The 105,562-nt window shown below is 38.7% G+C and overlaps 11 protein-coding genes across 19 annotated transcripts; 7 read left to right on the forward strand and 4 right to left on the reverse strand.

The window, feature by feature from the left end:
* Positions 1–20,402: 20,402 nt before the first annotated feature.
* Positions 20,403–24,646, forward strand: LOC140872776 (uncharacterized). Its single transcript, XM_073275658.1, has 4 exons — positions 20,403–22,735; positions 22,808–24,079; positions 24,207–24,233; positions 24,280–24,646. The coding sequence occupies exons 1-4, from the start codon at positions 20,403–20,405 to the stop codon at positions 24,644–24,646; spliced, it is 3,999 nt and encodes a 1,332-aa protein (XP_073131759.1).
* A 28,272-nt stretch (positions 24,647–52,918) lies between these two features.
* On the forward strand, positions 52,919–54,617 carry LOC140872791 (MOB kinase activator-like 1A). Its single transcript, XM_073275677.1, has 5 exons — positions 52,919–52,943; positions 53,558–53,651; positions 53,817–53,950; positions 54,074–54,237; positions 54,546–54,617. Exons 2-5 carry the CDS (start codon positions 53,635–53,637, stop codon positions 54,615–54,617), a joined length of 387 nt encoding a protein of 128 aa, XP_073131778.1. The 5' UTR covers positions 52,919–52,943; positions 53,558–53,634.
* Positions 54,618–55,706: 1,089 nt separating this feature from the next.
* LOC140872804 (uncharacterized) lies at positions 55,707–57,877 on the forward strand. Its single transcript, XM_073275698.1, has 5 exons — positions 55,707–55,894; positions 56,383–56,472; positions 56,628–56,741; positions 56,994–57,173; positions 57,253–57,877. The coding sequence occupies exons 1-5, from the start codon at positions 55,785–55,787 to the stop codon at positions 57,674–57,676; spliced, it is 918 nt and encodes a 305-aa protein (XP_073131799.1). The 5' UTR covers positions 55,707–55,784; the 3' UTR covers positions 57,677–57,877.
* A 6,490-nt stretch (positions 57,878–64,367) lies between these two features.
* Positions 64,368–68,057, reverse strand: LOC140872746 (isoflavone reductase homolog). Of its 4 annotated transcripts, XR_012147912.1 has the most exons (7): positions 67,630–68,057; positions 67,301–67,541; positions 66,444–66,647; positions 66,127–66,248; positions 65,014–65,351; positions 64,726–64,911; positions 64,368–64,613 (listed from the first exon to the last, which is right to left on the reverse strand). XR_012147912.1 is itself a non-coding variant. In XM_073275630.1 (4 exons), the coding sequence occupies exons 1-4, from the start codon at positions 67,957–67,959 to the stop codon at positions 66,082–66,084; spliced, it is 942 nt and encodes a 313-aa protein (XP_073131731.1). In that variant the 5' UTR covers positions 67,960–68,050; the 3' UTR covers positions 65,963–66,081. The 4 variants fall into 4 exon arrangements, 1 of the variants encoding a protein (XP_073131731.1); XR_012147911.1 differs by having other exon boundaries at positions 64,726–65,351; XR_012147910.1 differs by lacking the exon at positions 64,726–64,911 and having other exon boundaries at positions 65,223–65,351; positions 67,630–68,056.
* A 1,611-nt stretch (positions 68,058–69,668) lies between these two features.
* On the reverse strand, positions 69,669–73,397 carry LOC140872729 (MOB kinase activator-like 1A). Of its 3 annotated transcripts, XM_073275606.1 has the most exons (7): positions 73,243–73,397; positions 72,256–72,304; positions 71,530–71,638; positions 70,811–70,904; positions 70,526–70,659; positions 70,238–70,401; positions 69,669–69,911 (listed from the first exon to the last, which is right to left on the reverse strand). In XM_073275606.1, exons 1-7 carry the CDS (start codon positions 73,263–73,265, stop codon positions 69,840–69,842), a joined length of 645 nt encoding a protein of 214 aa, XP_073131707.1. In that variant the 5' UTR covers positions 73,266–73,397; the 3' UTR covers positions 69,669–69,839. The 3 variants fall into 3 exon arrangements, with proteins under 3 accessions (XP_073131707.1, XP_073131708.1, XP_073131706.1); XM_073275607.1 differs by lacking the exon at positions 72,256–72,304 and having other exon boundaries at positions 73,243–73,389; XM_073275605.1 differs by lacking the exon at positions 73,243–73,397 and having other exon boundaries at positions 72,256–72,348.
* Positions 73,398–73,977: 580 nt separating this feature from the next.
* Positions 73,978–78,974, forward strand: LOC140872736 (peptidyl-prolyl cis-trans isomerase CYP65). 2 transcript variants are annotated; one of them, XM_073275621.1, is made up of 12 exons: positions 73,978–74,050; positions 74,165–74,355; positions 74,457–74,519; positions 74,642–74,745; positions 75,911–76,002; positions 76,088–76,177; positions 76,317–76,392; positions 76,498–76,865; positions 77,522–77,778; positions 77,865–78,153; positions 78,312–78,416; positions 78,526–78,974. In XM_073275621.1, the coding sequence occupies exons 3-12, from the start codon at positions 74,515–74,517 to the stop codon at positions 78,733–78,735; spliced, it is 1,596 nt and encodes a 531-aa protein (XP_073131722.1). In that variant the 5' UTR covers positions 73,978–74,050; positions 74,165–74,355; positions 74,457–74,514; the 3' UTR covers positions 78,736–78,974. The 2 variants fall into 2 exon arrangements, with proteins under 2 accessions (XP_073131722.1, XP_073131721.1); XM_073275620.1 differs by having other exon boundaries at positions 73,984–74,351.
* A 1,244-nt stretch (positions 78,975–80,218) lies between these two features.
* LOC140872802 (agamous-like MADS-box protein AGL61) lies at positions 80,219–81,295 on the reverse strand. The gene has a single exon (XM_073275696.1). The coding sequence runs from the start codon at positions 81,167–81,169 to the stop codon at positions 80,387–80,389; it is 783 nt and encodes a 260-aa protein (XP_073131797.1). The 5' UTR covers positions 81,170–81,295; the 3' UTR covers positions 80,219–80,386.
* Positions 81,296–83,881: 2,586 nt separating this feature from the next.
* Positions 83,882–85,775, reverse strand: LOC140872790 (cadmium-induced protein AS8). Its single transcript, XM_073275676.1, has 4 exons — positions 85,302–85,775; positions 84,657–84,903; positions 84,206–84,463; positions 83,882–84,128 (listed from the first exon to the last, which is right to left on the reverse strand). Exons 2-4 carry the CDS (start codon positions 84,895–84,897, stop codon positions 84,115–84,117), a joined length of 513 nt encoding a protein of 170 aa, XP_073131777.1. The 5' UTR covers positions 84,898–84,903; positions 85,302–85,775; the 3' UTR covers positions 83,882–84,114.
* A 2,792-nt stretch (positions 85,776–88,567) lies between these two features.
* On the forward strand, positions 88,568–91,935 carry LOC140872788 (uncharacterized). Of its 2 annotated transcripts, XR_012147918.1 has the most exons (6): positions 88,568–89,023; positions 89,919–90,014; positions 90,111–90,159; positions 90,554–90,664; positions 91,118–91,173; positions 91,327–91,935. XR_012147918.1 is itself a non-coding variant. In XM_073275674.1 (5 exons), the coding sequence occupies exons 1-4, from the start codon at positions 88,637–88,639 to the stop codon at positions 90,646–90,648; spliced, it is 627 nt and encodes a 208-aa protein (XP_073131775.1). In that variant the 5' UTR covers positions 88,568–88,636; the 3' UTR covers positions 90,649–90,664; positions 91,327–91,933. The 2 variants fall into 2 exon arrangements, 1 of the variants encoding a protein (XP_073131775.1); XM_073275674.1 differs by lacking the exon at positions 91,118–91,173 and having other exon boundaries at positions 91,327–91,933.
* Positions 91,936–91,977: 42 nt separating this feature from the next.
* LOC140872789 (protein PAM68, chloroplastic) lies at positions 91,978–92,928 on the forward strand. Its single transcript, XM_073275675.1, has one exon. The coding sequence runs from the start codon at positions 92,104–92,106 to the stop codon at positions 92,701–92,703; it is 600 nt and encodes a 199-aa protein (XP_073131776.1). The 5' UTR covers positions 91,978–92,103; the 3' UTR covers positions 92,704–92,928.
* A 4,085-nt stretch (positions 92,929–97,013) lies between these two features.
* Positions 97,014–101,258, forward strand: LOC140872757 (protein Brevis radix-like 1). Of its 2 annotated transcripts, XM_073275639.1 has the most exons (6): positions 97,014–97,511; positions 98,273–98,434; positions 99,721–100,094; positions 100,187–100,316; positions 100,453–100,781; positions 100,886–101,255. In XM_073275639.1, the coding sequence occupies exons 2-6, from the start codon at positions 98,327–98,329 to the stop codon at positions 100,965–100,967; spliced, it is 1,023 nt and encodes a 340-aa protein (XP_073131740.1). In that variant the 5' UTR covers positions 97,014–97,511; positions 98,273–98,326; the 3' UTR covers positions 100,968–101,255. The 2 variants fall into 2 exon arrangements, with proteins under 2 accessions (XP_073131740.1, XP_073131741.1); XM_073275640.1 differs by lacking the exons at positions 97,014–97,511; positions 98,273–98,434 and adding an exon at positions 99,491–99,554 and having other exon boundaries at positions 100,886–101,258.
* The last annotated feature ends 4,304 nt before the right edge of the window (positions 101,259–105,562 follow it).

Below are 105,562 nucleotides of genomic sequence, written 5' to 3' on the forward strand. Positions count from 1 at the left end.
TTTTATTTGTAAAATTGGATTTTATAGATAAAATATGATTTTATTTGATATGGAGATAAAATATGATTTTATATGTGAAATGTGATTTTATATATAAAATATGATTTTATCTTGTTTAAATTTGAATTGCCACAGCATGTTATCCAATAAATTAATTTTGAATTAAATGTTATTGGATAAGGATGATCGATTGCCATGACCAATTTTGTAGGTGTATGTTAGGAATTTACATTTTGTCTTTATTGTTGTTGGTTTTATTAATGGGCCTGGTTTATGGCCCGATATGAATGTCATATGTAATAAAAGTGGGCTTGGTTTATAGCCCGTTCCCACCCCCTAAAATGTATCCCCTACTTGTCATTGTTATTTATTGTAAATACATTAGATTTAGTGGGAGATCAAGATTTGAAGATGGTGGGCCCAGCAGACAATGAAGACTGAAGAAATGTAAATTGGAAGCATATGTAATAGGATTGCATTTGCATACTGCATATTACCTAGGATTGGACTAAGACCCGTGATTGGCAACCACGGGTCAATTAGAAATGGAATCGATCATCCTATATAATATGTGATATTATGATTGTATGCATGTTTAGACATAAATTGCGTGAATCCGGCAATGCATGCAATAAATTAAATATGATGAGACAAATATTTTTATAAATAAAATCCCTCATTTTAAATATGATTTAAAATTTATATCAAGATAAATAAAGGAAATTTAAATATTGTTTAAATGTTCCTACCTTCCATCAACGGTCAATGTATGTGATGCTACCCGCGGATACGGTCCGGCTCATATTATTGGGGGGGGCCCGTCCGTCGGAAAGCTGTACATTGGATCGACAAATGTTGTAAGTTGGGTGGAACTCCCATGGGATCGGCTCATATTATTGGGGGATCCACATGGCGACCGTCCATCACAACTTAATATTGATGGGTCATCTTGACATGTCACTTTAAACGGCGTCATATTATTGGGCCTTATTGGACATGAGGTAAATACATGGGGGTTGCTTTGGAAGCAATTGGGCTCTACCTTTTGAGAATTATGGTTGGCTGATATTATTCGGGACCATAAGTTTGTCAATTGGACTCCATGTTCTCACTAAGGAAAAAGTTTCCCGTTTTCACTAGAGGGTGGTGAAATCGTTAAAATAGTGGGAGTGAGATTCATAAAATTAAATTCGCCTATTTTATGTCTTAGTAAATTGTTAAACAATCATTGATATATGTCTGTTTTCCTTTTCAGTATTTCATACAATGAATTCGCGAAATCCTTTATTCTCGATCCTCGAACAAAACAAGCTGACTGGCGCCAACTATACGGAATGGTTCCGGAAGTTGAAGATTGTCTTAACTTCGGAGAAAATGCTCTACGTGTTAGAGAAAGCACCTCCGAAGGAAGCACCAGCTGACATAAGTCCGGAGGAATTGGCCAAACTTGATGCATGGTGTGACCATGACATCAAGACCAAATGCTATATGCAAGCCTCGATGTCTGATGAACTCCAGAGGCGATTTGAGGACACGGTGAATGCTGCTGACATTCACACGCAACTCAAGGAACTTTTTGGGGCTCAGTCGAGGGCTGAAAGGTTCGCTACTGTTAAGGAGTTGATGACGTGCCGCATGCGTGAAGGGACTTCGGTCCGTGATCATGGGGTACGAGTGATTTGGCTCATACAAAAGTTAGCGACCCTTGATTTGGTGTTGGAGCATGAACTCAATGTGGACTTGTTGCTTCTGTCTCTTCCTTCCTCATTTGATGGATTCGTGATAAATTTTAATATGAACAAGATAGAGGCCACCCTTGAAGAGATGGTCAATATGCTCGTTACATATGAATCCACACTTAAGAAGGATAAGCCAGCTTTCTTGGTGGGCTCCTCATCTTCTGCTAAGAAGGGGCCAAGTATGAAGGGCAAGAAACGTTCTGCCCCACCCAAGAAAGTGGAACCCGAGAAGAAGCAAAAGACAAAGGCTTCAAACAATGGAAAATCCAAGGATGTTTGCCATTACTGCAAAAAGCCGGGTCATTGGAAGCGCAACTGCAAGGAGTATCTTGAGCAGTTGGGAACTGCAAAGGGTATGTTCTATATCGAAATAAACATGTCACTTAATACAACTTCTTGGGTATTGGATACCGGATGTGGATCTCACATTTGCAATGATTTGCAGGTGATGACAAGAAGTCGCAGGCTTAGAATGGGTGAGACCCAGCTGAGGCTCGGAATGGTTCCAGAGTTGAAGCTACGGCCATTGGAGATGTTTGTTTAATATTGCAGAACGGTTTTAAATTATTGTTGAGAGATGTTTTATTTGTGCCAGATTTAATTAAAAACATTATTTCTATTTCTATGCTTGATAGAGATGGTTATTCTTGTAATTTTGTGAATGGGATTTGCAGTATTTACAAGAATGAATGTTTAATTGGAAATGGACAACTTGAAAACGATCTATATAATTTAAAACTAAAAGACGTTCCAGTGAATTGTATTGACAAACCGGCAACAACAAACAAAAGGAAAATCGATAGTCAAAACCCGGCAAACCTATGGCACGCTAGACTAGGTCATATTTCCTCAAGGAGGATGAACAAGCTAGTGGGAGAGGGCATGTTTGATATGTCTGATATTAACTCTCTACCTACTTGTGAATCCTGCCTAAAAGGGAAAATGACTAAATCTCCTTTTAAGGGGAAGCCTGAGCGTAGTCAAAATCTGTTGGATTTGATCCATACAGATGTTTGTGGTCCATTTAGAGTAGGGACTCAACATGGCCACACCTACTTCATTACCTTTACTGATGATTATTCTAGGTATGGGTATTTATATTTAATGAAATATAAGTCTGAAGCATTTGAAAAGTTCAAAGAATTCAAGGCTGAAGTAGAAAACAAGCTAGGTAAAAGTATTAAAGCACTTCGATCGGATCGAGGTGGAGAATACTTGAGTACCGAGTTTTTGGACTATCTGAAAGAGAATGGGATTCTCTCTCAGTGGACTCCTCCTATGACACCACAGCTTAATGGTGTATCGGAGCGTCGTAATCGAACTTTGTTGGACATGGTTCGATCCATGATGAGCTTCACTGAGCTTCCACCTTCGTTTTGGGGCTATGCGCTTGAAACGGCGGTATTGTTGTTGAATAACGTCCACACTAAAGCAGTGGACAAAACACCATACGAGTTATGGAATGGCAAAGCTCCTAAGTATTCGTACTTGAGGATTTGGGATGTCCTGCTTACGTGAAGCGGACAGTGGGAGATAAGTTGGATAGTCGATCCAGCTTGTGTTATTTTGTGGGGTATCCGAAGAATTCAATCGGATATTATTTCTATTATCCTGCTGAAACAAAGGTGTTTGTTTCACGGAATGCCACCTTCTTGGAGAAGAGTTCTTATTGGATAAGAAAGGCGAGATGATGGAACTCGAAGAAGTTCGAGAAGAACCCGAAATACAAAATAACGATCCCACACCTCAGGAACCATTGCTGGACACGCCTGCACCTAGAAGATCCGAGAGGACTTCTAGACCTCCAGTTCGATATGGTCTTCTTCTTGAAGAGGGTCAAGATGAACCCGACATTGGATGTGATCCAAGAAGCTTCAAGGAAGCAATTTCTGATGCGGATTCGAATTTATGGCTTGAAGCTATGCAGTCTGAATTGGATTCGATGCATACTAACCAAGTCTGGTCTTTAGTGGATCCTCCCGATGGAATTGTTCCAATAGGGTGTAAATGGATCTACAAAAGAAAGCTTGGGCCTGATGGTAAGATATTGACTTACAAGGCGCGATTGGTGGCTAAAGGTTATACTCAAAGGCAAGGAGTTGACTATGACGAAACCTTTTCACCAGTTGCAATGTTCAAGTCCATAAGAATCCTAATTGCCATAGCTGCATGGTATGACTATGAGATATGGCAAATGGATGTGAAGACTGCTTTTCTTAATGGAGACATTAAGGAGGAAATCTATATGAAGCAGCCTGAGGGGTACACATCCATGGGAAGCGAGCATAAGGTATGCAAGCTTCAGAGATCAATTTATGGTCTAAAACAAGCATCAAGAAGTTGGAACCAGAAATTTGATGAAACAATAAAAGATTTTGGTTTCATCAAGAACCCGGAGGAACCTTGCGTGTACAAGAAAGTAGTTAAGGATGCGGTGACATTCTTAGTACTTTATGTTGATGACATCCTACTCATTGGGAATGATGTAGGGATGTTGCAGTCAACAAAGATATGGTTATCAGGTAGATTTTCGATGAAGGATTTGGGTGAGGCATCCTACATTCTTGGGATACAGATCTATAGGGATAGATCTAAGAGAATGATAGGACTCACTCAATCAACCTACATCGATACCATATTGAAACGGTTTTCAATGGATGGGTCCAAGAGAGGACATCTACCCATGTGTCATGGAGTTTCTCTATCCAAGTCTATGTGTCCCAAGACTGATGCAGAGATAGAGAATATGACACATGTACCATATGCGTCAGCTATAGGTAGTATCATGTATGGGATGATATCTACCAGACCGGATGTAGCATTTGCTCTGAGTGTCACGAGCAGATATCAGTCTAATCCTGGTCAGATGCATTGGAAAGCCGTGAAGGACATTCTTAAGTACTTGCGAAGGACTAAGAATATGTTCATGGTTTATGGAGGACGAGAACTCAAACTGGAAGGCTATACCGACTCTAGCTTCCAAAGTGATGTGGATGACTCGAAGTCAACCTCTGGATTTGTGTTCATGCTCAATGGCGGTGCTGTCTCTTGGAAGAGTTCCAAGCAGGACACCACAGCGGATTCCACCACTGAGGCTGAATACATTGCAGCATCAGCTGCTGCTAAAGAGGCCGTTTGGATGAGGAATTTCGTCCAAGAGTTGGGCGTCATTCCTGAATTTGTTGGTCCAGTCCCGGTGTACTGCGACAACACGGGTGCCGTTGCTCAAGCAAAGGAACCAAGGTCTCATCAAAGATCCAAACACGTACTGAGGAAATACCACATAATCCGGGAGATTGTGGAAAGAGGAGACATCAGTGTCGAACGATTGGCCTCTGCAGACAATATCGCTGATCCGCTTACTAAGCCTTTGCCAGGACCATTGTTTGACAAACATCGCGAAGCAATGGGTCTACGTAGTATGACTAGTTGGCTATAGGGCAAGTGGGAGATTGTAAGAGTGGGTGCCCAGTGAGCCAACTGTGTGGCTATGGGCTTTGTTGACTCTTTGTATAAACAATCTTTTGTTTAATATTATTTACACTTTTATGGCAATGACTTTATATTACTTCATATTGTTATATTGTGATATACTATTGTTGTTTTGATAAAGACCTTGAATATACTATAGTGTATGTAAGATGTGGTAGAACATGGAGATGTCTATCATGAAATACATCTTATAGTCACTGTATATTCTAAAACCGTTCCTAGTCGATTGAGCCGTCCGATAATAAGGATAAGGATCGCTCGAGTTTGAGACTAGCATTTGCGATGCGGAGTACCACGTTTCATTGGTAGGGAACATGGAGATGTTCGAAGCATGCAAATGGATATTCATAGGATGAATAGTCGAACTACCCTATCCGGACTTTCCAAGTGGTTATCACTTATCGAGTGGATAAAGTCCGCGGTTTTGGTTGTACACCATTAGTCCTTACGACTTGAAACATCATGGAGACTCTATATGCTAGTGCTGTGCTTTGACTCGTTTACCGACTCTGAGGGGGTCATCAGGTGTCGAGATTGGGTACAGTTACGACACATATAGGAGTCAATGCATTGTTGTCAAGGATTCACCACATACTTGCGAGTGTGGATATCCTATGCGATCTGAGGAGATATTAGTGTGACAAATCTCTGGCCAGAGTACTTGATGTGATTTAAGAAATGGTTTCTTAGTAGCACATGCGATGTCACTAATTTGATCTTCAAGATGCATTGCATAGTTATCGAATCTTGAGCGACTCTCGATATACCAATGGTTGTTGATTCGATCGGGATATATGGATGAAGGGACCGTACTGTACGCTAACCAAAATCTACTGGTTCTTGTAGGCACTATCAGTGATACCTAGGGAATCATGGGGCGATGTTGCTAGGCGCTTTACCATGATTCGTTGGGCAAGTCGGAAAAGTGTTGTTCCGAGTCACAAGGAGTTGTGAGCCCACGGCTAGCTGTATCCCTGAACCATTGAGGGTCACACAGTGTAATGGAGTTTTAATCCCCGTTGAGATAGTTAAATTTAAAGAGTTAAATTTAATGAACTAAGGAGTTGGACTTCTTAAATAAGAGTAAGGGAGTAGGGTTTCCTAAAATGACATAGGGATGGACATTTTTGGAAACCACTGAATTCGGATTCAGGAAAATTTATTTTGACTTTAAAATGTGCAGAAATGGTTTCTGTGCACATTGGTGAAATCGTTTCATCAATCGGAGTCACGATGAATTTTATATTAATTTCTGAACGAGCGGGCTTTGCTTGTCAGGGCCCCAGCTTATGACTAATGGGCCCTAAGGTGTTAGTGGCCTGCATTATAAATAAGTTATTTCAGTACAGAAATTACACACAACAGGTCATAATTTTGAGAGCAAAAATCGAAAACCCTAGTCTCTCTAAAAGAAAATTTCGGCCGACCCCTTCCTTGCTCTGCCCGAGAAATTCCGGTCTGTGATTTTGAATCGCAGTAAGGAATAACGAATCAAATTCATGTATTCTCTTCGCAGAAAACTTCTGATAGATTTTCTAGTGCAATCTATCAGAGGGATTAAACCTCTGTTCGTGGACCTGATTGAAGGCGTTCATCGGTTCCAGGGAGAGACAACAAGAGCAGAATTGTTCTGTTGGTGTCCATTAATCTCGTTGCGAGATTTGAGGTAAAATTTATTTAATAACTGTTATTTAAATTTTACACACACAATAATTCAATCGTTGTATGGTTGATACCCACACCATGGAATCGTTCCATGAGAAAAATTTTAAACTTCCGCTGCACCGGGTATCAATCGTAATTGGTCTGGGAACTCGCCAGTTTTCCAACAGTTTATTCCTTATAGGATGACGTATCGTCACGATCAGATGGCTGAGTTGTATGTTAGAAATGTTGTGAGATTGCATGGGGTGCCGAAGTCGATCGTTTCAGACAGAGACCCAAGATTCACTTCGCACTTCTGGCATAGTTTGCAAGAGGCACTTGGTACTCGTTTGCACCTGAGTACAGCTTATCATCCTCAGACGGATGGACAGTCAGAGCGGACTATCCAGACGTTGGAGGATATGCTGCGAGCGGTAGTGCTATACTTTGGCACTAGTTGGCAGGATTATTTGCCTCTTGTCGAGTTTTCTTACAACAACAGCTTCCAAGCGAGTATCGGTATGGCGCCTTTTGAGGCATTGTACGGTAAGAAATGCCGATCTCCGTTGTTTTGGGATGACTTGTCCGAGTCACCAGATTTGGGATCGGATATGCTTAGAGATATGGTAGATCGGGTTAAGATCATTCAGACCAGAATGAAGACAGCTCAAGATAGACAAGCAAATTATGCGAATGTTAGACGTCGACCTCTGAGTTTTGAGCAGGGAGACCGTGTATTCCTTAAGATTTCTCCGTTCAGAGGCACCGTCAGATTCGGTAAGAGAGGAAAGTTATCTCCGAGATTCATCGGTCCGTACGAGATTCTCGAGAAGATAGGCGATCTTGCCTACAGACTTGCACTTCCTCCGTTTTTATCTGGTATTCACGACGTTTTTCACGTCTCTATGCTGCAAAAGTATCATCCAGATCCTTTTCATATCCTTCAGCCTGATGAAGCCGAGTTAGACGAGACTCTGAGCTACTTTGAGCGACCGATTCAGATCCTTGATCGGAAAGAAAAGCAACTCAGAACCAAGTTGATTCCGTTAGTGAAAGTGAAGTGGAGACGACACGATGTTGAGGAAGCGACTTGGGAGACAGAATCTGACATGAGACAACGTTTTCCAGAGCTATTCGGATGACGTGAGTTCTTCTTACTGTCTTTAGTTCTTTATTCTATCTTATGAGTTGTGGTTCTCGTTGATTTCGAGGACGAAATATCTTCTTATTGGGGGAGAATTGTAACGCCCCGTTTTTATCTTAAATGAGTTTATTTGAGTTAATCAGAGATTGCAGAGTTCACGAGCCGACTTGATTTTGATCAGGGTCCTTTTTGCAAATTTTGGAAATTTCAGGGACTAAAACGCAAATAGGGGATTTAATATTTTATCTACACTTAGATTTTTATTTTCATCACTTCTCCTTCCTCCCCAAAGCGTGAACCTCCATTGTAGGCGCCCAAAACGTTTCTTCAAGCTTTGGAATTCTCCGATTTTGTCGATCCGTCCGTTAGAAATTATTTCTGAAGGCAGATTAGCGATCACAGCAACGAGAGCTTCGTTATATTGTAAGTTCTTCTACGATCGGATACATTCTAGTTTTTGGATGTTGTTAGAATCGTTCTAGATTCGAGTATGTTGTTCTCTACAGAGTTCTGATCGTTTATTATCTGTCAGTTTTGAAATAGAACGACGTTCGGATTTGTTATGATTTTTGGAAGCCATTTTCGAAAATCATGGTTTTGAGATTTGTTGGGTTTGTCTTGTTGTTGTTATATTAGCTTTGAATCGAGTTGATATCGGTATTGAACTGCTGTCTGCATATCCAGTTTGTTCAGTTATAGCTGTTATGCCGTCGGTTTGAGTTTTGGAGATTTCGAACCGTTTTTGAGTTATGAACTTGGCTTGTAAGTTGATCGTGGTTATTGATCAATCATATCTTGTATCTGAACAGATTCGTTTGGAGTTGTCAAGCCCTGAGTTAGCATCTGTTTGATCGTTTCAGAGATTGAACGAAGAACGGTATAAAGAGTTTTCCTTGAACCGTTGCCTTGTTTTGGTTAGATTGTGTAGTTGTTGATACAATCTCTTTTGTAGCGTATCCAGAGTTGGGAGCTACTGCATTGAAAGGTAAAAGCAGTCATCGTAGCGGGATAGCATACTCGGGACTGTGGTTCTCGAGTTTTCCCTTTTGAAATCACATACTTGCATCTACACTTGTTCTAGCATGAGGAACTTGTGTATTGTTTGATTGTATTGGATTTTGTTAAAAGGATTATGTTTCTGTTATGCATTCATCTTGAGCCAATCTTGTTTCAGCGGGCAGAACCCCTCTTTTTGTTAAGACGTTTGGGAACTATGATTGAGTGGCCCAGGTCGTAGTCGTTGCGTCTGGTGCTATCATACTCATTATAGTTGCTCAAAGTCTAGAGGAGTGAGATACGTGGCACCACCTCGATTGGGAGAGTCGATGAGTTGTTACGTGATCTTATCCTCGGGATCCCAAAAGCACAGCAGCAATCCCTCGTTATCATATTTGATATCCCTGTTTAAAGACATGCATTTCATTAAGTTGTTATTAATTACGTTATTGTATTGAAAGCATGTTTGTTACTTGTATTACTTGTTATGTTGCTTTTACTGGGAATGTCGTTCTCACCGGTTATCCGGCTGTTGCTTTGTTTTGTATGTGTACTTGGCAACAGGTGGGGCAGGAACAAGTCAGAAGAGGCATGGTTAGCTTCGAGGGCAAGTAGTAGAAGTGAGACTCGGTTTAGAAGTCGAATTATCATGTTTATCTAGTTTAAGATTGAAGCATGTTAGAACTCGAACTTGATATGTTTTGTTATTCGAATTAGTTTGTATTCGGATTGTAATCAAAAATCGAAGTATGTTGTTGTTGTATCGATTTAGACTTCTTGTTGTTTTTAGGCCTTCTGAAAGCATGACTTGTTATGGCGTGTTTCCCTACACCCTGTTATTGCATATGTATTTGAAGGCATGTCGGACCAAGCGCGAAATCCTTTTTTTTTTTTCTGCAGCCTGAGCATTTTCTGCCCAGATCTTCCGCGCGCGGGCGAGGCCTTCGATGGGCCTCTGAATTGTTTGCCCGCGCGCGCGAGCTTGGTACCTCGCGCGGGCGCGAGCCTTTGGTTGGTCTCGGGTGATGAAGCCCGCGCACGCGCGAGCTTGGTGCCTCGCGCGGGCGCGCGGCGTTTAAAAAAAAACTTTTGAATTGGTTTGCTCCTTGATTCTTGTTCGCTTAATTGTTGTTTAATCCGAGATTAGTTGTTTAGAACCGAGGTCTCACATTAAGTGGTATCATAGAGTTAAGATTCTTGGTCGAACTAGAGTGAGCGGGGTAGATCGAGTCTGTGTGCAATGGCTCCTCGCATGTGTTTGAATTATTTATTTGTGTACTTAATTCCATGCGAGCATGATTTATTGTTTGAGCATTATTTGAATTACATGGTTGTGTGATTTAAATTAATAAAGCATGATCTACTTGAGATATAACTATTTCTGTTCTTGACTGGTTAACGGTATTCCAAGCGGTTGTAAGGGCACTGTTTTTAGCGATTGAATTATCTCGTGTCCTAACCTTTGATTATCAGATGGGTCCTTGTCGAGTGATAAACAGAAACCCACCGCCAGTTGTTCCTGCAACTGAGCAAGCTAGTACTGAAATGGTTGAGTTGAATGCTACAGCGACGCTAATGGAAACCTTGCTGAAGAGGTTTCAGTCTTTCAATCCGCCGTTGTTGTTGGGTTCAGAAAATCCAGTTGACTGTGAGAGTTGGTTGGATGATATTGATCAGTTGTTCGATTCCCTCGACTACACCGATGACCGCCGAATCAGGTTAGTTATTCATCAGCTTCGTGGGGTTGCAAAGAACTGGTGGATCATGTCAAAGAAAGCTTTTGAGGGTAGAGGTACGGAAGTTACTTGGACTCTTTTTAAATCTGAATTTTATAAACGTTTCTTCCCTATCTCGTACCGCAAAGATAAAGGAGCTGAGTTTGCCAATCTGAGGCAAGGGAATCTGAATATTGAAGAGTATGTAGCGAAGTTTGACAGTTTGTTGAGGTTTGCACCTCTAATTGCCTGCGACGAAGAAGCAAAGGCAGATCACTTCATCAATGGCTTGAATCCCGATGTCTTCACGTTGGTTAACACCAACAGGCCTAGCAACTTTGCGGATGCCATGAATCACGCAAAGGGAGCAGAAACAGGCTTGTGGAGGCAAAGAGGTAATCAAGTGGCACCTCAGCAGCAGAGGCAGTATCAGAACCAACCATCTCAGTATCAGAATCAGCCACCTCAGCATCAGAACCAGCAGCAGAGGTATGAAAGTTGTAGCAGTGGGGGAAACAGAAAAGATCAGTATAAAGCAAGAGGTAAACAGTTCAAAAGGCATGGGAACAGTTCGTCTAGTTCCAGTGGTTCCCAACAGTTTGGTTCAGGGCAGAGTTCTGGATCATCGTCCTTGTACTGCAGCAAGTGTGGAGGAAGACACTCACCGGATCAGTGTGTGGGAGTCTTTGGCAATTGCAACACCTGTCAGCAACCGGGACACTTCTCTAAAATGTGCCCACAGCGTAACAGAGATAGAGCTCAGAGTGGGAATTCATCTAGATCTGCAGCTCAGCCGGAGAGACAGTCTCCTGCAGTTCACTCTTTCCAACCTCAGCAGCAGCAGAACAGACAGGGAGGTAGTACCAGTGCAAATCAGCCTCCGAGACAGCAAGCACGAGTTTTCGCCTTGACAGAGGATCAGGCACAAGCAGCACCTGATGATGTTATAGCAAGTAACTGTTTGATTTTTGGTTATTCTGCTCATGTCTTAATAGATACAGGTGCTTCCCATTCCTTTATCTCTGAGAAATTTGTGTTGTTGAATGCTTTGCCTACTGAGTTGTTGCCTACAGTAGTAGCTGTTACTTCACCTTTGGGTGGAGGAATTGTTTCTGTCCGATTAATCAAGAACTGTGAACTGTGTTTTGAAGGAAATTTGTTAGAATTCGACTGTATTGTACTTGGACTGTCAGATTTTGATTGTATTGTCGGTATAGATTCTTTAACCAAGTACAGGGCAACAGTCGATTGCTTTCTAAAAGTGGTCAGGTTCAGACCCGAAATGGCAGACGAGTGGAAATTCTTTGGTAAGGGTTCTCGATCTAGAATTCCTTTAATTTCAGTGTTATCTATGACTCGTTTGCTACAGAGAGGTGCAGAAGGATTTTTGGTGTATGCAGTTGATGTACTAAAATCTAGCCCAGCTTTGGTAGATTTACCGGTGGTTAGAGAATTTGCTGATGTGTTTTCGAAAGATGTTCCAGGTTTACCACCTATTCGAAAAATCGAATTCAGCATTGACTTAGTTCCAGGTACTCAAAATATCTCAAAAGCTCCGTATCGTATGACACTTGTTGAATTGAGAGAGTTGAAGGAGCAGCTTGAGGATTTGATTTCCAAGGGATACATCAGACCTAGTGTATCGCCTTAGGGTGCTCCTGTTCTTTTTGTTCGGAAGAAGGATGGTTCTATGCGGCTCTGTATCGACTACCTCCAATTGAATCAGGCTACAGTTAAGAACATATATCCTTTACCCCGAATAAATGACTTGTTTGATCAACTGCAGGGTTTTTCTGTCTACTCTAAAATTGATCTGAGGTCAGGCTACCATTAGCTGAGAGTGCGAGAGGAATATGTTCCTAAGACCGCATTCAGAACGAGGTATGGTCACTTTGAGTTTATAGTCATGCCGTTTGGTTTGACTAACGCTCCAGCTGTTTTTATGGGTTTGATGAACCGTATCTTTCAGCGTTATTTAGATGAGTTCGTCATTATATTAATTGATGATATTCTTATCTACTCGAAGAACTGTATTGACCATGCAGAGCACTTGAGAATCGTCTTGCAGATTTTGCGAGTTGAGCAGTTGTTTGCCAAGCTATCGAAATGCGAATTCTGGTTAGATCGAGTTGTCTTTCTCGGTCATATTATTTCTGAAGATGGGATTTCTGTCGATCCCAGCAAGATCGAAGCGGTTATGAATTGGGGCCTAGACCGACATCAATACCTGAGATCCGAAGCTTCATGGGTTTAGCTGGTTATTACCGTCGTTTCATCGAGGGTTTCTCGTCTATTACCAAACCTATTACCCAGCTGACTCAGAAGAATGCGCCTTTTGTCTGGAATGCAGATTGCGAGGCTAGCTTTGTTGATCTGAAGAGGAGACTGACCAGTTCTCCAATTCTTTCTATTCCGAAGGGTACTGGAGGTTTCACAGTGTATTGTGATGCTTCTAACCGAGGTTTGGGTTGTGTTCTTATGCAGCATAAGCATGTGATAGCGTATGCATCGAGGCAGCTGAAACCGCACGAGACTCGTTATCATGTTCATGATCTTGAACTTGCAGCAATTGTATTTTCTTTGAAGATCTGGCGTCACTATCTTTATGGTGAGTCCTTCGAGATATTTTCTGATCATAAGAGTCTTAAGTACTTGTTTTCATAGGCAGAGCTGAATATGAGACATAGAAGATGGTTAGATCTGTTGAAGGATTTCGACTGTGAGATCACATATATCCGGAGAATTCGAATGCAGTTGCAGATGCCTTGAGCCGAAAGCTTTGTTCTTTATCTCTTTCTACTATCGGTGTTTCTCAGTTGGTCGATGATTGTTGCACTTCTGGTTTAGAGTTTGAAACAGATAGGAAGACTATCAGAGTATTTGCTATTCAAGTCGAGCCAGAGTTGTTTGTTGCGATCAGAGAAGCACAGAAGTCTGAGCCGAGCATTCAGGTTTCAGTAGAGAAATTCAAAACTGGGCATCAGTCAGGATTCCAGGTTAGAGATGACGTTTTGTTTGTGAATAACCGTATTGTTGTGCCTTATATTTTGGAGTTGAGACAGCGTATTCTCGGAGAGGCTCATTGCAGTCGGTTTAGCATTCATCCTGGAGGTCGTAAGATGTACAATGATCTGAAGAGTCAGTTCTGGTAGAAGAAAATGAAGAGCAACATCACGAGGTTTGTATCACGGTGTTTGAACTGTCAGCAAGTGAAAGCAGAGCGGAAGCGACCAGGTGGTCTATTGCACAGTCTATCTATTCCTAAATGGAAATGGGATCACATTTCTATGGATTTCGTCACAAAGATACCACGATCCGTTCGAGGATGCGATGCCATTTGGGTAGTAATCGACCGATTGACGAAGTCAGCTTGCTTTATTCCTTATAGGATGACGTATCGTCACGATCAGATGGCTGAGTTGTATGTTAGAAATGTTGTGAGATTGCATGGGGTGCCGAAGTCGATCGTTTCAGACAGAGACCCAAGATTCACTTCGCACTTCTGGCATAGTTTGCAAGAGGCACTTGGTACTCGTTTGCACCTGAGTACAGCTTATCATCCTCAGACGGATGGACAGTCAGAGTGGACTATCCAGACGTTGGAGGATATGCTGCGAGCGGTAGTGCTATACTTTGGCACTAGTTGGCAGGATTATTTGCCTCTTGTCGAGTTTTCTTACAACAACAGCTTCCAAGCGAGTATCGGTATGGCGCCTTTTGAGGCATTGTACGGTTAAGAAATGCCGATCTCCGTTGTTTTGGGATGACTTGTCCGAGTCACCAGATTTGGGATCGGATATGCTTAGAGATATGGTAGATCGGGTTAAGATCATTCAGACCAGAATGAAGACAGCTCAAGATAGACAAGCAAATTATGCGAATGTTAGACGTCGACCTCTGAGTTTTGAGCAGGGAGACCGTGTATTCCTTAAGATTTCTCCGTTCAGAGGCACCGTCAGATTCGGTAAGAGAGGAAAGTTATCTCCGAGATTCATCGGTCCGTACGAGATTCTCGAGAAGATAGGCGATCTTGCCTACAGACTTGCACTTCCTCCGTTTTTATCTGGTATTCACGACGTTTTTCACGTCTCTATGCTCCGAAAGTATCATCCAGATCCTTTTCATATCCTTCAGCCTGATGAAGCCGAGTTAGACGAGACTCTGAGCTACTTTGAGCGACCGATTCAGATCCTTGATCGGAAAGAAAAGCAACTCAGAACCAAGTTGATTCCGTTAGTGAAAGTGCAGTGGAGACGACACGATGTTGAGGAAGCGACTTGGGAGACAGAATCTGACATGAGACAACGTTTTCCAGAGCTATTCGGATGACGTGAGTTCTTCTTACTGTCTTTAGTTCTTTATTCTATCTTATGAGTTGTGGTTCTCGTTGATTTCGAGGACGAAATATCTTCTTATTGGGGGAGAATTGTAACGCCCCGTTTTTATCTTAAATGAGTTTATTTGAGTTAATCAGAGATTGCAGAGTTCACGAGCCGACTTGATTTTGATCAGGGTCCTTTTTGCAAATTTTGGAAATTTCAGGGACTAAAACGCAAATAGGGGATTTAATATTTTATCTACACTTAGATTTTTATTTTCATCACTTCTCCTTCCTCCCCAAAGCGTGAACCTCCATTGTAGGCGCCCAAAACGTTTCTTCAAGCTTTGGAATTCTCCGATTTTGTCGATCCGTCCGTTAGAAATTATTTCTGAAGGCAGATTAGCGATCACAGCAACGAGAGCTTCGTTATATTGTAAGTTCTTCTACGATCGGATACATTCTAGTTTTTGGATGTTGTTAGAATCGTTCTAGATTCGAGTATGTTGTTCTCTACAGAGTTCTGATCGTTTATTATCTGTCAGTTTTGAAATAGAGCGACGTTCGGATTTGTTATGATTTTTGGAAGCCATTTTCGAAAATCATGGTTTTGAGATTTGTTGGGTTTGTCTTGTTGTTGTTATATTAGCTTTGAATCGAGTTGATATCGGTATTGAACTGCTGTCTGCATATCCAGTTTGTTCAGTTATAGCCGTTATGCCGTCGGTTTGAGTTTTGGAGATTTCGAACCGTTTTTGAGTTATGAACTTGGCTTGTAAGTTGATCGTGGTTATTGATCAATCATATCTTGTATCTGAACAGATTCGTTTGGAGTTGTCAAGCCCTGAGTTAGCAGCTGTTTTATCGTTTCAGAGATTGAACGAAGAACGGTATAAAGAGTTTTCCTTGAACCGTTGCCTTGTTGTGGTTAGATTGTGTAGTTGTTGATACAATCTCTTTTGTAGCGTATCCAGAGTTGGGAGCTACTGCATTGAAAGGTAAAAGCAGTCATCGTAGCGGGATAGCATACTCGGGACTGTGGTTCTCGAGTTTTCCCTTTTGAAATCACATACTTGCATCTACACTTGTTCTAGCATGAGGAACTTGTGTATTGTTTGATTGTATTGGATTTTGTTAAAAGGATTATGTTTCTGTTATGCATTCATCTTGAGCCAATCTTGTTTCAGCGGGCAGAACCGCTCTTTTTGTTTAGACGTTTGGGAACTATGATTGAGTGGCCCAGGTCGTAGTCGTTTCGTCTGGTGCTATCATACTCATTATAGTTGCTCAAAGTCTAGAGGAGTGAGATACGTGGCACCACCTTGATTGGGAGAGTCGGTGAGTTGTTACGTGATCTTATCCTCGGGATCCCAAAGGCACAGCAGCAATCCCTCGTTATCAGATTTGATATCCCTGTTTAAAGACATGCATTTCATTAAGTTGTTATTAATTACGTTATTGTATTGAAAGCATGTTTGTTACTTGTATTACTTGTTATGTTTCTTTTACTGGGAATGTCGTTCTCACCGGTTATCCGGCTGTTGCTTTGTTTTGTATGTGTACTTGGCAACAGGTGGGGCAGGAACAAGTCAGAAGAGGCATGGTTAGCTTCGAGGGCAAGTAGTAGAAGTGAGACTCGGTTTAGAAGTCGAATTATCATGTTTATCTAGTTTAAGATTGAAGCATGTTAGAACTCGAACTTGATATGTTTTGTTATTCGAATTAGTTTGTATTCGGATTGTAATCAAAAATCGAAGTATGTTGTTGTTGTATCGATTTAAACTTCTTGCTGTTTTTAGGCCTTCTGAAAGCATGACTTGTTATGGCGTGTTTCCCTACACCCTGTTATTGCATATGTATTTGAAGGCATGTCGGACCAAGCGCGAAATCCTTTTCTTTTTTTTTCTGCAGCCTGAGCATTTTCTGCCCAGATCTTCCACGCGCGGGCGAGGCCTTCGATGGGCCTCTGAATTGTTTGCCCGCGCGCGCGAGGTTGGCACCTCGCGCGGGCGCGAGCCTTTGGTTGGTCTCGGGTGATGAAGCCCGCGCACGCGCGAGCTTGGTGCCTCGCGCGGGCGCGCGGCGTTTAAAAAAAAAACTTTTGAATTGGTTTGCTCCTTGATTCTTGTTCGCTTAATTGTTGTTTAATCCGAGATTAGTTGTTTAGAACCGAGGTCTCACATTAAGTGGTATCATAGAGTTAAGATTCTTGGTCGAACTAGAGTGAGCGGGGTAGATCGAGTCTGTGTGCAATGGCTCCTCGCATGTGTTTGAATTATTTATTTGTGTACTTAATTCCATGCGAGCATGCTTTATTGTTTGAGCATTATTTGAATTACATGATTGTGTGATTTAAATTAATAAACCATGATCTACTTGAGATATAACTATTTCTGTTCTCGACTGGTATTGGGTATTCCAAGCGGTTGTAAGGGCACTGTTTTTAGCGATTGAATTATCTCGTGTCCTAACCTTTGATTATCAGATGGGTCCTCGTCGAGTGATAAACAGAAACCCACCGCCAGTTGTTCCTGCAACTGAGCAAGCTAGTACTGAAACGGTTGAGTTGAATGCTACAGCGACGCTAATGGAAACCTTGCTGAAGAGGTTTCAGTCTTTCAATCCGCCGTTGTTGTTGGGTTCAGAAAATCCAGTTGACTGTGAGAGTTGGTTGGATGATATTGATCAGTTGTTCGATTCCCTCGACTACACCGATGACCGCCGAATCAGGTTAGTTATTCATCAGCTTCGTGGGGTTGCAAAGAACTGGTGGATCATGTCAAAGAAAGCTTTTGAGGGTAGAGGTACGGAAGTTACTTGGACTCTTTTTAAATCTGAATTTATAAACGTTTCTTCCCTATCTCGTACCGCAAAGATAAAGGAGCTGAGTTTCCAATCTGAGGCAAGGGAATCTGAATATTGAAGAGTATGTAGCGAAGTTTGACAGTTTGTTGAGGTTTGCACCTCTAATTGCCTGCGACGAAGAAGCAAAGGCAGATCACTTCATCAATGGCTTGAATCCCGATGTCTTCACGTTGGTTAACACCAACAGGCCTAGCAACTTTGCGGATGCCATGAATCACGCAAAGGGAGCAGAAACAGGCTTGTGGAGGCAAAGAGGTAATCAAGTGGCACCTCAGCAGCAGAGGCAGTATCAGAACCAACCATCTCAGTATCAGAATCAGCCACCTCAGCATCAGAACCAGCAGCAGAGGTATGAAAGTGGTAGCAGTGGGGGAAACAGAAAAGATCAGTATAAAGCAAGAGGTAAACAGTTCAAAAGGCAGGGGAACAGTTCGTCTAGTTCCAGTGGTTCCCAACAGTTTGGTTCAGGGCAGAGTTCTGGATCATCGTCCTTGTACTGCAGCAAGTGTGGAGGAAGACACTCACCGGATCAGTGTGTGGGAGTCTTTTGCAATTGCAACACCTGTCAGCAATCGGGACACTTCTCTAAAATGTGCCCACAGCGTAACAGAGATAAAGCTCAGAGTGGGAATTCATCTAGATCTGCAGCTCAGCCGGAGAGACAGTCTCCTGCAGTTCACTCTTTCCAACCTTAGCAGCAGCAGAACAGACAGGGAGGTAGTACCAGTGCAAATCAGCCTCCGAGACAGCAAGCACGAGTTTTCGCCTTGACAGAGGATCAGGCACAAGAAGCACCTGATGATGTTATAGCAGGTAACTGTTTGATTTTTGGTTATTTTGCTCATGTCTTAATAGATACAGGTGCTTCCCATTCCTTTATCTCTGAGAAATTTGTGTTGTTGAATGCTTTGCCTACTGAGTTGTTGCCTACAGTAGTAGCTGTTACTTCACCTTTGGGTGGAGGAATTATTTTTGTCCGATTAATCAGGAACTGTGAACTGTGTTTTGAAGGAAATTTGTTAGAATTCGACTGTATTGTACTTGGACTGTCAGATTTTGATTGTATTGTCGGTATAGATGCTTTAACCAAGTACAGGGCAACAGTCGATTGCTTTCTGAAAGTGGTCAGGTTCAGGTCCTTCTACACTGATTGCAAGATGTTGGGTCATTCTACCTCTGTGTGCTATTCCCACGGGAAGAACCCAAGACCTCCTCGTCCAAAGCCTTCCGTTGGGAAGGAAAAGGTTGTGTTCGGGAATCCTCCTCCGCAGCCTCAGGAGGCGGGTCCTTCAGTGGCCCCGGAAGGCCCTGACCCTTTTGCCCCCGGGGCGGGAAATTGGACCACCAAGAAGAGAAGGCGTAACCAGCAGCGGCGGCCACCTCCTCAGGCTGTCTCGCGTATTCAGAATGCCTTCCAAGTTCTTGAGTCTTTACCTGAGGAGCCTGATCTTTGTCGCTCTGAGTTGAGGACTGAGGCTCCTTTCGAGTCTACTGAGCAGAGTCCAGATCTCCATGTGGATGGAGATGTTGTTAAGGACATTGCTTCTGGGTCCAGTGATACTGCGATAGGAGGAGATGCTGGTGCTCCTGACCCGCAGTCTGTTGTCGTTCCCCAGGAGGGATCTGACCCCTGCTTGGCCCTTTCTTGGGCTCGCCAGGTGGAGGAAGAGGTTGGTGCCTCTTCAGTGGTTGGTGAGATGGAGCTGGGTTTCCCGCAGGTTGTTCCTGTGCCTGCCTTTGAGGCTACTGATACTTGTAATTTGAATCACAGTAGCCACTCCATCCCCTCGCTTCCTGGGACTCCTGTGGAGTCCTCCGCCCCGTTCTTTGAGGGGCTTGTCTCTCAGCAGGGTACTATTTGTCAGGACGTTGATCCGATCACTGAGTTTGTCAGCGAGGACGACTCAAGTTCCTTCTGTGGGACTGAATCGTGTGATGGGAGAGATTTTGGGAGATATGATGAGGATTTTGATTTCTCTGTCTCACCCTCCAAGAGAACGCTTCGTTCTGACACGAAGCGACAGCAGACTCGCCAGGAGTCTAGAAAGAAGACGGGGCCTTACTCCACCCGTTCCAAATGCAGTGCCTAATTTGGAACATCAGGGGACTCAGGAGCTCTGAGTCCCAGGAGAGGCTTCATGCCTTGGTGAAAGAGAAGCGTATCAAGATCTTGGCTATCTTGGAGCCGATGATTGCCCTTGACCAGCGCTTCATGACCCGTCGCCTTGGTTTCCAGAGAGTTCTGTCGAATGTCTCTGGTCATATTTGGGTTTTTTTGGCGGACGATGTGATGGCGGAGTATGTCCTTGATCACGCTCAGTTCCTCCATCTTCGCGTGTCGCCTCCTTTTTTGCCGACCCCTGTTTTTTGCTCTTTCGTGTATGCCAAGTGTGACTACATTTTACGGCGCGACTTGTGGGCTTCTTTGCTGCAGGTCAAGCCAGTTGATGGTCCCTGGCTTGTCGGGGGGGATTTTAATGTCGTGAGGGATGCCTCCGAGTGTCTTGGCTCTTCTGGTGGGAGGCAGCTCCCCATGGACGAGTTTAATCATTTTTTTTTTGGAGTCTGCGCTGGTTGACGCTGGCTTTGAGGGCTCTTCGTTCACTTGGACGAATAAGTCCATTTGGAAGCGTCTTGACAGAGTTCTTGTTTCTGTGGATTGGGGTGACCATTTCAACTCTATCAGGGTTGAACACCTCAGTCGCACGGTTTCGGATCATTGTCCTCTTTTGGTGTCTGCTCCTGTCTTTGCTCGGGGGCCGAGCTCGTTTCGGTTCCAGAGCATGTGGACTCGGCACCCGGGGTTCCTTCAAACCGTCAGGCTGAACTGGAACATGCCCTGCTCTTTGCAAGGCATGCCCAGGCTCTTTGCCAAGCTGAAACGGTTGAAGGGCCACCTCAAGTGGTGGAACCGGGATGTTTTTGGGAACCTTTTTGGTAAGATCGCTGAGGCGGAGAGGTCGGTTAGACTGGCTGAGGCTGCCTGTGAAGCGGATTCCTCTGAGCATAGCTGGACCTTCTTGTCCAGATGCAATGAGGAGCTGTTTAGAGTCACCGCTATGGAAGCGGATTTTTGGAAGCAGAAAGCTGCTTGTAATTGGCTTGAGGACGGGGAGAGGAATACGAAGCTTTTCCACAACATGGTGAAAAAGAAGAATGTGGTTAATAAGATCTTTCGTATTTGGGAGGATGGTAATTGCCTCACCTCTCCTGGTCTCATCAATCAGTCAGGGGCTGCCTATTTCGAGCGCCTTCTCACTGGAGATCCTTTTGTCCTGGATCTTCCGGATTTTTCTGGCTTCTTCTCGGAGATTTCGGAGGAGGAGAACCATAGCTTTGCCGCCGAACCTTCCTTGGAAGAGGTTCGTGCTGTTGTCTTTTCCATCCCTCGGGATAGTGTGGCGGGCCCCGATGGGTTTTCTTCGGTTTTTTTTCAGAGCTGCTGGGATTTTGTGCAGCATGATGTCATGGACGCTGTCCTTGATTTCTTTCGGGGCTCTCTTATGCCCCAGGGCTTCACTGCCACCACGATCACTTTGATCCCCAAAATCGAGGGTGCGCAAGCTTGGACGGACTTCCGTCCCATCAGCTTGTGTAATGTTTCCAACAAGATTATCTCGAAGCTTTTATACTCTCGTCTGCGGTCGGTGGTGGGGAGACTCGTTTCTCAGAGTCAGAGTGGCTTTGTGCCAGGGCGGATGATTGCTGACAATATCCTTCTCGCGCATGAGCTCACTCACAGTCTTAATCTCCCTGCCCGTGGTGGTAATGTCATTATGAAATTGGACATGGCTAAGGCCTATGATAGAGTCCAATGGTCTTTTCTTCTGGATGTCCTCCAAAGGTTTGGTTTTTTGGAGCAGGTTGTGAGAATGGTGAGGGCTTGCATTTCTTTTTGCAAGTTCTCGGTTAATGTCAATGGCACCCCTGCTGGTTTCTTTGCTTCCTCGAGGGGCTTGAGACAGGGTGACCCGTTATCTCCCCTCCTCTTTGTTCTTGGAGCGGAGTATCTATCCCGTGGCTTGGACCGGTTGTTCCTCCAGCATGCTGATTTGAGGTATCGGTCTGGGTGTGATTTGCCGATTTCCCATTTGGCCTATGCTGACGATGTCATTATTTTTGCCAATGGGGGATCCTGTGGTCTTCAGCGTCTCAAAGATTTTCTGGCTCACTATGAAAATTGCTCGGGCCAGCTCGTTAATGTGGCCAAGAGTGCTATGATCTTTCCTTCGGGCTGGACCGCTCGTCGCCGCTCCCGTTTGCTGCAAATCACTGGATTTGCGGAGGGGCATCTGCCCTTGAAATACCTTGGAGCTCCGCTTTTCCGTGGGAACCGCAAGTGCTCTCTCTTTGAGCCTCTTCTGCAGTCGGTCCGGAAAAAGCTGGAGGGCTGGGAGTCCCGTTTCCTTGCTCCTGGGAGTAGGATGACGCTGATCCGCAGTGTGCTCCTTTCGATCCCGATCCATCTCTGCCAGGTGATCCAGCCTCCTTTAGCTGTTTTGGAGAAATTGGAGCGTATTTTCAATGCTTTTCTTTGGGGCTCCAGACCCTTAGAGAAGAAGTGGCACTGGGCCCGCTGGTCTCGCGCCTGTCTCCCTGTGAAAGAAGGAGGCCTGGGTTTTCGCAGGCTCAAGGACATTATTGACAGCTTTTCCATGAAGCTGTGGTTCAGATTCCGGCAGGGTTCCTCTCTCTGGGCGAGGTTCCTCTCGAGGAAGTATTGCCGGACTGTCAGCCCTATTTGTGCTCTTTCTCGTGGGGCCATTTCCCCCACTTGGAGGCGTTTGCTCCAGATTAGACCTCGTGCGGAGCCTGGTATCCGGTGGAGGATTGGTCTTGGGGATGTCTCTTTTTGGGATGATACTTGACTGGGTGATGCCCCTTTGTCGAGCAGGTGTAATGTCAGAGGGGATCGGTGTGTGCGTGTTTTCAGCTTCCTTTTGGAGGGAGACTGGGATTTTGATCTCCTTTGCGCTGTCGTCGCTCCCTCGGTGGCGGAGGAGATCGTTCAGATTCCTGTTTTGGTGGATGAGCCGGATGTGACTATCTGGATCCACAGCACCGATTGTGCCTTTTCTGTGAGATCTGCTTGGGAGCAGGTCAGACCGAGAGGATCGGTCTCGGATATCTTTAATCCCTGTTGGGGTCGCTGGATGAGGCCCACCATGTCCTTATTTCTGTGGAGGTTTTGGCATCGGTGGTTGCCTGTGGATGAGGTGCTCCAGCAGCGGGGCTTCTCCCTTGTGTCCAAATGCCAGTGCTGTGAGATGTCGGAGACATTCACTCACATTTTCATCGACGGTCCCATCGCCCGCTCTGTGTGGCATTTCTTTGGGGCTATCTTTAGAGTTCGCATCCCTGCCACTGAGAACTTTAGTCTGTTTCTCAGTGCTTGGAAAAGGGGTCGCGAGTGGTCTCCGGGGGGTAATGTGAGGGAATTCATTCCTTTTGTCGTGCTTTGGTTCCTCTGGACTGCACGCAATGATACTAAGCACCGTCACTTACCCTACTCTGCGGAGAAGGTTAAGTTCCAAATTTTGTCTTATTTGAGACTTGCTCATTCTGCAACTGTTATCAAGCCCCGTCTTTGGCTGGGGGCTTTGCAGGCTGCGAGGAAGATGAGCATTTCGGTCGGCCTCCAACGGATTCACAAGACTGCGATCGTCCGTTGGTTGAGGCCTCCACCTGGGTCCTTCAAGCTCAATGTGGATGGGAGCTCGAGAGGTAACCCGGGTGAGTCGTCTGTGGGGGGGGTTGTCCGGGATTCTTCTGGTAGGGTCTTGGCGTTTTTTAGTGAGTTCATTGGTTTGGGGTCCAATGTCCGTGCAGAACTCTGGGCGATTTGGAGGGGTATTCTTCTCTGTTCTGACCTTAGCCTTTTTCCCCTTTGGATTGAGACTGATTCCCAGATTGCCATTCAGATTCTTAGATCTCGGAGGTGCCGATGGGATTTGGACCATATTGTTTCGAGGACGCGTGTTTTGGTGCGGAATAGGCCGGTTCATTTCTCGCATATCTATCGGGAAGGGAATTCGGTTGCGGATGCGTTGGCGCGGCAGGCTCATGATCATAGGCAGTGTTTGTTGGAGATTGGTGTTCCTTTAACCACTCCCATCGCTGTGTTGGCCCGTTCTGACTCTTCCGGGCTTCCTTACCTTAGATCTAGGTTTTCTTAGAGCCTCACGCTCGCTTATAGCCGTTTCTCTTGGGCTTGCCTTTTCTTTGCTTGCTCTCCTTTTTGGTCTAGGTCATCCTAGATTTAGATATATGTAGCTATTTATTTTTATTTGCAGGTATAGCTCTCCGGCCCTTTTCCGGAGGTTTTGGAGTTAGTCTGTTCCCCTGTCGCTTGCTTTGCTTCTTCAGGGTGATGGATCACCAGGCATTCACTGTGCTTATCCTTTCCTGGTTCTTGCTGTTGTTTGGATGTTTTGTGGGCGGTCTCTCGTGCCCCTCGCTTTTTGGGCTTCCAGTCTTCTTGGGAGTTAGGTTATGGCTTGAGTTTCCTTCGCCATTTTCCTGTTCTTTTGCTCTGGGCCTGCTGGTTTGCGGTCGCTCCTCTTTTTCCTCGCGGCCTATGTATAGTGACTTCCCAGCTGACCATGACTTTTGGACATATTTCTTGCATTGCTTTGATCTGTTGTTCAGCTTTGGATGGTGCCATCTTAGTGTCGGATTTGATTTTGCTGGCCTGGAGTTGTGGATCTCCTCTAGGTTTTACTGCACAGGTTGATTCCAGCCACTCTTCGCGCCTCAGTGTCCGTTTTTGATTTTGCTGGGCCGAGCTGTGGTTCTCTTCTAGCTTTTGCTGCCCAGGATGACTGCTGACGTTGACTTAGTTAGCTATCTTTGATATTATTTGTTTATACTTATTTCCTAGGGATGCTTTGGTTGTATATTTTTCGATACCCTAGCTGTTCTGATGTTCGTATTACCTTTGTATAGCCTTTTGGGGAGGTCTTGGCCTAGTCCCCCTCCTCCTTTAGGTTTCATTTGTATCGCTTTTTTATGTTTATATACAGGTAGGGGTCTGCCTAACCCCCCCGCTCCCGGCGGTGTTTTTTTTAAAAAAAAAAAAAAAAAAAAAAAAAGTGGTCAGGTTCAGACCCGAAATGGCAGACGAGTGGAAATTCTTTGGTAAGGGTTCTCGATCTAGAATTCCTTTAATTTCAGTGTTATCTATGACTCGTTTGCTACAGAGAGGTGCAGAAGGATTTTTGGTGTATGCAGTTGATGTACTAAAATCTAGCCCAGCTTTGGTAGATTTACCGGTGGTTAGAGAATTTGCTGATGTGTTTTCGGAAGATGTTCCAGGTTTACCACCTATTCGAAAAATCGAATTCAGCATTGACTTAGTTTCAGGTACTCAACATATCTCAAAAGCTCCGTATCGTATGACACTTGTTGAATTGAGAGAGTTGAAGGAGCAGCTTGAGGATTTGATTTCCAAGGGATACATCAGACCTAGTGTATCGCCTTGGGGTGCTCCTGTTCTTTTTGTTCGGAAGAAGGATGGTTCTATGCGGCTCTGTATCGACTACCTCCAATTGAATCAGGCTACAGTTAAGAACATATATCCTTTACCCCGAATAGATGACTTGTTTGATCAACTGCAGGGTTCTTCTGTCTACTCTAAAATTGATCTGAGGTCAGGCTACCATCAGCTGAGAGTGCGAGAGGAATATGTTCCTAAGACCGCATTCAGAACGAGGTATGGTCACTTTGAGTTTATAGTCATGCCGTTCGGTTTGACTAACGCTCCAGCTGTTTTTATGGGTTTGATGAACCGTATCTTTCAGCGTTATTTAGATGAGTTCGTCATTATATTTATTGATGATATTCTTATCTACTCGAAGAACCGTACTGACCATGCAGAGCACTTGAGAATCGTCTTGCAGATTTTGCGAGTTGAGCAGTTGTTTGCCAAGCTATCGAAATGCGAATTCTGGTTAGATCGAGTTGTCTTTCTCGGTCATATTATTTCTGAAGATGGGATTTCTGTCGATCCCAGCAAGATCGAAGCGGTTATGAATTGGGGCCTAGACCGACATCAGTACCTGAGATCCGAAGCTTCATGGGTTTAGCTGGTTATTACCGTCGTTTCATCGAGGGTTTCTCGTCTATTACCAAGCCTATTACCCAGCTGACTCAGAAGAATGCGCCTTTTGTCTGGAATGCAGATTGCGAGGCTAGCTTTGTTGATCTGAAGAGGAGACTGACCAGTTCTCTAATTCTTTCTATTCCGAAGGGTACTGGAGGTTTCACAGTGTATTGTGATGCTTCTAACCGAGGTTTGGGTTGTGTTCTTATGCAGCATAAGCATGTGATAGCGTATGCATCGAGGCAGCTGAAACCGCACGAGACTCGTTATCATGTTCATGATCTTGAACTTGCAGCAATTGTATTTGCTTTGAAGATCTGGCGTCACTATCTTTATGGTGAGTCCTTCGAGATATTTTCTGATCATAAGAGTCTTAAGTACTTGTTTTCACAGGCAGAGCTGAATATGAGACAGATAAGATGGTTAGATCTGTTGAAGGATTTCGACTGTGAGATCAAGTATATCCGAGGAAGTCGAATGCAGTTGCAGATGCCTTGAGCCGAAAGCTTTGTTCTTTATCTCTTTCTACTATCGGTGTTTCTCAGTTGGTCGATGATTGTTGCACTTCTGGTTTAGAGTTTGAAACAGATAGGAAGACTATCAGAGTATTTGCTATTCAAGCCGAGCCAGAGTTGTTTGTTGCGATCAGAGAAGCACAGAAGTCTGAGCCGAGCATTCAGGTTCAGTAGAGAAAGTCAGAACTGGGCATCAGTCAGAATTCCAGGTTAGAGATGACGTTTTGTTTGTGAATAACCGTATTTTTGTGCCTGATATTTCGGAGTTGAGACAGCGTATTCTCCGAGAGGCTCATTGCAGTCAGTTTAGCGTTCATCCTGGAGGTCGTAAGATGTACAATGATCTGAAGAGTCAGTTCTGGTAGAAGAAAATGAAGAGCAACATCGCGAGGTTTGTATCACGGTGTTTGAACTGTCAGCAAGTGAAAGCAGAGCGGAAGCGACCAGGTGGTCTATTGCACAGTCTATCTGTTCCTGAATGGAAATGGGATCACATTTCTATGGATTTCGTCACAAAGCTACCATGATCCGTTCGAGGATGCAATGCCATTTGGGTAGTAATCGACCGATTGACGAAGTCAGCTTGCTTTATTCCTTATAGGATGACGTATCGTCACGATCAGATGGCTGAGTTGTATGTTAGAAATGTTGTGAGATTGCATGGGGTGCCGAAGTCGATCGTTTCAGACAGAGACCCAAGATTCACTTCGCACTTCTGGCATAGTTTGCAAGAGGCACTTGGTACTCGTTTGCACCTGAGTACAGCTTATCATCCTCAGACAGATGGACAGTCAGAGCGGACTATCCAGACGTTGGAGGATATGCTGCGAGCGGTAGTGCTATACTTTGGCACTAGTTGGCAGGATTCTTTGCCTCTTGTCGAGTTTTCTTACAACAACAGCTTCCAAGCGAGTATCGGTATGGCGCCTTTTGAGGCATTGTACGGTAAGAAATGCCGATCTCCGTTGTTTTGGGATGACTTGTCCGAGTCACCAGATTTGGGACCGGATATGCTTAGAGATATGGTAGATCGGGTTAAGATCATTCAGACCAGAATGAAGACAGCTCAAGATAGACAAGCAAAGTATGCGAATGTTAGACGTCGACCTCTGAGTTTTGAGCAGGGAGACCGTGTATTCCTTAAGATTTCTCCGTTCAGAGGCACCGTCAGATTCGGTAAGAGAGGAAAGTTATCTCCGAGATTCATCGGTCCGTACGAGATTCTCGAGAAGATAGGCGATCTTGCCTACAGACTTGCACTTCCTCCGTATTTATCTGGTATTCACGACGTTTTTCACGTCTCTATGCTGCGAAAGTATCATCCAGATCCTTCTCATATCCTTCAGCCTGATGAAGCCGAGTTAGACGAGACTCTGAGCTACTTTGAGCGACCGATTCAGATCCTTGATCGGAAAGAAAATCAACTCAGAACCAAGTTGATTCCGTTAGTGAAAGTGCAGTGGAGCCGACACGGTGTTGAGGAAGCGACTTGGGAGACAGAATCTGACATGAGACAGTGTTTTCCAGAGCTATTCGGATGACGTGAGTTCTTCTTACTGTCTTTAGTTCTTTATTCTATCTTATGAGTTGTGGTTCTCGTTGATTTCGAGGACGAAATATCTTCTTATTGGGGGAGAATTGTAACGCCCCGTTTTTATCTTAAATGAGTTTATTTGAGTTAATCAGAGATTGCAGAGTTCACGAGCCGACTTGATTTTGATCAGGGTCCTTTTTGCAAATTTTGGAAATTTCAGGGACTAAAACGCAAATAGGGGATTTAATATTTTATCTACACTTAGATTTTTATTTTCATCACTTCTCCTTCCTCCCCAAAGCGTGAACCTCCATTGTAGGCGCCCAAAACGTTTCTTCAAGCTTTGGAATTCTTCGATTTTGTCGATCCGTCCGTTAGAAATTATTTCTGAAGGCAGATTAGCGATCACAGCAACGAGAGCTTCGTTATATTGTAAGTTCTTCTACGATCGGATACATTCTAGTTTTTGGATGTTGTTAGAATCGTTCTAGATTCGAGTATGTTGTTCTCTACAGAGTTCTGATCGTTTATTATCTGTCAGTTTTGAAATAGAGCGACGTTCGGATTTGTTATGATTTTTGGAAGCCATTTTCGAAAATCATGGTTTTGAGATTTGTTGGGTTTGTCTTGTTGTTGTTGTATTAGCTTTGAATCGAGTTGATATCGGTATTGAACTGCTGTCTGCATATCCAGTTTGTTCAGTTATAGCCGTTATGCCGTCGGTTTGAATTTTGGAGATTTTGAACCGTTTTTGAGTTATGAACTTGGCTTGTAAGTAGATCGTGGTTATTGATCAATCATCTCTTGTATCTGAACAGATTCGTTTGGAGTTGTCAAGCCCTCAGTTAGCAACTGTTTGATCGTTTCAGAGATTGAACGAAGAACGGTATAAAGAGTTTTCCTTGAACCGTTGCCTTGTTGTGGTTAGATTGTGTAGTTGTTGATACAATCTCTTTTGTAGCGTATCCAGAGTTGGGAGCTACTGCATTGAAAGGTAAAAGCAGTCATCGTAGCGGGATAGCATACTCGGGACTGCGGTTCTCGAGTTTTCCCTTTTGAAATCACATACTTGCATCTACACTTGTTCTAGCATGAGGAACTTGTGTATTGTTTGATTGTATTGGCTTTTGTTAAAAGGATTATGTTTCTGTTATGCATTCATCTTGAGCCAATCTTGTTTCAGCGGGCAGAACCACCCTTTTTGTTTAGACGTTTGGGAACTATGATTGAGTGGCCCAGGTCGTAGTCATTTTGTCTGGTGCTATCATACTTATTATAGTTGCTCAAAGTCTAGAGGAGTGAGATACGTGGCACCACCTCGATTGGGAGAGTCGGTGAGTTGTTACGTGATCTTATCCTCGGGATCCCAAAAGCACAGCAGCAATCCCTCGTTATCAGATTTGATATCCCTGTTTAAAGACATGCATTTCATTAAGTTGTTATTGATTACGTTATTGCATTGAAAGCATGTTTGTTACTTGTATTACTTGTTATGTTGCTTTTACTGGGAATGTCGTTCTCACCGGTTATCCAGCTGTTGCTTTGTTTTGCTCCTGGATTCTTGTTCGCTTAATTGTTGTTTAATCTGATATTAGTTGTTTAGAACCGAGGTCTCACACTTGGGCCTGGCTCCCCTGTGCCCGGCGCTCTTCAGCAAGTTGAAGGACCCTTGCTTTCCGGGCCGCTTCCGCAGCCTTATTGTCATCTTTTTCCTGAGCAGCCGCCTTCTCGGCCTCACGTTTTTGAGCGAAGGCCTGCTTCATTAGTCGGGGTTTCTTCTTCTTCGGGGCTGACTCAGCTGTGCAAAATATCAAGGAAAATAAGTGATATATTAGATACAGTATGGAAATAAAACAAGTACAAAATAACAGTAAAGCATACCAGAGACCGGGGCCTAGTCATCATACTCATCAATAATCCGGTCCACCGGATCAGTTACCCGGGCACCCAACCCGTAATCATTCAAAATTTTCTCCTCCAAGAGAGGGGCTGAAGGAAATTTTTGGTTTTCCACTAGCTCTTGAGATCGGAGATAGGGTTCTTCCACTTTGTAATTCTTAGGGAGTTCGGGTTGAGGATGAAGGGTAGTTAAGAAGTTGGTGGGTCTGGTCCGGTTGCTAGGTAGTTGAATGTAAAAGAATATCTCTTTCCATCCTTTCCAAGAGGAGGGGGTATCATCCAAGAACCGGGCATTTTGCCGGGAGTTCAAGGAGAAGGACATCTCAGTGAAGCGACACGAATAATAATAATGAAAAACAAGAGGGGTGATGGCCAAATTATTTGCTTTGAAAAGGACGTAAGTGGCGGCCATCATACGGAAGGCATTGGGATGAAACTGGTTCAGAGGAACCTTATAAAAAGTAGCAATTTTATAATAGAAAGGATGAACAGGGAAACGAAGCCCATTCCTGAGCTGTTCTCTAAAGAAGGTATAGAACCCCTCGGGTGGCTGGTCAACCCGACCCAGAGGCCCAGGGATGATGATAGAATACGCCGGAGGGATGTTACCCATAAATCGAAGATCTTCTATGGATTCCGGGTGTAGGGTACTGGTAAAGTGGGAGAACCAGGGACCTTCGGGGTTTTGTTTGGGCACAGGAAGGAGAGGCCCAGAGTCGGAGATTTTAGCCTTATCCTTGTTTTTATAAGGCCCGATTTTAGCCTTCTTCGGACGAGATGAGGAGGGGGCTAGTATGGCTTGGACATTGGAGGTAGCAGGAAGGGGCGAATCGTGGCGTAAGGCCTCGGATTCTATATTAGAGGAGCCACGAATGTGGGCACTGGAGGATGAAGATGTGGAATTTGACATGTTTAAGGGACAAGGAAACTTTAAGGTAAGATAGACAGAAAACTTACAGAAGAAAGCAAGCTTGACACGCGGAGTCGCCGGAGACGGAGAAGCTTAGAAGCAGGGAAGGAATACGTGAACAGTGAAAGTAAAGAAAAAATGAAGAAAGGGGTTTCAGTATTTATAGGTGAAGAGCTTTAATTCTGACCGTAGATGAAAAGACGATCGAAGGGTAAGGGTGAACTTGGGAAGTTGAACCGAGCAGCATAATGATGACGCGGGAAGTCGAAAGGACAAGTAACGTCCTCTGACACCTGCCCGTCTTTTCAAATTCTAGGGCTAACGTCATCCCTATAGCTTTTGGACATTCATGGGGAATACCCTGGGAGGACCGGGGCAGCGGGACCTTAAACAACCAGGGGCAGGGCTGTAAGTCAGGACAGCGAATACAACTCTAGCCTAACTATTTTTGGGATGAGTAGTGATGCCCTGGTAAGCCAAAGGGGCAGGGACATAAAGGGTCAGGAATGACAGGATTGTATTAAAGCAAGGATGACAAGGCTGTAAGTCAGGACAGCGAGTAAGACTCTAGCCCGACTATTTTTGGGGATGAGTAGTGATACCCTGGGAAGGCCGTGGTAGTAGGGCCATGAATGGCCAGGAGTGGCAGGGCCATATTAAGGCAGGCCATGATCCTCAGGAGCCCGGGATACCAGGTCTGCAGGACTTAGATAAGGTCCGGGTTTCAGGGACATGATCCCCACGATTACCATAAACCCGAGCATTCCGGGTTCATCATGTGTGACAGGCAAACGTGGGCAACTACTGCACCCACGATCCAGATCGTGGCCACTACCCAGGAATTGCGGAGTGACACTCTCACTCCAAGGTCTATAAATACCTTGTCACAGGTATTTGTAGAGGTATGTTCATCTAAATTGCCAGAACAATATATTAATTTTCTCTAAAGCCCACTCTATTTCTAAGTCTAACTTAAGCATCGGAGTGGCCCCGCCGGAACCCTTCCGGCGCCCCCACTAACGTGCTTTTTTTTATTCCTTTCCTTGGTGTGCAGATCATCTCGACTAAGGAAGGACAACTCATATATTACCTCTACTAGCCCGGTCACTCAAGTCAGGCCCACTTCACTACTATGACATCCCGGGCCCTGGTTTTATTAGAACATCATCAATCATGATGCCACACCAAGAGGGAAACTTGAATTTTAGTTTGTGTTAATGTAAATTCCACTCTCTCTCTCTCTCTCTTTCATGCCACATTCTTCACATTCCATCATTCCTCACTGTTCGATTTATTGTGAATTTCATTTTATACTTGCTTTTTGTTTCTGGATGATGCCTTGCATCCACATTTTACATTCTGCATACCTTTATATATATGTTTATGAGCCACCGCGTTACATGATTCAATCAATATGATCATGTAGCGACCCATCCCGGATCCACTACCTAACAGAGTTAAGAGCATAATTAAGCATGCATTAAATAAATCGCTGCGGAAGTCTTAAATATAAACAGACCGGCGGAATACAACCGGCTAAACAAGCTCGATTAAACAACCCAATCGAATTTAAATAAAAACCTACAGCTAATCCTGCTGTCTTCAAGGTCACGGGCTACTCCAGGCTCCTGATGCTCAAACCTGCACCTCCACCTGCCCCGTCGAATAGGGTGTCCAAATATATAGAAAAGATTGGACGTGAGCTTTAAGCTCAATACGAAAGCACGGATAAACATACAAATATGATGCATACAAATGACAGGGTATCCATATCTGGGATAACTGTATACAAACTGCTCAGACTGGCATCTGGGATATAAGTTCGTCACATCGGGGTAGCTAACCACTGTGTGCGACCACTCATTCCCGAATAACGGACGCGGACCACAGAGTCCTCCAGATATCAGTACCTAAGGGTACTCGATATCAAAACGTCCAACAGGGCTGAGTAACCCAAACTGCCTCATCTCAAAAGATATACTGATGTACAGGCACAAGATGATATGCACATGCCGCATAACAATAATAACATGCAAACACATAAATGCAACATATAAGCATGCATATCCGCTAGCAATCTCAGTCAGTACTTACGTACCTTTCTAAGGCAGTCCTAGTAGTCCCACTCTAGGTTCCAAGCCTATCAACAAGTCTACAATGAAAATATTCATGCATCAATCAATAAGCTCTAAAAGCCTTAACTAAGCTATTGCATACTCCTAAATAATTTAAGGAGACCATAGCTATACATGCGTCCGTCGTCAGCCCACTGATGGCGACTATCCCGCAACTAGGGGCACACCCTTGCTGCAGCTCCATAGCCTCGAGCACTGCTCCGCTAAACGAGTACTGCTCAGCTACTATGTCAAACACTGTCTGACTATACTACAAATAATATTCTACTCCAAATCTAAAATAAGAGTACCCAAAGCCCTAAAATAGAGCCACGTGGGCAAAGGAGAGAATTCGGAATTGGCAAGAAATGAGGAGCTCGGACCTCATATTTATAGCCAATGATCGGAAGCTCCGTTCCTGATCGGAAGCTCCGAACGTGTAGATCGGAAGATCCGTTCCTCCGATCGGAAGCTCCGTTTGATACGTGTAAATTCGGTCCACATGCAACCACACACCTGTCACCGACAACCATCGGAAGCTCCGATCCTGATCGGACGTTCCGATCTCCCTGCTTCCGATGTGGTTCCGAACTTACCAAGATCGGAGGCTCCGATCCTGGATCGGTGGTTCCGATCCCACTCGAGTCATGAAACCCTCTAAGCCATTTTCGAGTGTCCTGGATCCATTTCTGGACTCCGTTAATCCTTCTGGAATTTCCTTAATCATGGTTTACTTAATCTCGATATGATTATACGATTAATTACTCATTAATCACTAGTTTTGGATACGGGTCACTACATTCCCACCACCTTAAAAGGATTTCGTCCTCGAAATCTAAGGTAAACCTCGGAATATAGTAAAAACCACTTGTTCAATTCATCAATAGTTTCGATTCCAAATATTGGGTTTAATAACCTTCTACAGACCCAATCTTCGATAAAATAGTGTAACACTACTGACTACCGTCAGTTATCCATAGATAACCTCAACAACACGGCACCTTCGGTCCAAATTGTCAATTGAATCAGTCACACTGCCTACAAATCTTAGCGATGACACCCTTGCTAAGATCGTAACTAATCAGCAGCTATGTCTAGACATGTACGAACTCCATCGCAGCCCAACTAGAGAACAAGATACAACACATTGTATCTCACTGGTCTATCGGTAACATCGTATCCCTTGATGTTATCGAAAAGCTCTAAACAAACGATCTAGATTCAACTCTCGGTCAAATCCTAGATGTCCTTTTTCCAAAACAGTACCTTATGCGAAATAGAATGACAACTACCTGCCACCCGCTCGCAGAGCAATCGCACCACTTCACACAACTCTAACCATCAGAAATCCTCAGACTGATTGCAATAAACCTTGATCCGAATCTCGCTATCGTAGATAGCATCTACTCGATTACATTAGTCATCCTGCCATGGATAACAACAAAATCCTGACAATTCCTGGCGTCATAGTACGTACTTTCAGTACTCACCCTGCCATTGACCAACGAATGTTCCCAAAGAACAACAACTAGCAAACAAAGATTACTAACCCCAATTGTGATAAGATCCTTATACACAATTTCTTGTCCAAAAGCATTCTTCGAGGTCGTCGTCTCGAAATTCACTAACATCATGTTGAAACTCCCAGATGGACCAACACCATACTCGGCAGTAGTATCCTATATCAGATGTTTACTTCTATCTCGGAACTAGAGATAGTATTGACGAAAACGATTCTGGTTAATCCTGTTCCAGATAACCAAACCTTGGCTCCCTAACGAGGATAACCAAACTGATTCACCAAGCGCGGAATCCTTTCTTTTTTTTTTCTGCAGCCTGAGCATTTTCTGCCCAGGTCTTCCGCGCGCAGGCGAGGCCTTCGATGGGCCTCTGAATTGTTTGCCCACGCGCGCGCGAGCTTGGTACCTTGCGCAGACACGAGCCTTTGGTTGGTCTTGGGTGATGAAGCCCGCGCGAGCTTGGTGCCTCGCGCGGGCGCGCGGCGTTTAAAAAAAAACTTTTGAATTGTTTTGCTCCTGGATTCTTGTTCGCTTAATTGTTGTTTAATCCGAGATTAGTTGTTTAGAACCGAGGTCTCACACTTGGGCCTGGCTCCCCTGTGCCCGGCGCTCTTCAGCAAGTTGAAGGACCCTTGCTTTCCGGGCCGCTTCCGCAGCCTTATTGTCATTTTTTTCCTGAGCAGCCGCCTTCTCGGCCTCACGTTTTTGAGAGAAGGCCTGCTTCATTAGTCGGGGTTTCTTCTTCTTCGGGGCTGACTCAGCTGTGCAAAATATCAAGGAAAATAAGTGATATATTAGATACAGTATGGAAAGAAAACAAGTACACAATAACAGTAAAGCATACCAGAGACCGGGGCCTGGTCATCATACTCATCAATAATCCGGTCCACCGGATCAGTTACCCGGGCACCTAACCCGTAATCATTCAAACTTTTCTCCTCCAAGAGAGGGGCTGAAGGAAATTTTTGGTTTTCCACTAGCTCTTGAGATCGGAGATAGGGTTCTTCCACTTTGTAATTCTTAGGGAGTTCGGGTTGAGGAGGAAGGGTAGTTAAGAAGTTGGTGGGTCTGGTCCGGTTTCTAGGTAGTTGAATGTAAAAGAATCTCTCTTTCCATCCTTTCCAAGAGTAGGGGGTATCATCCAAGAACCGGGCATTTTGTCGGGCGTTCAAGGAGAAGGCCATCTCAGTGAAGCGACATGAATAATAATAATGAAAAACAAGAGGGGTGATGGCCAAATTATTTGCTTTGAAAAGGACGTAAGTGGCGGCCATCATACGGAAGGCATTGGGATGAAACTGGTTCAGAGGAACCTTATAAAAAGCAGCAATTTTATAATAGAAAGGATGAACAGGGAAACGAAGCCCATTCCTGAGCTGTTCCCTAAAGAAGGTATAGAACCCCTCGGGTGGCTGGTCAGCCCGACCCAGAGGCCCAGGGATGATGATAGAATACGCCGGAGGGATGTTACCCATAAATCAAAGATCTTCTATGGATTCCGGGCGTAGGGTACTGGTAAAGTGGGAGAACCAGGGACCTTCGGGGTTTTGTTTGGGCACAGGAAGGAGAGGCCCAGAGTCGGAGATTTTAGCCTTACCCTTGTCCTTATAAGGCCCGATTTTAGCCTTCTTCGGACGAGATGAGGAGGGGGCTAGTATGGCTTGGACATTGGAGGTAGCAGGAGGGGGCGAATCGTGGTGTAAGGCCTCGGATTCTATATCAGAGGAGCCACGAATGTGGGCACCGGAGGATGAAGATGTGGAATTTGACATGTTTAAGGGACAAGGAAACTTTAAGGTAAGATAGACAGAAAACTTACAGAAGAAAGCAAGCTTGACACGCGGAGTCGCCGGAGACGGAGAAGCTTAGAAGCAGGGAAGGAATACGTGAACAGTGAAAGTAAAGAAAAAATGAAGAAATGGGTTTCAGTATTTATAGGTGAAGAGCTTTAATTCTAACCGTAGATGAAAAGACGATCGAAGGGTAAGGGTGAACTTGGGAAGTTGAACCGAGCAGCATAATGATGACGCAGGAAGTCGAAAGGACAAGTAACGTCCTCTGACACCTGCCCGTCTTTTCAAGTTCTAGGGCTAACGTCATCCCTATAGCTTTTGGACATTCATGGGGAATACCCTGGGAGGACCGGGGCAGTGGGACCTTAAACAACCAGGGGCAGGGCTGTAAGTCAGGACAGCGAATACGACTCTAGCCTAACTATTTTTGGGATGAGTAGTGATGCCCTGGTAAGCCAAGGGGGCAGGGACATAAAGGGTCAGGAATGACAGGGTTGTATTAAAGCAAGGATGACAAGGCTGTAAGTCAGGACAGCGAGTAAGACTCTAGCCCGACTATTTTTGGGGATGAGTAGTGATACCCCGGGAAGGCCGTGGTAGCAGGGCCATGAATGGCCAGGAGTGGCAGGGCCGTATTAAGGCAGGCCATGTTCCTCAGGAGCCCGGGATACTAGGTCTGCAGGACTTAGATAAGGCCCGGGTTTCAGGGACATGATCCCCACGATTACCATAAACCCGAGCATTCCGGGTTCATCGTGTGTGACAGGCAAACGTGGGCAACTACTGCACCCACGATCCAGATCGTGGCCACTACCCAGGAATTGCGGAGTGACACTCTCACTCCAAGGTCTATAAATACCTTGTCACAGGTATTTGTAGAGGTATGTTCATCTAAATTGCCAGAACAATATATTCATTTTCTCTAAAGCCCACTTTATTTCTAAGTCTAACTTAAGCATCGGAGTGGCCCCGCCAGAACCCTTCCGGCGTCCCCACTAACGTGCTTTTTTTTATTCCTTTCCTTGGTGTGCAGATCATCTCGACTAAGGAAGGACAACTCATATATTACCTCTACTAGCCCGGTCACTCAAGTCAGGCCCACTTCACTACTATGACATCCCGGGCCCTGGTTTTATTAGAACATCATCAATCATGATGCCACACCAAGAGGGAAACTTGAATTTTAGTTTGTGTTAATGTAAATTCCACTCTCTCTCTCTCTCTCATGCCACATTCTTCACATTCCATCATTCCTCACTGTTCGATTTATTGTGATTTTCATTTTATACTTGCTTTTTGTTTCTGGATGATGCCTTGCATCCACATTTTACATTCTGCATACCTTTATATATATGTTTATGAGCCACCGCGTTACATGATTCAATCAATATGATCATGTAGCGACCCATCCCGGATCCACTACCTAACAGAGTTAAAAGCATAATTAAGCATGCATTAAATAAATCGCTGCGGAAGTCTTAAATATAAACAGACCGGCGGAATACAACCGGCTAAACAAGCTCGATTAAACAACCCAATCGAATTTAAATAAAAACCTACAGCTAATCCTGTTGTCTTCAAGGTCACGGGCTACTCCAGGCTCCTGATACTCAAACCTGCACCTCCACCTGCCCCGTCGAATAGGGTGTCCAAATATACAAAAAAGACTGTACGTGAGCTCTAAGCTCAATACGAAAGCACGGATAAACATACAAATATGATGCATGCAAATGACAGGGTATCCATATCTGGGATAACTGTATACAAACTGCTCAGACTGGCGTCTGGGATATAAGTTCGTCACATCGGGGTATCTAACCACTGTGTGCGACCACTCATTCCCGAATAACGGACGCGGACCACGGAGTCCTCCAGATATCAGTACCTAAGGGTACTCGATATCAAAACGTCCAACAGGGCTGAGTAACCCTAACTGGCTCATCTCAAAAGATATACTGATGTACAGGCACAAGATGATATGCACATGCCGCATAACAATAATAACATGCAAACACATAAATGCAACATATAAGCATGCATATCCGCTGGCAATCTCAGTCAGTACTTACGTACCTTTCTAAGGCAGTCCTAGTAGTCCCACTCTAGGTTCCAAGCCTATTAACAAGTCTACAATGAAAATATTCATGCATCAATCAATAAGCTCTAAAAGCCTTAACTAAGCTATTGCATACTCCTAAATAATTTAAGGAGACCATAGCTATACATGCGTCCGTCGTCAGCCCACTGATGGTGACTATCCCGCAACTAGGGGCACACCCTTGCTGCAGCTCCACAGCCTCGAGCACTGCTCCGCTAAACGAGTACTGCTCAGCTACTATGTCAAACACTGTCTGACTATACTACAAATAATATTCTACTCCAACTCTAAAATAAGAGTACCCAAAGCCCTAAAATAGAGCCACGTGGGCGAAGGAGAGAATTCAGAATTGGCAAGAAATGAGGAGCTCGGACCTCATATTTATAGCCAACGATCGGAAGCTCCGTTCCTGATCGGAAGCTCCGAACGTGTAGATCGGAAGATCCGTTCCTCCGATCGGAAGCTCCGTTTGATACGTGTAAATTCGGTCCACATGCAACCACACACCTGTCACCGACAACCATCGGAAGCTCCGATCCTGATCGGACGTTCCGATCTCCCTGCTTCCGATGTGGTTCCGAACTTACCAAGATCGGAGGCTCCGATCCTGGATCGGTGGTTCCGATCCCACTCGAGTCATGAAACCCTCTAAGCCATTTTCGAGTGTCCTGGATCCATTTCTGGACTCCGTTAATCCTTCTGGAATATCCTTAATCATGGTTTACTTAATCTCGATATGATTATACGATTAATTACTCATTAATCACTAGTTTTGGATACGGGTCACTACATTCCCACCATCTTAAAAGGATTTCGTCCTCGAAATCTAAGGTAAACCTCGGAATATAGTAAAAACCACTTGTTCAATTCATCAATAGTTCCGATTCCAAATATTGGGTTTAATAACCTTCTACAGACCCAATCTTGGATAAAATAGTGTAACACTACTGACTACCGTCAGTTATCCATCGATAACCTCAACAACACGGCACCTTCGGTCCAAATTGTCAATTGAATCAGTCACACTGCCTACAAATCTTAGCGATGACACCCTTGCTAAGATCGTAACTAATCAGCAGCTATGTCTAGACATGTACGAACTCCATCGCAGCCCAACTAGAGAACAAGATACAACACATTGTATCTCACTGGTCTATCGGTAACATCGTATCCCTTGATGTTATCGAAAAGCTCTAAACAAACGATCTAGATTCAAATCTCGATCAAATCCTAGATGTCCTTTTTCCAAAACAGTACCTTATGCGAAATAGAATGACAACTACCTGCCACCCGCTCGCAGAGCAATCGCACCACTTCACACGACTCTAACCATCAGAAATCATCAGACTGATTGAAATAAACCTTGATCCGAATCTCGCTATCGTAGATAGCATCTACTCGATTACATTAGTCATCCTGCCATGGATAACAACAAAATCCTGACAATTCCTGGCATCATAGTACGTACTTTCAGTACTCACCCTGCCATTGACCAACAAATGTTCCCAAAGAACAACAACTAGCAAACAAAGATTACTAACCCCAATTGTGATAAGATCCTTATACACAATTTCTTGTCCAAAAGCATTCTTCGAGGTCGTCGTCTCGAAATTCACTAACATCATGTTGAAACTTCCAGATGGACCAACACCATACTCGGCAGTAGTATCCTATATCAGATGTTTACTTCTATCTCGGAACTAGAGATAGTATTGACGAAAACGATTCTGGTTAATCCTGTTCCAGATAACCAAACCTTGGCTCCCTAACGAGGATAACCAAACTGATTCACCAAGCGCGGAATCCTTTCTTTTTTTTTCTGCAGCCTGAGCATTTTCTGCCCAGGTCTTCCGCGCGCGGGCGAGGCCTTCGATGGGCCTCTGAATTGTTTTCCCACGTGCGCGCGAGCTTGGTACCTTGCGCGGACGCGAGCCTTTGGTTGGTCTCGGGTGATGAAGCCCGCGCGAGCTTGGTGCCTTGCGCGGGCGCGCGGCGTTTAAAAAAAAACTTTTGAATTGTTTTGCTCCTGGATTCTTGTTCGCTTAATTGTTGTTTAATCCGAGATTAGTTGTTTAGAACCGAGGTCTCACACTTGGGCCTGGCTCCCCTGTGCCCGGCGCTCTTCAGCAAGTTGAAGGACCCTTGCTTTCCGGGCCGCTTCCGCAGCCTTATTGTCATCTTTTTCCTGAGCAGCCGCCTTCTCGGCCTCACGTTTTGAGCGAAGGCCTGCTTCATTAGTCGGGGTTTCTTCTTCTTCGGGGCTGACTCAGCTGTGCAAAATATCAAGAAAAATAAGTGATATATTAGATACAGTATGGAAAGAAAACAAGTACACAATAACAGTAAAGCATACCAGAGATCGGGGCCTGGTCATCATACTCATCAATAATCCAGTCCACTGGATCAGTTACCCGAGCACCTAACCCGTAATCATTCAAACTTTTCTCCTCCAAGAGAGGGGCTGGAGGAAATTTTTGGTTTTCCACTAGCTCTTGAGATCGGAGATAGGGTTCTTCCACTTTGTAATTCTTAGGGAGTTCGGGTTGAGGAGGAAGGGTAGTTAAGAAGTTGGTGGGTCTGGTCCGGTTGCTAGGTAGTTGAATGTAAAAGAATCTCTCTTTCCATCCTTTCCAAGAGGAGGGGGTATCATCCAAGAACCGGGCATTTTGTCGGGCATTCAAGGAGAAGGCCATCTCAGTGAAGCGACACGAATAATAATAATGAAAAACAAGAGGGGTGATGGCCAAAGTATTTGCTTTGAAAAGGACGTAAGTGGCGGCCATCATACGGAAGGCATTGGGATGAAACTGGTTCAGAGGAACCTTGTAAAAAGCAGCAATTTTATAATAGAAAGGATGAACAGGGAAACGAAGCCCATTCCTGAGCTGTTCCCTAAAGAAGGTATAGAACCCCTCGGGTGGCTGGTTAGCCCGACCCAGAGGCCCAGGGATGATGATAGAATACGCCGGAGGGATGTTACCCATAAATCAAAGATCTTCTATGGATTCCGGGCGTAGGGTACTGGTAAAGTGGGAGAACCAGGGACCTTCGGGGTTTTGTTTGGGCACAGGAAGGAGAGGCCCAGAGTCGGAGATTTTAGCCTTACCCTTGTCCTTATAAGGCCCAATTTTAGCCTTCTTCGGACGAGATGAGGAGGGGGCTAGTATGGCTTGGACATTGGAGGTAGCAGGAGGGGGCGAATCGTGGTGTAAGGCCTCGGATTCTATATCAGAGGAGCCACGAATGTGGGCACCGAAGGATGAAGATGTGGAATTTGACATGTTTAAGGGACAAGGAAACTTTAAGGTAAGATAGACAGAAAACTTACAGAAGAAAGCAAGCGTGACACGCGGAGTCGCCGGAGACGGAGAAGCTTAGAAGCAGGGAAGGAATACGTGAACAGTAAAAGTAAAGAAAAAAATGAAGAAATGGGTTTCAGTATTTATAGGTGAAGAGCTTTAATTCTGACCATAGATGAAAAGACGATCGAAGGGTAAGGGTGAACTTGGGAAGTTGAACCGAGCAGCATAATGACGACGCGGGAAGTCGAAAGGACAAGTAACGTCCTCTGACACCTGCCCGTCTTTTCAAGTTCTAGGGCTAACGTCATCCCTATAGCTTTTGGACATTCATGGGGAATACCCTGGGAGGACCGGGGCAGTGGGACCTTAAACAACCAGGGGCAGGGCTGTAAGTCAGGACAGCGAATACGACTCTAGCCTAACTATTTTTGGGATGAGTAGTGATGCCCTGGTAAGCCAAGGGGGCAGGGACATAAAGGGACAGGAATGACAGGGTTGTATTAAAGCAAGGATGACAAGGCTGTAAGTCAGGACAGCGAGTAAGACTCTAGCCCGACTATTTTTGGGGATGAGTAGTGATACCCCGGGAAGGCCGTGGTAGCAGGGCCATGAATGGCCAGGAGTGGCAGGGCCGTATTAAGGCAGGCCATGTTCCTCAGGAGCCCGGGATACCAGGTCTGCAGGACTTAGATAAGGCCCGGGTTTCAGGGACATGATCCCCACGATCACCATAAACCCGAGCATTCCGGGTTCATCGTGTGTGACAGGCAAACGTGGGCAACTACTGCACCCACGATCCAGATCGTGGCCACTACCCAGGAATTGCGGAGTGACACTCTCACTCCAAGGTCTATAAATACCTTGTCACAGGTATTTGTAGAGGTATGTTCATCTAAATTGCCAGAACAATATATTCATTTTCTCTAAAGCCCACTCTATTTCTAAGTCTAACTTAAGCATCGGAGTGGCCCCGCCAGAACCCTTCCGGCGTCCCCACTAACGTGCTTTTTTTTATTCCTTTCCTTGGTGTGCAGATCATCTCGACTAAGGAAGGACAACTCATATATTACCTCTACTAGCCCGGTCACTCAAGTCAGGCCCACTTCACTACTATGACATCCCGGGCCCTGGTTTTATTAGAACATCATCAATCATGATGCCACACCAAGAGGGAAACTTGAATTTTAGTTTGTGTTAATGTAAATTCCACTCTCTCTCTCTCTCTCTCATGCCACATTCTTCACATTCCATCATTCCTCACTGTTCGATTTATTGTGAATTTCATTTTATACTTGCTTTTTGTTTCTGGATGATGCCTTGCATCCACATTTTACATTCTGCATACCTTTATATATATGTTTATGAGCCACCGCGTTACATGATTCAATCAATATGATCATGTAGCGACCCATCCCGGATCCACTACCTAAAAGAGTTAAGAGCATAATTAAGCATGCATTAAATAAATCGCTGCGGAAGTCTTAAATATAAACAGACCGGCGGAATACAACCGGCTAAACAAGCTCGATTAAACAACCCAATCGAATTTAAATAAAAACCTACAGCTAATCCTGCTGTCTTCAAGGTCACGGGCTACTCCAGGCTCCTGATGCTCAAACCTGCACCTCCACCTGCCCCGTCGAATAGGGTGTCCAAATATACAGAAAAGACTGGACGTGAGCTCTAAGCTCAATACGAAAGCACGGATAAACATACAAATATGATGCATGCAAATGACAAGGTATCCATATCTGGGATAACTGTATACAAACTGCTCAGACTGGCGTCTGGGATATAAGTTCGTCACATCGGGGTATCTAACCACTGTGTGCGACCACTCATTCCCGAATAATGGACGCGGACTACGGAGTCCTCCAGATATCAGTACCTAAGGGTACTCGATATCAAAACGTCCAACAGGGCTGAGTAACCCTAACTGGCTCATCTCAAAAGATATACTGATGTACAGGCACAAGATGATATGCACATGCCGCATAACAATAATAACATGCAAACACATAAATGCAACATATAAGCATGCATATCCGCTGGCAATCTCAATCAGTACTTACGTACCTTTCTAAGGCAGTCCTAGTAGTCCCACTCTAGGTTCCAAGCCTATCAACAAGTCTACAATGAAAATATTCATGCATCAATCAATAAGCTCTAAAAGCCTTAACTAAGCTATTGCATACTCCTAAATAATTTAAGGAGACCATAGCTATACATGCGTCCGTCGTCAGCCCACTGATGGCGACTATCCCGCAACTAGGGGCACACCCTTGCTGCAGCTCCACAGCCTCGAGCACTGCTCCGCTAAACGAGTACTGCTCAGCTACTATGTCAAACACTGTCTGACTATACTACAAATAATATTCTACTCCAACTCTAAAATAAGAGTACCCAAAGCCCTAAAATAGAGCCACGTGGGCGAAGGAGGGAATTCGGAATTGGCAAGAAATGAGGAGCTCGGACCTCATATTTATAGCCAACGATCGGAAGCTTCGTTCCTGATCGGAAGCTCCGAACGTGTAGATCGGAAGATCCGTTCCTCCGATCGGAAGCTCCGTTTGATACGTGTAAATTCGGTCCACATGCAACCACACACCTGTCACCGACAACCATCGGAAGCTCCGATCCTGATCGGACGTTCCGATCTCCCTGCTTCCGATGTGGTTCCGAACTTACCAAGATCGGAGGCTCCGATCCTGGATCGGTGGTTCCGATCCCACTCGAGTCATGAAACCCTCTAAACCATTTTCGAGTGTCCTGGATCCATTTCTGGATTCCGTTAATCCTTCTGGAATTTCCTTAATCATGGTTTACTTAATCTTGATATGATTATACGATTAATTACTCATTAATCACTAGTTTTGGATACGGGTCACTACATTCCCACCACCTTAAAAGGATTTCGTCCTCGAAATCTAAGGTAAACCTCGGAATATAGTAAAAACCACTTGTTCAATTCATCAATAGTTCCGATTCCAAATATTGGGTTGAATAACCTTCTACAGACCCAATCTTGGATAAAATAGTGTAACACTACTGACTACCGTCAGTTATCCATCGATAACCTCAACAACACGGCACCTTCGGTCCAAATTGTCAATTGAATCAGTCACACTACCTACAAATCTTAGCGATGACACCCTTGCTAAGATCGTAACTAATCAGCAGCTATGTCTAGACATGTACGAACTCCATCGCAGCCCAACTAGAGAACAAGATACAACACATTGTATCTCACTGGTCTATCGGTAACATCGTATCCCTTGATGTTATCGAAAAGCTCTAAACAAACGATCTAGATTCAACTCTCGGTCAAATCCTAGATGTCCTTTTTCCAAAACAGTACCTTATGCGAAATAGAATGACAACTACCTTCCACCCGCTCGCAGAGCAATCGCACCACTTCACACGACTCTAACCATCAGAAATCCTCAGACTGATTGCAATAAACCTTGATCCGAATCTCGCTATCGTAGATAGCATCTACTCTTTTACATTAGTCATCCTGCCATGGATAACACCAAAATCCTGACAATTCCTGGCGTCATAGTACGTACTTTCAGTACTCACCCTGCCATTGACCAACGAATGTTTCCAAAGAACAACAACTAGCAAACAAAGATTACTAACCCCAATTGTGATAAGATCCTTATACACAATTTCTTGTCCAAAAGCATTCTTCGAGGTCGTCGTCTCGAAATTCACTAACATCATGTTGAAACTCCCAGATGGACCAACACCATACTCAGCAGTAGTATCCTATATCAGATGTTTACTTCTATCTCGGAACTAGATATATTATTGACGAAAACGATTCTGGTTAATCCTGTTCCAGATAACCAAACCTTGGCTCCCTAACGAGGATAACCAAACTGATTCACCAAGCGCGGAATCCTTTCTTTTTTTTTCTGCAGCCTGAGCATTTTCTGCCCAGGTCTTCCGCGCGCGGGCGAGGCCTTCGATGGGCCTCTGAATTGTTTGCCCGCGCTCGCGCGAGCTTGGTACCTTGCGCGGACGCGAGCCTTTCGTTGGTCTCGGGTGATGAAGCCTGCGCAAGCTTGGTGCCTCGCGCGGGCGCGCGGTGTTTAAAAAAAAACTTTTGAATTGGTTTGCTCCTGGATTCTTGTTCGCTTAATTGTTGTTTAATCCGAGATTAGTTGTTTAGAACCGAGGTCTCACACTTGGGCCTGGCTCCCCTGTGCCCGGCGCTCTTCAGCAAGTTGAAGGACCCTTGCTTTCCGGGCCGCTTCCGCAGCCTTATTGTCATCTTTTTCCTGAGCAGCCGCCTTCTCGGCCTCACGTTTTTGAGCGAAGGCATGCTTCATTAGTCGGGGTTTCTTCTTCTTCGGGGCTGACTCAGCTGTGCAAAATATCAAGGAAAATAAGTGATATATTAGATACAGTATGGAAATAAAACAAGTACACAATAACAGTAAAGCATACCAGAGACCGGGGCCTGGTCATCATACTCATCAATAATCCGGTCCACCGGATCAGTTACCCGGGCACCTAACCCGTAATCATTCAAACTTTTCTCCTCCAAGAGAGGGGCTGAAGGAAATTTTTGGTTTTCCACTAGCTCTTGAGATCGGAGATAGGGTTCTTCCACTTTGTAATTCTTAGGGAGTTCGGGTTGAGGAGGAAGGGTAGTTAAGAAGTTGGTGGGTCTGGTCCGGTTTCTAGGTAGTTGAATGTAAAAGAATCTCTCTGTCCATCCTTTCCAAGAGGAGGGGGTATCATCCAAGAACCGGGATTTTGTCGGGCGTTCAAGGAGAAGGCCATCTCAGTGAAGCGACATGAATAATAATAATGAAAAACAAGAGGGGTGATGGCCAAATTATTTGCTTTGAAAAGGACGTAAGTGGCGGCCATCATACGGAAGGCATTGGGATGAAACTGGTTCAGAGGAACCTTATAAAAAGCAGCAATTTTATAATAGAAAGGATGAACAGGGAAACGAAGCCCATTCCTGAGCTGTTCCCTAAAGAAGGTATAGAACCCCTCGGGTGGCTGGTCAGCCCGACCCAGAGGCCCAGGGATGATGATAGAATACGCCGGAGGGATGTTACCCATAAATCGAAGATCTTCTATGGATTCCGGGCGTAGGGTACTGGTAAAGTGGGAGAACCAAAGACCTTCGGGGTTTTGTTTGGGCACAGGAAGGAGAGGCCCAGAGTCGGAGATTTTAGCCTTACCCTTGTCCTTATAAGGCCCGATTTTAGCCTTCTTCGGACGAGATGAGGAGGGGGCTAGTATGGCTTGGACATTGGAGGTAGCAGGAGGGGGCGAATCGTGGCGTAAGGCCTCGGATTCTATATCAGAGGAGCCACGAATGTGGGCACCGGAGGATGAAGATGTGGAATTTGACATGTTTAAGGGACAAGGAAACTTTAAGGTAAGATAGACAGAAAACTTACAGAAGAAAGCAAGCTTGACACGCGGAGTCGCCGGAGACGGAGAAGCTTAGAAGCAGGGAAGGAATACGTGAACAGTGAAAGTAAAGAAAAAATAAAGAAAGGGGTTTCAGTATTTATAGGTGAGGAGCTTTAATTCTGACCGTAGATGAAAAGACGATCGAAGGGTAAGGGTGAACTTGGGAAGTTGAACCAAGCAGCATAATGATGACGCGGGAAGTCGAAAGGACAAGTAACGTCCTCTGACACCTGCCCGTCTTTTCAAATTCTAGGGCTAACGTCATCCCTATAGCTTTTGGAAATTCATGGGGAATACCCTGGGAGGACCGTGGCAGCGGGACCTTAAACAACCAGGGGCAGGGCTGTAAGTCAGGACAGCGAATACGAATCTAGCCTAACTATTTTTGGGATGAGTAGTGATGCCCTGGTAAGCCAAGGGGGCAGGGACATAAAGGGTCAGGAATGACAGGGTTGTATTAAAGCAAGGATGACAAGGCTGTAAGTCAGGACAGCGAGTAAGACTCTAGCCCGACTATTTTTGGGGATGAGTAGTGATACCCCGGGAAGGCCGTGGTAGCAGGGCCATGAATGGCCAGGAGTGGCAGGGCCGTATTAAGGCAGGCCATGATCCTCAGGAGCCCGGGATACTAGGTCTGCAGGACTTAGATAAGGCCCGGGTTTCAGGGACATGATCCCCACGATTACCATAAACCCGAGCATTCCGGGTTCATCGTGTGTGACAAGCAAACGTGGGCAACTACTGCACCCACGATCCAGATCGTGGCCACTACCCAGGAATTGCGGAGTGACACTCTCACTCCAAGGTCTATAAATACCTTGTCACAGGTATTTGTAGAGGTATGTTCATCTAAATTGCCAGAACAATATATTCCTTTTCTCTAAAGCCCACTCTATTTCTAAGCCTAACTTAAGCATCGGAGTGGCCCCGCCGGAACCCTTCCGGCGCCCCCACTAACGTGCTTTTTTTTATTCCTTTCCTTGGTGTGCAGATCATCTCGACTAAGGAAGGACAACTCATATATTACCTCTACTAGCCCGATCACTCAAGTCAGGCCCACTTCACTACTATGACATCCCGGGCCCTGGTTTCATTAAAATATCATCAATCATGATGCCACACCAAGAGGGAAACTTGAATTTTAGTTTGTGTTAATGTAAATTCCACTCTCTCTCTCTCTCTCATGCCACATTCTTCACATTCCATCATTCCTCACTGTTCGATTTATTGTGAATTTCATTTTATACTTGCTTTTTGTTTCTGGATGATGCCTTGCATCCACATTTTACATTCTGCATACCTTTATATATATGTTTATGAGCCACCGCGTTACATGATTCAATCAATATGATCATGTAGCGACCCATCCCGGATCCACTACCTAACAGAGTTAAGAGCATAATTAAGCATGCATTAAATAAATCGCTGCGGAAGTCTTAAATATAAATAGACCGGCGGAATACAACCGGCTAAACAAGCTCGATTAAACAACCCAATCAAATTTAAATAAAAACCTACAGCTAATCCTGCTGTCTTCAAGGTCACGGGCTACTCCAGGCTCCTGATGCTCAAACCTGCACCTCCACCTGCCCCGTCGAATAGGGTGTCCAAATATACAGAAAAGACTGGACGTGAGATCTAAGCTCAATACGAAAGCACGGATAAACATACAAATATGATGCATGCAAATGACAGGGTATCCATATCTGGGATAACTGTATACAAACTGCTCAGACTGGCGTCTGGGATATAAGTTCGTCACATCGGGGTATCTAACCACTGTATGCGACCACTCATTCCCGAATAACGGACGCGGACCACGGAGTCCTCCAGATATCAGTACCTAAGGGTACTCGATATCAAAACGTCCAACAGGGCTGAGTAACCCTAACTGGCTCATCTCAAAAGATATACTGATGTACAGGCACAAGATGATATGCACATGCCGCATAACAATAATAACATGCAAACACATAAATGCAACATATAAGCATGCATATCCGCTGGCAATCTCAATCAGTACTTACGTACCTTTCTAAGGCAGTCCTAGTAGTCTTACTCTAGGTTCCAAGCCTATCAACAAGTCTACAATGAAAATATTCATGCATCAATCAATAAGCTCTAAAAGCCTTAACTAAGCTATTGCATACTCCTAAATAATTTAAGGAGACCATAGCTATACATGCGTCCGTCGTCAGCCCACTGATGGCGACTATCCCGCAACTAGGGGCACACCCTTGCTGCAGCTCCACAGCCTCGAGCACTGCTCCGCTAAACGAGTACTGCTCAGCTACTATGTCAAACACTGTCTGACTATACTACAAATAATATTCTACTCCAACTCTAAAATAAGAGTACCCAAAGCCCTAAAATAGAGCCACGTGGGCGAAGGAGAGAATTCGGAATTGGCAAGAAATGAGGAGCTCGGACCTCATATTTATAGCCAACGATCGGAAGCTCCGTTCCTGATCGGAAGCTCCGAACGTGTAGATCGGAAGATCCGTTCCTCCGATCGAAAGCTCCGTTTGATACGTGTAAATTCGGTCCACATGCAACCACACACCTGTCACCGATAACCATCGGAAGCTCCGATCCTGATCGGACGTTCCGATCTCCCTGCTTCCGATGTGGTTCCGAACTTACCAAGATCGGAGGCTCCGATCCTGGATCGGTGGTTCCGATCCCACTCGAGTCATGAAACCCTCTAAGCCATTTTCGAGTGTCCTGGATCCATTTCTGGATTCCGTTAATCCTTCTGGAATTTTCTTAATCATGGTTTACTTAATCTCGATATGATTATACGATTAATTACTCATTAATCACTAGTTTTGGATACGGGCCACTACATTCCCACCACCTTAAAAGGATTTCGTCCTCGAAATCTAAGGTAAACCTCGGAATATAGTAAAAACCACTTGTTCAATTCATCAATAGTTCCGATTCCAAATATTGGGTTGAATAACCTTCTACAGACCCAATCTTGGATAAAATAGTGTAACACTACTGACTACCGTCAGTTATCCATCGATAACCTCAACAACACGGCACCTTCGGTCCAAATTGTCAATTGAATCAGTCACACTGCCTACAAATCTTAGCGATGACACCCTTGCTAAGATCGTAACTAATCAGCAGCTATGTCTAGACATGTACGAACTCCATCGCAGCCCAACTAGAGAACAAGATACAACACATTGTATCTCACTGGTCTATCGGTAACATCGTATCCCTTGATGTTATCGAAAAGCTCTAAACAAACGATCTAGATTCAACTCTCGGTCAAATCCTAGATGTCCTTATTCCCTCTCCCGAGTGCCGAATAAAATATATCAACTACAATTCAATTCCAATATCCCTATTAAGAATTTACTTGCAGTGATCAATTCAAAACAATGTTCTTTTTAAAAGCTCTATTAAAGTTATAAGCTCTCCCGAGTCAGATAAACAATTAACAGTGTATTTTCCAATGGTCCTATTCAAAATATCCTCTCTCGAGTGCCAGATTTCAAATAAATATTACAAATCAATTATTGATCAGATAATTGAAAAGACAATCAATTCTAGAACAAACAATTAATCTAGAAGAAACTCAATTCAAGAAAATCAATAATTCATTTTACTCCCTGAGGGATCGATATCTGAATTTTTCACTATATTAAAACTTGACACTCGTACGCTTGCGAGGAATTTTCACAACAAGTTTTTGGCGCCGCTGCCGGGGAGTAAATTTTGATTATTTTTTAGTCTTGTTACAAATTAGTCTAGATTTTAATTTAGAGTTTTTTATTTTATTTTAAGTAACTAATTAATTTCCTCCTATTTTTAATTGCAGTTTATGCCGCGAAGAATAAGAAATTAAAATTTAAAAGGCGGTTCGTGGAATTTATTTGGCGAGTAAAAGAGAAAGGGAAGACTTAACACCGGTGAAAGTCGGGGTGACGACTATAAACCAAGCGCTTTTTGGGAGGCAACCCAAATTTTTTGTTTTACTTTATTTTTATTTTTATTTTTTATTTTATTTTTTAAATTATGCTTTAATTTTTATTCTTGTTCATTAGATTAATTTTTGTTTTTGATTTTTAAAATTATTATTGATAATTTTGGAGGCCTGATTTTATAAACCTTTGAATTGTTTCAGGAATTTAGAGCTTATGGCAGAGCTTTGTGCGCGCTCGCTCGTGAATCTCCCGCGCCCGCATTTCCTTTATGCTTCCTTAACTGCTTAATAGCGCTACACCTTGCGCTATCGCACAACCCATCTGCGCTTCATATAGCGCTATCGCGCATCACTTCCAAAGCGCCAACAACGATCCCTCATTAGCGCTAGAGAAAGCGCTATCGCGCAGCCATCTCTTCAACACCTGCTGTCTTCAAGGTCACGGGCTACTCCAGGCTCCTGATGCTCAAACCTGCACCTCCACCTGCCCCATCGAATAGGGTGTCCAAATATACAGAAAAAACTAGACGTGAGCTCTAAACTCAATAAAAAAGCACGGATAAACATACAAATATGATGCATGCAAATGACAGGGTATCCATATCTGGGATAACTGTATACAAACTGCTCAGACTGGCGCCTGGGATATAAGTTCGTCACATCGGGGTAGCTAACCACTGTGTGCGACCACTCATTCCCGAATAACGGACGCGGACCACGGAGTCCTCCAGATATCAGTACCTAAGGGTACTCGATATCAAAACGTCCAACAGGGCTGAGTAACCCTAACTGGCTCATCTCAAAAGATATACTGATGTACATGCACAAGATGATATGCACATGCCGCATAACAATAATAACATGCAAATACATAAATGCAACATATAAACATGCATATCCGCTGGCAATCTCAGTCAGTACTTACGTACCTTTCTAAGGCAGTCCTAGTAGTCCCACTCTAGGTTCCAAGCCTATCAACAAGTCTACAATGAAAATATTCATGCATCAATCAATAAGCTCTAAAAGCCTTAACTAAGCTATTGCATACTCCTAAATAATTTAAGGAGATCATAGCTATACATGCGTCCGTCGTCAGCCCACTAATGGCGACTATCCCGCAACTAGTTGCACACCCCTGCTGCAGCTCCACAGCCTCGAGCACTGCTCCGCTAAACGAGTACTGCTCAGCTACTATGTCAAACACTATCTGACTATACTACAAAAAATATTCTACTCCAACTCTAAAATAAGAGTACCCAAAGCCCTAAAATAGAGCCACGTGGAATAAGGAGAGAATTCGGAATTGGCAAGAAATGAGGAGCTCGGACCTCATATTTATAGCCAACGATCGGAAGCTCCGTTCCTGATCGGAAGCTCCGAACGTGTAGATCGGAAGATCCGTTCCTCCGATCCGAAGCTCCGTTCGATACGTGTCAATTCGGTCCACATGCAACCACACACCTGTCACTGACAACCATCGGAAGCTCCGATCCTGATCGGACGTTCCGATCTCCCTGCTTCCGATGTGGTTCCGAACTTACCAAGATCGGAGGCTCCGATCCTGGATCGGTGGTTTTGATCCCACTCGAGTAACCCTCTAAGCCATTTTCGAGTGTCCTGGATCCATTTTTGGACTCCGTTAATCCTTCTGGAATTTCCTTAATCATGTTTTACTTAATCTCGACATGATTATACGATTAATTACTCATTAATCATTAGTTTTGGATACGGGTCACTACAGATCAACTGTCAGGGGGCACAGCTGAGAAAGCATATCGATGCCACTTTAGGTAGTGGAAACTTGAGAGAAGCTGTAAGGCTACCGCCTGGCGAGGATATAAATGAATGGCTTGCTGTCAACAGTACTCTCTTTCTCCCCCTCTGCATTTGTACAATTACGTGTGTTTGGAATTAGGTGGAAGTATGCTTATTAAGTTGTTCATCTTTTGAATTTACATTATTTTAAGTTTTGGTTTGGATATTAGATAAACATGCAAATCAGTACAAGCGTGTTGATTTATTGAATTCATGGGAAAAAAATAACTAACGAACAAACGTCATGTTGTCTTGTTTAATAGTGAGACTGCGCATGCACCCCTTCAATCTAGTAGAGTCTGCTTATCAGTCAGTCAAGCCAATTCATCTCAGGTCCAGTCGAGCTTAAGATTGTTGTGCCTGAGCTCAATTTTAGTTTACGAGCTCGTGAACTTTTATGAACTCAACCGAAGTTTGACTCTTTTACACCTTTATGTTGATTTGCTTCTCTTATTTGAGCCTTCGATATATCTCATGCTTTATTTGGAAGATCATATTTTTATGAGTTTTAATGGGTATATTTCCATGAACCCTAATTATATTTTGGAAACTAACAGATGCATAGAATGCCTTACTTTTTTCCATTTGTTTGTGCATCCGTTCTCACTCTGAGGATCAGAATTAGTAAGTCTTCTTGATTATTAATTTTTTTACTTTTCAGCTGTGGATTTCTTCAATCAAGTGAACCTTCTTTACGGAACCCTTACAGAGTTCTGCACACCAGAGAACTGCCCTACAATGTCAGCCGGCCCCAAGTATGTCTCAATTATTTTCGTAGGACAAATGTTTCACAGAAACATCTTTCCAGTTAATAATGTCAATGATGCCTCAATGATACCGCCATCTCCATCAGTCCATCTTTCTGAAGAAACTAAGAAATCTTAAGTGTTACCGAGCCACTAACCATAATTGTTTTGCAGATACGAATATAGATGGGCAGACGGCGTACAAATAAAAAAACCTATTGAAGTTTCAGCTCCTAAATATGTTGAGTACTTAATGGATTGGATTGAAACCCAATTGGATGACGAGTCAATATTTCCTCAGAAGCTCGGTAATAATACTTTTTAGCGTCACCTCCTTGAATACACATTGGTCGTGATTCTCTTAATTAGCTTGGGATTTCTGTCCTCTAGTTCTGTGATGCACATCAAACTGACAAAAAAAAATAATGTAGGCACACCTTTCCCTTCAAATTTCAGGGATGTTGTGAAGACCATATTCAAACGCCTGTTTCGTGTATATGCACATATATATCACTCCCATTTTCAGAAGATTGTGAGTCTCAAGGAGGAGGCACATCTAAATACATGTTTCAAGCATTTCATACTATTTACCTGTGTAAGTTCCTTATTCTTGGTATCTCAGTGTTTGACTTATATTTCATCACCACTCAGCTCGAAATCATCAAAACTTTTCTTAACTCAGCTCGAAATCATCAAAACTTTCCTAGTTTATTTTATCCTTACACGTTGCAAACAATGAATCTAGCATCAGATCATTTTTGGGCTTAGAAGCCCGATAGCTGGATATCTCTTGACCATACACGATTATTCTTGATATTCTTGGTTCTTTTGGTAGCATCGCACACATATCCATCCCCTCGTTTCAGAGTTTCAATTTGAAGAAGATTTGCTTTAATTATGCAGGAATTCATGCTGATAGACAAGAAGGAACTTGCTCCACTTCAAGAACTCATAGAATCCATTGTGCCATATTAAAAACATGTTTCTGATTATTCGAACTGACTTTTATTTAGAGATCATGAAATAAGTATTTGGTTGCAACCCCAGTAACGATTTTAGTATTACTGATGTTTCGCAGCTATATTTATATGTATCATGTTCTGTAAGAATCCAGTTGCTTGTGTTCTTATTTTATGTGCTTGACATGCATCAACATCGTCCCATATTAATATGGCATTACCATTTACAGGCCACACACACACACATTGCAAATTTCAGCCTGTAGTTTTTCGTAAGCTGAAACGTAAAAAATATGCACGTTTGTAGTTTCTTTTTATCATGCCAAATTTTATTGTGTAATTTTCTTGTTATAATTTACACTTGTATATTGATAATTTTTGCACTGCCACACAATTTTCTTCTTTACAAAATATATATTATTTAAAATTTAGTTTTTTGGGCTTTTAGTTTTCATCTTTCTTTTGTTCCCTCTAAAAATTTTCGTTTTAAAAAAAATTTTAGCCTATTTTTTGTATATATTTTATTTGTTTTATTTTTGATTTTTTGGACTTTTTTTTTGGCATTTTGTTTCTCTTTTTTTTTTTGGGAGGAAGACTTGTGTTTCAATTTTTACTCATTTTTCACATGTTTGATTATTCCTCTTTTTTTTTGTTCTATTCATTTTTTAAAAAATTTACAACATGGAATGAGTGAGAATATTTAAATATAAAACGTTTGATTTTTTTTCAACTTTTGCATTTCAGTTTTTTTTCTTCTAATTGTTTGGTTATTAAACTTATTTATTTTTGAATTAAAACATATAATTATTTATTTTTATTTCTATATTGATATATTTTATTTATATTATATATTGTAAAAAGATAAATTATAACAAAAAAATTGATCCAAAAAAATTGACAATATAAAAATTAGACTGTATTAAAAAAAGGTAAAAAAAAAAAAGAAAACAAAAGACAAATAAGGAGAAATCAAAATATAATATAAAATAAAAAAATAAAAAAAAAATGGTGATGTGGTGTCGTTTTGAAACCACAGCATTCCCCCGCAATAAAACCATCTGAAGCAAACGGTTTCCCCCCAATATTAGTTCAGAAACTCTGCAAAGCTGGGAAAAAAATAATTCGGAGAGAAGGCGACGCTGAGAATATCTTGATTTGCTTTGGTTCTTGGTGAAGATTGGCCATGGAACCGCTGGGAACAGGAGGAATTGCTAGCTCTTTGTCAAAGCAACAAATAATTTTCCTTATATTGGAGTTCTTAGGTGAAGAGAATTTCGAGGAGTCCGCACGCAAGTAAGTCTTACGACTGCTTTATCCTTTGTTTTTGAATCGATTTGTGCTAATTATTGCTTGATCGCTCAGAGGATAACATGCCCAACTAGATATTGTGTTTTCTGAGATTACATAAATTAACAAATCGATTTGTGCTAATTATTGCTTGATCGCATTAAGAATTCAGAGGATAACATGCCCAACTAGATATTGTGTTTTCTGAGATTACATAAATTAACAAATCGATTTGTGCTAATTATTGCTTGATCGCATTAAGAATTCAGAGGATAACATGCCCAACTAGATATTGTGTTTTCTGAGATTACATAAATTAACAAATCGATTTGTGCTAATTATTGCTTGATCGCATTAAGAATTCAGAGGATAACATGCCCAACTAGATATTGTGTTTTCTGAGATTACATAAATTGGACTCTTGCCTTTTTGAGGAATGTGAGGGAAAAATATAGATTTCTTCACCTTTGTTTGACTGGTTTTATTTTATGCAGGTTGAAAGAAGAATCTGGACTTTCTAAAGTTTTCTTTGATCTAAAAGAGCTTAACCTAGCTGCTTCAAGTTTAAGAAAAATGTTCAAAAGGTACATCTTCAATCAACTTTGAGGTTTCTGTTCCTCTTATTAGCCATTCTTGGTTCTTGTATTTCTTTAATGGTTTTAGCTGCAGCATGAGCTATTGTTCTTTTTCTGAAAACATTATGTCTCAATATCTTGATTTACTTTGGTTCTTGGCGAAGATGGGCCATGGAGCAACCGCGAATAGAAACTGCTTGCTCTGTGTTGAAGCGAGAAATGATTTTCATGATATTGCAGTTTTTGGGTGAGGAAAAGCTGAAGGAATCAGTACACAAGTTAGTCTTACGGCTGCTTTATCTTCTGCTTTTAAATTGATTTGTGCTAATTCTTGCTTGATATGAGGATAATTTGCCTCAACTACATATTGTGTTCTGTGAGATTAAATACATTGTACTCTTGGGTAAACACCCTTGAGGAATATGAGAGTAAAATATGGCCTTCCTTCTTCATCATTGTTTTACTGGTTTTATGTTCTCTCGTGCCAGAGTCTTTGTCTAGGAAAGTCACCTGACCTTAAAATGTTGTAGGTTGGGGCAAGAATCCAAAGTTTTATTTGATATAAATTACTTTGATGAGCAAGTACAAGCTGGTGAATGGGAAGAGGTTAATCGCTATCTAAGTGGATTTTTAAATCTAAATGATAATGATCAATCAAATACAATTTTTGTGGAGATCATGAAGCAGAAATCATTTGAAAAAATCGTCAGGTATGCGTTGTCAGAATGTTTGTTCTCACAAGTTTGAATTTATTCTGTAGCACCTTCCTTATGTAAACTGTTTCTATAGGGAGCAGACAGAGAAATTTTCAAGCTATAGGGATGCAAAGTCACAACGTGAAACTTTGGTTCATAATCTGAGAAGGCCAATAGAGCTTAATCCACTGTTGCGTGACAAGCTCGAATTTCCACCTCTTGAGGCTTCAAGTTTAAGAAAATTGATAGAAAGGTATTTGCCCAACAGTGATGACGATGACGATCGTCATGACTATGACTATGACGATGACGATGACGATGGCGATGGCGATGGCGATGGCCATGGCGATGATGATTACTATGATGACAATGATAACAGCAAAAGTGAGGAAATCGACTATCCAGAAGAAGTTGATGAATATGGAGATGACGAGGATGAACAGAAAATGAAAAGGAGGCTTAAGAGGATGGTTCATCCATCTCAATTGGAAAATGTTCTTGCTAGCTATGATAAATAATTACTTCTAATTCTAATACATTTTTGAAAGGAATTTTTGATAAGGGCCAAAACATGCTCGATTCCCATTTCTTTCAACTGTATCTTTGTTGGCACAGCTGAACTTGTAGTTTGTCCAATCTTCCTTTCTCATGTTCGGTAGATACAATGGTTTGCTTCTTGTGGTTATTTGGATGGTTTAGCTACTCTTCTAAAAGTCTTGTTTTTCAGTCAAATTGTTATTTGGATGGTTATTTGGAAGGTTTAGCTACTGTAACATTGAAAGGCAACGAACTGAAAGTAGCTTCAGAAATTTATATAACCTTTTACATCAGCTTTATTTCTCAATAAAACCAACCTTCCGAGGATAAAGCTGTGAGCTTCTTCTCCATTTTCAACATATGAGGATAAAATAAACAATTTACTGGATAAAAAATAGATTTTGTTAAGTAAGCCAGGAAAGTTTTGATGATTTCGATCTGAGTGGTGATGAAATATAAGTCAAACACTGAGATACAAAAACAAGGAACTTACACAGGTAAATAGAATAGTATGAAATGCTTGAAACCTTGAGACTCACAATCTTCTGAAAATGAGAGTGATATATATGTTCATATACACGAAACAGGCATTTGAATATGGTTTTCACAACATCCCTGAAATTTGAAGGGAATGGTGTGCCTCAATCCAATCCATTAAATACTCAACATATTTAGGAGCTGAAACTTCAATAGGTTTCTTGATTTGTACGCCATCTGCCCATCTATAGTCGTATCTGCAAAACAAGTATGGTTAGTGGCACGGTAACACTAAGGTTTCTAAGTTTCTTCAGAAAGACGGAGATGACAGTATCATTGACATTATTAATCGGAAAGATGTTTCTGTGAAACATTTGTCCTCCGAAAATAATTGAGACATACCTGGGACCGGCTAACATTGTAGGGTAGTTCTCTGGTGTGCAGAACTCTGTCAGCGTTCCGTAAAGAAGGTTCACTTGATTGAAGAAATCCACAGTTAAAAAGTAAAAAATAAATAATCAAGAAGACTTTCTAACTCTGATCCTCAGAGTTAGAACGGATGCACAAAGAAAGGGAAAAAAAGTAAGGCATTCTTTGCATCTGTTAGTTTCCAAAATATAATTAGGGTTCATGGAATTATACCCATTAAAACTCATAAAAATATAAACATCCAAATAAGATACGAGATATATCGAAGGCTCAAATAAGTTAAGCAGGTTAACATAGAGGTGTAAAAGAGTCAACTTTGAGTTCATAAAAGTTCACGAGCTCGTAAACTAAAATTGAGCACAGGCACAACAATCTTAAGCTCGACTGGACCTGAGATTGATTGGCTTGACTGACTGATAAGGAGACTCTACTCAACTTACACGTCTAGATCGAAGGGGTGCATGCGCTGTCTCACTATTAAAAAAGACAACATGACATTTGTTCGTTAGTTAATTTTTTCCCCATGAATCCAATAAATCAGCACACTTGTACTGATTTGCATGTTTATCTAATATCCAAACCAAAACTTACAATAATGTAAATTCAAAAAAAATGAACAACTTAATAAGCATACTTCCACCTAATTCCAAACACACGTAATTGTACACATGCAGAGGGGGAGAAAGAGAGTACTGTTGACGCCAGGTGGTAGCCTTACAGCTTCTCTCAAGTTTCCACTACTCTCCTGCAAAACGAAAATAGTGTTAAACCCACTATAATAAATGTAATAAATATTAGAGGAAACGTCGAAAAAAGCTGTAGAGCACTGACTTCCATTCCAATAATAAACACAACAGAGCAGCGCAGGGGCGCTGGTCCGAGAGTGATGTAATAAAATGTCTTTTTATTATATATATTAATAAATAATATAAGTTCCTATTTTTTTAAATTTTTTAATGCAATCATGAATATTCTAAAATCCGTCGTCAATTGAAGTTTGACCCATAGACAATCGGCTTTGTCTAAGCTCGGGGTCTTTTTTTTTCATTTGAGATAGTCTCGTTTTGAAATGGTACCGTTTTAAATTCTAAAAAAATGGATCGATACTATTCGGACACTACTTGAATGAGATAGCTTAGACAAATCTGATTGATCATTTCTATTGCCATAAAATGCGGGTTGGATTGTGTATTTGTGTTCTTTGTGATATATTAGAACTTTTGTTAGATTATCAAATTATTTTTTCTTCTACATTATGATCGATAAATTTTAAAAAATTTATATGATTTATAATAATTTATTTTAAATTGATTAATTTTAATATTTTTATTATTTATAATAATTTATTTATAGTTAATAAATATTTAAATATGTATATCATTTATAATTATTTCTCTATGATTTTTCCAAAATTCCAACCTTTTAACCTAAAAATATGATTTTTTTATTTTTATTTAAAAAATTAAATTTTACTATTTAATAGAAAATGTCTGAACCCAAATTTGAGTCAAACTGGAATCGAAATCATCTTGAAAATATGAACTCGGACCCGACTAACCACATCAATCCGATTTGATTTTTTTTTTCAAAATAATTAAATAACAATTTAAAACACAATATCAATATAATGTTAAATCTAAAATTTTAATCCAATGCTTATTTAAGTTAACCAATTTTTTTTTCATAAATACTAGTGTATTGGTGTACGCGATGCGTGTTTGTACATAATGAGTTTAATTTTATTAAGAATGTAAATAAGTTTGCTAAAAAATTATATAGTTTAATGAAAATTTTATAAATATGACTAAAAACAAACAACTTTGTGTGTTTGGAATAAAGATATAAACTATGAGAAGTTAGTATTATTATTTTAAAATATTTTTTACGATTTTTTAATGTGTTTGGATTTATATATTAGAGCTTTAAAAAAATTTAATTTAATAAAATTAAAATAATTGTCTTCTAAAACTAACAGTGGAAATTAATATGGGTATTTTTTTTCCTTTTTTTATTTTTATTTTTATACCATCTATATTATTTTTGAAATATTTAATTTTTTAAAAAATAAAAATAAAAAACTCCAAAAATATATATTTATCAGATGGGCCTATGTGAATTAAATCAATGTGGCATATATAACTAAAGCTAATAGGCTAATAGCCCATCTTCTTTCGCTCTTTCTTCCCCGACGATCAAAACATTTCGTATTGCCCATCCTCTCGCGAACCTCTGAACCAACACACAAACCTTAAGCAATTCGGCTTTAAAGCTGGTTACTTTTAGCTTTTGATATTTATGTATTTTGTCTTCTCTTTGCCCTTACATGTATATGCGATCGGCATCTATAAGCTTGGCTGATTCTATGCAGTATGCAGAAACATTTAATTTTTTTGGTAAAGTAATGTTGTGTTCTTAACTTGTTATTGTTAAGGTGCTGACTTTTCTGTCTATTCATATGCAAACATGTAAAAACATGAAGATCAAGGAAGAAGTTAGAAGTGTTAAATACAGCTCTTGTTATATCTTCCTTTTGTACACATAAATTTCAAAATGTTGCAAGCACTTGCCCGAATTAAGGATGTTATAATTAAGAAGTATGAAGGATCATATAGTTTAGAGAATATTGCATCTGACATTGTTGTGCAGCTGGACATTAGAGACACCTTATTAATTGGGACTCACCTTGATCAGTGAACAACTGCTTGGGACAGAGAACTATGGGGTGACTGTGTTAAAACCATGCACTACCTTGTTAAAACCATCCACTGATAATGCCACTGACTTTTTTCAGCAAGCATGCACTACCTTGTTTACCTCCTTAAGTATCATTCACCAAAGCTCTTGTCCGAACACACCTCAATAAAATGGCCTTGTTGAACGTAAACACCGTCGTATCCTTGATATTACTCGTTCTTTACGCCTTCGAGCCTCTCTTTGTTAAATTTGGAAATGAAAAAGAAAGAAGAAGAACAGAGGCGGGAAGCTTTTCTCTATTTTGCCCAAAAATTCTTATATGATGTACAAGTATTTAGGTATTTATATGTACACCTACAAAGAATGAGAAACACGCTTCTATTATATATTCTAGCAACTTCTAACACTCCCCCTCAAGCTTGGAATATATTCAACATTCCAAGCTTGGATAATAAATAATGATGTTGGCTTCTTCCTAAAGCCTTTGTGAACATATCTGTCGGTTGATCATTTGTCGATATATAAGATGTCTTTATGAGCTTGTCTTGTATTTTCTCCCTCACCAAATGGCAGTCTATTTCGATATGCTTTGTTCTTTCGTGGTACAGTGGGTTTGCTGCTATGTACATTGCAGCCTTGTTGTCACAATGAAGTATGGCAGGCAAACTTAACTTCACTCCCATATCCTCCAGTATCCCAACAAGCCAGATAATCTCACATGTAGTTGTGGCCATTGCCCTGTATTCTGCCTCAGCTGAAGACCTGGACACTGTGGATTGTTTCTTTGTCTTCCAAGATAGTAGAGAATCTCCTAGTTTTATACAATAACCAGTCACAGACTTCCTGCTCATTGGACATGCGGCCCAATTTGAATCACAATATGCATTCAATGTAAATGAGCTTTTAGAAGACATTAGAATCCCAAAACCTGGTGCACTTTTCAAATACTTCAGAATTCTAATGGTTGCATCCATATGAGAAGTCTTGGGTTTACTCATAAATTGGCTTAATGCTTGCACAGCAAAACATATATCCGATCGAGTGATAGTCAGATACAACAACCTTCCTATCAATCTTCTATATTCCCCTGGATTTTTCAACAATGTATCATCGGAATTATCTTCCTTATTATAGGCATCAAGCTCTGTTGTGGTTAGTTTAAGATTTTGCTCCATAGGTGTTTCCAATATTTTTGTTCCAGCTAACCCCATATCAGATATTAATTCCAATGCATATTTCCTCTGGTTTAGACAGATTCCTTCCTTGGAACGAGCCACCTCAATTCCCAAAAATTATCTCAAATGCCCCAAGTCTTTAATTAATGGCAACATGCAAATGCTCTTTAAGAGCCAAAATGGAAGCCTCGTGATTTCCAGAAATGACAATATCATCAACATAAACGAGTAATAAGGTGATGAACTCACCATATTTCTTAACAAATAATGAATGGTCATGTTTTGATTGACGAAAACCAGCTGTGACCATAATAGAAGCAAACTTCAAATTCCATTGCCTTGAGGCTTGTTTAAGGCCATAAAGAGATTTGAGTAATCGACAAACCTTGGTGTCTCCTAACTCCCCGTGATTACCAAATCCTTGAGGAATGGCCATGTAAATATCTTCATCAAGATCACCTTGCAAAAAAGCATTGGTGACATCCATTTGATACAAAGGCCAATAAAAAATAGCAGCAATACTCAATAAGCAACGAACAGTCCCGATCTTAGCCACAGGAGAAAAAGTATCATGATAGTCAATCCCCGGAAGTTGAGTGTAGCCTTTGGCAACAAGTCGGGCCTTGAACTTATCAACACTGCCATCCGGATGATATTTAACTTTGTATACCCATTTATTGGCAATCACAGATTTACCAGGAGGAAGGGAAACAATGGTCCAAGTACGATTGGATTCCAATGCTGCAATTTCAAGTTCCATTGCTGATTGCCAACGCGGATCATCCATAGCCTCATGATAACTCCTAGGTTCCTTAATATGGGAGATGGAGGACAGAAAAGCTTGAAAAGATGGAGATAAATGAGAATATGATATGTAATTAGCTAGAAAATGCATCAATGAACTGGAATTTCCAAGTGTAGGACAAGTGTAATCACTAGACCAGACAGGAGGTCTGGAGAGACGAGAAGAACGCATGACCTCCTGAATTGGTTCTAAAGTTGGAGAGACATCACCAAGGGAAATGGAAGGAGATAAAGAAGAACTAGGAACAACATAATCTGGCATAGCAACAGGAGTAAAAATTGGAGAAGTGACTGTTTTGGTGGAAAAAGGAAAAATAGATTCATGAAAGGTAACATCACGAGACACGAAGAACTTGTTAGAATGCAAGTCAAGAACTCGGTAGCCCTTTTGGGTGTTAGAATATCCAAGAAATACACATTGAGATGCCCGAGGAGAAAATTTATGATCTCGAGGGAAGGTGGATGCATAACAAAGACATCCGAAAACACGAAGATGTGAGTAAGATGGACCTTGATGAAATAACATTTCATAGGGTGTTTTGTTCAAAAGAAGAGGAGTTGGTATACGATTGATCAAATAGACAGCAGTAAAAACACAGTCCCCCCAGAATTTTGAAGGCAAAGAAGCTTGAAGTTTCAAGGAACGAGCAATTTCTAAAATATGTCGATGTTTTCGTTCAACCACTCCATTTTGCTGTGGAGTATATGAACATGAACTTTGGTGAATTATTCCTAATGAAGACAAGAAAGTGGTACATTCATGGTTGAAGAACTCTGTACCATTATCTGTCCGAATAGTTTTGATTGAGGCAGAGAATTGATTTTGAACAAGAGCTATAAAATTCTTGATCATGGTTAAAGTATCAAGCTTAGAATGCATTAAGTAAACCCAGGTTGAGCGGGTAAAATCATCCACAATGGTGAGAAAATACTTCTCCCCATTATAGGTGGCAGACTGAAAAGGACCCCAAAGATCCATGTGGATTAATTGAAAAGGATTCTTTGAATGTGAAGAGCTAGCTTTTGGAAAACACATCCTTGTTTGCTTAGACTGTGGACATACTTGACAATGATGAATATCAAACTCATGTGATAAGAAAGGTAGTAATTTCATTCGAGATAAGGAAACATGACCAAGGCGTTGATGCCAAGTAAATTCATTTGATACATCATTATTTGTAATGTGCAAAGCAGAAACTAAAGTATTACAATGAGCTGTAAGATAATTCTTATTTGAAAGAGAGGAACTAACAACTCTAGGATCAAAGCTGGAGATATCTAAGTGATAAAGTCCATTCTTCACTTTACCAATCCCCATTGGCTTCCCAGTGCATAGGTCCTGAAAGAGACAAAAGTGTGGGTGAAAAATAATGAAACAATGATGGTCTTTGGTGAAGCGAGACACATATAGTAAGTTGAAGTGAAATTGAGGAATTGATAGATTAAACTACCGTTTGAGGTGGAGTCTTTGTGCCAGAGACAGGGTCATATGATATACAATGTGAGAATGTGACAACATGTGATCCAAAAAAGGATTTTGAGTACTTATAATCTTGCAAGAGACAGAACCAGAAGGGAGATCAGAGCTCATAAGAGGTTTGGTGAAGCTGATCTGGCTTGGTATGCACTTACAGTAGCTGAGGAGGAGGATTATTCAAAGCCAAATACATATGATGTAGTTATGGCTAGTAAACATAAATACAAGTGGATGGAAGCTATGAATGAAGAGTTGAACTCACTGGAGAAAACATTATGCAAGACAAGGGCAGAAGTGAGGTTGACTGATCCAAGTGAGTAACACTAGTTTTGTTACCATTTGGCAATTGGACAATCCCATTGGCACCAACATAGGGAACCACATTATATAGATTAACATCATGACCAACCATGTGATCATTAGCTCCAGTATCCACTATCCAGTCTGAACACCAATATTCATGAGAAGTACCTGCCATATTAGCATAAGCTAGAACCGAATCAGTAGGCGTGTCCTTCTCCAACAGCTTCAAAATGGCAGCATATTGCTCTGGTGTAAAAGTGACAGTTGGAGCACTTTCAGGATCCACGGCCCCAATGTCTAGAGTTAGTGAAGGAAGAGTGAAATAACCATTGATGCCCAGAAATTATTATAAAAAATACTTAAAATTATGAGGGCATATTGATAAGCTCACAATTCAAACTGGTATATTTATGGGGGTTATAGATTATAGATTATAGAATAGAAGATTGTAGAGATAGATATGTATATATAAGTAAATGATTTATCTCTCATTGTGATTTGTTTCGAAAATATGAACCATCCATAAAAATTTTGATAATGTGTGAGGATCTTATTCTCATTCTATTCAACTAATCACAGGAAACTGCGGAAAGCAGACGTGAATAGACACCTCAAGATAAAGAGGTTTTACCTCCAAAAACTTCAAGTTTTGCTCGGCCATCTATAATACTTCACATTTCAAAGAAATTAAACCTCTCACATATGCATTGTTTTCTTTCTTGACATTCAATTCTCTGTATTGATTTCTGTACATTTGGGTTTTACAGAGTTCGATATGACTTCATAGAACTAGAGTTGACATTATATGCGCTCATTGTGGTTTGATTGTAGTTAAAATAGTATTCATTGATATAATTGGCTAGCTACCACACTTGTAAAAACACAGAAAGCATAAAACAGAAAAAGGAAAAAAATGCAATCTTGGAAGGCGTTTGACAGTGAAATGAGGCATGCATTACAAGATATTGCAGCCATTTTTTAGAGGCAAAACAAGAAAAAGAAGGGACATTAATTATTGCAGAAACGATCATAGGTAACGCTTCAGATACTCGCGCATTCGAGTGTAACGAACTTGAGGATAAAGCTGTGAAGCTTCTTCTCCATTTTCACCAATCTCAAAGTTTGTTAGGCTTCCTTCATAGAAAATATGATAGAAATGTCCCATTCCAACTTGCTCAACAAAGTTGTCACTCCCTGCGTTATATATGTCGAGGAGAGGTGAAAAAAAAATTAGATTTTTAGAACTTTTTATTTCCACTATTGTAGATATATTGCTTGGTTTACTTGAGAATTATTAATTCGCGTATCAATTTATTCCCATCTTTCATGCAAGTACTCTTATTATTTGGACCATATATATAGTTAATTGACCCATCAACAATTATTTACCTTTTAATTGAGCTAGGAAGTCTTCTTCTGACACGGTCGTTTTCTCCAGTGTTTCTCCCGTGAGATTCTCCCATATTTCGACCAACTCTCTTTGAGTTAGAATGTTTTCCGGTGGCCTCAAGTACAATGTCTTGTTTAACATTCGAGGGTCGTCGATCGACTTTATCGTATACGTCGCGATATCATCTTCATCCATATATATCGCTAGTATTGTTAAAAAAAATCATCAAAAATAAGATTAGGTCCTCCCCTCAAATTGTAGAGTACTTGTGATCTAAATGACCATACCTATTTAGAGGAGTTTTGCTAAAAACATGCATCTAACATAATATATTAGTGTCATATTCTCCTAAATTATTTCTAATATATGCACGCATTATATATTTTAGTTCCTGATTTTTCTTTCATACCGACGTGCATGATACATTAAAACAATTTTCTTTTTAAGAACTTGAGAAGTTATTTTTTTTATAAAAAAAAAGAAGAAGAAGAAGAAGAAGAAGAAGAAGAAGATTAAGTAATAGAACAAGTGTGTATTGACTAAATATTTAATTAATTAATACACAAAAATTTAAATAATAGTAAGGATATAGATAAAATGATAAAATGAAGGGGAATGTTACATACAGAGGATTACACGTTAGTTTGCATAATACACTTGAAATTACAAAAATATATTTGTACTTTATTTGAAAAAATTCTTTCCAAAATAAGTCAAAACAGTTATATAATTGTATAACCCAACGTCTCACCGTCGGTGGTGTATACATAGCATTTTTTTTAACTCAAAACAGTTATATATATAGCATTTCCCTAAAATGAAATAGGTAGGTGAAAGAAATTAATAGGATCGGGACCTTTGACATTTCCATGTCCATAGAGGGAGAGTTTGTGCTTTGGAGGAAGAAGGGTTCCCATCTGAGAGAGATTTCCGGCAAAATATCCGGCGAAACAGTTGGCGGAGACATATGTGTGAGGTATGTTAGCTTCTTCGATGGCTTTTCTTACAATCATTTTTTCATCAAAAGTAACTCTTCCTGGCTCCAGAGCATGCTCCATTCGAGCAGGGTCCAACCCAAACTCCGAAGGCAAGAATCGCTGCAAACAATTAACCATATATTATATCAGTGTTTTAGGAATTACATGAATTAATTAATTTTAGATATGAAATTAAGTACTTTCGTACCTTGATGTTTCCAGCTTCTTTAATGGCGTGGACGAGTTTGAGCTGCTGCAAGAGATTGTGGGTCCTGAAATGAACCCCCGACATGGCGGAAACCACCACGTCCACTCGCTTGACGGCCTCCACCAAGCTACGGTGGTCGGAAAAGGATCCCTCCACCAGCTCCGCCCCTTGCCGCTTGAACTCCAACAACAGCTGCAATTTGTCGATGTCGAGGCCGATCTCCGGGCGGCGGAGGATGTATGTAGGGTGGCCCTCCGCCAAGCTTGCCTTGACAAGCCTCTTGCCCATGTAACCTGTTCCACCCACCACAAGAACTCTACTTTTTTCCATATCTTCAAGACTAATATATTAAGCAGTGGTTATATATAGGGGATCGGATCGGAGTTTGATTTCTTGAAAATCTGAAGTGGAAGTTACTCAAATAATGTTATATTATATAACGTCCATAAGAATTCATGTATGAAAACGACACACACTTACTATCGAGGTGTTCATCGTTTGATTCGGTTTGAATTTGTCTAATTTCGGTTCGGTTTTCTGGTTTTTGGTTTATGAAAAATACAATCCGAAGTCAAACCATTTTACTTCGGTTCGGTTTTTATACTATAACGGACTGTTTTATATGGTTCGGTTTGATCGTTTTTATCATTAATAATACATAACACAATTAAAGATATTATACTGTTGAAAATGAAACCGATGGTCTATCTTAATTTCTTTATGTCAAAATTAAATATTAATTTCAGCGTCGATCATCATCGACTCTATGGATTCTAAAGAAAACCAAAATCAACTTTAAGAAAATTTTCTTAAAAATCTTGTTTTAATCTGAAATTCATGAATATAATTAACTCCTTGAAAATGATTTATTACGCGTTAATTTAACGTATTTATATTAAAATATTAAGTAATAAGTTCAAACATTGCTATATATATATATATAGTCTGTATTAGTATTACGATAAAATTATTTTCTTGGTTTACTACCAATATATATAACCTAAAAAACAAAACTTTAATTAGCTTCAAAAAATAGTTTTATTTTGTACCAAAAAAAGGAGGTTTTGCTGATTTAACGCATATTATCTCTATTTTTATTATTCTTTAGCAAAATAACTTAATTATGAGTATTTCAAATTAGTAATACAATAATAAAGCTTAAACGTAATAATAAACAAAGAAAATATTAAGTTAATTTACTATATTTACAACAACAACAAAAATCGTATGTGCGTAATGTTAATGGATAAAATATGGTTAAAATACACAAGTACATAAGATCATATGCATTTTGGGAGCATCTGCTAACTTAAATTTGTAAAAATGGAGTTGTTTTAATTTTTGGTATAAATATAATAAATAATGTGCCTAAACAAATTAATAAGTTGTCTGTGAGGTCGAGTTAAAAGAATTTGCGTTAGGTGAACAACCGGCACCATATTCATTCTATATTATTTAATTATTTGAAAACGCGTACAACCAATTGTGGCTTTATGTTTATAATTTAAAAGCCATCTTTAACGATAACTTTATCTTTAATATTCCCGGACCCTACCACATATATTATATATATCACAAAATTCCTATTAAACGGATTATCTCGTTAATTTTGCGAAATTGATTTTTTATTTGATTCAAGTTGTAAAATAACTATTACTTTTATTCTTAGATGTTTATGAACCAAGATGCTAACTTTAACTTTTTTGTATTTGAAATAAGATCATATTAACGTGTAATTATGTGGAGTTTATGATATTTATTTTTAATTATCAATTGTTATAAAATTCAAATTTTGCCAATAACTATCTTGCCATGATTTATATTAAATATCCGACGAATATTATTGAACAAAAATAATTAAAAATGAGGAGCATCGTAGCTATATAAACTTTTAAATTGTACCTCATTCGGAAATGAAATAGAATTTCAAACATGTAGATTTTTTCCTTTTCAGCTGATGAAAAACTACAGGCTGAAATTTGCTGTGTGTGTGTGTGTGCTGTAAATGGTAATGCCAGATTAATATGGGACGATGTTGATGCATGTCAAGCACATAAAATAAGAACACAAGCAACTGGATTCTTACAGAACATGATACATATTAATATAGCTGCGAAACATCAGTAATACTAAAATCGTTACTGGGGTTGCAACCAAACACTTATTTCATCTCTAAATAAAAGTCAGTTCGAATAATCAGAAACACGTCTTTAATATGGGACGATGGATTCTATGAGTTCTTGAAGAGGAGCAAGTTCCTTCTTGTCTATCAGCATGAATTCCTGCATAATTAAAGCAAATCTTCATCAAATTGAAACTGTGAAACGAGGGGATGGATATGTGCGAGATGCTACCAAAAGAACCAAGAATATCAAGAATAATCGTGTATGGTCGAGCGATATCCAGCTAGCTGCAGGCTCTAAGCCCAAAAATGATCTGATGCTAGATTCATTGTTTGCACAAAGAACTAACATGTGAGGATAAAATAAACAATTTACTGGATAAAAAATAGATTTTGTTAAGTAAGCTAGGAAAGTTTTGATGATTTCGAGCTGAGTGGTGATGAAATATAAGTCAAACACTGAGATACCAAGAATAAGGAACTTACACAGGTAAATAGTATGAAATGCTTGAAACATGTATTTAGATGTGCCTCCTCCTTGAGACTCACAATCTTCTGAAAATGAGAGTGATATATATGTGCATATACACGAAACAGGCGTTTGAATATGGTCTTCACTACATCCCTGAAATTTGAAGGGAATGGTGTGCCTACAGTATTTTATTTTGTCAGTTTGATGTGTTATCACATAACTAGAGGACAGAAATCCCAAGCTAATTAAGAGAATCATGACCAATGCATACTCAAGGAGGTGACGCTAAAAAGTATTATTACCGAGCTTCTGAGGAAATATTGACTCGTCATCCAATTGGGTTTCAATCCAATCCATTAAATACTCAACATATTTAGGAGCTGAAACTTCAATAGGTTTCTTGATTTGTACGCCGTCTGCCCATCTATATTCGTATCTGCAAAACAATTATGGTTAGTGGCTCCGTTTGGTAACACTTAAGATTTCTAAGTTTCTTCAGGAAGATGGAGATGACGGTATCATTGACATTATTAACTGGAAAGATGTTTCTGTGAAACATTTGTCCTCCGAAAATAATTGAGACATACTTGGGGCCGGCTGACATTGTAGGGCAGTTCTCTGGTGTGCAGAACTCTGTAAGGGTTCCGTAAAGAAGGTTCACTTGATTGAAGAAATCCACAGCTGAAAAGTAAAAATTAATAATCAAGAAGGCTTTCTAATTCTGATCCTCAGAGTGAGAATGGATGCACAAAGTAAGGGAAAAAAGTAAGGCATTCTAAGCATCTGTTAGTTTCCAAAATATAATTAGGGTTCATGGAATTATACCCATTAAAACTTATAAAAATATAATCATCCAAATAAGGCACGAGATATATCGAAGGCTTAAATTAAGAGAAGCAGATTAACATAGAGGTGTAAAAGAGTCAAACTTCAGTTGAGTTCATAAAAGTTCACGAGCTCGTAAACTAAAATTGAGCTCAGGCACAACAATCTTAAGCTCCACTGGACCTGAGATGAATTGGCTTGACTGACTGATAAGCAGACTCTACTCAACTTACACGTCTAGATTGAAGGGGTGCATACGCTGTCTCACTATTAAAAAAAGACAACATGATGTTTGTTCGTTAGTTATTTTTTTCCCATTAATTCAATAAATCAACACGCTTGTACTGATTTGCATGTTTATCTAATATCCAAACCAAAACTTAAATAATGTAAATTCAAAAAAATGAACTTAATAAGCATACTTCCACCTAATTCCAAACACACGTAATTGTACACATGCAGAGGGGGAGAAAGATAGTACTGTTGACAGCAAGCCATTCATTTATATCCTCGCCAGGTGGTAGCCTTACAGCTTCTCTCAAGTTTCCACTACCTAAAGTGGCATCGATATGCTTTCTCAGCTGTGCCCCCTGACAGTTGATCATATTGATTGAATCATGTAACGTGGTGGCTCGTAAAATTAAATATAAAGGTATGCAGAATGCAAAATGTGGATGCAAGGCATCCAGAAACAGAAAGCAAGTATAACATGAAATTCACCAAAAATCGAACAGTGAGGAGTGATGGAATGTAAAGAATGTGGCATGAGAGAGAGAGAGAGAGAGAGAGAGAGAGAGAGAGAGAGAGAGAGAGAGAGAGAGAAAAGAAGGAAAGAACGTGTAACTACCCTTTTACAGTGTGCATCCTCAATGAAATGAGAATGGAATTTACATTAACACAAACTAAAATTCAAGTTTCCCTTTTGGTGTGGCATCATGATGTATGGCAAATAAAGTTGAAATTTCCTTGGAGAATAGAGAGGTGCAGACAGGTGTCACATAATCAAAAGAAGTATAACATTTGAAAATATTTAAAATCATCAGTCAAAACACATCAAAGCTCTCAATTTATAGGAGGTTCAGATTTATTTTGTTTCTGCCAGCAGAAAACAGAACTGCTTAGAGGTTTAAAATTGAGCATTCGTCAAACTGAAGTTCTTCACAACAGGGCAATAACTGAGAAACAGGATATATCACAAAAATTCCACCTTACTGCCTGACGGTGCACTTTTTTTTGGACGGAATGTTTTTTGGTTCCTGTTTGAGAAATTAAAAGCAGAGCTCATAAATAACAAGAAGCACTCAACAGAAATTATCGGTAACAAATAAACATATTAAAGATAAGAATGAATGGATAAAGCCTTAAAGGTAATTGAGATGAAGATAATGGAAACAGCTACAGGCCAGTTTAGCACCATAAGATAATTCGATAAAAGGATTTAAGAAGCACTAGCTTCACAGTCTTCATGTTTAACATGCAGATGATCACAAATTTTCAATGTTCAAACATCGCTCAGTTGTTCCTTTAGGGAAACAATTTCCTATAGACATGTTATTGGTTAATAAATCACAGGGATTCAAATAGCAGAGATGTTCATTTGACTCACTGGACTAGGATCACACCTCCTGCCGCTCAACTGAAAAATAAGCCGTGTCTCAATTCCTTTATTCACGGTTACCCAATCTACTAGCACATGTTATGACAAATCTCCAGGAAAAAATGTAATTTGTTCCGTGCTATCAGAACTTAAGGATTCAACTGTCCTCCGGACAACATATGGATTCACTGGCAAAATCTCACAAACAAGCTATGTTCCCAATCCCCTTCTTCACAATCATAAGCTATTGATGCATTCTGTACCCTCAAAACTTGATGGCTTACACCTTTTACCCTTCATTAGACTCCTCCAACATGAACTTTTTCTCTTCGAAAAAATTCAATCTTTAAGATAAAAAAATCATTTCGTTCTTGAAAAATCATCAAGACAGCAACAAAAGAGAAAAAGAAAAGGATAACACAGATCACACAAAAAAACCCAGATGACAATAATCAAGAAAAGCCAAACACAACAGATTAACATCAACAATACAAAGAATCAATCCAAGAAAGGGACAGATCTGACGTAAATCAATCACAAAACGAGATATGAGATCAATACACCACAAATGAAATGTTATTCAGGAACAGAAATCACCTGCCCAGGCCAAAGAGACTCATGGCTCCGGATAGAAAGATGGAACGAAAGGGCGATGAAAAGAGAGATTATTCACACACACAGAGGAATATGTTGGCGTATTTATGGGATTGGAGCAGTTGTCATAAATATTAGAGGAAACGTCGAAAAAAGCTGTCGAGCACTGACTTCCCCTCCAATAATAAACACAACAGAGCAGCGCAGGTGTGGGGTCCAAGAGTGATGTAATAAAATGTCTTTTTTATTATATATAATATATAATATAATAATAAATTAAATTTCCTAAAAATATTTTTATGTTATTTTTTCATGCATTCATAAATATTCTAAAACACATCGTCAATTTAGATTTGGCTCGTCGACCAATCAACCCCATCACCCTAAAATTGCGGGTTGGGTTAATTGTGTTCTTTGCGGCGCCTTAGGACCCCGGGCCGGATTACCAAATTCTTTTTTCTTCTTCATCATGATTGATAAAAAAAATTATATGATCGATAATAATTTATATATAATTGATTAATTTTAAAATTTATATTATTTATAATAATTTATGATGGTTTCATGAATATTTAAATATGTATATTATTTATAATTATTTGTCTATGATTTTTTCAAATTTTTAACTTTTTTTAACAAAATAAAATAAAATTTATGAGATGGGCCTATGTGAATTAAATCAATGTGGCCCATATAGCTAATAGCCCATCCTTTTTCACCCTTTCTTCCCCGACGATCAAAACATTTCGCATTGCCCATCCTCTCGCGAACCACCGAACCAGCACACAACTCGGCTTTAATCTCGTTTTGGGTTCCTTTCAATTTCTCTTTCTCGACTTTTTTGGTTTATTAATTGTCTTTATTTAGCGATAATATTAAGGAATTTATAGTTTACGGTATCACCAAACTATTCCAAAATTCTCAGCTCAACGGAACCTAATCTGACTCTGTCCGATTTTCTGGGAAACTGAAGTGTTGCCAGAGATGGGGAAGAAGCAACACAGCAAAGACCGGATGTTCATTACGAAAACGGAGTGGGCCACCGAGTGGGGTGGCGCCAAATCCAAAGAAACCGGAACCCCCTTCAAACGCCTTCCTTTCTATTGCTGCGCGCAAGTATCCTTTTCTTTTTGGCCTCCCAAATTCAGAGCTTTCGTGATTTTAGTAGTTCTTCTTGATTAATTAAATGATTGATTATAGTTTTTTTTTTAATGCAGTCTCACGTTTACCCCGTTTGAAAACCCTGTTTGCACAGCAGATGGAAGTGTATTTGAGATGATGTTAGTTATTTACTGCAGTGGACTAACTCTTTCTCATGTTTATTTTAATCATTTTGTTTTTAAATTTGAAGTTGGAGTTGAAGAACTCTGATGTTGAATTTTTTTTTTTCAATTGGATTTAGGTATATTATGCCGTACATCTTGAAGTATGGGAAACATCCGGTAACTGGATCTCCGCTCAAGCAGGAGGATTTGATTCCTCTCACTTTTCACAAGAATTCTGAAGGTAAGTCATGTGTTATGTTTAATGGTTTTGAGTTTTCCTTTGTATTAAAGTTTGAAATATGTGCAGAGAAGATTGTGGTTGAAATATATTCAGTTAAATATCCCAGCCTCATTCATTCAATCATTTGAATGAACATGGGCAGTTTAAATCTTGCAGTTTTATTTGATAATGATGAGCTATCTACGCTGTTTATTACAGTTGTTTAACAATTTATATATGAAAAATAATCGTGGCATGGGCTTATCTGCCAAAGTTATTTTCTGCTCTGCCCGCTTGAACCTTGAGTTATTTGAGATTAATATTTTATTTCCTAGTATACTAATTGTATGTTGCTAACTACTTCCGGTACTTTATCTTGCCATTCTTCGATGAGGCATTGTTATATTTCTTCAAGGGGGCTGCTGTGGGTTTGAGATGAGGGTTTCGGTATTAGTGGCTGGTGGCAACAGTGATATATAACAAAAGGATAACAGAGAAGATGGAAAGAGGTTTTGGGCGACAAGATCAACAGATGTAACTATTTGTAAGGGTGTGGTGAAGTGGGTGGAGTCGGCTCACGAGGTTGTTGAGTTGACAAGATTCAAGCTTGACTACTCGAGTATTTTGAAGATGCAAGTTTGAGCTCAAGCATAGTGGTTGTTTGCAAGCTTATTTCTTAGCGTTTTAGATTTTTTTAATAAATTTTTTATTCAATTAAGATTTTATCTAAATTTATCTATGAACTTATGACCATACTAATGAATTAAGTTCAAGGATTGATATATCGAGTCTTCTGATCGTGAGCTAAGTATCAATACTTTGAGCTAGATGAGCTCGAATTTTTGAATTCGAGCTCAAGATCATAAGTTCCATGATTTCAACTTGTTTACTCTCCCAAGCAGATGGCAGTGGATGGGCACAATATCAAAACCTCGGTGGGAAGCATAATTAATATGATTGTTAGCCACGATGCATAGAGATGTTCTGTACGTTTGATAGCTAAGTTTACTCCCGCTGCTGTTGCAGATAATAAGCTTGAGAAAAGATTACATCAGCCATACTTTTTGATCTAGTAGGACCTTTTGGAAATTTTAACTTTGATTTCCTAATCTTAGAATTTCAGGCTCTTTTAACTTTTAAACTTTACATTTATTATAGTGGGTTTAATACTATTCTCGTTTTGCAGGAGAATATCATTGCCCTGTTTTGAATAAGGTCTTTACTGAGTTCACACATATAGTTGCTGTGAAGACCACTGGAAATGTGTTCTGTTACGAGGTACATTTTTTTCCTGTTGGATTTTCACGAAGTTGAACTTTTTCCTGTTGATATCTTCGTTCATTTAGTCGTTGTTGCTGCCTAGGCTATCAAGGAATTGAATCTCAAAGCCAAGAACTGGAAGGAACTTCTCACTGACGAACCATTCACCAAGCAAGACCTTATAACCATTCAGGTGGAATATGTTGCACCATGCATTTTTTCACCGAATGGATTGATGCATTTTTTCACCGAATGGATTAAATATTTGAATTACTTTTCATTTAAATAATGGTTTAAGTCGGTAACAGTTTGTGTTTGGTTTTCCCGAGTAGAATCCCAATTTACTTGATAGCAAGACTCTGGTGGATTTTGATCACGTCAAGAAAAATTTAAAAATCGACGACGAAGGTGAGTTTCTATCTATGGATTTTTTAGATGCCTGCTTTCCCTTTTTTTTTTTTTTTTTTTGTGACTACCACATTATAGTCAACCATTATGTTTCTCCTGTGGCAGAATTAAAGAAAATGGAATCAGATCCGTCTTATAGTATAAACATTAATGGTGATATCAAACAAATGCTTGAAGAACTTGGAACTGAGAAAGCAAAGGAAATTGCATTACATGGTGGTGGCGGAAACAAAGCAAAAAATGAAAGAGCGGTGGCCCTAGCTGCCGTTTTAGCTGCAAGATCACGTATCAAGGACGACGCTGACTCAAAGAGCGATGGCATGCCCAAGCAGACATACAGTATTGTTGATGCGGCTTCTGCTGCAGTTCATGGAAGAAGTGCAGCTGCCGCAAAATCTGATGCCGGTAATAAAACCGCTGCTCGAATAGCCATGCACATGGCTGGGGAGAGGACACCAGTAAATGCAAAGCTGGTTAGTTTTAGCTTTTGATATTTATGTATTTTCTCGGAATCTATAAGCTTGGCTGATTCTATGCAGTATGCAGAAACATTTAATTTTTTTGGAAAACTGTTGGGTTCTTAACTTGTTATTTTTAAGGTGCTGACTTTTCTGATCTATTCATATGCAAACATGTAAAAACGTGAAGATCGAGGGAGAAGTTAGAAGTGTTGAATGCAGCTCTTGTTATATCTTCCTTTTGTACACAGAAATTTCAAAATGTTGCAAGCACTTGCCCGAATTAAGGATGTTATAATTAAGAAGTATGAAGGATCATATAGTTTAGAGAATATTGCATCTGACATTGTTGTGCAGCTGGAAATTAGAGATCGCGATAAAAAGTAATAAATGCTGTTTTTAAGTCTTACTATGCACAATTGGCTAGGATCTCCACTTACTGTCAAGCTACAATTCAAAACATTCTATGTTGAATTGTGACTTGATTGTTTATTAATAACCAGATATTTTAAAATGTTGATCACTTGATTTATGCCTTTCTTTGTTGACGAGGTTCCTTATTTAATATTTATTACTATCAGTAGATTACTTCGCTATCCTCTTATGTGGTTTGCTTGTACTGTCTCAAGATGAGGTATGATTAACATTGAGACTTTTTGAAAATCTTGTAGGTTAAGAGTCGCTTCACAAGTGGCGCTGCTTCACGATCTTTCACCTCTACCTCTTACGATCCCGTGACTCAAAATGAGTATGAATATGTTAAAGTTGAGAAAAATCCCAAGAAGAAAGGTTATGTCCGGCTTCAAACTACACACGGTGATTTGAACATTGAGCTCCATTGTGATATTGCTCCAAGAACATGTGAGAACTTCATCACTCTTTGTGAACGTGGTTATTATAATGGAGTAGTTTTCCACAGAAATATTAGGTACTTGAAATTATTTAACAACACTTGTAAAATTTTCTTTTACCCTTAGGACTTTAATATTAACTAATGCTGCACCCAACGAGCAGGAACTTCATGATTCAGGGCGGTGATCCTACTGGGACTGGGAGAGGAGGTGAGTCGATTTGGGGGAAGCCCTTCAAAGATGAACTTAACTCGAAATTAGTTCATTCTGGGAGAGGTGTTGTTAGTATGGCAAACTCAGGTCCTCACACAAATGGTTCACAGTTCTTTATATTGTACAAATCTGCAAATCATTTGAACTTCAAGCACACAGTTTTTGGAATGGTCGTTGGAGGGCTGACAACCCTCTCAGCATTGGAAAAAGTACCCGTTGATGATGATGACCGTCCTTTGGTTTGTAATCTTCCTTTCTTACAATTTGTTCTTTCCTTTTGTCTTTAATTTACTGCCTTTTTACCTTTGTATGGATGCTCAACTTTAGTTTTCCAAGTATTTGCTTCTTAGTTTTGACTTTGAGCTTCTATACCTGCTTTTCTGTTCGCCTTTTGCAGGAAGAAATCAAGATTACAGGTGTAGAAATATATGTCAATCCTTACGCAGAATCTGATGACGAGGACAACACCGATAAAGAGAAGACTGCTGATGATGAAGAAAATGTTAGTCTGATTGTCTGGTTGCAGTAATTGTCATTTCATGAATCTTTCTTCAATTTTCAAATGACAATTTTTTTATTGTTTTCTACGTGTTTTTTTGGAGTGATTTCAGGATAAGATAGGTTCATGGTACAGTAATCCTGGTACGACAGCAGCACAAAATCCTGCTTCGGGTGATGGTGTTGGAAAGTACTTGAAGGTGAGGATTGCTCCAGCTGCATCTGCCACCACCCTTGATAGTGATGTGCTTGCTGGTTCTGTTGTAAAGAAGAGAAAATTTGGCAAGTCAAGTGGAGAACTCAAAGATTTTTCTGCTTGGTAGGTTTTCCTTGATTTGTGTTACTGATCTAGGTTTCCACTGACTTGAAAATGTTACGACTCGGATTTGTCATTGCGTCTGCATTCAGAATAACAGTTTTCAGATATTGTAAGATCTCTTTAGTGACGCCTTCATTACCGAATATAATTTGTAGACATTGTCAGACAAATTTTTCGTTGGAACGTGAATTCCATGCTTGTTACTGGTGCATTTTCGTATTAAGATGAAGTGACGGTTCTTAATACCATGCTTTACCCCATCCTTGCATTATCTCGATGATATGATGTAGAATTCAGTAATAGGAAAAGGATATGGCACCAAGAAATTCCATGTTTTTGACTCTGGTACTTTTATTTGATGGGATTCCTTGAAGCATATTTGGATTTATGATAGAGCTGGTTGGCATGTTTTCCCTTCCGTATTGTGCCTCCCCACGTTGTTGCAGACATTGCTTCTATGTTTCTGTAATTGATCAACCATTTATTTAACTTGGGCTATTATTGGTTATTGAAACTAGTATTTGCCTAGTTTTGAACATCATTCTTTTGCAGGATTCTATCGAAAACCTGCAGTGTTCTGGTTTTAGACTAGATGTTTTTGAAGCTTGAGTTTCCAGTTTTTGGTCGTGTCTTGTACTATAAAATCTTATTTTTATCGACTAACGATTCCAGCACACAGGTTGTGTAACTAATATGATAAATTTGGTAAGTTTGAGAAGATTAATAGATGTGTCTCTGAGCCCATCTTTTCGCTCCGCACTATTCGAGCCTAACTCTATACTCTTTTAAGTTAAACTCTCACCAATCATAGCTAACAAGATTCTAAAATTTTCAACATCCTAGCTAGCTTTTACTTAGGTAGTGTTTGGAAGAGCTTTTAGAAATCATTTTTCAACGCTTTCTTCACATTAATTACAAAAATCAATTTTTAGTCTTGAGTTCCGAGCAATATTGCTTTGTTCTCCATTGTTTCTACCTTGTCCCCCAAAGCACATGAAAATCTAGATAAATAAAATAAATTTTTGATGTTTTGATTTATGTTCTAATGCTTTCTGCCAAATAACTCATGCTCGAGCTTTATATGAGCCAAACTTAAGTGTTCGAAAGCTCACCAGCTATCTCATGAATTCCATCATCATTTGCTTACGTTTATCGGACAGTTGTTGATGTTTTCATTTATGTTCTAATGTTTTCTGCATACCAGTCATTGCATGCATGCTGGGAAAGAATTATCGATGGTTTGATTTATGTTCTAATGATATAATTCGTGAATTTCGGCTCTGTGTAGGTCAACGTTTAAAGTTACCAAACGTGTATTTGCCGACCCTACCCACAGGTAGTCCTGTGGGTTCCTGTGGGTAGCGTGGCAGATTATCAATCATGGGGTTACATATTGCCCACAGAATACAGCATGTTCAAAACCGTAAACATGTTCAAATACGTACCTATCACAATCCGATTTTGGACCGATTACATTAAACCACCTTTAATTATCTTGTCACAGTAATCGATGTCTAAAAACTCACTTTAATTCATCAATGATTCGTTTTACAGAGTTAAAATTGAATCAATCTATAGAAAACAGTTACCATCTCAATTAAATTATAATAATAATAATAACAAAAAAAAAAATGTATATAGAAAGGGGACGACTCCTATTGTAGGTCAAGCGCCGCAATCTTGGTTTTGGCGGCTCGTACAGCGTTTTCCATGTCCTGGAGTTGGGTGAAATCCATGTTCTGGAGAATCATGTCCCACGCGGGTTGCCCCTTCCCCAACGCCTCTTTGATCCCCTTCTCCATATCCGTCAGCTCGGCCATCTCCGATCCCATAAGGAGCGAGAATTCAGATGTACCGTTCTTGGCCACCTCAGAACAAGGATCGGCAATGTAGCGCCTCGCGATCGAGAAGAACATAGGATCTCCTTGCGCGAACGCGTTGCCGAACCTGGAGAAGGCCACGACCCCCACCTTGGCGTCGAATTTCTCGCAGAAGTGACGGGCCTTCTTGAAGAGGCCTTGGCGCCGTTTTGTGAAGGTTGTGTTCAGTTCACTTCTCTCCTCGATCAACTGGATCCCCACCCTCCTGTCCTTTCGTTTCCTCGATGGGTTTAAGGCTACTATCTGGTTTTCTTCTGTCTTTATTGCTACCACCGCAGATGTATCACCTTCTTCTACAGGTACTATCTGGTTTTCTTCTGTCACGAGTTCTGTAGATGTATCATCTTCTTCTACAGCTACTATCTGGTTTTCTTCTGTCACGAGTTCTGTAGATGTATCATCTTCTTCTACAGCTACTATCTGGTTTTTTTCTGTCACGAGTTCTGTAGATGTATCATCTTCTTCTATAGCTACTATCTGGTTTTCTCCTGTCACGAGTGCTGTAGATGTATTAGCTTCTTCGACATCTACTATCTGGCTTCTTTCTCCTGTGTTCATTGTTACGACCGCCCCGCAGATGTTTGTATGAATGAATGAATGAGTGAATGAATGAAATCAAGAGGGAGATTGCTAATATATATATATATAGTTACGTCTGTATATGTATGTGCGTATTTGAATAGAAAACGAATTTGGTCTATGATGGATTCGTCGTCATCAAATCTCAAATTTTAATTTTAAATAAAAATAATAAATAGAGGACTTTAATAAATTTTAGAAAGTCTCGACTTGTGTGGTGCAGTCCTAATATAGTAAAATTTATAATATAGTTTTAGATTTTATGGAGACCCCCCTTTTTTTTTTTACCATATTTGAACGGATTGAGTCTTGATACAAATCAATTAGTTTCCCCCCAAAAGTCATAGAAACCGCTCAAGGCCCGTGTTTCCTTTTCTTGTCGGCCTTTATTCTAGTTGCATGTACAACTACTAAAACTATAATCTATACTAATAATATGCACCCAACTCCTTAGTTTAAGGTAACTTATCTTCCTTATTTAACTCATTTTAGTAAACCCACAAAATATATATTTTTTCATTCAATAAAATTATTTTAAGAACTTATTTTAGGAAGTTCTAAAAATAACTTCTAAATAAGTTGTAAACCATAATCAATTATTTAAAAGATGTAGAAAATTAATTGATTACGTTCAAAATTTAGAGTAGGTACCGTATCTTGTGAGACGACAGTAATTTTACCCATATTTATAACCAAAAGTAATACTTTTGGCATAAAAATAATATTTTGTGGTAGGTAATCCAAATAGGAGACTCAACAAAAAATAATACTTTTGGTGTAAAAAGTTATATTTTGTAATTGGTGACCCAAATAAAAGACCCGTCTTATAAAATTGACTCGTGAGACTGTCTTACAGAAGTTTTTGTCAAAAATTTATGGACACGAATTATCATGTTGGTTGCTGATGTGGGAGGGTTTAAAAGTGTTATTAAAGAACTCAATTTAATTTATAAAATACAGCTTTTTTAATTATTTTTTTATGGTAAAGCTTGCAAATTTATTAATCAATAGACAAATATTTGGTTATAAGATCTACCAACTAAAACGAAAAATGTTCATGTTCCCATACAAATCGAGAAGGGGAAGAAATAGAAAAAAAGAAATCGAGTTAACAACCACATTCGCCGTTCTACGTATATGAGATATTTCGTGTTTGGAGTAAGCATGAGTAGATGTCGTCAGTAGCTACGGAACTGATGTAACTTAAGTTTTCCTATGAACTAACGATTGTTTGCACCCCAAAAAAAAAATCAGTTTAAAGCGTGAAAAATCAACTGAAATCTATTAAATCTATCTTATACTAACCGCATTCCTTATCATACCTGAGAACTTTTTTTTAAAAAATAAAAATCGAAATCCACAATTCATAAGTTAACCTATTATAAATAAATAAATAAATATATATATATATATATATATATATATATTAATCTTTTTTATAAAAAGACCTAAACAATCTTAGAAGTAGGAATGGAAACGGGGTGGGTTTGGGCAAACCCGAGACCCGCCCCGCCCCGCCCCGTGGACCCGACGGGTCCAATTCGGGCTAGACCCGTTGGATCCGTCAAATTAAATATAATTTAAATTATATTAAATAAAATTTTAAATAAGTTAAAAAATTAACAAATCATTATTAAATTTATATTAATAATATTTAAAATAAAAAATATTTTTATAAGTTAAAATATATGATTTTAATTTAAATAATAATTAATAACTAAGAAAAAAATCATAATAATATATTTTCATATTAAAAATACCATAATATATTAAAATTATTTAAATCCAAAAATATTATAAACTCAAATTAAGGATAAAGTATGATTATGTAATATAATTATATATTGTTAATATATATACATATATAATTTATATTTATATTTAATATATATTTTTTGATGGGGTGGGTCCCGGCGAGACTCGCTTGGTCGGATCTAAACCCGTCCCGCCGGGCCGGGTTCAATGTGAGGTCGGATTTAAACCTGACTCATTGTCATCCCTACTTAGAAGAGCTAAGATCGTTGCGCATTGACCATAAAAAAACTTCTATTTCTTTTTTATACATCATATTGGAGTGAGAGATTAGAACCTATGACCTCTGTCAGGTGGGACTTGGGAGAGGCAATGCTGTCAAACTTACAAGGCTTGAATTTTGGTACCATTGCAAAATTTCAATGTAAAGTATACAAACGTTGGAATTGTAGAAATAGAGAGAACAAAATTGTAGAAATCCAAGCTGAATGAACTTGTGGAGTTCGCACACCTATTTAACATTCCGACACGATTGCGCTGCCCCTGCTTTTATGCACCCAAGCCGTTGATACACGTAACCTCTCCGAATGAATCACCATATAAGAAAGTATTGTTGACATGAAGCTGTAATAGATATTGTCGATTTCGAGCTACAAGTGCTAGAAGTATCTTGACAGTGATGAGAGTCGCAACATGTGAAGAAGTCTGGATAAAATCAAGACCCGATCCTTCGCAACCAACCGTGCTTTATATATGATTGTACTAAAAAGGTCCAGTTGTTGGACTCCATAGCTGCCAATTCACCTTTTTATGGCCTGAAGAGCTACTCTTCATGCTCCACGGCTTAATGATAGTGTTAAGAGGGTTTATATGCAGATGATCTGGCTTAAATCAGGTTCTTCTAGGATGGTCAAATCAGATTTACTAATCAAATACGAATTAAAATAATTGTTCTCATGCATAAATTTTCCAATTACGTACAGGGACTCCAAAAACCTGCACAAAAGAGGACTCCACAAGTACAAAAATCTTGAAAAGACACTAGTCGCTCAAAATCATTGAAAATTGTTGTTGTATGATGCTGTAGTCAAATGGATGTTTTCCCTTGAACTGGGGTGATCTGCAGGCCAAACTGGCGGATGATCTTTTCCGTTCGAGGTTTGTAGTCGGTGTCATTTCTTCGAATCTGTAAAATATAAAGTGTCACTTCAATTTCTAGAGACAAAAACAGTCGACAGAGCCAAGTGAAACATAAAGTATCACCTCTATCCCAGGGAAACAAGTTCCCACCAACTCTTTGTAAACAATCAGTGACGGGTTTTGTACGGGAAATCAACATGTTTCTCATGTCGGGTAAATTCATTCCGTTCTCCAGTGGATTTTTAAACTCAAACGGATTTAGTTGGCCATCGAAAATGTGTGATCTGCTTGCGTCCCAGTCAACTCCTTCACCAGTTTTGTTCGCAAGCGAACCTCTAGCCCGAGCAGCTTCCAATACTCCTCTTCTTGTCACCATAAAAGCTAACACAACAATCACTGATTAATCAAACTTCTCCATGATTTTACACCAATCAAGCAGCCAGAGAGCCGGTTTAAACCAAAAAAAAATTGCCATTATCTTCTGGTTTTCCATGCTTATATTGCATTCTGAGCAGTCTATAACAGAATTTGCAATGACATGCAAAATAATGGGTTTCATATGTTAGAAATGTACCATTACGAGGGACCTTAAAGATGTAATTGGTTGGAAGGCCAATGCCAAAACCGAGCAAAGTGAAGCCAATGCTAAATCCGACGCCACAGCCGGCGCCAACATAGCCAATTACTTCAGGGCCAAAGCCAGGGCCCCATCCCACGCCGCAACCTATGCCTATTCCAGCTCCCCAAAATGCTCCGTAAGTTGGATGCACTGGGTTCCATCTTTCATATCTCCTGAATATGCTCTTTATAATCATTTTAACCTGAAATCGAGAAACAAAAAGACGAGAATGGATAAACAATTATTACAATCGACATTCAATTTCAAAAGTTAATGTACACAAAGTATTTCATGACAAATACTGTAGACACAAGAAAGCTTCGCTCTTCCAAAACATAACTTCTAATTTCAGAAAATTTATAACTTGAGGCTAGGCTTATCGGAGCGTAAAAACATTAAATGGGCAATCAAACCGAATTCGGACGAATTGAAATTGAAATTCTTCCCAAAACAGAACTGAGCAAGGAAACAGTGGGGAAAAAAATTGTAAAAATTCCATTCCTGTGCGTGCATGCAAGCAAGAACCCACAGAAAAAATGGTAGAATTTGTTTGATAATTACAGTTTCATTAAAATAAAGCCATTGAAGAATTCGAAGTACCTGGAATTAAATGAGATTTTCGTGTGTCGGAGGCAAGCCAGTGTGAATATGTCGCGTTCACCGTTCAAGCGCTACCGCAAGATTTTGCAGATAACATAAGAGTACCTTTTTATAGATATATAAGCTTATGTTTCAGCATATATATATAGACAATTATGAATTACCTCTATATATAGTTAAATGATTTAATTAATTAATTTTGCACTAATCATATTTATAATATTTATCAAGTAATCAATCGTTATAGATAACGTTTTAATTAGTTCCTTTTTAACTTATCTATATATAACATAACTTTTAAGATAAATAATTAAATATTATATATGGTGTAAGTTTATCCAATGTTCACGGAATTTATTTAATTCGGCAGATATTGGGCCCAGTGATAAGCAATGGGACAAAATCTTATCAAATGGGCCTTGTTACTTCCCACGTACATACAAAGGAGTTGCCGTCATAAGCCATAACATAACATATGTGGCCATAAATAAAAGATAAAGTTTTGTTTCAAAAAAAAAAAAAAAAAAAAAATATAAAGTTATATCATCTGTTAATTTATTTAATATAAAAAATTTATGAGTGAGATTTTAATAATGAATAATCTAATATATTAATCCCATATATTATTTAATATCAAATAGGCTCCCAACATTTTTCTATGTGATTCATTTTTTAATTTCATTAAATATATTTTTGACGTTATATAATTAAATATCGTTTGATATTAAAAGACGAGTCATTGATTAACTATAAGGGTGTTTGACTAAACTTATTAAAAAGAGCTTATAAGTTTTTAGAGTTTAAAAGCTGTTTTACAAGCTTATAAGCTGTTATAACTTATTTTAAAAATAAGTTGTTAAGTGTTTGGATAAACTTATTTTAAATAACTTAAAGATGTTGATGTGTTTGGTATTATAAGATCTTTTTATTGTCGAAATTACCAAAAAGAATATAATTATATGAAAATAATGTTTCGAGTTATACATATATGAAAATATTTTTAGAATAAACATATATTAAAAAATAAAATTGTTATAATATTTTTATTTTAAAAAAATTTATGTGATTTGGAATTATTTTAAAAAATAATATTTAATATTTAATGGGTGGAGGATATGATGGAGATTTATTAAAATATTTAAGGATATTTTAGAGACATAAAATATTAAAATAAGATCTTTTTTTTAAAAAAGTGTCTCCCCTTACTTTTTTAAAAACAGCTTATAAGCTGTCAAACAGCTTATTTTAACAGCTTATAAGCTATCAAACAGCTTACAAAACAGATGCGGAGAGCTTTTAAACTCTTAAAAACAGCTTAAACTATTTATTGGTCTCTTCGGATATTTGACTCAATTTTACAAAATATTAGAGTTATATGTTGTGAAAAAGTAAAAATTTACGGTAAAAATTATTTTCAAGAAATATCTTTCATCTCGCAGAATAGTGTGCGTTGTACCACTATGTCTTGGAGTGCCACATTTATAACAAGCACTCTCATATCTTTTTGAGTGATTTTATTTTCACTCATATTTTCATGCTGCCTTTTTGGGTGGTACGTGACGTTCTTTTGAGATTAGTTATTGAAGTAACTATCTCGATTATTTTCATATCCACGGCCGTAACTACGACCGCGATCATTTTTACGTCCACGTTCATGACCACATCCATTTCCTCGACCACGACCAAAATCTTATTTATGCCTTTGATTTTGGTTTTCATTTTTCATTAAGACATTTGCTTCAGGAAATGTTGTTGATCCAGTGGGTCGTGATTGATGATTTCTTATTAACAATTCGTTGTTCTTTTCTAGTGATATTGAGCGCAACGAATTCAAGCTTTGCTAAGTTTGACATGGTGGTACTAAAAAAATAACAATGCATTTTATAAGTTAATTTCCATAAATATGACAATACAAAATAATGGAAGAACGTAAATTACAAGTGCGTATACAAATAGAGAAAAAATATGTGTTGGAAAATCGCTGGTGAGTAAAAGACTCGTGAGCATGATGATCATAGTCGTTATGAAAAATATCCTTATAAATGCCATCATCTCCATCTTCGAAAAAACCGAGGATAAAATATTTTGAGAGAAAGAATGAATTTGGTGTGATTGAAAATGAGTTTGAGTGAACATATTTATAGGGCAAAAACTAGCCGTTTTGTTACCGTTTGTGACCGTTGGGGGTAAAGAAAAATTGAGTATGTGTTGAATAAAAATTCGTGATAATCATGTAATGCATATAATGATAATCATAATTAAATAATTATGTATATCATATCACATTATTATAAGGTCAGTGTCGTAGACAGCCTTTTATATAATGTTGTGAAATTATACCAATATAGTTAGTATAAAGTCAGGTATAGTATATCATATCACATTATTATAAGATCGGTGTCGTAGACAACCTTTTATATAATAACATGAGATTATACAAATATGGTTAGTATATAAATACACAATAATATATATCATATCACGTTATTATAAGGTCAGTGTCATAGACAACCTTTTATATAATAACATGAAATTATATATTAATATAGTTAATATATATATATACATAATAAATATATATCACGTTATTGTTTAAAAACCTTAGAGGCTTTTATACTTGTCGTATCCCTTACCGGGAGTGTGGGATGTCGTCTTAACATCCTCCCAGGATTTATAACAAGTTTTGAAAAAAACTTATTTTTTCATAACATGATATTATATATTAATATATACACAATAAAAATATATAAACAGTAAAATAAAAATTCTTACTTGTTGAATATTTTTGACTTCTTCTTGTATTTTGGAGCGTCGGAAAATATAGAGAACCTTCGAGCGATCGTGCTGATAACGTGTTGTGAAAAAGTAAAAATTTACGGTAAAAAGTAAAAACTCAAAAACTCAAAATTTATCAAATTCTACACTTTATAAAATTTTTCTCTCTTCACAATTGTGTTTTTCTACACAAATGGAGAGACCTATTTATAGATCTCAATTGGAGATTAGTCAAAAATTAATACATCATTAATTACATCATCACACACTAATTTTCAATATTTTACAACTCAATTTTCAACTTTCAACATTCAACAATAAATAATAATATATATTTATATATATTTTCAACATTATAAATCATTATTTTTATGTTATACAACACAATTTATGTGTTGGTCATTTCATTTGTATCGTCCAACAATATAAATCATAAATTCCAATATTCGATATTAAACGCGTGAAAGTTAAACCTTCAACATTCCCGCCCTTACAAATTCGTCCCGCTAACTCTCTCAGGAAAGTAACTTCATTCGGGGAATAAAGACTTGCAGCGAAAAATGAGGAAGAGAACAACGAAAAAAGCGGCGGCGGCGGCGGCAGCGAATGGTCTGTTTACCCCGCTGACTCCGGTGTCTGACACTGCAGCAGATAGGAGCCCTACGCCATCACCGGCGAAGTCTCCGGAGACACTGTTTAACTTCAACCTCAATGGACTGGCAAATATCGCCTCGTCGTCGAAGAAGAAGAGTAACGAGAAACTGATGAAGCCTATCGAACTTTCTCCTCAGAAGTTGCAATCGCTCAAAAACGTGAGCACGATCAGCGATCTGAAAAATATGGCTACCTCGAACCTGGACAGCATCAAGCGGAATCTGGAGATGTCGCATTCTGAGATTTTAAAGGACATCGAGGCATCTCAGTGTCGCCTCCGGAAACGACACAAGGTCTGACTACTCTCGTTCTGATACCTTCCTCGTTCATATTTAGCTTCATGTGTGTTCAATATTGATATTCTCTCATTGTTTCTGATTTCCGTTCTTGTTGGAAGAAGTTCATTTCGAATGTGGTTTTTTTTTGTTTTATGAATGTCATCAAAGTGATTTGTTACAATAGCATTCTCTAGGAATTTCCTTGGTATTGAAATGTATTTCTTACTCTATAGATCTGGAGAGTGAACGGATCATCAAATAAGTTTAGGAAGCTTAGCTTGTAGTTGTAGGAGTCAACATTTGCCAACATATTGCATCTCATCATTGCATTATGCTTTGCCTGCTTCACTAGTAGTAATAGTTTCCTTGTCCACTAGCGTTTGGACTGTGCAGCAGTAATTGTGGAGAACAGAAATTCAATAAGCAGCGAAATTAATGGGATGGTATAATTTTTCTGTAACATTGCATTGTATTGCAAGAAACAACACATTTCCGAAATTTGCAAATTATGGCCTTCGAAAAATTGTATTCAACTATGAATCATGAGGATTTGTACACCTATGCACGAGCAGTTTGTTGATCTTTAGAGCAGAATGATATTGATTAAATGTATTCAGTCATGGTAACCACCTGAAGTAAGATATCATAAGGTGGTCCAAATCCATGTACTTGATTTTATTTGATTTGAAGATTCAATAAGCAAGCTAGATCCACTTTTCTATATTATCTATTTCCAGATCTTGGACTCTTTATGTACTTGATTTTAATTGATGATTCAATTATGAAATAAGCTAGATCCATTTTTCTATATTCATCACAAGGGCAATTTCAGTAAGTATTGTCGTTAGATGATTATATGTTATTCCTGAATTGTGTCTTTTTACCTTCAATCTTTTCACCGTCTTAGCAGATGCAGACCCAAGCATGTCAGCAAGTGATGGATGAAGCAGAGAAGGAGTATAAGAAGATTTCTGAGCGAATCAAAGATGGTCAAGAAGCAATGATGGTGAGCAAGCGATTAGTTTTAAGATAGCTGATTCGACATCAAGTCCTTCCCTGCAGTTGTAGTATCACGCTCTTCTCTGATGTTGTATTCTTTCAGGCTTCATATGCAGAGTTTATAGCGGAAGCACAAGCCACATCATCTCGTCGTAAGCTTATTCTATTTGATAAGCATTCATGACTAGTTACCATTGTCTTCTATTTCACTACAATTGCAACAAGATGTTTTCTCCTCTATTGTGTTTTTTTTTTCTATTCGTTCTCTTCTCTATCAAAGCGTTCAGTTGTGTGATACCTTAAATTTTATTAGCAAGTCAGACATTAAGAAGTTATTAACAAATAATACATTTTAGATCACCCACCCCTTTACACAGCTTGCATTAACACTCTGACCTGGCTAATTTGTACAAAAACTTGTTACATAAATTTACGCACAGAGTATCTTGCTAGAATCATTAATGATGACCTGCAATACAGCACATATATTCCTGCAGCCTGGCGAGCTACTAGTTCCTTTTACCTATAATTTGTTTTAAATTTCAGTTTGCGAAACATCAATCCCTGTGCTTCAACAAACTTATGAGAAAGGCATAGCTGCACTTAGGAGCCGATATGGAATCTCGTCGTTCATGGTTTGACAAGTGGAGTTCTTAGGTAATGATCTTTCCTTTGTCATCTATATCTTATTATTGTTGGAGTTATTGTGCTTCTATTCAAATTTATCTGTACTTTTTTCAGATTAGAACTCTGTCTTTTGTTTTCATACTCGAGTGATGCTTGAATGAATCTATGAATTTAAGACAGGATTTTGCATCCCTGAACTTAGAAGACCTAAAATTCCTATCTTCGTTTATGGTGATCACGTAAAGTAAAAGTTAATGGGTGGAGTTAAAAATCCAAACGATAACAGGTTTTTGAATCCCCTTGGAAGACAAAAAATTCCTATTTACGGCGATCACATAAGTAAAGCTCATGGGTGGAACTAAAAATTCAAATGATATTTGTTTTGTAAGTTGTTTCCATATGAAATGTCCATCAGACCACATTCCACTTTTGCAAAATGTCTTTGTTTGCCACAGCGATATTTTCCGTACTTTGCATGACTAGGATTCATAAACACAATGGAGGAGGAAGGATAAACAATAATGATCTAGCAGGGGCAAGTAAGAACAATTATTCTTTCAAATAAAACAAAGATAAATTTGATATGATTTTTCTTGTTGTAAGAATGGAATAGTTTGTCATCTATCACCAAAATTACAAGGGAGTAGATTTATATTAAGTTCCTTGATCCTTTCCTAAGCTTCTTTTGACAGGATTTAAATGCATGCAAAATCGTATCAAGAAGGCGTAGGAAATGGCAATCTGGATTCTGGAGTCTTGGGTAGCAGCAATCTTACCAGATTTTGTCTATAAAACTTTCTCTATCTTTTTTGTTGAGTCCGTTGCAATTTGTGATGGTTATTGGTTAATAACCTGATACTAATAGGAGCAGACGAGCAGTGATATTTTACAGTAGATAATCAAATAATGGCAGAAACGATATAGAGATTAACTTCCATTCCATGTATCTACGGATTAGATTCAGCTAAATTTGACCCAAGACCGGAAGCTTAGAGCATCTATCCATGATTCAGAATAAAGTTAAATTCTTTATCTTTAACGCATTGGGTTTGTGTATAACCTGTGTAGTTGATTACGTCCAAAAAAAAAAAAAAAACGTGTGTAGTGATTTTGTGTAGTGATTTTGTTTGTTTGTTTCTTCTTTTTTTTTTAAACATATTCGTGGAACTCGAAACCAATATCTAAAGTTGTCTCATGTTGATTAAGAATTTAAATTTAAGACGTACCTTAATTTAGGCTTTTAATTTAGTGGATACCGTTGAAAGACGAGTGCTTTCCGATGAGATATTGTCATCCAAAGGGAATATCATTCGTCAGTTGCAAATTAACCGTAAAGTTTTATAGAGTACAGGAAAGTTAGATACAGATTAAGTGAAGGGCATAATGGTAAATATGTTTGCCTTCTTTGAACCAGATAAGCTCCAGTTCACAATATTTGTGGACACCATATTCACCAACGAATTCCTGTAATGGGAACCTATTCATATTCCAGAGCACCAACCTTACCATTGGCATTCGCACCTCCATTGACCACAACCAAACAAGGAATCCCATTCCCAATTCTTTGTCCAGTCCCATCCAAAAACCAATCCCAATTCACACACTTAAATCCTGTTTTAGCCACTCTAAACTCTCCTAGAGGCTTTGGCCCCAAAAAAACAACCAAGAAATCCAAGAAACCTAAGAAAAATGATGAAAGTGATGATGATGACGAGGAGGAAGAAGATGAAGAAGTGGATGACAGAGAAGAAGGCGTTATCCCTGAGATAGTGACAAACAGAATGATGAGCAGGATGGGATTATCAGTGGGAATCCCTCTTTTCATTGGATTACTGTTCTTCCCATTCTTTTACTATCTCAAGGCGGGATTAAAAATCGATGTTCCAACCTGGATACCCTTCATCGTGTCGTTTATCTTCTTTGGGACGGCTCTTTTGGGGGTTAGTTATGGAATTGTGTCTTCTAGCTGGGATCCAATGAGGGAAGGCTCACTTTTGGGTTGGAATGAGGCTAAGAAGAATTGGCCTGTCTTCTGGCAGTCCATCTGGGGTGGATCAAAAGAGAAGTAGGATGCGTATCCTATACCCTTTAATTATAGTGGTTGAAGATCTAAAGTTAGTGTCTCTAATTTTGTTTATTAGATTTCTGGGTTTTGTGTCCATTGTGATATTTTCAAGTGTTCCCTATGTTTTTCCTCCATTTTATGAGATTCATGTGAAATGCGAAAGTCGGAGATGTTCATGACATTGAAAATGGTAGCTAGATTTATACGTAAATATTAAATGGATCACGAAAACCTTCGCGAATTTGGATTCTGGACTAAATCTGACTCGAGAGTGCATCGAGTGGATGCAGCTGATGTAGGAAAACCAGCGGGATTCATGTGTGAATCCCAAAACCTTTTATATTTGATCATTCTTCCAAATTATTATATCTGAATTTTTATTTAATTTAATTAATGGTCTGTTTATAGTAGGGTGTCTGCAGCTATTATACATAATTGGATACTAGTTTTCGATGTGCGCACATTCGCGTGTGTCAAGACAAATTTATTTTTTTAAGTTCTTGATAAAAAAAAATAGAATGAAATTTAAAATTTTCTAATAAGCGTTTTAAATTTTTTTTGTTAAATAAATTATAATTAAATTAAAAAATTATCATTTTTTGAAAGTCTTATAGATTTTTTTTTTCCATAAATATGTATTTTGAGAGCATTGCTCTTGCAATTTGAAATAACTTTGGATTTTTTTTTTTTTTTTGCAATTGGATTGGATAATTTTATGGGTTTGTTGTATAATTTAAAGTTTTACATACCAAGAGGTCATTATGTATATAAATATATATACAAATATATACATATATAGGTTATATTTGAAGTTCTTTTTGAACCTCTACACATATTTCATGGTATGTGCCATGTGAAAATAGATTCGTAATAGTATCTTATTATATTAAAGGTTGTCGAACTATGGTACTCGTGCCAGTTTTGTGACTTTGTCCAATATTTTTGCGTCTTAAACGTCGTACAAGGGCTTGTACTATGCAACCCTGGTTTAAGTGGTAGTTCAGATGTGGAACTAATGAGAATGGGCTTTTTTCTGTTCAAGTTACATTTGAAGCCCACTTAGTTTTGGTTTCCATTAAAATGGGCTGATTATTAATTCTTGCTTATGAAAGGCATATAAATGAAAAGGAATAATTTGATCAGAATTTAGACTTTAGAGCACTCGGTCCTGATAATTATTTAAAACAAAGTGCAATTTTCAAAGCAAGAAAGATTGGCTGTTTATTAATTCAAATACCAACATTAATCTAATTGATTGTTTAATTGATCTAAATGGGTGGGTTTATTAGAGTCATCTAATCTATTCTATTTGTAGAAAAATGATCCAATAATTTTTTTACCTCGCATAATTATTGCTTGCGAGGTATATCAATATTGTTTTTTTTTTCTAGTACTCTAATTATTCACCTCGAACAGGATCAAATTGCATTCTATCATTCTATGTATTTTTGCCAGAAAAAATTGAATGAATTAAAGCTTCCCTTTTATTTTTATCAATCCTTCTCTTCTTTTAACAATCCTTGGAAGAGAAGTTTTGAACTACTGAAAAGGAGATCACGTACAATTCACATAATACAATAAGTAAATCAAAGTATAAAAATTAGGGAATAGGGAAAAGAATTTGGGAGTGATGAGATCTACCACGAAGTCCCCGTACTTTACAGATTGATTAAATGGTTTCTTTTATTCGCATTTCTCGCAACAAAAGAACATTCTAAACGTTAAAGTTAAATCTAATCTTGTTCTTGACAATTTGCTTTTCATGTTTTTGATGCCACGCGGCAGTTTCTCATTGGTTGAACGCCTGTAAACACGTAGAGCATGAATTTGGAATTGAGTGTGGTTTAAATTTAATTAATTAATTAATAATTGGTGGAATTTGTGTTTGCTTAATAGAGGGGTTAGTCCCCCTCAAAGTAAAGCAAAAAGTGCCAACCAAAGTATAATATTGTTCTTGTTTGTTGCCCACATCCCTTCAAAATCATTAATAATGGATTTTTGCATATACATTAGTTTTAGTTGATTTTGTATTATATACATCAGTTTAAGTTTGATTAATAAAATACAAGTTTCGCTGGTATTATATACATCAATGTACCTCGATATTCGTTGAATCTATATTATATATTTTAGTTGAATCTATATTGTTCTTGTTTGTTGCCAATTTTGATCTCTTTCATATGACTATTTTCGTGCTACGCTCACAGCCTATTCATTCATCCAATTTTCTGTATGTTCAACATCTTTTTATTCTAGAAAACTTGTGTATACAGGTTTGTCTGTACTTGTTTACACAGATTAGGAAACAATCGGGAAATCAAATTTACACACACATTTCTTATTTTATCTTTATTTGATTTATTTAAAAAATTGTTGCATAATTTCCAAGATTTGGTTAATTTGAATATATTAGTAAAACCTAAAAAAAATGTAGAAATTAAAATATAAATTTGAGACCATTGAAAAATAAAAAGAAAATGTTATATGTAAATGGAGGGTTACACGTTGGGTTACACACTACACATTAAATTACAAAAGTATCCCTCCACTTTATTTGAAAATTTTTTTTCCAAAATACATTTATGTAATTTCAAGTGCAACGTGTAACCCTCCGTGTACATGTAGCATCACCCAAAATTAAAATAACCGGTTGAAAAATTCTTTGGTGGAATTTATAAACCTAGCCCCTTGACCTTTCTTCGACGCATGATTTTTTCTTATCATGAAATGTCCACAAATCATAATATATACCATATGTTGGTAATTTTATTGAATAGGAAAGAACTGAAGCAGTGGCGACAACAGACAAGATGGATCAGGTAAAATATATATCTCTGCACAAGGAATTTGATAGGTCATGCGTGCATGCATGCGACTCTCTATTGTTTGTACCCGTACGTACAACATCGACGCAATTCTGTTGTCCATTAGGTCAGACAAAACACACGTAACAGTCGATGCCCTAATTCAGAATCTTTCCAATATTTTTGCAGTGATTCAATTCCAATTTGGATTTTCCTTTGTGCCAATACTAGCTACTTAATTAATTAGATCTCTACACTATATATATCAAAATGAGACAATATTATGCCGTTGTTCCCTCGGTTCTTTTCCTGCCTCATGATCATGTAAGAGTTTCTGGATTCTTGAAACATCATAAAGTCATGATTATGCATGCGAATATGAAAAATTCGCATATATCTAATGTGTTTACAATATGTATAGGATTTTTCAATTTACTTTTTTCACAAAAAGTCATCCATGGACCATGGTGGAGTTACATATATTCTTACTTCTTAGAGGATTTCAATTTCCATTTTACAAGCGGCAGATGAGTGGACAATTTATTGAAAGATGAAAAAAAAAGATATTTATTTAATTGGGGACTTACCAAGGTATCTTTAATGTGGTAGTAAAGACACTGATTAACTTAGATGTTAAAGCTGATTCGCAATATGACAAAAAGATTAAAAAGAAGAAGAAGAAGATCTTGGTTGGATAAATCCAAGATTCGAATTTCTATCATTCATTATTTTTGTAACTTTGAGTAACGTTAAATTCAAATATTTATGGGTTTCGAGTATACATTATTATATTTAATTCATCAGATTCATAATTAATGAAGATTGATTTTTATTGAATTTTTTGGAGGCCGAGTTTTTTTCCCCCCCCAAACATTTTCAGTATGCATATAGAGTATTTATTCGTAGGTTTTAATATAAATTGGGGGAAAAAAACACATTTTCTTTGTTTGGTCGTCACCTTTCTTCTACTTCAAACTGAAAGTTTTAAGAGTGATATCTAGAAATCATTTCCTTAAAAAGGTATTGGATCTCGGAGGGTATTTCTAGAATTTCACTTGGCACTAATTTATTTATGACAAAACTTGGCAACAAATTTAATTCATCCATAGTGATAGATTTAACTTTTTTCAGCACTATGTTCAATTTAACATAACTATTCAACATCAAATCATCATACAACTTGCCATGTTCAATTGACCCGGTCCTTTCTATCTCACGAGACATTATTTCCTATACCCACATTTTCTATATCAAATCAAATTAGATTTATTAATGTAAACTGAAAATTGAATATTAATTAACCTAACTAGTCGACATGGATCAAGAATCACCATCTTAATTAAACCAATAGATGTGCGACACGTGTAACACACCATCATATTATCCCTGAAAAAATTGCAATTAATTAAATTGACCCCTTACTAAACAATCAGATAAAAATATATATATATATATATTTCAGGGTACAATCCCAACAAAACAATGCACAAATTCAGAGTTATTGTTTCCTTCTTTTTTTGTTGATCCTTTTTGTTTTCTTGTAATTCTATTTTCCGTTAGTGTGGTGTCCACTCACTATAAATATCACCCACAACACAACCTGGAACCTCCATTTGCCTGTCTCCATAGCCCATTTTTGTTCTCATTCGTGCACCCAAATTTTAACATGTATGCAATATACATGTAGGTGAAATAATCTTGTCGCAAACAATCAGAACTAAGGGCGGCGCCGCCGGTTTGTATCGCCGGAGAATATTTTCCTGCCAAAGATTCTATTGAGCTGCATGCAGATGGAGACTTATTCATCTTCATTGCTCATTTAAAGATTTCTTTAAACTCGATCCAATCATTTATGGCTATATATATATCTACCAGCTAGCTGTTTTTTAATTTCTTAATTAGTTTGAATTTTCTTTCTTTCTTGCTTTCCTTACTTCTTTCTGTTGCCATTGCGAGAAAGTTCCCAAGAATCTTTCAAGGGTTAGAGCCAAAGATTCAAATTTTCGAGGTAAAGTTTTTGGTTTAATTGGTTATTCGAGGATATTGAATTTTTGCATATAATTTGTTTGGTTAAAATTTATTTATCATATGTCGTAATTAATTTTTTCTCAACGTTCCTCAACTAAGATAATTTGTTTTTTTTCTTGATTTTCCTTGTATCTTTTTTTTTTTTCGCTTGTGTTAAGGTTGTGAGAAAATTAGAGATGGTTTTTTTTTAAAAAAAATAATTATATTTGTAGGATTGAGGATGGAAACGTCACTTATGGCATGCTCTCTATGAACAAATATAAGATTTTTCAAATCAGTTGTTATTATATATATATATATATATATATATATATATATATATACTTTAAAAAATTCATGTAAAAATTAAAATTATAATAAATACCCATAAATCATGATATATAACATGCACATCCAGATGTCCAAATGGCCCACAAACGTGGACTGGACAAGGATCATTATTTTGTCTAAATTCATACACCAGCTAGCTATATATGCTTCCAAAACTTGCTAATAATATTTCAAATAAAATTAGCAGGAACTCGTCGACCTGAATATTAATTACTCGATCGGCTCAAAATTAATTATGTTTGGTACTATTTTAAAAAAGGGAAAAACTTGAACGTACATGAGCAAGAACTTCCCAAAGATTGGAGCTAGCAACCAAATCTAGATCAATTAATTATGCATCGAATCTACAGATATATGATCAAATACTATTAATTTGATGCATTAATTTGAAATAATTTTTTGGAATTGCAGGGAGTAGAAAGAAAAAAAAGTGAGTAAATAGTAGAAGGGGGAATAAAAGAAAAGATGTTGACGTGTATTACTTGCTCGAAGCAAAAAATGGAAGATGGGGGAGAGGATACCCCGCGTGGGACTCCAAATCCTAAAGACACCCTCAAAAGCCTCACTACCCAGGTTAGTTCAACTCCTATATCTCTCTCTCTCTCTTTTCTATTTTGACATTTTATTTATTGTAGATCAAATTAATTAGGACGTTGCGGAAATTATATGAATGTGTGATAAAAAAAAAAATATCGATTGATATAAGAAATTAATTTATGTAGTGTAAATAATGGTTCAACTATCCATGCACAATATTATAAAAAAAAAATTAATCATAATTGTACTAGCTAGAGGCTGCAGCTTTGCTTGCTAATTTTATCAAAATACTACACGGCCTTCTTCCTTTTTCTTTGAATTCTTGTTTTTCTTATTAATTAAAGTATATATTCTCAATCCAGCAGTACTATTAATTGTTGCTTTTCCCACATCCAATGATGGGTCCAATCTTTGCAAGCTTTTATTGTGGCGCACATATCCATATTTAACATTGTAGCTTGGATTTGGGGATTGGGAAGTGGCCAAGTTGTGTGGGAAGAGTCGATGCTACCCCACTCGGGTAGTGCCGGATGGGGTAGCAACGGCCCAGATCTTGTTGCAGGTCAAATCATTTGATCTGCAAACAAGATTCGCGTCGTTGATATTCTGATGCCAGCATCGACTCTTTTAGTTGTGTGGTTCTTGGTTTTGGATGACAAAGACATATTTTTTATTATATATTAAATATTATAGTGGTGATTCATTAAATAGTGATTTTGGGTTTTATATCACAAAATCATGAAATATGGAACCTAATAATCACTCAGGCAACGTAACGTGTGTATATTGCTAGGGAGCCTTTTTTCATATATAAATATAATAATTGAGGCAGCATCACTTCGAAACGGGGGAACATTGTCACGCTCACTCCTCGGATCATGTATCCAAATCTTGGTCCCAATATGTCTGGTCCCAACCCTCCTTCTTTGGCTTTTAAAAACATGTTATTCGATTGTAGTATGGACTAGATATTCTTGCATAATAATAAATAATGAGGATTTATCGGTATTTGTTTGTTTTCAAATTAAATGTTCGTATAAACACTTTCAGTATAGAATAAACAATGTCTATTATTCAAGTTCTTTTTTTTTTTTTTCCCCGATAAATCGGTTTTAAAGTAACAGGGAAATCTGGAAGCCTAGTCTAATTAGTATAGGTAATTGAATTATTTTGGTTCTTTTGGATGTTATGGTGATGGAATTTTCGCATGAAGTATATATCCATAATTGTTGGAACGAAAATTTGAAGAATTTGGTTTTGTGTGTAGTTTCCCATTCACATATATTTGGCCTAAGAATTCTAGCACAATTTCTTAACACCAGATCAAGGATATTGCATTGAAGGTTTCGGGAGCATACAAATGCATGCCCGGCCAGACAGATGACAACTTCAAGAAGCGAAGACCTTACCCCGATTTCGATACAATTTCAGAGGGGGTTCCATACCCTTTTGTGCAACCAGGAAGCTCAAGTTATGCTCCATCTTGGGATTTTCTGAGAGTCGGAAATCGTCCGGCTCGGCCCGACACAAGCTTTTCTGGTGGACTAGATCAATCTTTCTCATCTCAATCCAGAGAAATGGTGCTAGACAAGGAAGATGAATCAAAGGAATGGATGGCACAAGTGGAGCCTGGAGTTCAGATTACTTTTGTGTCTCTTCCTCGAGGCGGCAACGATCTTAAAAGGATCCGATTCAGGTATAGTGCTTACACCTGCTCACAACATTTATGTCTATAATGAATTTTCAAGAAATCATATAGTTTTATTTTATAAACTTTGTAATCTGAAGCCGGGAGATGTTTAACAAATGGGAAGCACAGAGATGGTGGGCCGAAAATTACGATCGAATAATGGAGCTTTACAATGTCCAGAAATTCAATCAGCAAGCTCCCAATACTCCAGGGAGATCAGAAGATGGAGTAAGTCACACTAACATTCTCTTGCTTTGTGCTCTTCTCTAGTCTTTGTATCAGAATTGCTGCTGTTGGTTTTCCAAGAAATTCCCCTTTTTTTGAAGCTAAATGCTTATATGTTCACAACTTCCTGTTACTGCAGAGAGACTCAACGTATTCGAGGCTTGGATCAGCCATGGAAAGCCCTCGAATGACTCCATCTGCAAACAAAGAATGGACTCCGCGGTACAATCTCCAAGGTGGAAACCAGCAGTACAACCACGGATCCAGCGCTTACCACAACGCTGGCACGAAGAGTGAGACTTTAGAAGCATCAAGAATGACCACTTCATCTCGAGATGAGGCCTCGATATCTGTTAGCAATGCAAGTGACATCGAGTCCGAGTGGATTGAAGAAGATGAGCCAGGTGTTTATATCACCATCAGACAATTTCCTGATGGAACCAGAGAACTTCGACGAGTCAGATTCAGGTAACCAAACTCAGACCTTGTGAAAGTTTCCCAAAAATATTGATTCTTAGTTTTATATATAGACTGTCTAAACAATACGTTTGAATGTAAAACACCTTTTGTAGTCGCGAGAAATTCGGAGAGGCGAATGCAAAGCTTTGGTGGGAATCTAACCGGGATAGAATACAATCTCAATATCATTGCTAGCACATCAGTGGCATCAAAGACGGAACGCTGGTAACCCAAGGGGCCGAATTAACCACCATCGTTTTGTGGTTAGAAAAAACTACTACAATGTTAGTTTGACTTAGAAATGTTGTCTTATAAAGAGAGTTACATTCAATCGGATTTTTCATCGAGTTGCTGCTTTGTTTTCGGTGATTTTATCACAGTTTAGGCCTTGTTTTTTCCCAAGACTTGGTTCAGGTTTACATGACTAATTGTTTAACAGTTCAATTTCACCTGTCTCATTAGCATGGTTTTCTTAAATGCTACTGATGCAATATTTGATATTTTTATTTAGAACAATTCTTTGGACTATTTGTCTGTAATTTACTTATATTTTCTGTTTTGTTATTGTTATATCATGAATTTTATGTAGTCTGAAGATATGACTCTTGTGTTTTCAATAAATTTTCTAACGCAAAATGATGTGCAATCGTAAGAATTCAGACAAAAACAATGTAGCTTCACTCAAGAAATGAAAACAAACAAAGAACAATATGCAACATTAATGTATTTGTGCAATCTTTTGATTTTGCAACTTATATCTATTTCTAATCTAATATAAAAAGATGAATGTAGGGGTAAAATTTTTATTGTGTATATACATCTTTACCCTTTCATTCTATATAAATGAGATAATAATGAGGGCTAAACAAATAAATTTACAAAAAAAAAGAAGGGAGAAAGTTGGAAAATGCACATGACAATTAATGTATTAATTTCACATATAACTTTCATTTTAATGAACTCTATTTAATTCTATTTCTTTCATTTCAAATCTATTTCTTTCATTTCAGTTCCTTCCTATTATTAAATTGAACAAAATTTCATACATACATTTTATATGTTATTATTATTTTTCATTTCGTCTATTATTTGTAATATTACAATATAAATTTTTTAATAATATATTAATGTTATTCAATAAAATAATAGAATACTTTCACCTTGCAAACAAATGCATACACTAAATTTATATACATTTTGTCCACTTTACTTTCTTCATACTATTAATTGTGTTGAATTTTCATACATTAATTTTATATGTTATTTTATTTATATTTCTACTATAAAAGTATGAATGTAGGGGTAAATAATGAATATTGTCACCTTGCAAACAAATGCATACACTAAATTTATATACATTTTGACAAATTTTCAAAAAATATTTAAAGTAAATATACTCTATTTAATTCAATAACTTTCATTTTAGTTTTATCTTACTATTAATTGTGTCAAATATCTGTCATACATAAAATTTATATGTTCTTCCACTTTACTTCCTTCCTACTATTAGTTGTGTTGAATTTTTATACATTAATTTTATATGTTATTTCATTTTGTCCATGAATTTGCAATATTCTAATATAAATTTTGTAATAATATATTAATATCAATCAAAGAATAGATTATTATCACCAATAAATAGTATGATTGTAACGGTGAAGTTTCTAAAAAATATTTAAAATAAATAAATAAAAATTAACGGATTATATTTAATTTTGTAACTTTCACTTTAGATGTATCCTACTGTTGATTTTGATGTAGGGGTAAAGTTTTTATTATGTATATACATCTTTACCCTTTCATTCTATATCAATGAGATAATAATGAGGGCTAAACAAATAAATTTACAAAAAAAGGAAGGGAGAAAGTTGAAAAATGCACATAACAATTAATGTATTAATTTCACATATAACTTTCATTTTAATGAACTCTATTTAATTCTATTTCTTTCATTTCAATTCCTTCCTATTATTAATTTGAACAAAATTTCATACATACATTTTATATGTTATTATTATTTTTTCATTTAGTCTATTATTTGTAATATTACAATATAAATTTTTTAATAATATATTAATATTATTCAATAAAATAATAGAATATTTTCACCTTGCAAACAAATGTATACACTAAATTTATATACATTTTGTCCACTTTACTTTTTTCATACTATTAATTGTGTTGAATTTTCATACATTAATTTTATTTGTTATTTTATTTATATTTCTACTATAAAAGTATGAATGTAGGGGTAAATAATAGAATATTGTCACCTTGCAAACAAATGCATACATTAAATTTATATACATTTTGACAAATTTTCAAAAAATATTTAAAGTAAATATACTCTATTTAATTCTATAACTTTTATTTTAGTTTTATCTTACTATTAATTGTGCCAAATATCTGTCATACATAAAATTTATATGTTCTTCCACTTTACTTCCTTCCTACTATTAGTTGTGTTGAATTTTTATACATTAATTTTATATGTTATTTTATTTTTTTCATTTTTTCCATGAATTTTCAATATTTTAATATAAATTTTGTAATAATATATTAATATCAATCAAAGAATAGATTATTGTCATCAATAAATAGTATGATTGTAACGGTGAAGTTTCTAAAAAAAAATTAAAATAAATAAACAAAAATTAATGGATTATATTTAATTTTGTAACTTTCACTTTGAATGTATTCTACTGTTAATTTTGTCAAATATTTGTCATACGTAAATTTTATATGTTTTTCTACTTTATTTCTCTTCTACTATTAATAGTGTCAAGTTTTGATACATGCATTTTATATGTTATTATACATCATTTTGTCCATGTATTTTCAATATTTTAATATTAATTTTGTAATAATATATTAATACCAATCAAAGAATAGATTATTGTCACCAATAAATAATAGTGATTGTAACAGCAAATTTTTTTCAAAAAATATTTAAAGTAAATAAACAAAAATTAATGGACTCTATTTAATTCTATAACTTTCAATTTAGATATATCATACTGTTACTGATGTCAAATATCTGTCACACATAAACTTTATATGTTTTTTTTTACTTTATTTCTCTCCTACTATTAATAGTGTCATGTTTTGATACATGCATTTTATATGTAATTATACATCATTTCGTCTATGTATTTGCAATATTACAATATAAATTTTGCAATAATATATTAATATCAATAGAATAATAGATTATTGTTACCAATAAATAATAGGGATTGTAACAGTAAAGTTTTTCAAAAAATAATTAAATTAAATAAAAAATGGACTATTTAATTCTATAATTTTTATTTTAATTATATCCTAATATTAATTGTGTCAAATAATTGTCATACATAATACTTATATTTTTTTCTACGTTATTTCTCTCATACTATTAATAGTGTCAAATTTTGATACATACTCAATTCGTCCATGTATTTGCAATACTCCAATGTAAATTTTGTAATAATATTGAATACAATTCAATCAAGGAATAAATTATTGTACGTCACCGATAAATAGTATATTAAAAAGTTTTGGAAAATAAAAAAAATGCATATAGTAAAATTAAATAGTATTTTGAAAAATTATAAAAACAAATTTAAAATTAGTAAATAGAGAGTAATTAAAATTTCTAAAATAATAAATGATGATACCAAAATTTGTTTCAATTATTTATTATAATGATTTATTTCAAAGATCTACTATGAGGACACTTTAAATAGTATATTAATAAAAACTTTTCAAAAATAAATAAATGATTATATTAAAAATTACATAGTGTTTTAAAAAAATTTAAATATTTAAAGTTAATAGACTGAAATTCAAATATCCAAGAAATATTTCAATTATTTAAAAAGTTAATGCTTTTAGTAATTCTATACTTAACACTATTTTGTTCACGATTATGGTATTAATTTGTTTGATTTTAAAAAAATGACCGCGGTAACATCATTTCAACAAAAAAACATTGATGTGTAAATTTATTTTTATGTACGTAGCTTATTAATCAATAATTATTAATAATTCTTTACAAAGATACACTCTAAAATAAATAAAATCTAATGCATTTGGGTGATCACTTTGACAAAATATATTATATATGAATTGGTACAAAGATCAAAGATTAATAACACCATTGAAAATTAGAATACTTTGATATATATAAATAATTATGTATACTAAACTAATTTTTTACCACGTAACATTGCTATTATTCATTCAAAAAAATTTGGTAATGAGATTAATTTATTCTAATATATTTATATTTCGTATTTTTTTTTTGAATAAAAAAATATTTTGTTAATAATTAATGAAATATTTATAATTAAAAAATGTTATAAATTATATTTCACTATACTTCAATTGGTAGGAAAAAAACAAAACTTTAATTAAATATAAAAAATTTAATATGATAATTAAAATTGTTAATTAATATAAAATAATAATTAGTGAAAGTATCCTTTTATATATAATAATGATGACGAAAAATTTTGTTTAAATGATTAGATGATGATATAAACTATTAATAATTAATATAAATATTAAATTAAATAGTAAATACTAATTTAAATTAATATAGTGGATTAATTGATAATAATTTTTTAAAAAATTTAACTATAACATAAATATAACATTTATTATTTAAAAAATGTAACATTTATGAAATTTTAATTTGATATAATTTTGAAGGTTTTAGTTCAAATAAATGGAGTGAAAAATTAATAATCAACATATTAAATATTATTTAAGTGTTTAAAACTTAAACTAATTCTTATAGAAAATGATGA

This window comes from Henckelia pumila, unplaced genomic scaffold (genome assembly GCF_033568475.1).
Source record: "Henckelia pumila isolate YLH828 unplaced genomic scaffold, ASM3356847v2 CTG_477:::fragment_1, whole genome shotgun sequence".
NCBI classification, from domain to species: Eukaryota; Viridiplantae; Streptophyta; class Magnoliopsida; order Lamiales; family Gesneriaceae; genus Henckelia; species Henckelia pumila.

What these genes read in the sequence shown, in the direction of transcription:
- LOC140872776 (XM_073275658.1), top strand. Translation starts at nt 20,403, where the DNA reads ATGCCTCCGAGTGTCTTGGCTCTTCTGGTGGGAGGCAGCTCCCCATGG. An exon ending in CGTGCGGAGCCTGGTATCCG is followed by an intron (nt 22,736 to 22,807) that starts GTGGAGGATTGG and finishes TTTGTCGAGCAG; the next exon opens with GTGTAATGTCAGAGGGGATC. An exon ending in TCTCCGGCCCTTTTCCGGAG is followed by an intron (nt 24,234 to 24,279) that starts GTTTTGGAGTTA and finishes TTGCTTCTTCAG; the next exon opens with GGTGATGGATCACCAGGCAT.
- LOC140872791 (XM_073275677.1), top strand. An exon ending in AATATTTCCTCAGAAGCTCG is followed by an intron (nt 53,951 to 54,073) that starts GTAATAATACTT and finishes AAAATAATGTAG; the next exon opens with GCACACCTTTCCCTTCAAAT. An exon ending in ATTTCATACTATTTACCTGT is followed by an intron (nt 54,238 to 54,545) that starts GTAAGTTCCTTA and finishes TTAATTATGCAG; the next exon opens with GAATTCATGCTGATAGACAA.
- LOC140872804 (XM_073275698.1), top strand. Translation starts at nt 55,785, where the DNA reads ATGGAACCGCTGGGAACAGGAGGAATTGCTAGCTCTTTGTCAAAGCAA. An exon ending in TTCGAGGAGTCCGCACGCAA is followed by an intron (nt 55,895 to 56,382) that starts GTAAGTCTTACG and finishes TATTTTATGCAG; the next exon opens with GTTGAAAGAAGAATCTGGAC. An exon ending in CTGAAGGAATCAGTACACAA is followed by an intron (nt 56,742 to 56,993) that starts GTTAGTCTTACG and finishes AAAATGTTGTAG; the next exon opens with GTTGGGGCAAGAATCCAAAG.
- LOC140872746 (XM_073275630.1), bottom strand. Translation starts at nt 67,959, where the DNA reads ATGGAAAAAAGTAGAGTTCTTGTGGTGGGTGGAACAGGTTACATGGGC. An exon ending in AAGAAGCTGGAAACATCAAG is followed by an intron (nt 67,542 to 67,629) that starts GTACGAAAGTAC and finishes AATTGTTTGCAG; the next exon opens with CGATTCTTGCCTTCGGAGTT. An exon ending in CTTCCTAGCTCAATTAAAAG is followed by an intron (nt 66,249 to 66,443) that starts GTAAATAATTGT and finishes TATATAACGCAG; the next exon opens with GGAGTGACAACTTTGTTGAG.
- LOC140872729 (XM_073275605.1), bottom strand. Translation starts at nt 72,333, where the DNA reads ATGAGCTCTGCTTTTAATTTCTCAAACAGGAACCAAAAAACATTCCGT. An exon ending in TGAATGGCTTGCTGTCAACA is followed by an intron (nt 70,905 to 71,529) that starts GTACTATCTTTC and finishes TTTACTTTTCAG; the next exon opens with CTGTGGATTTCTTCAATCAA. An exon ending in ATTTCATACTATTTACCTGT is followed by an intron (nt 69,912 to 70,237) that starts GTAAGTTCCTTA and finishes TTAATTATGCAG; the next exon opens with GAATTCATGCTGATAGACAA.
- LOC140872736 (XM_073275620.1), top strand. Translation starts at nt 74,224, where the DNA reads ATGGGGAAGAAGCAACACAGCAAAGACCGGATGTTCATTACGAAAACG. An exon ending in ATGATGATGACCGTCCTTTG is followed by an intron (nt 78,154 to 78,311) that starts GTTTGTAATCTT and finishes CGCCTTTTGCAG; the next exon opens with GAAGAAATCAAGATTACAGG. An exon ending in CTGCTGATGATGAAGAAAAT is followed by an intron (nt 78,417 to 78,525) that starts GTTAGTCTGATT and finishes GAGTGATTTCAG; the next exon opens with GATAAGATAGGTTCATGGTA.
- LOC140872802 (XM_073275696.1), bottom strand. Translation starts at nt 81,169, where the DNA reads ATGAACACAGGAGAAAGAAGCCAGATAGTAGATGTCGAAGAAGCTAAT.
- LOC140872790 (XM_073275676.1), bottom strand. Translation starts at nt 84,897, where the DNA reads ATGATTATAAAGAGCATATTCAGGAGATATGAAAGATGGAACCCAGTG. An exon ending in CTTTAAGGTCCCTCGTAATG is followed by an intron (nt 84,464 to 84,656) that starts GTACATTTCTAA and finishes TTGTTGTGTTAG; the next exon opens with CTTTTATGGTGACAAGAAGA.
- LOC140872788 (XM_073275674.1), top strand. Translation starts at nt 88,637, where the DNA reads ATGAGGAAGAGAACAACGAAAAAAGCGGCGGCGGCGGCGGCAGCGAAT. An exon ending in ATGGTCAAGAAGCAATGATG is followed by an intron (nt 90,015 to 90,110) that starts GTGAGCAAGCGA and finishes GTATTCTTTCAG; the next exon opens with GCTTCATATGCAGAGTTTAT. An exon ending in ACAAGCCACATCATCTCGTC is followed by an intron (nt 90,160 to 90,553) that starts GTAAGCTTATTC and finishes TTTAAATTTCAG; the next exon opens with TTTGCGAAACATCAATCCCT.
- LOC140872789 (XM_073275675.1), top strand. Translation starts at nt 92,104, where the DNA reads ATGGGAACCTATTCATATTCCAGAGCACCAACCTTACCATTGGCATTC.
- LOC140872757 (XM_073275639.1), top strand. Translation starts at nt 98,327, where the DNA reads ATGTTGACGTGTATTACTTGCTCGAAGCAAAAAATGGAAGATGGGGGA. An exon ending in CTTAAAAGGATCCGATTCAG is followed by an intron (nt 100,095 to 100,186) that starts GTATAGTGCTTA and finishes TGTAATCTGAAG; the next exon opens with CCGGGAGATGTTTAACAAAT. An exon ending in CAGGGAGATCAGAAGATGGA is followed by an intron (nt 100,317 to 100,452) that starts GTAAGTCACACT and finishes CTGTTACTGCAG; the next exon opens with AGAGACTCAACGTATTCGAG.